The 144,179-nt window shown below is 31.1% G+C and overlaps 9 protein-coding genes and 1 pseudogene across 9 annotated transcripts; 2 read left to right on the top strand and 8 right to left on the bottom strand.

The window, feature by feature from the left end:
- Positions 1–3,733: 3,733 nt before the first annotated feature.
- LOC135119361 (protein takeout-like) lies at positions 3,734–13,914 on the bottom strand. Its single transcript, XM_064043775.1, has 5 exons — positions 13,710–13,914; positions 5,210–5,450; positions 4,693–4,826; positions 4,115–4,267; positions 3,734–4,060 (listed from the first exon to the last, which is right to left on the bottom strand). The coding sequence occupies exons 1-5, from the start codon at positions 13,789–13,791 to the stop codon at positions 3,906–3,908; spliced, it is 765 nt and encodes a 254-aa protein (XP_063899845.1). The 5' UTR covers positions 13,792–13,914; the 3' UTR covers positions 3,734–3,905.
- Positions 13,915–32,318: 18,404 nt separating this feature from the next.
- LOC135145426 (uncharacterized) lies at positions 32,319–43,801 on the bottom strand. Its single transcript, XM_064077525.1, has 11 exons — positions 43,723–43,801; positions 43,419–43,659; positions 43,158–43,291; positions 37,705–37,854; positions 37,369–37,519; positions 37,241–37,307; positions 36,521–36,629; positions 33,609–33,701; positions 33,086–33,233; positions 32,747–33,030; positions 32,319–32,693 (listed from the first exon to the last, which is right to left on the bottom strand). Exons 1-11 carry the CDS (start codon positions 43,799–43,801, stop codon positions 32,500–32,502), a joined length of 1,650 nt encoding a protein of 549 aa, XP_063933595.1. The 3' UTR covers positions 32,319–32,499.
- Positions 43,802–51,412: 7,611 nt separating this feature from the next.
- On the top strand, positions 51,413–58,503 carry LOC135122635 (putative beta-carotene-binding protein). The gene is made up of 3 exons (XM_064046939.1): positions 51,413–51,544; positions 57,726–58,091; positions 58,185–58,503. The coding sequence occupies exons 1-3, from the start codon at positions 51,475–51,477 to the stop codon at positions 58,484–58,486; spliced, it is 738 nt and encodes a 245-aa protein (XP_063903009.1). The 5' UTR covers positions 51,413–51,474; the 3' UTR covers positions 58,487–58,503.
- A 6,999-nt stretch (positions 58,504–65,502) lies between these two features.
- Positions 65,503–66,390, top strand: LOC135122634 (uncharacterized). The gene is made up of 3 exons (XM_064046938.1): positions 65,503–65,585; positions 65,666–66,031; positions 66,089–66,390. The coding sequence occupies exons 1-3, from the start codon at positions 65,513–65,515 to the stop codon at positions 66,388–66,390; spliced, it is 741 nt and encodes a 246-aa protein (XP_063903008.1). The 5' UTR covers positions 65,503–65,512.
- LOC135122631 (uncharacterized) lies at positions 66,042–74,572 on the bottom strand. The gene is made up of 5 exons (XM_064046936.1): positions 74,465–74,572; positions 68,581–68,827; positions 67,436–67,569; positions 67,227–67,379; positions 66,042–67,169 (listed from the first exon to the last, which is right to left on the bottom strand). Exons 1-5 carry the CDS (start codon positions 74,544–74,546, stop codon positions 67,003–67,005), a joined length of 783 nt encoding a protein of 260 aa, XP_063903006.1. The 5' UTR covers positions 74,547–74,572; the 3' UTR covers positions 66,042–67,002.
- Positions 74,573–79,487: 4,915 nt separating this feature from the next.
- Positions 79,488–81,627, bottom strand: LOC135122632 (uncharacterized). Its single transcript, XM_064046937.1, has 5 exons — positions 81,402–81,627; positions 80,875–81,121; positions 80,269–80,402; positions 80,062–80,217; positions 79,488–80,012 (listed from the first exon to the last, which is right to left on the bottom strand). Exons 1-5 carry the CDS (start codon positions 81,484–81,486, stop codon positions 79,855–79,857), a joined length of 780 nt encoding a protein of 259 aa, XP_063903007.1. The 5' UTR covers positions 81,487–81,627; the 3' UTR covers positions 79,488–79,854.
- A 4,337-nt stretch (positions 81,628–85,964) lies between these two features.
- Positions 85,965–90,660, bottom strand: LOC135122630 (uncharacterized). Its single transcript, XM_064046935.1, has 5 exons — positions 90,441–90,660; positions 88,079–88,319; positions 87,901–88,034; positions 87,696–87,845; positions 85,965–86,658 (listed from the first exon to the last, which is right to left on the bottom strand). Exons 1-5 carry the CDS (start codon positions 90,514–90,516, stop codon positions 86,501–86,503), a joined length of 759 nt encoding a protein of 252 aa, XP_063903005.1. The 5' UTR covers positions 90,517–90,660; the 3' UTR covers positions 85,965–86,500.
- Positions 90,661–105,715: 15,055 nt separating this feature from the next.
- On the bottom strand, positions 105,716–113,833 carry LOC135145416 (venom carboxylesterase-6-like; annotated as a pseudogene).
- Positions 113,834–118,576: 4,743 nt separating this feature from the next.
- Positions 118,577–121,210, bottom strand: LOC135119350 (circadian clock-controlled protein daywake-like). The gene is made up of 5 exons (XM_064043765.1): positions 121,102–121,210; positions 120,488–120,737; positions 120,132–120,265; positions 119,311–119,460; positions 118,577–118,830 (listed from the first exon to the last, which is right to left on the bottom strand). The coding sequence occupies exons 1-5, from the start codon at positions 121,157–121,159 to the stop codon at positions 118,679–118,681; spliced, it is 744 nt and encodes a 247-aa protein (XP_063899835.1). The 5' UTR covers positions 121,160–121,210; the 3' UTR covers positions 118,577–118,678.
- Positions 121,211–129,030: 7,820 nt separating this feature from the next.
- LOC135146681 (protein takeout-like) lies at positions 129,031–138,635 on the bottom strand. Its single transcript, XM_064078808.1, has 5 exons — positions 138,587–138,635; positions 138,337–138,534; positions 129,678–129,918; positions 129,498–129,631; positions 129,031–129,445 (listed from the first exon to the last, which is right to left on the bottom strand). The coding sequence occupies exons 2-5, from the start codon at positions 138,467–138,469 to the stop codon at positions 129,147–129,149; spliced, it is 807 nt and encodes a 268-aa protein (XP_063934878.1). The 5' UTR covers positions 138,470–138,534; positions 138,587–138,635; the 3' UTR covers positions 129,031–129,146.
- Between the last annotated feature and the right edge of the window lie 5,544 nt (positions 138,636–144,179).

The raw sequence follows: 144,179 nt of genomic DNA, 5'->3' as shown, positions 1-144,179 counted from the left end.
CGTTTGTTCTCTTTCTGTAGTAACTCGAAAAGAGTTACAAGTGTTTTACAAATTATTCTTGAAAAATCCGATTTGTTGTAAAAGTTGATCAGCTACTTTGCTCACTGGTTCATGGTACTAATTTAAACACTATTTGAGTTTATGTATTTATTTCAAACTTTGGGTTATTGATTTTCCTACAGATTTTTTATTTGCGATTGTCTAATCTGTCGTACGTATTAAGTATTATTTACGAATCAATGTATAAATAATCTGCATGACTTTTACCATCTCAAGAAAAATGACGCAATTTAATTGAAATTTACTTATAGATGTTAATATTGTTTAAACGATTTATGACAAAACAATTTGCGCGTTACTATTTCGCACTTTCAAGTTTATAATAAGTATTTGTCAATTCAGAGTACATAAAGTAGTCAGTTTCTTGTTATGAATATCAAACGTTTTTCAACACCAAGCCCTTATCTGTAGATGCATATATTTAATGAATAAATATAAAGGTAAATATTTTCTTAAATAATAATTGTTTCCGATATTGTTTAGTCTTATCAGTTAAATAGTTTACGTTTTTTACATTCTAGTCAGAAAAATTTTACGTATCTTAGCTGGTTCTGTTAAAATAGCTTATCTATAGGTCATTGCCTTTAAAATTGGTTCAAAAAAAGTTTTACGCAGTTGTATTGCAATAATTGACGCCTTTATATCCGAATTTAGAATGTTGGTTTTAAATTTTTTGTTGAAATTGATAGTATTTCAAAGATACTGTGAGGTGCATGAAAAACATTTGGCGACGATAAAATATGCAAATACTGTGATTTAAATGTAATGAAGAAGTTGGAGAAGAAAGTAAAACTCCTGTTAGAAAACTGACTTAATTATGAAAACAAGTCCTAACGGGGCTGAAAACACTAGTAAAATTCTTTAATAGAACTAGTGCAGCAGCAAAAATTCGTTTAATGTATTGTATAACAACCAGTAGAATAAACAATTGCAATAGAAACTATCATGATAGTGTCTGCTCTAGTTGGCCATGGCGCGTAGTCAGCAGTGAAGTTCAAATGGTTGACGTAAGCGTCATGGCCGCCTAGAGCAGAAATAAAGAAAATCGCTCGATATTTTGTAGAATTTTATTTGTTTACAAAAAATGCATTTTCAAAACCAGAAAAAAATAGACAAAATTTACCAGATGAGTTATCTAAGACTTTCTTCAATACCATCTATCTAAACATAAAACTTTACAACTACATTTTTTTATCAGATTTCCACTTTTTCAAATAACATTTTTCACCAGGTCAATATATGTATACTAAAACAAATGTTTATTTACCATTTCCATTAAATCATATTTAATAAAATTATGCTGACACCTACAGTCAAGCACCTTGTGAAAATGGGTACAGAAAATTAAAACCTGATGCATTTTTGGCTGTATTCTACTTGTCTGTAAAATCGATTTGTACTTGCTTTATCAAATGCAATAAAAATGCAGGATGTATTAGTACCCTACTTAAGGCTAGTCTCTACATGCATTAGCCGCATGGGATTCGCAATACATTTTGAAATTATTGGGTTTTCTAATATGTACGACGCAGTGACTTTTCATCGGTGACGGTGGCGCTCGAATGAAGAAAACCCTGGAAATGGCCCACGGGAAGTTGCAAGAATTATCTCGATGGTGGACTCCAGAACAACCTCGAAAGCGGCGTTAGCGATCTTTCCAGAAGAAGTTATTTAATTAAGGACCACCGTTCTGGATAAGGTTAGTCTAGTCTACTCCAGCCAGTCGATGAATGACTTAAGTTGAGTCGAAATTATTCGCTGTTTAGTTAGTTGTATAAATTGGTATTGCTGAGACATAAATTATTTTAGCCACGGCGATTTTGAATACCAGAAAACCGTAACAAATCTTATGAAATTTTAAATATAACCTGTTCACAGTTTTCTCTACATAACGCAAGAGCAGTTTTTAAAAATTAGTTAATTATTATATTCTTGATAGCATTTAGGTGAAGTTTTTCATCGTGTATCTTTAAAATTAATATCTCAATTATCTATGGAAATGTATGAACGCGGTTTTCATCACTGTTTTCAAGTTATAAAACTCCATTAGTTGCTAGGAAATATTGTTCAATTTTTTTTTATCAGAAATGAGATGCAGTAAAAACAATCTTGTGTCGAAGAAACTACTTTTACCGAATCTCGTTTCCGACAAAAAAATTGCAAATTTCCTTAAAACCAATTCTAAGAATCTGTTAGTACTACGCATTGTTGCATGGAATATTCCCAGTAAATAATTATAATTTAACAATTATTTAAATTTACTAATCATATCTAAGAAAAAGATATGTGTAATGTACGACGTTCACATATTGACCTACATTAAAAATGGGTATTAAAAATAAAATTCACGTAGAAATAAAATAACATATAAATACAAGCAAATGACAATATTAACAAATCATTTTATCTAATGATATTGATAACAATACAAGTAAATCTTGGTACTGTATTGTATATACGTACAAGCATGATGATGCCATTAGTTATAATAAAAGTTATTCCTATTTGTTAATACGAGTACATACCTAACTAATAAATCATACTCCTATTTTTTTATGGATTTATTGAAATTGTAAAATTAATTGTAAGTTTCAGAAGCATTAATGGCTGATTATGAACACAATCATGGTACAATTTGTTATTAATTTTTTTCCAAATAAAACTGGATGGGCTGAAAATATTTTAATTTTTTATATCTTTCTTTAAGTTCTAAAAATAGATACTTACTGCAAAACATATTTTTGTGCAAAAATGTTATTTTTAAGTTCTAAAAATATATACTTTACTGAAAAACATATTTTCGCACAAAAATGTTGATAACTCTTAAAGAATTGAACCAAAAAATTACTTCGTACATCGTACATACGTATCAAATGGCTGACTGTACAATTGTACATACTTCCGCATAAAATTAATAACCATACATGTAAGTGTCAGTCTAATAAACTAAGTATGGAATTTTATCAGCTACTGTTTCATAAGTGTGAAATCATAATAATTATCGATGATTATCTTTAATTACACGTCTCGTAATATTTTAATTTAATTGAACTAAAATGACCTCATGATTATGAGAGTTTTTAAATTCATCAAATTAACGCAATTTGTTATTACATACTGCATTTTACGTCATTTTTGTACTATACTATACGACAGCAATTTTGCTAAATACTGATAAGACGTTAAAAATAATTATTCTAAATTATATACACTGACATTTTACAACCATCTTATAATTTTCAGATAACTTCTCACATTATCTCAAATGTTCATATGTTTACAACAAATATTAGTTTTTATCAAAACTATACATAAGTTTTATGGTAGTATATTAATTATGTATTTAAATTCAAACTGTAATTATTGAACGAAAAATATTCGTTTTATCGGAAAGTGATAATAATTATGTGTTTTGTCTTTGACTCATACTGATAACAACTCAAAAGGACACCCAAAGTTAAGGTTCAAAATTTTTATGATCAGTAATTTGGTGTTAAACATTTATAATTATGTGCTTACAAATTATAAAATTAATCATAGTGCAAAATATAAACTTCAATATCATAAAATTGACGACGAGACATTGGGGAATAATACTTCCTGGGTAACATAAAACTTAATCCTGTAAATAAATGATCAAATTCTGCTCAAGGATAATAAAACAAATTTCAAAAATGTTTTAAAATTTAATACAAACTTTGTACAATCCAACATTTTTACAATAGTCGTATACTTTTAAAGTAAAAAATTGTTATTTCTAAATGGCGATTTAGAAACAAATTGCCAATAGATCGAATATAAACTTATTATTATAAATTCCTGTTTGTTAAAACTACAACAGACGCCTACGCGTCAGGCAACCAGACTTTCAAGGGTAATTTGAGCAATGCGCTATTCAAAAATGCTTTGAAGTGCTTGGCTATAGCTGCATTAGCTGCAGGCTTCATTTCAGCAATGATTTCATTGGCATTAGAGTTTAAAAACTGATTCATGGCTTCACCTACAAAAGAAAAATGTCCATTCCATAGGTAGACAGAAATCAGCGACAACTTACCTATGATATTGCCATGATTTATAACATCACGCACTCTAAATCTACTCTTTTGTAGCTTAAAATCGATAAACAATTTTTCTATCCTCATGTAACGAGTGTTTGATTTGTCTTTGAATTCTTTCCCATATATTTTGGCAGCTGCATCCACGTCGACTAAAATTTTAAACTATTAGTAAAAATGGCAAATAAACATTAGCAATTAAACTTTTAGATAGTTTCTGTTTTCATTATGTCTTTTATAAGACTTTTACTTTGGAGTTTAACCCAGAGAAATAACTTATTGTAAAATTAAAGGGACCACTGCGTTGCAAAATTGTTTCAGATGAAGGTCTTCGGCTACGAGAAATGATTAGGAAAACTGTTTGCTGTATGTACCTCAAATTATTTCATCTGCACTTAAAAAACCAAACAGGAATGTAATGTTGAATTGGGTAATAATTTTAGCGACAAATAATTTCTAATTTCCTAATTGTTCAAACATTCAAATTAAATACTTAAGGTATGTCAAGTTCTGAACCGAATTTTTATTAGCTTGATTTTTGAGGTGAGTTGCGTCAGACCAAGACAAAAATGCTTACCAAAAATAGCCCAAAAGTCTCCTTTCGACCTCACGGGGAACAAAAGAACGTTCCCACTTACTTCATACTTTCCTTTAATTTCAACTCTAGGCAGTTTGAATCCCAATTCAATGTTGTAGTTGACAATGTCCGCTCTGAAACAGGATAGTTTCAAAATTGTGTGTCATAACTCAAAATAATAATGACCATCATTTACTATGTTATGATAATGTTACGTGAGGTGTTTAGCATGTACTTTATTGTATTAGAATTCGCGTGAAGTACGGAGCGTGTAGTAAAATATCGAAACTGTCTCTGTAATCAAATTAGTATTCAATAGCAAATGATGTCCTTGACATGCAAACACAATCGATTGCTTCATTTATCCAGTGAATCAAAATGTGGAAATACAGCGTTTTTATTGCAAACTCATTTTATTTGTCATCGGTAGAGGATTTGGTAGTTGAACCCGAAAGTTATCCAAACAAATCTATCATTTCGTCACTTTCAAATAAATAGTTTGAATGTTATGTCTCACTTTATTTTGTTTATTGTGTAGTTGCTGCCACCAGCAGCCGTGACATTGTGGAACAAAGCGCGGATCCGGAAAGCTCCTTGACCATTTTCCATTACAAGCCGGTCTATTTTTAATGGGTCTATGCTGGGCACGTTGATGTCCTGTATTCCATTTAATAAATAAGGCCTTAGATGATTAAAAGTGTGCTCTAGACATTTGTTGATTTCTGGATCTGACTTGTAACAGGGAATGATGTATTCAGCTGGAAATTAAAGAGAATAAATAAGATGGTTGCACAAAAAATACGAAACAAACGTCTAATATTACCTATGGTATTAAACATGAAAAAGTTATATTGGATAATGATATTTTTAAATATGGCGAAACATATGATTTTTTTTTTATTCTCAAGTATTTTATTTCTAAATGTTGAATCGTGATGTGCTCATGTGGCTCAAGATGTAATAAATTAATGGCATAAAGTTTTTTGAGTAAAATTTTCTTCGGCTTTGAGTTTTCAAAATTCGATATGTGTAGGTTTCGTTAAAAAAATTATTTAATATTGATGAAAAAAGAATTAAATTAAAATCTTACGACGAAAAAAAAATGAAATAAGTATGTACTGCTTTGTGCCAATAAAAACTTTTGGACTATCCAAATATATATCATCCTTCTCTATAATTTTTTTTCATTCACGGTCATGAAAAATTAACCATATTTTTCTAGAGAATGATCAGTAAATGAGCGTACGTTAAAAACGACGTGTTCTAGTTTATTTCAGAAATTCACAAACATAATATATCTCGATGTTATGCCGGATCTTACTTGTCATCCTTGTCTTGGATGACTAATCATTTAAGACCAGAAATAATTTATGAAAATTACAAATTTTTACAATGTCGTTTGTTTTCTTTGTACGAACAGGATATAAGGTTAATTCGCAATTCCTTTGTGCCTTAACCGAAACGTCGTTTTGAATGTATGGTTTGGTTTCATTGCTGATGAATTTCCTAGAAAGTAATGGCTAATTTTAATTACGCGTTGTCAGTTTTCTTAGGTTGAAGACAGCGTAATATTTCTGAAGCCATTGTTAAGTTTCATTAATGCCAGCAACTTTCTAAAACATTATTTTGTATATGTGTATATTTTGTATGCATAAATAACATTTATTTTTTCACTTATTAGGAATTATCCAAAATGTTTAATCCCATAAAACTTGAAAAATGTATATCAACCTTACTTATTAGAAACTCGCGAATTTTTGCCCGGGGACTTACTTTTTCTTTTTGCAGGGATAAAATTTTATATGCAAAGTTTAAGCAAAATTGGTCATCAATGAAAGTTCGTGGGTCTAGAGGTACAGGCTTTCTATAAATGAATATAGGGTCAAACCAAGTAATGGAAACGTGCCGCCTCTTACTTTGTATGGATTTTATTAAATGTCCTAGGACTCACGACAAATACTAGACGCATCTGTAACTAACTGGTTACTTAAATGGTTCATATCTTATTAAAAAAATAAAAATGATTCATTACAGTAAAAACAAACAAATTTATTGCGGTTAAAAATCACAGTAACTGTTGAAAATCTTCACCATTTTGCGATATTGCGTCTTTTGGTCAAAGAAACCATTCCTAGTTTTATAGCCGAAAGTCTGATCTCCACGGAATGTTCGCAGTGTTAAGCGTGAGTAAATGATTGTTGCTTCCTAAGTACATTAAGACACATTTATCCAGATTTAATGGGATTAGCCAATTTTGACACCATTCTTTCACAGAGTGCAGATCCAATTGCAGGGAGCTGTGATCAGTTAGCGGATTGGCATAGATTTTGCAATTAACAGCATAGAATACGTGATCCGATTTAATCTACAAGGTAAGATCAGCAATATAAGACAAAAATAACGCAGGGCTTAAAACTGATCCTTGCGGAACTCCTGAGTACACGAAATGCTCAGTAGAAACGCAAGAACCAATGCGTACGGAAAAAGTTCTAGCGGTTAAAAACGCAATGATCCATTCTAATAAACGGCCTCGGATTCCAATATATTCTAATTTATAAAATAATTTATTCTGCGGGACGCGATCGAAAGCTTTAGCAAAGTCCAAGTAGACAATGTCAACAAAACTGCCTTCATCAAGAGATGCGGATCACTGATTAACACACTGAAGAAGACAGGTCACTGTTGATCTGTGAGATAAAAATCCATGTTAGGTGGAAGGGATAACGTTATTTTCCAGTAAAAAATTTACCAAATATTTGACAATAATTCTTTCCATAATTTTGCCACACACAAAGGTCAAGCTTATGGGACGATAATTGGCTGCTTCTGTTTTGTCGCCTTTCTTAAACATTGCTGTGGCATGAGCCTTTTTCCAAAGAGAGGGAAGACGCGTAGTAGTTAAAGAAAGATGAAAAATGTGCGAGAGAGGCTTACTTAGTGTTCTAGCACAGCTACGTAATATGAAAGAAGACAAGTTATCAGGTCCAGGAGAAGAAGCAGAATCAAGACGGCATAACTCTTCATAAACAATGTCTTCGGGAAATTCAATAGTATCTTATCAAAGAAGTTTGCAGATTCTGCTCAAGTCGTCTCAAATCGTCAACAACTTCCTTAGATAATGAAGGTCTTCCAAGAGATTTCCTTTTGTCGACACTGCCAGTGCGAACAAATCTTGTGATTACATCTCTGATGTGAGTCTCTAACCATGTTTCATGAATGATCAAATCAGGGTATTTGGCCAGATATTCTTGCATACAAGCGGTTACAGAATACACTAACTCTCCGTTTACGAATGTCCCATTGCGATAATAAAACATAACAATGAAAGTGTCTTTCAACAGAATAAATCATCTTCACGGTCTTCGCTTCCTAGCACAAAAACAGAATTTTCGTACCAAGCATCAAGAGTTTTGAAAACGACTTACGAAACGTTAAAACAATATAAACGATGACTTTAAATGACGGGTTACAAATGACACTAATGACAAGTGAGATCTAACATAATGAGACATAATTTCAGAGAAGCGGGATTTTTGAAATCCATGGTCAACTTCGTCCTGAGAATCATTTATAAAAACCCTGTATTTATGGTAATAAATATTTCATGAGATACTCAATTTTAGAAGGACACAGTAATGAATTGTTACATTTTTCACTAAAGTGTCTTTATCTGATGAGTCTTATTGCTTTACCAAGGTAAAATATGGTGTTTTATCATCTGAAATTTGTTATTAGTCCCCTAATTTAGAATTTTAGCTAGGAGTGAGTTAAGTAATCAAAGAGAAAATAATTTTAGCAATGTTCTAGTTATATTGAAACCAAATTTGGTTTTGATTGTATGTGTTGGACAAAATTTTTTGTTTTAAATCCTTCGTGGTATAATTACTGAGGGAGAGGTAACCAGTGCTGGCGACAATATTGCGATCGATTTGTATGTTTAGAAGTGTACGAGTACATCTAAAAGTAATGTTTTCACGTCATAGTCAAAATTCATTTTTGAAAAGCACTTTGCCACACTTAAAAATTGCTAAAACCAAACTGATATACTTTTGAATTGAAATTCACCCACACAAGTCACATGACGATATATTTTTCGCAGTTTCAGTTCTTGAAGTAGTTTTTTTTATTAAGATAACTATATTTATTTCAGTTACAACAGTTTAGATCAGCAAAACACGAATCCAGCTCTATTTCTGAAACCAATGTTTTTTTTTTAATTTAAGTGAGCTTTCAAGCCGTGGCACAACCGATTTTGGGAGGTTAACCATTTTAGATTTGCAGTAGGCTATCTAGAGGTTTTGTGGCTCTAGACTTTTTTTCCATTTATTGTAGTTCTGAAGTACCAAAATAAAATCTAATCGTTCTTTTTGACGTGTAACTATAACAAAATATCTTTTAATTGTTTATATTATTTAAAAGAAAACTTTTTATTTCCCGAGCGTAAGCTAAGGACTTCTGTAGTAGGGTCCAGCTACTTTCTGGTTTTCCGATGTTTCATAATTCCTGGAATACGAAAAAGTAGGTATTGGGTTTCAGTTTTTCTGTGTCGATTTTTATTAGGCAAATAATCCCCGAAACTACTGAACCGATTGTTGTCAAATTTTACAGGTATTTGTATTTGTCTACTCAACCTCACCAACAATTTTATGGCGTCTCTTAATTTTTTTTTTTTAATAAACTGCATTTAAATTTTATAAAATAGCATACCCTTATACTTGTCGTTTACAAATCTGACTTGATTTTTTACAGTTTTTATACTAGACATCCAGATTTTCGTAAAAAAATCTAAATTGCAATATCACATGTTATCTTTATGAACTCTGTGGCTGCGCTGTGAAAATGTTGAATTACCACTGGCGCGAAGGTCACTAGTTTGATTGACCCATGGGTCACAATTTTTTTTTTTCATTTGACTGGTATCATCTATATTTTTTATTTTAATACTGCATGTGTACCGCATGTGTCCTTGCTGAAATAATGATCGGAACGTTTTGCAATGGGAAAATTCATTAGAAACAAGCACAGCCTTGCGCTTTATCAATGCATTCATAGTATTAGAGCAATTGTTTGATCCTCCACCCGATTTCCCCTCACTTCATCAGATGAAATATAATGAAGTTAGGAAAGTGTGTTTTCGTAATATATTGCGTTCGAATCAAAGGCATTAGCGGAGCATGGGTGATGAAAGTAGCTATGTAAGATACACTGCTGTATTCAGAAAAACAAGCTCTACAATAATCGCTAAAAAAATACAAACAATCATATTTTTACTTAGTAGGCGTAATTTATTGTTTTTAATGTATAGAGGTTATTACAAACAAAATTTTGCAAAATAAAATTTTATAATTTTAATGGAAAATAGAAAAACAACTTATGTCAAATGTTAAAAATGGAAGGAAGAGTCCAAGAGAAGAAGAAAGAAAAGTAGTACTTCATCAAACAAATTAGAGAAAGACCCATGAATGACAATAATGTGAAATTACAAATAACAGTGATGATCGCTAGAAAAAGAGGAAATAAGTGTAGATTCTCCTCATGTACTTATTGAATTTCAAATTTATGCAAGATTGGAATGATAAATAATATAGTAAAATTCTATTGTTGCAAGTCCCAGTGGAATATTTTGGGATGTTAAAAATAGAAGAAATATCTGTTCCCGTAAAAAGGCAGGAAATACACGCACTGGCCAAAGAAGGCGACCGGAAAGAGATTAATCATATCTTGCACACATAAGATGACCGGAAGAAAGACGTTTTTTCTCATGATTCAAGCTAAAAAGATGATAGTGTTTTAATCTTTATCTAAAAATAATCTTAGCTGTTTAGCGAACAGTAAACATTGAAATATCTTTGGGAGAGTTTCTTCAGTATCAATATATTTGATGTCAGTTTTATTCTTTTTACGATAGGTGTGTATGAAAAGTATGTACCTACCGTTAGTTAACCTACACCCTTTTGTTGTGTGAATTTGCAAAAATATTTCTTGAAACAATAAGAGAATAAATGTATGGTGAAATAATGTTACCGAAATTTATGCTAGATCTTGAAAACTCTCTTTTATTCCAAACATCTCTGCACTCGGAGAAAATTGATTGTGGTATGATGGTCAGGAAAAAGTATATAGATAATTCTATCAGAATAAAAAAAATCTTGGGCGCATCTTCAATGACACTTTAGAAGACATTGATTATTAAAAAGGGAAAAAAAGTTTTAGGCTTGTTTGTTAATTTTTATGACCCTTTGTGAACGGTTCAAATAAAGCATCTACATCAACAATAAAATTTAGATTTCCTGTTCGCTTTCTTTTCGTAGAACATTTTTTTCTTTCGAGTTTCTTTTTTTTCGTTGCTTTGGTTTTAAACATTTTATTGTTGGATTTTTTAAATGAATTAATGTTTTTCAACCGTATTTCATTCACTTAGAAATTATATCGCCCGGAAAAATGTCAATTGAGTTTTTTTTTATAGATTTAAACGTTGTGAGAAATCTATATTTTTGTGGTAATATTTCTAATGCGTTTGTAAAAAACTGTGTATTTTTAGAATAGAATTGTCCTTTAACTAACATCTCAATTTGTATTTTGAAATAAAAGTTTTGCAACGTTTTGTTAGATTGGTTTACTAAGCATTTTAACTAATTTATATTATCTTCATTTTAAAAATAATGAAAAAGTCATTTGAATCCACGTTATTTTGAAGGTCAAAACTGCAGCCGAATTCGACCATATTCAGTTGTCACATAACTAAAATTCAAATCAGTCAAAAAATAAAAGTCGCCAGATTATACCACACAACGAACTTTCATCTTCAGTGTGATATTTACTATAACAATTTAACCCGCCTCACATTTGCAATTTTGGGACCGATTCCCAAACGGTGTTTGTAGGTCGTCTTCCTGTGCACTAAGAGTAAATATTATCTAACAATGATAGTGAAAGTACGACACTGAGTAGACAACAATTATGCTTTCTCCGTTTGCCGGTATATCTGTAAATTGCGTGCAGGAAAAAGACAGCACCAAAGTACATCCAAGACGGAACTTGGTACACATTGAAAATCCGCGGAAATTATGTAACCGTTACATAACCGCAAAACGAGTCCGTGACATACCTCAAAGCAAAACCAAAAGATCTTTGTGAAGCAAGTTACGTTTTGATCATTTTACTGATTGAAATTTAAGGAACTGTGATGGTTAATGACGACTTATTATATCATAGAAGGAATATGCTACACGTAAATGTTACATCATCAATTATGAATACGCAATAAGTAACAATATTATTTATTGGAGGCGTTTGAAATAATGAGAAGGTATCAGAAAAATTACAAAATCTCGTGCAAACAGGAAGTATCTGCATGTTTAGTTAGAAATGGCTGTTTGAATTTCGAAATTCGTACTTAGAGTTTACATTAAGTAACGAGAATTGCACGCTACATTGACGTCACAGAGAAATGTTAAAGTTAGATTATTGTGTGACATTACACGTGATGATTATGAGAACTGGGCTTTCCTAACAAAAGCAGCAATTATTGAGTATTAGAAGAGTTTTTGTTCCTGGTTTTTGCTGTGAAATATTAATTTACTGTTACTGCAAGAGCTATTGCAAAAATTACAACAATTTTGAATGTTTGGAAATATCGACGTACTAACTTTACACGTTAAATTATAGTGTGCATTTTAAATGCGTTAGTTGTGTTTGAAACAATTTCTGAAAGACATTATAAAGAGAACTATTATGAGGAATTTCTTTGGTTTACTTTTAGTACTCCTATTTTTTAATTTTAAAAAATGTGGTTCCTTGAGATCAGCAAAAACGTGCCACAGTTCTTAAATTTTGACGATTATTTTCGAAATTAACTGAAGCAATAAATCATGATTACAATTTTTCTGCTCTATGTAATCAATTTTGAAATAATGGATTTTAGTAAAACAGCCTTAACTGATAAAAGTATATCAGTGAATTTTTGAGTAACTGTTGCTTAAGTATCTTGCGCTTGACCTCACATGTTGTACTTCAGACGGATGGAATTCAGTAAGATCAATATTTAATTATTTTATGGGCTGTTATATCATGTAATGAATACACAGCCGTAAACCGAATGTCAGAGATTGTTATAATTTATTTTCTATTACAAATCAAATATATTTACTTATTTATTTGTGAAATTACAAGGTTTTCAGATTTTATTTTGCAAACCAATGTCTATCTTATAACTGAAGAAATTTATACTTCCGCTCGAAGTACATATTTGTGAATATACATAAGATGGTATTACATTTACGTTTTTTATGTATGTGTATTTTTTGAACAATCAAGCAAAACCATGTGTTATAGTAAATTTAGACTTTTTTGGTATCTAAACATGTAGTAGATAATGATATCTGGGATGCAGAATTGTTATAAAATGGAAGTCGGTAAAAAATGGATAGTATCGAAGAAACTGAAGCTATTTTCACTTTATTACCTGGAAAAGAACATTTGAAACACCCTGTATTAAGAAAAAATATAGTCACAATTTAAAATATTATTCTGTAACATTTGAAATTTATGCACATGAGATTTTGGATATTAAATAAACAAATCCCTAAATTTGAAAGTTTAAAATTTAAACATTTAATTTTCAACGTCATAGAATTTTGTTCACTATAACATTGTTTTCCAGTCGGTTTCAGATCTTTAATAAATGCATGTAGTTTCAATAAATACTGTCCACAAAACTGAAAGTAAATACGCAGAATTATGACTAATGAATGTTAGTTACAGTTATCGGATATAATACAATAATTAAATCAACTCTCAACTGTACAAATTTTTCATTTTATTACGTCTTTTTAGATTTATTTGGTACAACGAATTACATAAAATTTAAATCTTTAATGTAAATAAGTATTTATAATTATTAATTACGCATAACACTAATGCAATTGTTAACATAATTTCTAATAACTTTATTACCGGTTTACCTTAGCAGTCACTTTTTCACGATTAAGGTAAAGCCTTCATAAAAAATTACTTACGTGTGGTAAAAGTCGTATTTTTCTCGTCAGCAGACACCACTTTTAATAAAACTACTAAAATATAAACTACAATCATCTTCATTTTTATCACAGAATAGAGTTACTTATTACACTTGAGACAGTTTAACGATTTATAACGTTATTGCTTGTTGAACATTATTTTGCATTTAGTTTCATGGAGAAAGCACGTGTACCTTTTAGTTTTATACGGGGGTTTAGTTTTGGTAGGGGTCTATATGAGCGGTAGCAGGACCTTTGCCGGCACATTATTTTGGTAGGGATACCCACAAAGAGTACCACCCATATGTTGCATGGTATTATGAACAATTTGTATGCATTGTGTAATGAGGATGTCAGAAAGAGTTTGTTGATGAAATCTCGCTAAGGTCATAATTGACTATTATCAAAGAGTTTATTGGTCTGGTCGAACTAATATTTAAAGGAAGTTTAATTGCTTTGTTTTTAGATTACATCGATGTTGTTGCGTGTTTTCAATTTATATATTTTGAAGACGTAAACAGTTACAATTTTGAAGTTTCTGCAAAAATTAATGTTAAAAGTCTTGCAGCACGTGCATTTTTATCAATTTCAAATTTCAAGGTTTCAGATGACCAATGTTTTGTTATTGTGACTGTTTATTTTTGTTATACGAGTGTGTTATTATTTGGTGATAAACTATTAAATGAATTTTACGAAAACATCGAACGACGACAGTTTTGTGGCTTTTGAAATAAAGATTTTTTACTTAAAAAATAAAGAAGTACACGAGGCTTATGTTTGCTTACGTCTGCTTCAACCGGAGTGAAGGTTGTTAGTTGATGTTAGAAGACGCCGGCGCCTACTTATATTCTTGTTTATAAAACAGTCCAAATGTTGATAAAATTTTGTTAACAATTTTATCTCAGAAATTCTCTTAATATGTAAAAAATGTGATCGTTAAGCCACAAAAGGCTAATGAATTAAGTGTACTTTTAAATAAAATGGACGTGACAATTACTTCAGAGACAATAAGAAAAAGTAGTTGTAGTTAGTTCGAGGCCATACAACGCCAATTATTAATAACAAAACCTTGCAGATTTATTAATTATTGTGCTATTGCCTCACTAAACCTAAACTGTGTTATGCATACTCTGTACTCCCATACTTAAAGTTTTGGCAGTAAGGGAACATAATACACTGCCAGACAAAAAACTTGGACCCTTGAATTTTTTGTTTACTTACATATCCTCGAACTTTTGAAAAAAATATTCCAAAAAGCAAATAATTAATGTATTTATTTTTTTTATTGTTTAAATTTTATTCTATTATGTTCCCCAACAGGCCAGAGTTACAGGGGAACAGGGCATACACAACACCCAGAGACAGGACGGGATCGAGCCCATGAGCCAAGGTGTAGCGAGCAAGCACGAAGTTAACAAACCCACCAGGGTCCTCAAACAGAAAAAAATTTAAAAAAATTGGTCTAAAGAGTTTAGACAGTACTTCCCTCGCTGTCGGAAACTTGACAACTGCATGCCTGTTGTGTTTTTTTCTCATTACATTTTTGTAGTGGGAATTTAAAAACAAATTGCGATGACGTCATCAACATTTTTGCAAGGACACGTATATCAGTTGGGATAGATGTAGTGTAATACTAAGAATAAAATTATTGTATTCCCAAATTTTCGGGAAAATGAATTGGGTCGTTTTGAATATTGATTTGTAATAATCAATAAAATAACGAAACAATCTACTCATGTATACGGCGCCGGCGTGTACTAGGAGAGGCAAATGAAAATCGTTTATGTATAAGCATTCTTAATTTAAGACGACAAGCGTAACATAGCATACCTGAGAGTCAAACAAAGAAACTGTAAACAAAACCGATCGTCGTCTAGAAATTTTTATTGCTTCGACTTCCGCTTATTATATAAAACATTGGGTTTTATTTTAATTTTTGACGGCGGAATTCACAATTGGTTGATTCTAAACATGTCTATACCACATTCGCGGAACCTAGTCAGCGCACAAAACAAATGCACGTCTGTAATGTTATAGTAAATATAAATAAGCGTGCTACCCTATGTTTCAACCGAGTTTTTACTTTACAAAATTTTGTGTCTACCAAATTGGGTTGGTCTAATGTAATACTAATAATAAGTGTTGCCTTTAATTTAATCAATAAAATAAATTGACTTCATTAATTTTTTAGAGCCACATCTTAAGCAAATCTAAAAAATATGAATGGAATGATAAATCACAAGTACAAACTCATCATATTTTTTGCATTTTACATAGGATTTATTCAGTAAAATTTAGGGGTAACGTCATCAATTTTTTTAGGGGGGGATGAGCAAATAAATTTTGATAACAAATTTACCATGCTTATGATAACTTTAAAACATCTCCAAGATTTCACAGCATGCGGTTCTGTAATTCCTGATTAAATCAATAAAATAAATTGACGCATTCATTAATTTTTTTGAGTCACCCTGTATATGTAAATCCAAGAAATATGATTGGAATGATAAATCACAAGTACAGACTCATCATATTTTGTACATTTTAGATAGGATTTATTCAGCAAAATTTTGGAGTGACGTCATCAATTTTTTAGAGGGGAAGAGCAAATACATTTTGATAAAAAATTTACCATGCTTATGCTAACTTTAAAACATCTCCAAGATTTCAAAGCATTCGGTTCTGTAATTCCTGATTAAATCAATAAAATAAATTGACGTATTCATTAATTTTTTTCAGTCACCCTGTATATGCAAATCAAAAAAATTTGAATGGAATGATAAATCACAAGAATAGACTCACCATATTTTGTACATTTTAGATAGGGTTTATTCAGCAAAATGTTGTGGAGACGTCATAAATTTTTTAGGGGGGACGACCAAATACATTTTGATCAAAAATTTACCATGCTTATGATAATTTTAAAACATCTTCAAGATTTCAAAGCATTCGGTTTTGTAGTTCCTGAGTAAATCAGTAAAATAAATTTTGCGCATTCAGGGGATAACCAAATATATTTTGACTAAAGATTTATGATACTCTTTAGAGCCTTAAAACATCTGCAACATTTCAAAACATTCGGGTTAGCAGATTCAAAATTAAATTGCAAAATGTTGTTTTATAATTTTGATTTTTTTTCCAAAAATCTGGACGTTTCGGGTAAAAACTCAATTCGGACTCATAAACTACATGTGTAGGCATATGTTATTTTATACAATTTAAGACCCATTTACTATGTACACTTTTGAAGTGACGTCATCGCATTTGTGGTGGGGATGATTAGACAAATTTTGGTTAGCGTTTTACCATCTACATGATATTCCTAATATAAGTACAAAATTTCACAACAATCGGTCCAGTACTTTCGGAGATTATCTGTCTAATAAAAATCCGGGACGGCAGACGGACAGACGGACAGACGGACAGATGGGCAGACGAACAGACAGACGGAAATAGGAGACCTATTTCTTCGTCTTCTAGGGGTCATGAAAGATCGAGAAAACGTAAAAGTACAGAGTCGGCCGACGGACTCGATTACAATACTTACTTTGCTTACGCTCGGGAAGTAAAAGGTATAACATTGGGTCTGGGTTTTTTTGTCGGGCAGTATGCTTAAACACCTATTTTTTTACTTTTATCTAACACAGGACCAGACTAGATATATATATTAGGACCACTGGAAACAAAAACACATCGAACTATCCAGAATCAATAAATGAATCACTTTTATTTCTATAGTGGAATTTTTTTGATAATAAGTAATATAAGTTGAAAAATCCATAAAAAAATGTATCTTGATATTTAATTTTTACTTCCCGAGCGTAAGCAAAGGAAGTATTGTAATCGAGTCCGTCGGCCGACTCTCTACTTTTACGTTTTCTCGATCTTTCATGACCCCTAGAAGACGAAGAAATAGGTCTCCCATTTCCGTCTGTCTGTCCGTCTGTCCGTCTGTCCGTCTGTCCGTCTGTCCGTCTGTCCGTCTGTCCGTCTGTTGTCACGGATTTTTATTAGACAGATAATCTCCGAAAGTACTCGACCGATTGTTGTGAAATTTTGTACTTATATTAAGAATATCATGTAGATGGAAAAACGCTAACCAAAATTTGTCGAATCATCCCCACCACTAAAGCGATGACGTCACTTCAAAATTGTACATAGTAAATGGGTTTTCAATTGTATAAAATAACATAGTCCTACACATGTAGTTTACAACTCTGAATCGACTTTTCACCCGAAACGTCCAGATTTTTGGAAAAAAAATCAAAATTATAAAACAACATTTTGAAATTTAATTTTTAATCTGCTAACCAGAATGCTTTGAAATGTTGCAGATGTTTTAAGGCTATAAAGAGCATCATAAATCTTTAGTCAAAAAATATTTGCTTATCCCCTCCAAAAACTTGATGACGTCAGCTCAAAAGTTTGTGGAATAAATCATATCTAAAATGTACAAAATATGATGAGTCTGTACTTGTGAACTATCACTCCATTAATATTTTTTGGATTTGCATATACAGGGTGACTCAAAAAAAATTAATGAATGCGTAAATATATTTTATTGATTTAATCAGGAACTACAAAACCGAATGCTCTGAAATCTTGCAGATGTTTTAAGGTCATAAAGAGCATAATAAATGTTTAGTCAAAATATATTTGCTTATCCCCTCCAAAAACTTGATGACGTCAGCTCGAAAGTTTGCCGAATAAATCATATCTAAAATGTACAAAATATGATGAGCCTGTACTTGTCATTTATCACTCCATTCATATTTTTTGGATTTGCATATACAGAGTGACTCAAAAAAATTAATGAATGCGTAAATTTATTTTATTGATTTAATCAGGAACTACAAAACCGAATGCTTTGAAATCTTGCAGATGTTTTAAGGTTATAAAGAGCATAATAAATTTTTAGTCAAAATATATTTGGTTATCTTCTACAAAAAACTGATGACGTCAGCTCAAAAGTTTTCCGAATAAATCGTATCTAAAATGTACAAAATATGATGAGTCTGTACTTGTGATTTATCATTCCATTCATATTTTTGGATTTGCATATGCAGGGTGACTCAAAAAAATTAATGAAGGCGTGAATTTATTTTATCGATTTAATCAGGAATTAGAAAACCGAATGCTTTGAAATCTTGGGAATATTTTAAAGTTATTATAAGCATGGTAAACTTTTGTTCAAAATGTATTTGTTCATCCCTCCTAAAAAAATTGATGACGTCACCCTTAAATTTTGCTGAATAAATCCTATCTAAAATGCAAAAAATATGATGAGTTTGTACTTGTGATTTATCATTCCATTCATATTTTTTAGATTTTCTTAAGAGGTGGTTCAAAAAAATTAATGAAGTCAATTTATTTTATTGATTAAATTAAAGGCAACACTTATTATTAGTATTACACCCCAACCAACCCAATTTGGTAGACACAAAATTTGTTAAAGGAAAAACTCGGTTGAAACATAAGGGTAGCACGCTTATTTACATCGACTTTAACATTACAGACCTGCATTTGTTTTATGCGTTCACTTGATTCCGCGAATGTGAAATAGACATGTTTATAATCAACCAATTGTGAATTTCACCGTCAAGAATTAAAATAAAATCCAATGTTTTATATAATAAGCGGAAGTCGAAGCAATAAAACCGACGGTCGTTTTGTTTACAGTTTCTGTGTTTGGCTCTCACGTATGCTGTTACGCCTGTCATCTTAAATTAACAATGTTTATACATACACGATTTTCAGTTGCCTCTGATACGTAGGTATACGTGAGTAAATTGTTTCGTTATTTTATTGATTATTACAAATCAATATTCAAACGACCCAATTCATTTTCCCGAAAATTTGAGAATATAATAATTTTATTCTTAGTATTACACTACATCTATCCCAACTGATATACGTGTCCTTGCAAAAATGTTGATGACGTCATCGCAATTTTTTTTTAAATTCCCACTACAAAAATGTAATGAGAAAAAAAACACAATAGGCATGCAGTCGTCAAGTTTCCGACAGCGAGGGAAGTACTGTCTAAACTCTTTAGACCAATTTTTTTCGTTGAAACTATGAACGTCATTAGAAGATATATATTATGTGCTAAACTGCTAGGCTAGACAGTTGGAGTTAATTCGCTAAATAATTGCGGCGATTGTACATTCAAAATTAGCGAAAAAATTAGGTTCGTATTATAAAAATAGAACTTACATGATCTCTGAAGCACAGTCAAATAGATTAAGAGCTTTTGGTTCAAATTAATAAGCTGTAAATAATAAAAATCAAATTAAAAACTTCCCTTGCTCCTGAAGTACACTGAAACATCCAGCATTTTCAAAAAATTATAAAAGTTACAAAATTTTGTGATGACATCAATCATCATTTTTGAGAGAACGCGTATTTCAACTTCGATTGGTATTTTTTTATTTAATCAATACAATAAATTATCAAATATAAGCATGCAAATGTAAAAAATGTTAATGCAATGATAAATCACAAGTATAGAGTCATCATATTTGACACAATTTAGATAGTATTTTTTCGTCATCAATTTTTTGGGGGGATGAAGATATATATTTTGATTAAAAATTTACCAAGGCTGCAATAACTTCAAAACGTTTGCAAGATTTCAAGGCATTCGGTTTTGCAGTTTTTGGTTTAATCAATAAAATAAATTGAGTCATTAATTATTTTTTTGCATCACCCTGTATAAGCAATTCGAAAAAATATGAATGCAAATGTAATAATTTTAAGAATGTGCGATATACTTTATTGAACGATAAAAAAAGCAAAATAAGAATAAGAAACGATACTGCAAACAAAACTCAGGCGGTAGCTCTTTGTGCAAGTGGTTGCCTGGCTGCAAGTCATAAATTCGTGGAACGTCCGGAAGTGGCCAGTTTTGCATTTCACACAATCTCGAGATCATATGTGTCGACAAACGGTCAGTCGAAGACGAAATAATATTTTTGTAATAACTAAATTAAAAATAAATAAATTTTATTTTTCGTTACATTTAGGTCAGAAGGGGCCACCCTGATCACCAGCATCACAAGCATATCGGTATAAACCGTCTCTGCATAAGTACGGACATTGTAAAATATATTTACAGTACAATATCAATGGGAATAGTGGTGTCTGAGTAATATGCGTAGTGTTTAAAATTTTGATGTTTATGCATCGGAAAAATGTCACGTAGACCTTTGAATGAATTTATCGCCTTAAAAGAGATACCTAAAATTATTTATAAGCCTCAATTGAACAAAATATTCTGAATGTTATTATTACAATAATTCTTCTCTTATCATTATTTTATTGTTATAAAGACGAGCGTATTGTCATATTTTCGAGAAAATAGGGTGGCTCGTTCTTAATTTGGTCAATAATAAATTGACGATTCATTAATTTTTTGAGTCATCCTCTATATGCAAATTTAAAAACTATGAATGCAATGATAAATTACAAGTAGAGACTGATCTTATTTTGCACATTTTCGAAAGGATTTATTCGACAAAATTTTAAGAGATGACGTAATCAATTTTTTGGGGTTGATAAACAGATACACTTTGCAATTCTTGATTTAATCAAATTTACTGAGACACCCTGTATAAACAAATCTAAAAAATATTAATTTAGTGCTAAATCACAAATCACTCATCATATTTTGCACATTTAAGATAGGATTTGTTAAGCAAAATTTTGAGGTGAGGTCATCAGTTTTTCAGGGGGGATGAGCAAATACATTTTGATCAAAAAATTACCATGATACCATTATGATAACTTTAAAACTTCTGTAAGATTTCAAAGCAGTCGATTTTGCAGTCCCTGATTAAATCAATAAAATAAATGCACGCATTTATTAATTTTTTTGAGTCACTCTGTATAAGCAAATCCAAAAATATCCACACAACGTAGGTTTACAATTTGTTGACGATCATAATGCAAAACCAAATTTTGAATTTTTCGCGGGTTAAAATTTTGTGTTAATGTCAAATTTTGGTGGCATCATTAACTCAACTTCGAAACTACTAAACTAATGGTTTTGAGACTTTGTAGTATATAAGTAAATAAGGAAGGATTGCAACATAGGGTCCATTCGACGAATAGCTACTTTCATGTTTTCTGGAAGACTCTGTGTCGATTTTTATTAGATAGATAACTACTCGTCCGATTGCTGTCAAAATTTTATTTGTATTTCAAAAGTATTCCAAACAAAAATGTGATGATGCGCTCTTGAAATTTTTCTATTTAAAGTATACGAATTAATATGCTTTTGTGGTTCTGATCTACTAATACATCCGTTTCATTACCTTTGTGCATGTAAGTTTTGGAAAAAAAATCAAAAATACAAAATTATACCACAAAAGTTTGCAATTTAACTTAGAAATTGCAGAATCAGTTACTCTGAAATTTTGAATACATTTTAAGATTATCCTGAATCCGGTAAATTGCTAAACACAGTTTATGTCTATCCCTTCTACAAAGTTGTTAAATAAGTTTTGTCTATATTGTACAAAATAATGTGTTTTTGTACCTTATGCTCATCGAATTTAGAAAAAGAAAATAAAAAAGTACAACAGAATTTTATGGTTTAAATCAGAAACTACAAAAACTAGTTATTATTGTTAAATTTTGCACAGCAGATTATACTGAACACGGTACATTGTTAATCAGGATTCCTCTGTTCGTCCTTTCCAAAAGCTTCGCAACCTCTCAAAATAAATCTCGATTGAATCTATGAGTGTAATATCTTTCTTTATTTTTTTTATCATTTTTATTCTTATCTGTTCAGGTCTAGCCAAATAAGATCAATTAGTTTGTATTCGCAATAGCACCACCCTCCACAACATTTGACACGAGCTATAGTGGAATCTGCTAAAAAGGATATGAAAAACCTCGTGAAGCACAAGCGAGTGAATTAGTAATTATAGTACATATCGTGTTACCAGATCATACTGAAGTGTCATAATATTCAGCCCCATAATGAATGACGTTATGATCGTTCTTGTACAGATAATAATTATTAATTAATGATACAAAATATAAACATAAATTCCTGAATCAAGGTTGATATCTTACAGTTTGAAAGAAACATTGTGCAATTTCTGAGATAAAATATTAAGACCCAGACTTAATAATTTTAGGTTTAGTTAGGCGGAAATTCAAGTGTTAGGAAACTTATAAGTGTAATGATTGAAAAATAGAGTAGGTACTGTCATATATCTCGGAGAATATGACAAATAAAATTTGTGTGATTGTTATTGTTTTTCTTGAAATCTGACCATAAACAAGCAATGCAGAATTTATTTCGAATTTTTATAGATTCAAAAGCGATATTGTTGTACTTTCTGACAATGTTGTATGTAATGCATTTAAATTTCATTCTTGTAAAACCATTCGTTCCATTTCAATTTGGTAACATACCTTTTTGTGTACAATAATTACATGCAAATATATTACGTAAGTCCTTGACAATACCTCGAAAGCAGAAAATTTAAAATCTGTTGTCAAAATGTAGCGCGTGAAAGTGCACTGTTTTAAGTTTACCCTATCGGTTAATTTTTTGTTCAACTTATTTTTATATATTTTATTAAATAAATGAATAAATAAAATATGTGAATCCATATTAATATGTATATGTATTAGTATAGGTATTTAAATCATTTTCTTAGTTGTCGCGGACACAATTTATTTATTTTTTTATTTCAGCTAGTATTATTACTTTTTCGGGGTAACATTGTGAAGTTGTAAATAACTACGAAATTCATGCTATGAATCTCTTTCTAAGTATATTAATTTGCAAAAAATGTTGACTCGGAAGTCAATAAAACATTGACTATTTATTCCTGTGATTACTGCATTCATTAGAATTGCCATGAATATGCTAAGTATGGGGAGAAGTGTCATTTTAATTTTTAATTTAATCACGCATTACAATAAATATATTCATGACAACAGTTAACAAAATGTGTGGTCGTTTTGTTTATGTTAGCAAATTATTCTAGAGTTCGTTTTTTGCGTTTCTTACTCGATAGGCCCTGGAACTTCAGAAAAATAGACACCTGCATTTTTGTGATTTAACTTTCCAATTTTTGGTTAATTAAACATTAGTGGTACCTAAAGATTATGTACCTACTAGGAAATGCTAGTGTACCAAATAGTTTTCTGAGTAAGTAATCATTAGTAAGCGCCAACAAACGATGAAACAAGAAGACGCGGGTAAGTTTCAACTCAGAAGAAAATGTAGGTGTTTACAATCATAATAATAAGCACAAACTATTAACCGTTTAAGAACATTTCTTTGTAGCCACATTTTAATTATAACAAGAAGCAATAACGTATGCATTTAATATTAAGCACATGATGTATATAAAGTTGCGTGATCAATGTTTAAAGCAGTGACTATATGTAGCAGAGATTCTTTAGTTAGTTAGTAATGCAAAAAGATGGAGCATTAGTAGGTAGCTGCTTTTCCTGACGACATTAGCAGTGGCGGCTGGTGCAGGAAGGGCAAACGGGCAATGCCCCACCAAAATGAAAGCACATTTTTAAATCTGAGAATTTCGCGCTATTAATTATCAAAATGCATTTAATTACGAAACCTACGAGTTGCCTATGTTCAGAACACAATCTGACATCATCTCGGCGGGGTATCATACACCTTTGCCCGTCCTGCATGTTGCCAAATTGTGAATATTTTCATTGACCCGTACTTGGCAATCTTCGCGATTATATGCACAAATGCACGATATTGCAACATCTCGGCAGGGCATAGTAATCGCTTCGTCTTAATTATGTACTGCAACTTAAGTACTTAAATGCATATACGATTGCATACACTTTTATCGATTTAGTCATCGATTTTGAAACAAAACGGTCGAGTGAAATTTGCTAACTTCGTCAGTTTTAGTTTTCTGTGCGTTTGCAGTGATTTTAAGAAACTTAAAAAACTGTGTTGTAGAGTTGTCAATAATATCAATATGAATTCGATTGAGAGAATTTTGCGGCTACAATCTGAAAATAAATTAAGCCATGATGAAAAACTATTAATAAAAAACGTTGGACCGCCAAGACCCGATTTGGACATTGCTGTGTCGTCTAAAGTTAAAGACAAACTCGTGCATCGAAAATTTAATAAGACTATGTGGTTATGTGGTTGCAACGCGAAAAACGCCCTTTTCTGTTTTGTATGTACCCTTATGAATAACGGAGATGTTGATAAAGCTTGGACTGAAACGGGAATCACGGATTTAAAACATTTGGGAGAAAAAGTAAAAAAGCATCGCTCGAGTAAAAAACACTTAAATCTCAACGTATCGTTCGCAGTCTTAGGTAAAGTAGACATAAGAAATCAGTTAAATAGTGCTTATAGAGAGAACGTCGAGAAATATAATGATCAGGTAAAACAGAATAGATACATTTTAAGTAAACTGATTGACGGTATAAAATTTTGTGGAGTCTTTGAGTTGGCTTTAAGGGGGCATGATGAAACGCATGATTCTACAAATCCGGGAATTTTCAGAGGTTTAATTAATTTAATGGCAGAGCTTGACACTACATTAAAATCTCATATAGAAAAAACGAACAATCGCGTTTTTATGGGTCTTTCAAAAACCATACAAAACGAACTACTTGATTCAATTTATGCTGTTTGTATTAATTTAATCAAAGATGAAATTTTGGAAGCGGACTATATATCTATTTTAGCTGATGAAACTACAGATGTAGCTTCACAGTCGCAGCTGGTTTTTGTCGTTAGATATGAATTGAAAGGTAAAATATTTGAAAGATTTTTAGGATTCATTAATCCAACAGATCACACAGCTGATTGTATTTCTAGTATTATTTTAAATGAGCTCGAAAAACTTGAAATCAATCAAAATCCAAAAAAACTTATATCTCAGTCTTATGATGGTGCTTCGGTTATGAGTGGAAGACAAAATGGGGTACAAGCAAAAATCAAGGAACATTACCCTAAAGCTCAGTTTATTCACTGCTATGCTCACCAGTTGAATTTAATTATAGAAAAGGCGGCATCAGCACACAGCCAAGTAAGAATTTTTTTTTCAAATTTAGAATCATTTTCCTAGTTTTTTTCAAGATCTCCTAAACGTATAAAAATACTTGATAATATCGTTTCTAAAAGATTACCAAGAAATTGTCCGACTAGATGGAACTTTAAGTCACGAATAGTTAATACTGTACATAGTTTTAAAAATGATTTGATTAACTGCTTTCAAATTATAATGGAAGATAAAAATAGTGATAAATTAACAATTGCCAAGGCAAGTAGTTTACGGAAAACATTAGAAGATTACGATTTTAATTTTTGGTTATACTTCTTTCACAGAATCATGCCTAGTACCGAGATACTTTTCAACCAACTTCAAATTCGCGAAATGGACTTAATTAAACTTCAGAAAAACATTACTTCTTTTAAACTTGCCATACAACATGTAACAGATTCTATCGACTACGATTATTATCGAGAAGAAAACGAAGAGGGTGAATCTTCAAAAAAGCGGTCTCGTTTTAATGATAATAAAATTGCAATTGCTAAAGAAATTTGTGACAATATTAAATTTAGTATAAATGATCGATTTTTAGAAGCAGATTATATTACAGCAGCAAATTTGATTCAGACTAGCTTATTTTCATATTTTCAACTAAATTTTCCATCAAAAGAAGTTGAATTATGTGCTACAAAATATGATTTAAATTTTAATGTGTTAAAAAATGAGTTAAACGTTATTTATAATCATCCCGATTTTTCGACAGCAAATGGTGCCTTAACATTCTTGAAGTTTATGTATGAAAACAATTTATTAGACGTATTTTCAGAAACAAAAAAATTATTGAAAATTATTTGCACATTACCGATGGTGACAAGTGAATGCGAACGATGTTTTTCGACGTTAAAACGTATAAAGACATTTTTACGAAATACAATGTGTCAAGAAAGATTGTGTGCCTTGGCAATGTGTTCAATAGAAAAAAAACTAGTGCAAGAAACCACGAATTTCAATGAACTAGTTATAGAACATTTTGTTCGTAACAAAGAAAGACGTATGGATTTTATATATAGAAACATTAATTAAAAAAATTGAAAATAATTTAAAGTGGGGGATACCTATTGCATCTACTGGACACGCGATTAACAAAATTTTATTTATATTTCTTATGTCAACAAATTTAAAAGGAACTTTGAGTTCGCCCCATCACCGTTGGGGAAGTCTGGAATTAGGTCCACCTCCTCGTGGTTCCAGATGGTAAACAGAAATTATCGATTTTCAATTATCAATTTTCAATCAATAATTTCTGGCTAACGGACCTCTAACTTGACATTTTTCTAAATTTTTAATAAAAAGAAACAATAATTTTTACCTAGCATAAATTTTAAATTTAGCATAATACTGTGTATTAATTTTGCCCCCCCAACAGAAAAAGTCACGAGCCGCCACTGGACATTAGTGATGTGTTTTTTAATCTAGATATTATATTGTCAAGGATATTTGATATTCTTCACACTCTTCACAGGATTTGGTGTGCACTGAAACGATACTTTTAACTGAAATTGTTACCACATTGAGCCGTGGCTGACTCCAAACCCCTGCATGTACACAGCTTGTAATACGCATATCCTGTGAAAATCTAAGATTTTATTACTAATTTTGTGTGTGACTAACTTGTCGCTTTTAAACAAAAATTAAAAAAAAGATAGCGTTGTGAATTTATAAGACGTAATAATAATAATAATAATAATTTATTGTCCAACAGGTTACCCTATAATAATAATAATTATTTTCATGAATAACCAACACAAAAATTATAAAAATAACAAAAACATAATTCCAAGTATAAACTAATTTGAATAAAATATATCAGCTACATATCTATCTGCACATCGACACATTGTGGTAATTAGCGAACGACGAAGGATATTAGTTCGAGCGGTGGAGATATGAAAGATGTTAACATATCTCGATGCTGGCCGAGGGACATTAAGTCTAATCTGTGATAATAAATATGGGCAATCAATTTTGTTGTGAATAAGCTTACACAAGAAGTTAGCCGCATGCAGATCCCTTCGAACTATGAAAGAGGATATCTTGTGCCGTTGGAGAAGACTTTCCATCTCAATACCTCTGGCCGGATAATTACCATCAATTTTGAATGAAAGGAATTTCAAGAATTTCCTGTGGACTTTATCAAGAAGCATGTGCTGAGACATGTATATGGGATACCATATTAGTGAGGCATACTCTAATTTCGAAAGAACATATTCAAAGAAGAGGGATTTAATTACGTCAATGTTGTTGAAAAATTTTGAAGTTCTCATGACAAACCCCAAAGATTTATTTGCAGCATTGCAAATGTTGGTAAGGTGAATATCAAAAGTCAAGCAGCTATCAAAAGTAACTCCAAGATCTTTGATCGATGTTTTTCGTTCTAATAGTGTACCTTCTATTGAATAAGAAAAATCAACGATATTAAGTTTTCGACAATATGAAATGTAGCAACATTTACTAATATTAATAAATAAGTCTATGTTGATGGCACCATTCCACGATTTTCATAAGTTCACGTTATAAAAGCTCAGCATCATAAAGACTTGAGATGAATGTCAACGTTTGTGATTCGCTTGTCATTTTTTTTTTCCAATGATAACTATGTTAACTGTCCAAAATTTAAACACACAAGAATGGGCAAGTTTGTGGAACTACATATGTTAACTGTTCAAAATTAAAACACACAAGAATGGGCAAGTTTGTGGTCAACGAAAAAATGTTGTAATAAACTCGTTTGTTAATGGGCGATTAATAATCTCCACTTTTAAAGGCACTCACTCGCTACGCTCGTTCGTGCTTTAAACAGTGTCGATTATTAATCGCCTTCATTAACAAACTAGTTTATTAAATAACTATAAATTGTCAATAGGTGGTTCAGTCGCGAAAAATTGAAAGAAACTGTCGGCAAACGTATTGGTAACAGTGTGACAATCGTCAAGAAGATGACCATTCTCATCCTTTATTCGACATATTTTAACAGCACTCGTTATTAGTGTTCCTAAAAGAAGTTTGAATTTTTGTAATCAGAAATTAATTCGTTGTAGTTGTTTTGTAACAACGTAAAAATTCTTGGAAACAATATCGTATAATCGATTTTGTATACAAACCAGTTGTCAGCCATGGAAGACCGATCATAAGCTTAATTTCAATCAATGACAGCAATCTCAGTTTTAACCCTTGTCTAGTCGGTGGTGAATTTCTAAAACACTGTAATACGATTGAAAGATGTGAAATAAATTTGTGGTTCGGTTTTTATTAAAATGTGATAAAATTTGCCAATCGGATCTCAATACTAAGTACTAATAGAATTGTCGTCTGATGTTAAAATGAGATCAAGTATTGATGAGGTTCCCTGAATTATTCTATATAAATAAATATACACACACCCCCACCTCTGCTATCAATTCTGTATTTCCTGAGAATGTTCTCTTCATATGGAGAAACTCATGCGTCCAATATATCACCAGGTAGTCATGTATCAATCAACAATACAAATTTTAGCTTAATATTGTTACGAAATAAACCCATACGCCGCCCCGGTACGACGTCTATGGGTTCTCTGGAGGGCTTTCTAGTATGTACGGCGTTGTTGGATGACTCATCGTCGGTGATGGCGGCTGGGCAGCGTTCGCTAAAGAAAAGCCTGGAAGTGGAAGTAAACTTGCGAGAATTAAAATCGGACCACTATTCAAATCTAACTTTGAATGCAAATTATTCGAAATGTATATCTATATCTATATGAATCCTATAGAATATCTGTGGGATGAACTTAAACGAAGAATTAGAGATAGGATCCCGGCTCCTGGGTCACTTCAAGAGCTCAGAATAGCCACTGACGAAGAATGGGCTAAGTTGTCGTCACCTTAATTGAGTCCATGAATAAATGAATGCGGGCGGTTATTAGAGCTAGAGGTGGCAACATCGAATATTAACATCATTTTCGTTTTTTATTTTTTTTTAAATTGTTGATTTAGTTAACATACAAAATTTCGTTATTGAATAATTTTCTTTTTCGCCCAAAAAAGAATATTGTAAACAATTTTATGTTTTTCGTAACTCTGTTTTCAAGACAAACATCTGGTCTTTCTAATGGCTTTTTTATTTTCTTTAAGTGTAATATAGTTCGGTGAAAAATTTGATTCAAAGTCAGATGTGAATAGTGACCCGATTTTGTGGTCCGATTTCAATGCTCACAAGTGTACGATGGGTACTCCAGAAAAACCTCGATCGCGGAATATCTAGAAATGAAATATGGTTTTAAATAGAGGCCACCTTCAGGAACGATTCATTGTGTCAATGACTCAACTTCTCCGTCAATGTTGAGAGAATTTGGGTCTAGTCAAATCCATTCCAGTTGGAATTATTCTGTACATAATCGCTGCATAGTCAACCGTGTAAATAATATTACTGAGAAATAAATTGTTGATCAATGCAACAATATCATTTAAAACTACAACGAGATCATCGTTTTTGGCTAATAAAGATGCAATATTTTCATATATTAATGAAGTGACATAAAATATAGAAAAATGTCCCGTATTTAAAACTTCCGTATCCACTGCAAGATCATGATCATCTTTTACGAATTGGCTATCCTTTTCCATAAAAACAGTACGTTGTTTTTAGACCTTTTTTGTACTTTTTTATATATCCGTGTGACATTGTAGGCATGCCCTTGAAGTCATATATTAATAAGTTTATAGACCAACCCTAAAATGTCGGGCTTCCAGTGGCTTTTTCAATAAATTCCACAGTTTCTGTATATGTCAAAGGATATTAATTCTATAGCGTAGCTTTTACCGGAGCCCATAGTTCGGATAAGTAGGAGACAGGCTTTCACTTGAATCTCAGGTTTTTTTGTTTTTTCCTAAGTTCTTGACATTTTGTCAACTGAATCAGCTGAGAGATCTAAAGGTGTTGAATCGTCTAAATTAACATTAGAGGCAGCTGGCTTTTAGTGACTAAGTAATCGAAGAGGTAGTGTTTAAATCTAATGTCTGTTGTGGTATAAGTGCAGTAGGACAACGTTGGTAAAATGCGTATTGACTTTGTACTTGAAACATACGTCACCAAAATCAAAAAAAAAATTATTATTATTATTATTATTATTTAATTAAATTGCCCAACGGAGAAAATTCCATTTACAGGGCAAGGTTAGAAGTAATGAATATTAACAAACAAGAAAATTGGTGAAAGAATTCAATGTAACTAACACAGCAAGAAGTGTTCACGAATCCTATTGAAGGAATTTAATCTAAAAATATCTACAGCGTGTTCAATATTTTCGTAATTTGTAATCATTCGATAGATAGGAGAGTTTGATAGAATGTTCGTTTTGAACTTTGATATAAAGAAAATATTATGAAGCCTTTTATTAAATGCTGGAACTGCAAAGTTTATATTATTTAGTAGCTCTGGACTATCGATTAGGTAGTGAATTAATTTAAATAAGAAAATTACAGAAAAATACGATCGCCTGCAAGACAGAAATGGGAGGTTTATACGTTTAAGAAGTAAATCTTCTGGGTAACCTCGAGGTGGATAAACACCGTCCATCAAGAATAATGCAGATTTAGCAAAACGACGTTGCACTTTCTCAAGTGATCTTATGTGTATATTATAATTAGGTGACCACACGACACTCGCGTATTCCATCTTTGGACGAACAAAAGTCTTATATAATAAGATGAAAACATTAACATCAGAGAAATGTTTTGCATTTCTTGTAACAAAACCCAAACATTTGAAGGCGGAGGACACAATTGTATTTACGTGTTCACGAAAGTTTAATTCACAGTCAAAGGTCACTCCCAGATCCTTATATATATAGCTTGTGTTGTTATATGCTTCGACCATAGGGGCTAGTAAAGAGATCGATGCATTTGGAGTTCTATATTTCTCGTCGAAAACTTAGAACATGCTTATTTTTCTTGTTCCGAATGCTGGCACTCATGACAGTGGTGTCTAGTACATTACTCAAACCAAAAATTTGTATAAGATTCTTAAGATATACAGTACATGCGGAACAGATAGGGGTTTACATTTGACATAATTATCCTGCGAGCACGAGGTACCAATTTTGTTAACTTTGATGGGTTATCAATATCATTGACCTCTGAACAATCGGATATCGTGAAACAACATCTTCGACAAGAACTTTGTCAAGTAAATACACTCGATTATTTGATGTCCATGATACAAATAAGATTATTCGGTGAGACCATATTATCTGTAGCCTCATGTTGCAGAGCTTCCGGTTTTTTTCATTCGAAGAAACTGTGATATAAAATGTCACTCCCTTGAAGAAAGTCATGTTGAAAAAACTAGGAATGTTTAAAGTATGTCAGATTTCTTTTATATCTAGGTAGTTACCTTCACAATGTTGAAGAACAAATTTCTCCTAGTTCATTTTTTCTGGATTATTATCATTGCACATTAATCTCAAAAAAGCAAACACTTTAAAAAAAGCGGAAGAGCATAGAATTAAAAAAAACCGTAATATAATAGGTAAATGTATACAAAGACAAGATAATAGTTATTTTTGAACAGTTTATTAAAGATAAATGGAATATTCGTAAAGATATAAACGTTAACAATTCTTTTCCGAATAAACAACTAATTTCCTAAGTTTGTTATTACAAATTCACAAATGAAAGTGGTGTAACTAAAACGTCACTACAAAGTATTAAGTGTGTTTAATTTGTTGAGATCAAATGCTACGTAGTCTTGAGTTCTTTCTGATATTTTTCATAATCTTCGTCGCTTAATAGCCAAAGATCCATGGGGATTTTTGTATAAATATTGTTCATAACATCTGTAAAGATGCCTGCCAAACTTTCCCCAATACTGTCTGACAATTCTCCAATAATTTCTACAGCGTTTTGATTCATAAACTGATTCACTGTTTGTCCTAAAAAAAACAGAAACAATTCAAGCTCACTGTAGTAATTTTTAGAACCTGACCTAAAACTTTATTTCCATTAAACAGATTATGCAGCTTCACCTTCATTCCTCCTACAGTGAACGCAACATGCATATTTTCTATTTTCACAACTTCACGACCTTCGACTGAAAGAAATTTCATGTCTGCCTTAACATTGCTTTGTACGTCTGTTAGTCTCAAATCACAAGGACCATGACCTACCAAAGGAAGAACCAAAATTTTACCCTTGAGGTTGTATTGCGACTTGATGTTCAGTAATGGTAAATTTAAACCAAAGTTCCATTTTTTATTTGGAATGTCGAACCTAAAATTTGAAGAAAGTTCTTACTTTTTATTATGATTTAACAGAAAGTTTTTACTCAGTATAAGTTGGTGTTGAGTTTGACGGTCCGGCAACAACTAAGTTAAACAACCCACCAGTAAGTGTAATTGGACCAGCTCCTTTGCTAACAGTAACTTTGTCCAAGGGCAAGGGTTCGAAGGGATCCACATTCATTTCAGGAATACCTAAACAGATTTTTGATGTTAGTTTGGAAGTGTCGTTGTTATAACATTACTTTGTAATCTGTAGTTACCACAGATGACAATAAATTTCATTTATGTCAACATAAATATTAAGCTATGGAATAATACATATCCGTATAGGTAATGGAAAATATCCATGTACTTGTTTATTTGATCATCAACCACTTTATGACAAGACAACACATTAATTATTTATTTTTTATCTGTTAGATTATTGTGAGCAATAGCAACCCGCATTATGAATTATTATTATTGTATGTAACTGATGACTGCATATCAAGTTGTATTTGTTTGATTCTTAGAAGAAAAAATAATTAAACACATAGTTGTGTTCATGTTCAAAAAGACTTAAATTACCTTTCGCTAATTCTGGAAACATTTTCGCAAATAAGTCATTCAGACATTTGTTTAGTTCTGGATCCGATCTTCGGCATGCGATTAACCATGGAGCTGAAAAAAGATGTGATTTAGTTAAAAAAATACATATAATGTACATAATTTATAGTTACATAGCACTAACATTTGTAAAGACAATATTTTTTCCTTGAGTAACCTTTAAACAAAAATAAGTGCTTTTCGAAGTAATTTTCTTGTTAAAATTATGTTGTCTTATTTTGGTGACTGATAATTCAAAGTTTACAAAGCGACAAAAAAGATTGCATAATATCACAGAATGTTTGTTACATAACTCATTTTTCAACAACTCCGAGTCGTATACCTATAGATACAAAAATTAAATATTTAGTCACCATTAAAAGTATTAGAAGCGTTAACACTTTGTATGAATTGTTCGGTTGTTTTCAAATAATTAACAGTCTACAAATAGAAATGTCGGAATATGTCAAATTATATTGAGTAGTCCACTGAGGTTAAGTTTTTTGCTATTTTTCTTTGTAGACGGCAAACCCCATAAAAATATATTGTTTCCTAAGTAACAAAAAAAGTTTAAAACAGTCGTGCTCTATCACAGCAAAATGTAAAGTAAACTGATCCTTGAAAACACAGTCAGTACTCTGATCAAAAGTAATTATTTTTCAAATCTTTTGAAATTTGTTAAAGTAAGGAAAAATTTTTTGCAAAATTTTAGTTTCACTTATGGTAGTCTTGTAGGACAGATTATAGTTAATTAGTCTGAAAGTTCAGTTTCCAATAATTATATTTGATTAATATGATTATTGTTTACTTTCAGCTGTACTAGTTACAGTTCATTAAAGTGTTTTTCCACAAGTTGTTACTTACGGATAAAAAAAGAGTTATATCGATTATTAAATAAGCATTTTGCAAAAAAGCAGTAAATTTGCTTATATACACTATTTATGATAAGCTGGTGAATGCCCAAATAAAAAAATTTATTATAATTTCTTTATTACAATTATAGAAAAGTCAGTCTCATCAAATTCTGTTTAATATGCAGTGTTTTTTTTTTTGTAAAAAGGTTAGAGTAATTTGACAACAGATTATAAAAGTGAGTATTAAATTCCTATATTTTTTAAACGCCTAAAGAAAACAATTGAAGAACGGTTTTCGGTGTGAGAAAAAAATTTGTCGATTGTCACATTAAAACCAAATGTGTTTCGTGTTTAATTTTGTCTATAGAATTTCATTAAAAAATTGGAATTTTCATGAACATACTGTAAAATACAATAAGCGAGGAGAAAACTGTAGAGTTTGTTAAGAATAATGCATTTAAAATTTTTTTATTTAAGAGTCAATATTTGAATTAGAAAGTAGGAAGAAATTATACTGTACTCTTTTCCTTAAGTACTTCTAACAGCAACCGAACAAACAACAACAATATAAACTTAAACATATAAAGAAGTTATTATCATTAAAATATTCAGTTACATCATATCGTTCATATGTAAAAAGCAGAAGTAGGATGGGATTTTTTATGTAAAAGAATGTGATGCCCGAAGCTAGTTAAATTTTTTTGTCAGTTCCGCTTTAATCGGAAATAACGTCACATATACGGTTAGGCAAACTGTCTTGGATTATGTAATAAATTAATCTTTAAAAATTGTTGTAGGTAGCTGTTTTTTTTTTTGATACGATTTATATTTAAATCTGCTGTTCTGTGGGCGTGAAGAATAATTCTGTGTTTGGCTTTTGAAAGTGCTTGCATTTACGACCTGCTAAAATTTTCTTTTATACTTGATTTAAAGGTACTTCAGAGACCCTGGTTATGTAAATTTCTTTCACTTGATGCTGAGTTCAAGTTAGTAAACATTTAAGGCATGACTATATAGTTTCACAAAATACGTTCGATCTGTAAATTCAACAGTCAAAATCAAAAAAACTTTTTTATATCGTTATACAGGGAATAACTAATGTAGCGACTATATTATATTATTTGATCATAATTAACGACTGTTTTATGACAAAAATAGTTTCTTGATGCTATAGTGAACAAACTTTCATGAAATTGATCCTTAACGCGTTGTAAGTTATAATTAATATATAAAACTTAAAAAAAGTTTGTAATATTTTTATTGACATATTACACCAATCAAAAAATGAAGCTCTGTCAAAAATAAAAAAAAATGATCACAAATGACAAACTGAAATACATTTTTATATTCTTTGGTTATAACAGCCTTTATTATTAATTACTACATTAATCACAACGTGTCTGAATAAAAAGGAAAAATTAATGCCTAAATTTTATTGTTCCTAAAATTTTTTATGAAATTTTGGAAACATGTATTAAGAATAATGTACACGTGAAAAGCAATGTTTATTTTTTCGAAACTACAGCGTCCTTATGCACAAAATTAATAAATACATAAAACATTACTCATGCGTATTTATTCTCTGCTTGTTTTATACAGAAGTTAAATCGACTTTTATTTTTTTTTTATATTTTTAATCATTGCTCTTAGTACTACAACTAGTTTAACCCTGAGGAATTGTGAGTCAGTTCTGGTTAATGCTTCATTTCTGTACTTCAGACTTTTGCACTTCACTTAAAGCTCAATGGTAAAACATGTTCACATTCGACCTGAACAAATTCATATGATCTTTCATCCGCATAAAGTTCAAGGTATGACGTTCTATTAAATTAATTGACGAACAAGAAATACTACCTTAAATGCAAGCTCAATTCAGTATTTCAGATTAAAAGACTTTTAATATTTCTAGTCCCATATTTGTTTGAAAGAACCTCAACTACAGTTAAAATCTATTAAAAATATAAAATTAGCTGAAAGTAACAAACACTTAAAACTTTAGTGACTTAAAATTTACCAACTTACATATCTAAACCTACTTACGTCGTGTTTTAAGAAGAGGTGCATCCTTTACTTGATAACCGTATGTTTTAGAATTAAAGTAACACAAAATCAACGCAAATATGTAGCAACGATACATTTTTAAAACTAATTAATTCGGAAACCCTGTTGCTGATCACAAAAACCCATAAACGAATGAGCTGGTAATTTCGGACTTAGTAACGCAAATTTACTTCACCCCATCCTATCCTAAAATAGAATTCTTGTAGAACAAGCCAATATGATACTTTTTACCTTTATCTTTAAGGTAGATATTGCGTCACTCGTCAGGTGAAAGTAGAGACAAGACATTTCTCTTGGAAGGAATGCGCCATATTACGTATTACGTACATTATTAGTAAGAAATTATTAATTTACAATTGTAGTGTAATTATTGGAAAAGCTCGTGTGGGTACCATTTATTTTGTAGTTGTTTAAACACAGTTTAAAAATTTTTATGGTGCGTAAGTTTTTTAACTATTATCGTAATAAATAGATATCATTGACTATAGCTTCACTGTAACCTAATTGTAGTATATTACCGAGAAAATGATTTTCTGCAAATTCAGCCTTGTAGGTGTCGTTTATATGTATGTTTCCTGAGTTTGCGTTTTACTTTCTCCCATTATCAGAAGAAGTTGGTGTATTATTGCATAACTACGAATAAAATATATTACGACAAGGCTGCATCAGGCAAATACAAAAGATTAAAATATTTGTTACCCTGTTTAAGAAATCTGTGATTACACTTTCTTCATAACTCATAAAAAGAAAACCTTGCACATTACAACTTTATATAATAAATACAAAGATAAATATAGAAATAAATATAGAAATCTATTTTTAACAACTATTTGGGCAATAATAAATTTAAGGGATATTTATGATAAATCTTATTGGAAAATTTCTTGAATATATTAGCTATTGTGTCTTCTAGCACAGGTTTGATTTCGTTAGCAACATTCTTCCAGTTGTCGTTCAAGAACAGATTCATTGCTTCACCTGTAACGTAAAAAAATAAATAATGAGTTCAATATTTTAAGCTTAAAATTATTTAAATGGCTAAAATGTGTACATAAACATAATAAATGTATAATATAAAATCAATATTGCATCATAATTTATTCAAAAGAAACAATGAATAAAAAGTTTTTCAAACAACATACATAATTATATGGAAATCTTACCCAGTTCTTTGTCTCCATTAAAAAGATCATCAAGCTGTATTGTGGCGTGTCCAATGTTAAAATCTATATAAAAATCTTTGACGTTGAAATAGGTTTCGTTTTCCTTTCTAATTTTTTGTCCTTGCATGATAACCGTTGCGTCTATGTTAGCTGAAATTACAGATAAGGATAGGTAGTGAATTATGTATATTTATCAACGCTGTGTTTAACATCAATTGTGTTAGTGTATTTGTAGGAAAGAACTGATAAAGTAGTTTATTTAATAGTACACTAAAAACCCTGTCAAAGTCAACTGATAAACATAGCATTACTATAAAAAAAATCCTGGCATGCTAAACAAGTTCTTTGAAAAAATAAACAAGAATAAATTGCGGTGCAGAATATTCCATTATAAATTTTAAAGAGTATCGACATCAAATGTTTATTTACAGGAATATAATGACATCGATGTCACCTTAATTTGTTATTGAAACAATCAAAACAGGTTGTTGAAATGGCAGAGAATATATATTTTTTATTTAATCAATATCTTCAACCAAAACTGTTTGTTCCTTAATATTCAAAAAACTGATTTTGTTATGTTTACTACACTGGGTAAATACTACTGATGGGCAAAAATCAAAGAGAATTAAATTTCTAGTTAAGCAACTTAGAGTGGAGTGAAATGATAATATTGTTATAAGAGATGATATATTAAATAGATGGAGGTGAATTTTTCTCATAGTTAATTGCCAATTGGAGTACTACTAAAGATATGAATCAAATAAATTTATGAGTTTGAAAATTATCTGGAAAAAACTAAATATGTCACTTTCGAAAATTAATTTTTCAAGCAATCAGTTTCACATTAAATTTGGTAAAGATGCTGCGTGTTAAACAGTAGGTATGTATAATAATAACTACACTTTCTCGTCTGTTTATTTTTGGGGCAATAATAATTATGAACATTATGTTTGCTGAAAACCCAGTTTTTTACATTTTTAAACAATTTACTGTTTATTATAATAGATCCTTATTATGAACAGCTTTTTATTTGAAATAAAACTGTGTAATGTTGCTTATTAAAATGCCATATGCCAGAATTTTTTACATCGTCGTTTTTTGAAAAATATATGTAGTAGTAGTTCTTTGTAGGGTGCAGATTTAAAAAAAAGAAATTAAATACATATGTATTTGCTCGATATCCCAGTGTTTTCATTAATAAAATGTGGGACATAACCTAAATTAGATAGTGTAGAAAATACAAATAAGTCTGTTGTTGTCTTATTTCATATTTGTCAGTTTTTCGTTTTTATTATCATTGGCAGTCATTAATTCGAATGATTCAGTTTTATTCACACGTACTCTTTTTGGTTTGTTAAAATTAAGTGGTCTAGTGAATAAGTGAATGTAACGAATTAAAAGTAGTCGCTGCATGATTTTCATTCCGTTTATTTTCGTTTAGAAATTCAAATCTTTAGAAAATTTTCCAAACTGAAGCAAGTTCGGCACTTAAACAGGGGTAAGATAAAATCACAAAAAGCATAAGTCAATAGATTTGACTGGGTGTATTTCAATTTATTTAGTTTATATATTAATTAAATGGCGTGTTTTTGTCAATTTTTTGTTCTTTTATCTTCATCATTTCAAAGCCCAGTAATTAATAATCCATATATCAACATTTCTAATCTTCTAATTTTAGCCAGAATAATAACTACGCATAATGAAAATACATATCTACACTTATGTCTTATGTACATATATTAAAACTTCATAAAATGTGGAATTGTACGAAAACTAATTAACATTGTTTTTTTAGTTTTCCTAAAGTTGACTTTTCTGAAGAGTGATATTTGCAGATGATTTAGTGTGTCAGTAAAAGAAATCTGAAAAAACTAAAAACTAAAATTTTTCAGTGACACTATGACAAAATTTTCGTAATGACATTTTGCTCTATTTTCAAACGCATTATTATTCCATTCCTTGATTCATAGTAGAAATTCAAAAATATCATGAATTCAAGTTTGCACTTTTATTATATCACTGTTAATTTTGAGTACTTGAAAATTAGTTGCGAAAATGTCAAGATATTCGTTTAGTAATACTGAGAAAACGAAGATGATTTTAATTTATGGAGAATGTCAAAATATTCCCTAGTGGCGGCAAATTTGTACGCCCAAAGATATCCCGAACGATGACATGCAACAGCTCAAATTTTCAAAAGACTTGAAATGAAATTACGAATCGGGGAACTGTTTTAGACAACGAAATCTGAATTTTAGAGACTGATTTAGAAAATCCTGACAATCTTCTGTTTGTCGAATGCTAAAGGCTAACAAATTCCACCCGTATCACACGCAGTTAGTTCATCAACTACGAGAGATTGACTTTCCACGAAGATTCGCAATCTATAATTTTGTTCAGGAACAGCTCTAAATCATCCCAATTTTTTCAGGATTATTTTAGTTAGTGATAAGGCCAAATTTTCCATCAATTATAATGTAAAGGAACATAATTTACATTATTCCGCGCAAGAAAATCCACGATGTATTCGTGAAACTCATTTTCAGAGAATTATTTCCATTAACTTTTGTTTTAATTGGAACGCGTGACAGTGACACTGTTTGGACGTTTTTAAAACCACAAACTTCGTGGAGTTGTGATATTTTTGAAATTCTAGTGTGAATCAAGGAATAAATGAATAAAGTATTTTGGATTGCCGCTAACCACAAATCATATTCGTCATTTAGGCCGAATCACACTATACAAATTTTGCGAAATTACCAAGGTTGGCTCTACTATTTAAAAATATTGGTAGGCATACAATTGGAGTTCCCAAAAGTTTTAACTCTTTCAAAAACTCTATATTATAAAAGTTAGCATATAGTGCCAAATATACTACTAATCTGGCGAATAGTTACCGATTTACCGAACCGATTTTAGAAGATGTATGTTATATGGAGTAGAACTCTAAGTAAAATTTGTTTAATCATTCTCATCAACAATTTGATGACATCCCCTCAAAAAGTCGTATATTAATCATTATTTAAATTTTATAAAATAATACATATACTTCAAACTTATGGTTTATGAATCTGCCTTGAGTTTTTCCTTAGGTGTCCAAAGTTTTGTAAAAAAAAATCAAATTGTATAATAACAATAACCTTTCATAAGCAACGCTGAATACGTAGGGTCTCGGTGGCTTATCTTTTTTACAATGTCACAGGTATTTCTTTCTTACTTTATAGAAAGTATCATAAAAAGTAGAACACCGCAAAATCTAATTTCGTAATTTTTCAAAAAACCGGGATTTGTTACTGTAGTTCAGGGCATTAAGTTATACTTAAATGTGGTTTGCAAAACAGCGGTACAATAGTGAAATGTCGATCAAAAAAATAATTCTACACTGCAGCACTGACTGCAGTCTGAATAACCGGATGCGTTAAAATTAGAAGTATATAATATATATAATATAAGTGGATAAAAACAATAACAAGTTGATCCAAAAAACTGCTAATAACGACAACCAATTTATTTTAAATAATGAAAATAATAATGATATCATAAACAACCAAAAGCCAAAGCAGGATCCTAATTTAAGAAACAAAGAAAAGAAAATAGGAATGTAGAAATTCTGTAAACTTTGGAACAAATCTAACAACAACGCCAGGCATGTTGTTCCCAAGAAATTTTATATTTGTATCGACCTTCAACAACATCACGGACTTTTGTCCATAGGTTGAAGTTAAAATTTAATTAAATATAAGATTAAATACTAAAATGTATCCCATCTATACTCCCTGACAAGTATTTATCTTTCGATATTACTGTTAACCAAAAAAGAAAGTCAAGAAGTAATGAAACTCGAAAATTGGCTGAGTGGGTTATTGATCAGCCGTTTTTTAATTCCCGAGCGTTAAGCTAAGGAAGTATGTAGTAGGTAATCGAGTCCACTGGCGACTTGCCAGTTCTATGTTTTCTCGAGATTTCATGACCTGTAGAGTGCGAAAAAGTGATCTACCGTTTTCGTCCGTGTGTCTGCATCGATTTTTATAGACACGTAATCTTTGAAACTACTGGACCAATTGTTGTCAAATTTTGGGTAATCATCCCTACCAACAATTTAATAACGTCATCTCAATAAATTCGATTTTAAAATAAATTAAATGTTATATCGCAAATACTAATCGTTCAAATTTTTGCAAAACATTTTCAAGCTATGATAGCTAACATTGTACTACCAACACGGTGTATAAACATTCGTCAGTTTGTGAAGGCCGAGCTGTGGTTTTTGCATTGGTAATGCACTCTAACCAGTTTCCCTTTCTGCTATGACTAGTATTTTCTATGTTAATGACGTTATTACAATTTTTTTAATGGTCAAATTAAGAACGAGTCATCCCACTTTCTGGAAAACGTGAGAATATGCACATCTTTATTTAATAATGATAATTATAAGAATTACAATATTCAGAACATTTTTTTAGATTGTGGCTTAATTAACAATTTTAGTCCTCTGTTTTAAGAAGACAAACTCATTCAAATAAACTAATTTCTACTTGACATTCTTTCGATGTATAAACATAAACACTTGAAGTTAAGTTTGTTATTAGTCGTGAGAGGACATTTTATCTGCTATAAATATATTTTACATTGTCCGTACTCGGGAGCGCAAATTACAAAAATTGTACACTCCCACTGCGCAGGGGCTGCGGGGTATTATGTTTAGAGGAAGCGAGATTTGTCAGCTTATACTTCAAGGGCAAGGGAAGTTCTGTCGAAATAACCTTCGACCAATTGTTTCAAACAAAGCAAACTTAGAAAGCCGTCAAAATATAAGCATCTTATACTAATCTTCATAGCATCAAAAATAAAATCGAGATTTCAACTGATTTTCTTCTAGAGCACATTGCCATTGTAAATTTTGACCAATATTATTTTTATTATCTTTCGGTTTTCCAAGATCCACACAGAATTCGTACAATTAGAGGCACGTTTGTCTGTGATGGGTTCACTATAAATGTGGTGATTCGCCATGGTAGTACATACCTTAGGACCTATACTGTTTATATTATTTTTAAACACTGTAAATCAGTCAATTAATTAATTATAAACTCGTGACATATGTTCATTTTAAACAATAAGTTACTGATACTGAATAGAGGTTGCCTTTTTTCGATTGGCGAGTATTATTACAAAAATTCAATTAATTACAAAAGATGCATGTGTGATTTTCCATGTGGTGTTTGTCCTTATCATTACCCTAATTACATATATGAGTTTTTGTTGAATATTTTAACTGACCTATATGTGCCGATGTGACCAGTGAAAAAACATTATTATTGTTATTAAATAAATTTACAAATTACATATATGTTCTCGTATCTTTTTTTTAAGAAGTTAGTCTCCATTTAACTTTAACTCTGTATTTAACATAAGAGAGTTAATCTTCCAATAAAAAAAGAAAATCTTACTATAGTTGCCTCTGCTAGTTCCAGTCCCCGATATGGGCATCATCAGAATTCGTCCTTCCATGGTATATCGGCTAGTTAGTTCCAAGCGCGGTAACCACAACTTAATCTTTATTCGGTTTCTTTCTAAATCAATTCTATAACAAATATTTCGCTCTTTAAAATATTTTAATTGTCATAATTGAGGAAATGAAAATTTTGTTTGAATAATTATTGAAAGAATGTAGATTAGATCTTCCAAACCAAAATAAAGATATCACCTACTTAACATATCTTAGAGCAAACTGCGAAGGTCCGTAGACTTTGATGTTTCGATATGTTGATCTAATAGCCACGGCACCTGAACCTTGATCAATGACCACTTCTGATATACACAATGGTTCGCAGCTGGGAATATTGAATTCTGGTATACCTTTAGCCAACAGTGGCCTTAAATGTTCAACGGAATTTTTAATGCACTCGTTGAGATGTGGATCTGATTGCCGACATACTTTTATAAATGAGGCTGAACAAATAACACGCATTGTTAGAGAAATTAACACGAACATGGTATATATACACTACTTACGTAACTTTGGTTTTGCTGAAATAAAACTGAAAGTAGTAGTAAGAAAAATTAATACAAACAAATGTTTTCTATGACACATTGTGGTAAACCGACACGAAGAGTAAGAATTATACCAACACTGATCAAGTGATCACTTACTAACAATAATAAAAACTAAGAATTTGAAGTAAGCAGTTTTGCTCGTATGCATTATGTTGCAATTTTAAGGTATACAATAGTGTTGCAGTGAAATATTTTTTAAAACTACTTATTAATTCCATTTCTGTTGTTGTAAAGTCTCGAAAAATTTTGTTTTTTAGTTCCATTTATTTAAATTGCATATCTACAATAAAATATGTGTGTGTTTTGTTATAAATACTAATGACTAAGCATTACCAAGAAATGAAAAAAGTACACCTTTGGATTATTATTGAGTAAATATGTCCATGATCTCTATCCTATCACTAACAGTGTCCGTAATAAACAAAGTAATGAAATATTAAGTCCAATCTAATTTCCTCTTTTAATTTTTGAAGGTTGTAATGCCAATGTGTAACACGTCAAAAAATTACGTTTTTTCACCTTAACATTGCATAACACGATGGTTTCAAAAAAAGTGTCAACTGTACAGTAAACATAACTACGTGTCCTGATTTTTAACATGTCATTGGTATATTTATTCAAATCAGTCCCAACATAACTTATTTTTTTTTCAAATTAACAAAACATGTATAAAGTTTGAACACAAAATATCTTAAACTTCATTGTGCCTTGAAATTAATAAAAACATATGTATTTAAGGGAAAAAAATGGTGAACTGATTTAGGGTATTTATTACAAATATCATAACCAAAAAAGTATTCCTGCAGAAATCATCCTCTGAAATCACCCACTGGAAAATTCTCGTTGTCCAGAGACATGGAGGAAGAATTTTTTCACAAATTAGAAAAAAAACTCAGATATCCCAAAATATTTCCTCAGAGCAGAGCGAAACGAATTAATTGTTTAGCACCATAAACCAAAACTCTGCGTAATATACTACGGCGTGGGTAAAATTCAACAATTTATTTGCTAGTAACTCAAATTTGCACGACTAATTACACAGCGATTATGTACAAAATAATTCGGCGTAACTTGACTGGATCTTCAACGCCCACTGGACTCCAGCCGTTGATTGAATAATTTAGTTCCCGAGGGTGGCCCCTATTTAAATCCATACTTTTTTCTAGATGTTCCGCAATCAAGGTCTTTAAGGTATTTCGGGAATACTCTCGCGACTTTCGCTTCCAGGCTTTTCTTTGGCGAACGCCGCCCGGCCGCCGTCACCGACGATGAGTGTTGGCCAAAGCGGAATATTTTTCTTTAACATTAAAAGCAAGTATTCCACACAAAAAACTACAGAAATTATAGCATTAAAGTTAAAACAGTAAATGATTGTCACAACATTATAACACGAATTGCTTCAACACATCATTTTCTCCTGCTACAAAAATATGATGTTCCTGAAATAGTGTGGACACAGTTGCGCCCCCCCAAAAGTGTACGATAATTTTCTCTATTGTAAATGTATCTTCAAATCATGGGCGCTCGAATAACAAAATTTGTCAAATTTGACATTTTGTTTATTCAAAAATGCTGCTCCACTGATAATAGCCAGACTTACATTAATTTAAAAATTCAAAAAAGTCCATGATAACGAAAAATCGTGCACTTTTGGGAGGCCGTAACTGTGCATGTTTCCAGAATTTAAAAATTTACACAACAAACAAGTTTCCGACCTTAACAAAGAAGAAGAAAAAAATAACTTGTTTGAATTCAAACTCTAGCAGAGGACGCTTTTTTGGACTTGTTAATAAATTGAATCATCGCGAAATATAATTAATGGGCCGAAATTCAACAGTGGAAATTTTTCGAAGCTTCAGATAAAGATTGCATTAATAAGAAAATGGCATTGACATTGTTGATAAACAAAAAAAACCTGTGTAGTTACAAGAAGTAGCTCTAGTAATTGTTTTTTGTGTACCATACCACATTTTTAATTTTGACCCCAGACTAGGCAAACAGATGTAACTTTAAATCGTGGATGAACGAAAAAAAAAAACACAAATATTTAGGATTTTCGGTTCGCTTCTACAATTCGTCAAGTGTTAAATCTTTTCGATTTCTTGATTTTCTGAATTTTCGGTTTTAGGATTTTTGGGTTTTTAGATATACAAGTTTTTTGATTCTTCGATATTGTCGATTTTTTAATTTTTTGGTTTTTCGCCTTTTCCGTTTCTCGATTTAGATTTTTCAATTTCTTAATTTTCTCAAGATTTTTCTATTCCCCGATTTCTCCATTTTTAAATCTCAATATCTCGATTTTTCGGTCTTTCTTCGAATTTTCGATTTTTTAATTTCCCAATTTTTAGATATTACGATTATTATTATTATGATTTGGCGAATTTTCAACTTTTCGATTTTTTTTTATATTTTCCGATTTTTCGATGACCCAATTTTTCGATTATTCAATTTTTTTTTTTGGTTTTTTGCTTTCCCGGTTTCTCGATTGTGCAGTTTTTAGATACTTAAGGTTTTTACGATTTTTTAATTTCCCGATTTCTCAATTTTCCGATCTCTTGATTTTTCGACGTCCCGGATTTTATGTTTCTATTTCCGGATTTCTCAATTTTTCGACTGCATGGAAAATTCTTCTCGCTCCACTTTGACTTGGCAGTGTACAAAACCCGTAAGCAATAATACATTTTATATGGGAGAATTCGTGGCGATGCTCATGTAGTTTATGAAGCCGTCTTGAGTTTTTCCCCGAAACGTCCAGATTTTTGAAAAAAAAAATCAAAAATGTAAAACAACATTTCGAAATTTAATTTTGTATCTGCAAAACCGAATACTTTGAATAAATCCTATCTAAAATGTGCAAAATATGATCAGTCTATACTTGTAATTTATCATTTTGCGTTAATATTTTTTAGATTTGCTTATACAGGGTGTCTGAAACAAATGAATGAATAGTCAATTTATTTTACTGAAGAAATAAAAAATTGCTAAACTGAATACTTTGAAATCTTGCAGATGTTTTAAAGTTATTGTAAGCATGGTAAATTTATTAATCAAAATATATCCGTTTATTAATTATCTTAAAATTTTGCCGAATATATTCTACCCAAAGTGTGCAAAATATGAGTTTTTACTTGTGATTTATCACTGCATTCATATTTTTTAGATTTGCTTAAAAACAGATGGCTCAAAAAAATTAATGAACGAGTCAATTTATTTTATTGATTAAATCAGGAACGGCTCATTCCATTTATTGTATTTTCCCAGAAAATTTTGAAAAATCAATACTGTTATTTTTAGTATTGCACTGTACCGATCCAATTTGATAATACGTGTCCTTGCAAAAATTGTGTAAAGAAAAAACTCAATTTGAAAACGCTGGATATGTTTCATTGTACTTCAGGAGCGAGGGAAGTTCTGTCCAAACAACTTTCGACCAATTTTTTTGTTCATCACATATTTCACCGTATCGTATTTCAAGAACTGTACAAAATTTTGTATAATAATTCACGTTCGCGGTAATAATGTTTTCAGATCTACGCCTGTAATTAATGGTAATTTACACATTTCAGTTGCTTGTATTGAGTGAAAGATTAAAATGCCCGACCTCTAAAATGGAAATTGGTATTTAGGAGTTTCATCCCAAAATTCGAGATGCTCATGTTCAAAAATGAAACACATTTTATTGAAAAAATATTTTCTTACTCTGCTGTTCTTGTCAAACGTGAAATAGCTTTAGCATGATATTTATTAATTGTATTGTAAATCTGGAACATGAGCAATTGCTTTCGCAAATTATATTTGTTATACGGTATTTTAATTTCTCGATTCCACATTATTTGTTATTGTTATCCTTATTTCGTACTTTAACGGATATAAATCACATCCAGTTTTTTATCAGTAATATGCACGTCGTTAAAGGTGACCATGATAAAATCGAAGCCCTAAGCCAAGGTTAGTTCACGTTTTTATCATAATTTTAGTAGAAATCCGAGGTCGGTAAGTTATTTGTTTTATTCTAACATTTTTTTCGGAAGTAGTTAAAATTATTCTTGTAAAACAAATCATTAAGCATTGTGTTTAACATGATTTTAACCAGTGGTTCAAAAGGTGTGGAACTTAAATTATAAGTTATTTAATTTAACCAAAATTATTACGAATCAAACAGCAAAAAAATTCATTTTCATAAAATGAAGTTTCAAATTTCAATAACTCAGCCATAAAAAGATCAAGAGCTTGTTTTTTGCGACGGAAACTAGTCCAGATTTTTAATAAATGCAGCAAATATGCAAATTTTTACTTCCCGAGCGTAAGCAAAGGAAGTATTGTAATCGAGTACGTCGACCGACTCTCTACTTTTGCATTTTCTCGACCTATCATGACCCCTAGAGGACGAAGAAATAGGTCCCCCGTTTCCGTCTGTCTGTCCGTCTGTCTGTCTGTCTGTCTGTATTTATATTGAGAATATCATGTAGATGGTAAAACCCTAACCAAAATTTGTCTAATTATCCCCACCAATAATGTGATGACGTCACTTCAAAATTGTACTGAGTAAATGGGTTTCAAATTAATTAATATAGTGCTATACGTGTAGTTTCTGATTCCGTATTGAGTTTTTACCCGAACCGTTCAAAATTTTGGAAAAAAAATTAAAATCATAGAACAACATTTTGTGATTTCATTTTGAATCTACTAAACCGAATGCGTTGAAATCTTGCAGATGTTTTAAGGTTATAAAGACCATAATAAATTTTTAGTCAAAATATATTTGCTTATCCCCTCCAAAAAAATGATGACGTCAGATCTAAAGTTTGCCGAATAAATCCTATCTAAAATGTACAAAATACGATGAGTCTACATATACTTGTAATTTACATTCCATTCATATTTTTTAGATTTTCATCTACAGGGTGACTCAAAAAGATTAATGAATGCGTAAATTTATTTTATTGATTTAATCAGGAACTACAACACCGAATGCTTTGAAACCTTGGAGATGTTAAAGTTATCATAGGCATGGTAAATTTTTGATCAAAATGTATTTGCTCATCCCCCCTAAAAAATTGATGACGTCACCCCAATTTACTTGAGATTTATCCTTCCATTAATATTTTTTGGATTTGCATATACAGGGTGACTCGAAAAAAAATTATCATTGTATTTCAGGAACGAGGGAATTTCTGTCGAAACAACTTTCGGTCAAAGTCTTCAAAGCGGAAAATTTTACAAACAAAAACCACTAAGATGAACAAAATTGGGTTAAAGTTATTTAGATAGAACTTTTCTGGCCCCTGAAGTATAATCAAACAAATCCTTAGATTATCAGGACCCATCACTGATCCGGAAGTGACCGCGGTATTCAGGCAAGGCTTCTGTCATTACGGGTACTAAGCAGTGGCGGCTTGTGACCTCTTGAAATGGGGGGGGGGGCACAATTTGATTGATGAGTTACTCGTAAATATGAAAACATTAAACAGGCTGTTATTACCAATTAAAAGACGAAATTGTGTGACGGAAATAAATGCAAAAATAGATAAAATTAAAAATACTTGTCCACATACCTTTGGTTTTAAATCATTATTGAGGAGACACACAAAACAAAACAATTTTTTTTTCACAACCACACATCCACAAAAATTTACCATATTTGTTATGTCTGTTAAAATATCTATTAAGGTCTCTCATTTTGTCATGAACATTTTTTTTATTAATAAATCGGGGGTGCTCACCTTAAATTTTTCACTAAAATTTTGCCCTCGCAAGACAGAGGACAATTTTTTATTAAATATTCAACTGAATTCATTATTTAGTAGAATGGAAATGAAATCCTGCAACTGTGTTACTGCTAGTGGTCACTGTTCGAGCAGGACCGGATTTCAGATAAATACAACGACCAGACGCATGGTTTCTATGGCAACCATGTAAACAAAACGTCTAAATGACTCATGATTTGGTCGCTGCTTTTATCAGTGCTCCAGTAACATATCCATATATCCAAGACACAAAATCTTTAGAAGAAAATTTTGATACATTTTTTACAAATGGAGCGAGATAAAAAATTTTGTTTTGATAATTATGACACAAATTTCCGGACAATTTTTTAAATATTGAAAATTACTATTTTGCTATATGTTGTGTTTGTAGACGTTGTAATTTTGCACGGGGGGGAGGATTAAAAAAAAGCGATGAAACTTTCTAAAAAATATGAATGCAAGAATTATGAACCAGAAGTATGGATTTATAATATTTTGCACATTTCAGACACGATTTATTCAGCAAACTTTTGAGAAATCGTGATTACTTCTTGGAGGGGTAAAAAAATTTGATTAACTATTTACTATGCTTGCGATAACCCAAGATTTCAGAGCATTCAGTGCTGCGGTTTCGAATTTAATTCTAAAATGTTTGTATGTAATTTTGACTTTTTCTAAAACTTGGACGTCTGGGTTAAAAAATCAGTAGGGATTTATATATCAAAAGTGTAGGAGTATGTTACAAAATTTAAATAATATATACTGTGACATTTAACATCGATTTTTTATTTTAAGCCGAATGATAGCCTTAAATTAAGTTGCAGTAAGGGTACATTACAAGAAAATGTAAATTGTTTGAAAATCGACATAACAGAGCACTATTAAAAGTGCATAACCTTTAAATAATTAAGGTAAAACGGAGTTTATTTAACGTAACAACCACCAGAGAAACTTTATTCAGGAAAGGTCCTTAAAAAGTATATTGTGGTCGAATATTTTTATGCTTATATTTGTGATGAATATATAATTTCCATGAATTATCTTTTCAAGAAAAATAATGTGGTCTGCTAAAATTAAATTACCTAATTAATTAAACTTATGTAAATGGTCCGGAAACTCTGCAGTTCTGATCTACTGTTTTAATTTATTAAACCTTCGGCATTTTTAATCAAGGAATTTAAATTTGTTCTAACTTCAGCTTATCACAGCAAACGGGCAAGGTATTTATCATTGTACAAAAATGCTGAAACGTGCATTTTGAATGTTACTGAAAGTTGCTTGGTATTTCTCAACCGTGTGCTGCAAAGTTCATGTTTTCTGAACATTTCACAGCTTGTTTTATAAAAAAAATCAAAACATTAGATAGAATTGCTTCTAAATATAGACATACAATATATTTTCTACTTTCAAAATGATTACATATTTTGAGACACCCTGGAAAACAGTTTTAAAAAATCTGCCGCTTCCTTGCAAAAAGTTGCATTTATTTTTTTACATTTTCGCTGAATAAATAATTTTATTGCTTTTGACATATACGTTGAAGCCATAATCCAAGTCATCTTTTTAAAGAAATTACTTCCGGAAAAAAATATAAAAAAATCTCAACCTCAAGCATGACCTACCTCAATATAAATCAGTCTCATGTATTGTTTGCGGAAGCTTTGTACTTATAATTTATACCTTACAAGAAGCGTCCTTAACTTCCAATAACACAGTTTAAGTGTGTTAATAGTTAATAATAAAAGTAGTTTAGTCGGGAATCTGTATAATGCAGTCATCGACGTAGTGGCAAGGTTGCCTTATAGGAGATTTCGATTCTGATAATGTTAATGAACTTTTATTATTTTAGAGGACGAAGTACGTTTAACGTTACAAACCTGCACAGCTCATGCATATATACATTGCTTTAGTATTGTCCTTTGAACATTTTTCATTCAGGTGCTGAGCAGCGTGTGCGCGCAGAATGAGTTCTACTTACACTTTCATTTTGTCACTGTTGTTGTTCGTAGGTTTTTCTAGTTCGAAGAAAATACGTAAGTAAACATTTTTTGTTTTTTTAGTAAATCAATAAACGAAAATTGTACTTTTGAAAATAAAACTGTCGAAAGTTAGATTTTTTAAATTAATTTAATGTATTAGATTTTTTAAATAATGTGATTTAATTGTTATTCTAACAATAAGTACATGAAAAGAAATGTAAAAATATTGGGTTGTTGCCACGATAACAGGGTAAAAAATACTTTTACAAATTGCTACTGACACGTGTTACACTCGTTGCAATAACTGCATGTTTTTTTTTCTTTTTTGGTTACTAAATAAGTACTTAATTTTATTTAATCAGGAAAAAAAAACAAAATACCACTAAACATTACATTAAAAAGGCAGTCGAAGCGTTTAGTGAATAAGGTTTTCTTTGTACTTATTTTTATTTTTCGACATGCCAGTCGAGTAATTTACAACAGAATGGTATTGCCAACACTCCGGTGTTGTGAAATGCAGTAAATGTTCAAATTATTAGTAATATCTGGTCTGTAAATGGGCTTGATAAACTTGTTTGAAAAAGTGAAATATTGCTTTTGCTTACTCATTAATTATCATTTCGTTTCTCAATTGCTCAATTTAAACTCAATAGTGCATTGCATATCCACTGGATTGCAGTACAACATCTGTTATCGATGGGACCAAGTGTTCTCGACTTGATAAACATCTAATTTTTTTTTATTTATGTACCCATTTACAGTTGACATAATATTAAATAAATTTAGTAATTGAGGCTCTACATTTTTTGCAGTCAAAATGTGTCAATTTTTTTTTTAATTTTTTAATAAACTCAGTTTGTAGAAGTAGCTATTTAAAATAAATTCTGCATTTGTTTTCTGATAATAGACAACCTCATATTACCTATTTTATTATTGAAAGTTTTTTTATTATAATTTTTAATTTCAATTTAATTATAATCTTTCCTGCCAGGGAATTAAAACTAAATTAAATTTAATATGAAGTACAACAATTTGGAGAGACAAATTTGGGGTGCTGATGGATGTTTAAAATGTTAACAGTATTGGTCAATTTTTGTGGGTTTTGTTCTTGTAAGAAATAAGATGCATGGGAATTTTTCAAAAGAAAATTTTTTTTTATATTTTTTAATGCACTGTACACATTTTTTAGTTTCAAAACCAAATTTAATGTTATTTTATAGAAACATTGTAGTATCTTCTAAGAATTTGATTTCATATTATTACCACACCTTTTTAATCGAAGTAATCTATGTTTAATTAACCAAAAGTTTTTTTTTATTAAAATTCCGTCATTAAGAACAGCAACAATTATCACATGTACAAAAATGGTGTTTAAATTTCATTGAATGTTATCACGTTGAAAAAAATACGATAGTATACGCTTTCAGCGGTTTGAAATGGAAGAAAATATCTGAAGTGTCTAAATGGCCATCAGATGATTGGGCGAGTCAAACATTTCAGGGGAAAAAGATCTTTAGATTTCATAATCATTTTTAATGAGGGGACAAAAGTATTTTTTTTAATATATGAAACATACATATACAAAATAAATATCTCTTTTTTTTAATATGCTGTATTTCATAAATTTTAGTTTTTGTATTTTTTCCAAATAAACCTTACGTGAGCAAAAAATAAAATTCATGTTCATAATTAGCAATACAACAAATGTGCAAAAACAGGTCTTTAAGTTTTAAAATTTGCAGGTTTGTGTAATTGTGTGTTGTATATAGTCGGTCTAAAATATGTAAACAAATGTGGAAAGTTTTTGACCTTTCCTCGCTTTTGAAGAGCGATCAGATAGGAGGGATTGTACAACTTTTTTGAACGATATTAATTTTAGTGAAAATGAGCGGATTAATTTTAGCCCATAATGGAAAAATTTTAAGGAAATTCTAGCCCAATGTTTCAAAAATTGGTCTAAAGAGTTTAGACAGTACTTCCCTCGCTGTCGGAAACTTGACGACTGCATGCCTATTGTGTTTTTTTTCTCATTACATTTTTGTAGTGGGAATTTAAAAAAAAAATTGCGATGACGTCATCAACATTTTTGCAAGGACACGTATATCAGTTGGGATAGATGTAGTGTAATACTAAGAATAAAATTATTGTATTCCCAAATTTTCGGGAAAATGAATTGGGTCGTTTTGAATATTGATTTGTTATAATCCATAAAATAACGAAACAATTTACTCACGTATACGGCGCCGGTGTGTAATATGAGAGGCAACTGAAAATCGTTTATGTATAAACATTCTTAATTTAAGATGACAAGCGTAACAGCATACGTGAGAATCAAACAGAGAAACTGTAAACAAAACGACCATCGGTTTTATTGCTTCGACTTCCGCTTATTATATAAAACATTGGGTTTTATTTTAATTTTTGACAGTGGAATTCACAATTGGTTGATTATAAACATATCTATTCCACATTCGCGGAACCTAGTCAGCGCATAAAACAAATGCACGTCTGTAATGTTAAAGTCGATGTAAATAAGCGTGCTACCCTTATGTTTCAACCGAGTTTTTACTTTAAAAAATTTTGTGTCTACCAAATTGGGTTGGTTGGGGTGTAATACTAATAATAAGTGTTGCCTTTAATTTAATCAATAAAATAAATTGACTTCATTAATTTTTTTGAGCTACCTCTTAAGAAAATCTAAAAAATATGAATGGAATGATAGATCACAAGTACAAACTCATCATATTTTTTGCATTTTAGATAGGATTTATTCAGCAAAATTTAAGGGTGACATCATCAATTTTTTTAGGAGGGATGAACAAATACATTTTGAACAAAAGTTTACCATGCTTATAATAACTTTAAATATCTCCAAGATTTCAAAGCATTCGGTTTTGTAATTCCTGATTAAATCGATAAAATAAATTCAAGCATTCATTAATTTTTTTGAGTCACCCTGTATATGCAAATCCAAAAATATGAATGGAATGATAAATCACAAGTACAGACTCATCATATTTTGTACATTTTAGATAGGATTTATTCAGCAAAATTTTGGGGTGACGTCATCAATTTTTTAGGGGGGATGAGCAAATACATTTTGACAAAAAATTTACCATGCTTATAATAACTTTAAAACATCTCCAAGATTTCAAAGCATTCGGTTCTGTAAATCCTGATTAAACCAATACAATAAATTCATGCATTCATTAATTTTTTTGAGTCACCCTGTATACGCAAATCCAAAAAATATGATTGGAATGATAAATCACAAGTACAGACTCATCATATTTTGTACATTTTACATAGGATTTATTCAGCAAAATTTTGGAGTGACGTCATCAATTTTTAGGGGGGAAGAGCAAATACATTTTGATAAAAAATTTACCATGCTTATGATAACTTTAAAACATCTCCAAGATTTTAAAGCATTCGGTTCTGTAATTCCTGATTAAATCAATAAAATAAATTGACGCATTCATTAATTTTTTTCAGTCACCCTGTATATGCAAATCGAAAAAATATGAATGGAATGATAAATCACAAGTACAGACTCATCATATTTTTCACATTTTAGTTAGGATTTATTTACCAAATTTTAGGGTGACGTCATCAATTTTTTTAGGGGGGGATGAGCAAATAAATTTTGATAAATAATTTACCATGCTTATGATAACTTTAAAATATCTCCAAGATTTCACAGCATTCGGTTCTGTAATTCCTAATTAAATCAATAAAATAAATTGACGCATTCATTAATTTTTTTGAGTCACCCTGTATATGCAAATCCAAAAAATATGATTGAAATGATAAATCACAAGTACAGACTCATCATATTTTGTACATTTTAGATAGGAGTTACTCAGCAAAATTTTGGAGTGACGTCATCAATTTTTTAGGGGGGAAGAACAATTAAATTTTGATAAAAAATTGACCATGCTTATGATAACTTTAAAACATGTCCAAGATTTCAAAGCATTCGGTTCTGTAATTCCTGATTAAATCAATAAAACAAATTGACGCATTCATTAATTTTTTTCAGTCACCCTGTATATGCAAATCGAAAAAATTTGAATGGAATGATAAATCACAAGAAGAGACTCACTATATTTTGTATATTTTAGATAGGATTTATTCAGCAAAATTTTGTGGTGACGTCATACATTTTTTAGGAGGGACGACCAAATACATTTTGATCAAAAATTTACCATGCTTATGATAATTTTAAAACATCTTCAAGATTTCAAAGCATTCGGTTTTGTAGTTCCTGAGTAAATCAGTAAAATAAATTTTGCGCATTCAGTAATTTTTTTGAGTCACCCTGTATATGCAAATCCAAAAAATATGAATGGAGTGATATATCACAAGTACAGACGCATCATATTTTGTACATTTTAGATAGGATTTATTCGGTAAACTTCTGAGCTGACGTCATCAAGTTTTTGGAGGGGATAACCAAATATATTTTGACTAAAGATTTATGATGCTCTTTATAGCCTTAAAACATCTGCAACATCTCAAAACATTCGGGTTAGCAGATTCAAAATTAAATTGCAAAATGTTGTTTTATAATTTTGATTTTTTTTCCAAAAATCTGGACGTTTCGGGTAAAAACTCAATTCGGAGTCGTAAAACACTATGTTATTTTATACAATTTAAAACCGATTTACTATGTACAATTTTGAAGTGACGTCATCGCATTAGTGGTGGGGATGATTAGACAAATTTTGGTTAGCGTTTTACCATCTACATGATATTCCTAATATAAGTACAAAATTTCACAACAATCGGTCGAGTACTTTCGGAGATTATCTGTCTAATAAAAATCCGGGATGGCAGACAGACGGACAGACGGACAGACAGACGGAAATGGGAGACCTATTTCTTCGTATGCTAGGAGTCATGAAAGATCAAGAAAAGGTAAAAGTAGAGAGTCGACCGACGGACTCGATTACATTATTTATATTAGACACGTGATCTCCGAAACGGCTAGACCGATTGTTGTCAAATTTTGTATACATCTTAGATATATCATGTAGATAGTTAAATGCTAACCAAAATTTTGATAATCATCCTCACCACCAATGGGATGACGTCATCTCGAAAATTTATAATAAAGTTTTTTTTCATTTCATAAAGTAAGATGCTCCTATACTTGTCATGTGTGAATCCATGTCGAAATTTCACCCTAGACATTCAGAAAAAATTTGGAAGAAATTCAAAACTGAATGCTCTGAAATCTTGTAAATATTTTAGGGTTATCGTGATCATGATAAATCGTTAAGCCAAATCTTCCAAAAAATTGATTGCCGAATAAATCCTATCCAAAATGTGCAAAATATGAGTCTATATACTTGTGGAAATTGATTTGGAACATACGCCCAGTACGCTTCTTCATGTTTACCTACTTTAACATTACATACATATCTTTATTTTAACGTATAAGGGTTCTTATAAAAAAAAAACGCATAATCAAAATTGTATAATTTTTCGAGAAAGCAGGATTAGTTTTATTGTATTTTAGGAACGAGAAAAGTTCTGTCGAAATAACAAGACCAATTTTTAATGTGGCGTTTGTAAAAAGTCTATTGCCTTCTGAGGAAAACCTAGGAAACATTTACAAATACAAGAAAAAGATTATACAGTAGACAACTTTGAAACCAAAAGAGAAAAAAAAGCAGATACAAAGGAACAAAATGTGTTAATTTATAAAGGTCCAATCTGTGCAAAAGAATAAAAAAAATGCTACCCAAAGCCCAGAAGACACTTTGACAATTTCTATCGTGCTATATTAATATATTATTTATACATTGTAGTATAAATGGAGGCAAAATCAATTACTGCCTCCATGAATAATAATTATAAAAAATAGCTTTTTAGACAAATCATAAAAATTAGTTACGAATTTAATTTTTTTGCCAAAATCCCTACTTGTTGAAATAAAAAAGGGGTGGGAACTATAGATAGAATAATATAATTCACGAAAGATCTTCCTAATAAATTTTATGGTGACATCATCAAATTTTTGGTGGGAACAAATATAAACGCTAATGGTAATACTGCATATGCAGAATTTCTCGAAATTTAGATAAGCGTTTTTTATTTAATCAATACAATAAATTGCGTATAGCTAATAAATGAAGTAAGTTAATATATTTATAAAGTAGAGATCATCTTAAGTTGTATTCTAATTTTTATTATTCGAACCAACTATTAATTCTTGTCATAATTTCAGCACCATATTTAACCCTATGTAGTCGCCACGATCCAAACCTAAATGAATGTGTCAAGAATGCCGTGGAACAGCTTAGACCACATTTGGCTCTTGGTGTTCCAGAACTATTACTTCCACCTATGGATCCTCTGGTTTTACCTGAAGCGGGACTTAGTAGTGGTGACAACTTTAAAGCATCATTCAAAAATATTCAAATTTACTATGCCAATGAATTTAGAATCGATAACTTAAATGTAAACTTAGACAAATATCATATAGATTTAGAACTTAGTTTTCCAAGACTAAGGATTTTATCTCAATATAATATAGATGGAAGGATTTTAGTCCTACAACTTCATGGACATGGTCCAGCTGACGGAAATTTCAGTAAGTAGCAATTGCAGATGTCTTATGAGTTTATCATGACTGACATCTTTTTGTGTGCATGGTTGTTGAATTAATTTCTTTTTTGTTTCGCAGCTGATGTATCTGCAAACGCAGCCTTCGAGGGAGAATTGAAATCAAAAAAAGGAAAAGAGTATATTACCATAAAATCAGTTAAAGTAGATTTAAAAATTGGAAAACCTTTCTTCCAATTTGAGAACATCTTTAATGGAAACGAAGAACTGAATGTACAGACCAATAAAATTATAAATGAGAATGTGGTGGATATAATCGACGAACTAAGACCTGTTATTGACAAAACAGTTACCGACTTTGCTATCGGAATTGTCAGTAGAGTATTTAATAGATTTTCATTTGATGAACTGTTTCCTAAATAAATTAAATAGCTAGTAAACATCTTTTTATTCTATTTATAAGTTTCTGTTGATTTATAACAATCCACCAGGAAAATACATACATATATCAACATTTCGCTAGTCCCACCAGATTTAAGTAAATATATAAATAAATAAATAAATAAATAAATAAATAAAATTTTTAATTCAGCCGCATTGAAAATAGCAACAATAAAAAATATTTAAATTTGCACTATGTAAGTATTTTATCTTGTAAATTTAAATGTAAAAAAAATAGACGGAATCCTGTCAATGATTTATTCTGTATGTACATTGGCGGAAATTTAAAATCGGGCATAAATTGACACTTTCATGAGTTTATGACTGTTTCACCAATTTGGATAAACTAAATTTTTATTACGTAGGCCATCTCTATTAATGCTCTACTATTTCCATAGGGACAGTGATTTGGAATTCTCTATAGATCTACATTTACAGTCCACAAAAAGTGCTGCCCGATTTTAAATTTCCGATACTATACATACAAATCGAAAACGACGTGGTATAATTTGTTGCCTACATTGCAAACTTTTTCTGTTCCAATCGGAATTTCATGACTGTACTGCCACATTTTTTTATCTTCTAATCTGGAACTGTTTTGGAATACGGTTAATACTCTTTTGAAAATGATTGTCTTTTACTTTTTTTATAATTTTCTTTCATCTTAACTACATAGAAATTCTAAGAAATATGTGTATGTTAGGGACTGAAGAAAGATTTTCCATCACGAAGGATGGGAAAACACTTCAGTCCTGTGGTACGCTACTTTATGTACTTCCGGAATCAGAAGTCTAGTACCCAAATTACTTTTTTTGCAGTTTTTTTCTTTGCAAAACTGCGCAAATGTTTTCCATGAGATTTCTTTGTATCGACTGGCGGTGGCGTTGTCGACGTTTTGGTCTGTTATACTAAACGAATATTCCCCAAAACACTTTGACGTAATCGTTCCGCCACTTTTACAATATTTTGAAAAAATATTTGCTTGTTGCCACAGATTCGAAAGCTCAAGGATACATGATTTTAGGAATGAATCACGTCTCTAATTCTTCGTCTCAAAAAGCAATAAAAATAATATTTTAACTCTCTGGGGGGGCAACTTCATCGGGAAATAATCTGCCAAAATACCCCTCGATCAACTCAGATTACTTGTGATAATCTTTTCAAATGCCTCTTTATTGGCTACGCTCACTTGAGGCATGTATAAAAGAATTATTATCAGCAGTCTGAAATAGTCTCGGGAATCGGTATATTACTATTTATGATTATTTTATTTTATTAACTTTTCGACCAATAACGAAACACATTGTTTCAAATTACAGCGACTATTCTATAACTGAGCTGTAACATAGGCTTTTTCCGGGAAGCTATAGTAAGTCGACATTCCCATTGGGTCAAAAAACGGGTCAGTTTAACAAAATTGACTGGCACTCGTTATCACTTAAGTCAACTTTGGTGTTACAAATCGATATTTCAGAGCACTCATATAATTAATTACACATGAAAACATTTCTAACAAAAGATATTGTGCAAATTCATAAACAGCAAGGAGAGGGGAGAATTAATTACTGTTAATTATCGGAGTCAGCAATGTGTACTCAAATTTTTATCTACAATGTGCTACATTAGTATAACGTCACAGCAGGGAATGTAAATCGTAAGTTGCTGTAATTCTTTGTTAAAAGGGAAGCTTTTTCAAAGATAGTTTCTTATTTTATGGTATACCTAGTTCCCTTGTTAAAGACTGCCCTCAAATTTTTGTAAAACTGCTGTACTGCATTTCCAGATGTCTGGAAGAGAGTATCAATCTATCTGAGTTTTAAAAAAGAAAATGTGACTAAATTCATTAACTATAGACCTATTTCATTATTATTATTAAGCAATTTCTCAAAAGTCTTTGAATCAATCTCATACAAAGCTATATATTTTGGTGTAAAATATTACATGTCTCCTCATCAATATGAATTTATGCAACATCGTTGGGCTACGACGAATCTGGCATGTGTCATATTTCTGAGGCCATTGACATGAAAAAAGTTGATGTTTATTTAATTTTCGAAAGGCTTTTTATCAAATCGACCAATTTGTGTTGCTTCATAAATTACGTCGTTATGGTTTTTCAAATTCCTTGTTGATTCTTTTTACCTCATACTTATTAAACAGCGACCAGTATGTCAAATATCGATTTTTTTTCTCAAATGTTGTTATTTGACCAACATCTGAGGATCCAATTTGGACCTGCTGCTCTTTCTCCTGTTCATTAATGACATCGTAGGTACTATTATTATTATTATTATTAAGACCCACCACTGACTCGGAAATGACAGGCATTCAGGAAAGACTTCTATTATTATGGATACTAAGATCAAGTAGTGACGTGCATTGATTATATTAATAAAAACTTTTGAGACCCTAGAATTACAACATACAAATTTAGCTGCTGTTATTCTCTAAACTCACTCAATCCCCAAGAGGCTAGCGTAAATACCGATCATTTAACCATAAATCCCTTAAAAATGACGTACACTACTCTAACCCACTGGTGTTAACCTATTCTAACTGAAATGACTAGACCCTTCCAGAGAAACTTACGAACAATATGACATGTTCCTAAGAAAACAGCTTCTTGCATTTTAACAATTATTGAATCATTTAAGTGTAAATATTTCAAATTCTCAACTAAATTATTTGCTACTATACCTACATTGGGGATAACTAAAGGTAGAATTGAAATTTTCTGAAGATTTAGCATTATCTTCATTTCTTTTGATAACTGTAGATTTTTGAAATTTTGGTGTGCTATGTTTGTATTATGTTGTGTGTGTTAGAAACAGCAATGTTAATGAAAAATGGCTTCATGACAATGACATTTAAAAGTATGATATCTGGTCTTATGGCTGTAATGTCGTCTATAAGTATTAGATATTGTATGATCCCCATGTAGCTCGTATTCGAAGTTTTCAAGGAGTGGAGATGGATTATAAGTGTAATAAGGTGTCGGATCTTGGAATAAGTTCCAATTTGTTGTTAAGTCTTTGTGAATGATTTTGGCTGCGATGTCGTGTCTAGTTTTGTAATCAATTTGTGCCAGGATGCTACAGGATGATATGTGCTGAATCGTTTCCGGTTTTTCTTTACAAAGTTGACAATAATCGTTCCTATATCTGGATCTTTAATTATATATTTTCTTTAATTCTTTGGATTAATTACTTGATCTTGAATAGCAAACAAAATTCCTTGTATTTCAGCATACAAACTTGATTTTTGAACCAAATCAATGACGTGAGTTGATGTGAGTTTCATCTAGGTCTTTGAAGAATTTTCCAGTTGAGATGTTTAAATTTTCCCAATCAGATCATTTAATTATTTCACGAATATTAACAGTGGAACGGAGAATGTATTTACTACTTTCATTAAATTCTTTCCGTTTAACTGTGTCTTCAAAATTAATTTTATTCTTTCCAGATATTTGTTTTTTGAGTTTTGTTTTAGTTGTAGTATGATTAATATCAGAAGACTGATGAGATCCCAGATATTTTGTATGTTTTCTTTCGTTTTTGGGCTTCGATTATTTCGTTATTCTGTGTTACATACTGTATTTGTTGATGAATGTTTTTCTCAACACCGAAGCCCACTCTGTGCTTGCATATATTTTTTTATCATCCATAGCAAGTGAAATAGTCTACTTTCTATTTTAGTGTTAATTCTTATATTGGAACCATAATAATTAATAATTGCAGCTGTCCAAGATGTAGGAAAGACGATTTATTACCAAACAGATCCACAACGGACTGAGCGGATCGCCTTGAAAAATTCATCTTCTGATCATTATTAGATTTGATAATTGTTTAATCATTTAATTTTATTTGAAGGATGGTTTTTCAAAATTTAATATTATTAATATTATTTTCAATAATAATATTAAGATAATGTTTTTGAAAATTTATTAGAAAATTTAAAACGTTACAGAACTACTTTTTTTTTACATAGTATAGCTTATTATACGGCTTAAACGGAGCCACAGTTAGTAATGTTCAACAAATATTAAATAAGTTAAAAAAAAAATCCAAAAATGTTAATTAAGAATATACAAAACTATTAGAAACGCAAAATAAATCCGCGAATACCAAAAAAAATCTGAACAACCAAGGGAAAATTTCAAAGGACAAATCCCGCTTCTTTAAAGAAATTATAAAATTTTATTTTACGATTTTCGTTTTGTGATAACCGTTGCAAAGTAAAAACCAGCGGCATAAATAACACTCCCTCAGCCCCGCACCAAGAATTTGCGCTTCCAAGTGCAAACAATGTCAAACATATTTAAAACAGGGAACCAACGGGAAAAATATCCTTTCAGCACTAATAACAAGCTTCAGTTCAAATGTTTATGTTTATACATTGAAAGAATGTCATGCAGAAATTAGTTTGATTTGAATGAGTTTGTCTCCTCAAAACAGAGGACTAAAAATTATTAATTAAGCCACAATTCTGTCTCCCTTTATTTTATAAAAGGCAATTGTGTTGCCAATATTTGATCATTTGAGTAATGAGTAATGACTGTAAGTGTTTTTTGCGGTATTATAGTCAAATTAGTACCGTTTATCAATAAGAAACGTTATTGTTGTCATATTACTCATAAATGTCGTTAACATAAAACGTAAACAAAATAGTCTTGAGTATATAAATATGTTTCTGCAATTGTAATTGTATACAGTTTACTATAAACTTTGATTAATATTGGAAATTATGTATTGATGTTTTGAAAAAAATAAAAATCTAAAAATAATTTCGTTAAAATCTGAAATTTTAACTTTACTCTAATGTTATATCACGTGTTGTACTTACATGTACTTTAGTTTAAAAAATTTTTAAAGTTTAATTTCGACAATTGACAAAACTTGCGGTTGACAGTTTTACTTATTTTTCCTCAATATGTATTTGTTGAGCCGTTTCTTTCTTACAAAAGTGAGTCCTCAATATTATTCTCAATAAATCACTCATTCTTTGTTTATGACAAACTAGAAACTGCGTATTGTAGTTTATCAATTTACACTTCTAATTTTGCAGTGTGTAATGTATACTTAATTATTTAGAAGGTACAGCTAGAATGAGATGCATATAAATATAATTATAACCTTGAAATGTTTACCAAATTAGAATAAACGAATCATATGAACAAATAGTCAGTAGTGAGACTGTAAAACTTAAAATTTTACTTATTTTTGATATTTATTTAAGCGAATTTTGCATCTGCATAATATATTACACTGAGAAATTTTCCATTTGGACACTTTTTGATCGAAACAACTAATATATTCGTAAGGTCAGGTCAGGTCAGGTCAGGTCAGGTCAGGTCAGGTCAGGTCAGGTCAGGTCAGGTCAGGTCAGGTCAGGTCAGGTCAGGTCAGGTCAATTTTGCATCTGCATAATATATTACACTGAGAAATTTTCCATTTGGACACTTTTTGATCGAAACAACTAATATATTCGTAAGGTCATAATTAAGAATATACTTTTGAAATAAGGTGTACTAAACAACTTTTTTAAACAAGCATGACGTTGTTGAATTTTGCTAGGACTAAATATATTAATTCTGATGAACTGTTTCTGAGATAATCGATGAAGATGTTTGATATAGCTTGTACCATTAAACAATTCTAAAATACTTTATACAGCACATTCCATACAGTATTTTTAAAATCACTTTTATATCGTCACCTTTTTAAATTAAATGAATAAATAAACTTTATTTAAAGTTCCAAATTTCTAAATTAAAGTTAGCACGATAACAAACTTCAAGGAACTCTTGTTTGTGAAATTTATAATTTCCAACATGACACACTGGATGGTCAAACTATACCCACACATGTCGATCAAATTAAATTAGATTAATCAATCATTGCTACCCATTTACAGTGAGCTTTAAGTATTTTGAACTTTTCAAAGTCAAAAAAAAACAGCCTATACTAAAATAGTTGTGACGATGGATTGTTTGCTAATAAAATTCGTCGAAATTACAATTCAGGCATTTACTTAGTCACAAAAAAGTTTGCTAGTCTTATACTTAAGTAAATTAAATCAGTATGGGGTTAAAGGTATTTGTAAAGTTGCTTCAGAGTTAAAAAATGTAGCCCCCATTTTTTTTGCGGACACATTCTCGGTTTAAATCAATATGTGTGGGTGTAAGTACATATTTGTGTATTAATGTAAGTCACAGCTATTCTTTTTTAGTGTAAACGAAACAATAACAAGAATTATTAATAAAATCGATAGTAAGGAATATATACATAAAATCAATCTAGTTTTGAAAATAGTAAAATACACTAGGCAAAAAAATAGATCGATGGAATTTTTTTAATACTATAATTACAAAGCATTTCTTCGTTTTTGGGAGTATTTTAACCTATGATGTGTTAATCATTATAATGACTAATGACACTAATAAATTGTTATACGGGGTGTCAACAAAATTGACTTTGCCCAAAACCAAACTAAAGAATTATAAATTATAAGCTGTCAGTCAACACGTATTATTGTTTTGTGCAGGAGGATGATAATGCAGTTTAGGTATTTTATTTTGTTTAGGAAATGGTTGCCTATTTTTACGTAACAGCTGCCGTATAAAGCAGAAACCGTATCCTTATTATACGAGTAATAATTAAAAGATACATCTTTACTAAAAACATATAAATCTACATTAAGCAGTTAATCAATAGTCAGTCTGTATAAAAAATAAACAAAAATATTGCAAAAAAAGTGCACAAATGCATCCTAAGTAGCATCACTTGTTTTGAGAATTGTTATTTAACACTGATTCAAGTAGCATACGTTTGTTCATAAATTTCAATTGTTCTGTTTGTGGAAATATTTCTTGGGATACCCGCGTATAAAATGTTGTGCAAGGAATTATTCTTAACCATCAAGTGTGAATATGTAAAATTTAAGCAAACCATACTATATAAGCTCAGAATTACCTCGGAAAATGTAGTATTGCGCAGTCACCTTATAATTATGTTCACCAATGTTTACATTTTATTTGGGTTTTTGTTACTATTTTGTTCTGTAGGGACGTCAAAACGTTTTCGTGAGTACATAGTATATATTTAAAATACACTATTAAGTAAACAATTTTACTTACTTTAACAAAATAAATTCAATTTTTAGCATCGTACATAAAAAAATGTCACCAGAGTGATCCACACATTAAACATTGCTGCATCAAAGCCCTGGACAGTGTTAAACAACACTTTGCCAATGGAATACCAGAATTTGGGTTTCCTCCTATGAATCCTTTGGTTATTCCTGAAATTTCTCTGGATTCTGACAATAGCTTTAAAGCTGCATTCAAAAATGTGACGATATTTCATTTGGATACTTTAGAAGTAAAAGATATCAATTTCAATCTACAAGAAAATCGGTTTGAACTTAAAATTTTTTTTCCCCATTTGAGAATTTCGTCAATATACAATATACAAGGGAAAATTTTATTTCTACAATTGGACGGCCATGGACCTGCAGACGGAAACTTAAGTAAGAAACGTTCAATTGAATATTATTTATTTTCTTCAAACAAATTTTATCTTGCAGCCGGTGTTGACGCAGATGTTACATTGCAAGCACAACGCTACAAAAAAGGAAACAACGAACATTTAAAATTTTCTACCATGGAAATAGATGAAAAGGTACACAAAGCAATTTTTAAATTTGAGGGGCTTTTTAGAAATAATCCTGAACTCACCGAGCAAACAAATAAAATCCTCAATGAAAATATCGATGAGATACTACAAGAATTAAGGCCTTCGATACATTTAGCAATTAAACAGACAGTGCTTGGACTCATTAGCAGATTATTTGAAAAATTCTCGGTTAAAGAATTATTTCCAGAATGACATGTTCATGTTTCAAATGTATTTTAAGTGTTCTTAATTATTATATATATTTAATTTTTTCTCTGAACAAATGCCAATGAAATGCTAAATAAAACATATTTTGTACAAAACTTTCTTTCTTCTTTTTCCATATTATAACACACACGTAAATAGTGTGTTAGGGATATCACGAACAATAATAATTAAGAACAAAATTTGATAATAAAGTTTCCTAGTTTAAAACTTAAAACCCCTAGCAACTCTTACATTCTTAGTTTAATTAATCAAAACTATTTAATCTAATGATCTGGAACAACAATGTTGAAAACATCTAGAATTGTACTTATTATCACAAACATATCGATAATATTATTTTCTATTGTAAAAAACAGTTAGAATTCGATGTGGGAACAAATCTTTTACTACTTATATACAAACGATACATAAATACAGAAAATTAATTAAAATTAACTAAAGTCTAATTTAGCATTGAGTTATAACTGGAAAATTTTAGGTAACAATTTTTTCAACAATGAGAAGTGGGTTTTTCTACATAATTCGTACTAAACTGAAACACATAGGTACGTTTTAAATTATGTGAAAATTATATGGATTAGTAATTAAAATGTCGCTTCATAAGCCTTGTTCGTGAACCGGATATACTTCATCGTAAGGAAGACGACTTTGAAGCTTCTGTTGAAGATCATATATTATTTGTTCAATAATTTTTTCAGCCGTCGGTTTCATTTCTTCTCCGAGTTCTTTTTGATAATCCTGCAAAACCTTTTCTACAGCTTTAGCTGAAACCCGAATTTAAAGACATTTTATAAACAACTAGTTAAGTTTCATGTTTTTACCCAAAACTTCATTTCCGTCAAATAATCCGTCGTAATGAGGATCTGTTACGTCTCCTACGTCGATATGGATACTAGGAGGATGTAATGTTAAATACTTCTGACCTTTTCTAGTAGTTAATGAAGCATTTTGTTTCAAAGTACCGCTAGATGTAGCTGAAGTAACGTATGTTAGTGGCAAATAATGTAAAATATTAATGATTGTTTCTTACTAATTGTGAAATTCATGTTCCCTTTACCGTCAAGTGGTATAGTTAAAACTTTTCCATTCACCACATATTTGGCCTTAAAATTCAATGCACCCATCTTTAATTCGGAATCAAATTGTAAGGTTTTTGGGTCAAAGCTAAAATTATAATACAAACAATATTTTATTTAATTATAAGTTTACAGTTTTTGTAAAGTAGATAACATACAATTTTTTGGTCGAATGACATACTTTGACAGAATTACACGTTTTATGTGAATGTAAAATTCTTGACATTAATAATAATGTATAGTCCGTCTAATAAAACTAAAAGAGACAAAAGAAGCGAAGAAGGTATGGCAGACAAAAAGATAGAGAAAAAGACTAAAAAAAACATGTGACATTGAAATGGTGGGGCTCCTAAAAGAAAGGAATATAACAGGGAAGAGGCGAAAATAATGGCAGAAGATAAGCAAAATCTGTCAAAGTTTGGACACAATGAAATATGACTCTACACACCTTTACAGCTTAAGATATATCAAGGTTTTAAATTATATGTACAGGGTAAGTCACTGAAAGGGCAGTCTTTGGTATCGCATTAATTATTAGAAATTTAGATTTATGAGTTCAGGAGTAGCATACACTGTTTTTGAGACGGAACATACAACTAGTTTTTTTAGTACAATGTCTTATGTATTTTTACATATTGTGATTGATCTCGTTGTAGACTTTAGAACAATACCTAATTTACTTTTAAAATTTTGATGGGACGTTGCCACATTATTCCAATTTTCTTCACAGTAGGGTTATTAATAAATCTATGTTATGAATTTTTATGGAGAGCTTAACAGACATACACGATTTGTTGTGGTATCAATGAAATTAGTTTTTAATATACAAAGTGTTTCTAAAAAATTCTAAAACTTTACGGTGTTCAAGTATGGATATTTCATTTTTTCAAACAGACTACCCTGCATTTTATTACTTCATCTTACTGTATTCTTTCTTTCGATAAGTAAGTGTGTCTCTTAAAAAAGTAAATAAATTTTGATTCACTGTATACTATATGCCTAAGAACGCCTTAAAACGTTGTAAAATGTTGTTATTCACTTTTAATATTTTTTACAAAACACGAATTAATAAACCACGTATACAAATTAACATACTTACTCAAATTTTTCGAACTCGTAACTGTCAAATCCAGTGATGACTACGTCCTTCAATGTCAGATTAAAACTGACCGAATCGTTAGGACCCCCTTGGTGAATGTGTACCTCAGGAACATAAAACGGAGATATTGGAGGAAAATTAAATTCAGTTATGCCTTTCATTAAAAAATGTTTCATTGTTCTTGTTGCTTCTAGTATACATTTATTTAGTTGGGGATCATCTCTGTAACATCGTGGAAACTGTGACGCTAAAACAAAACAAATCAACAATTTAAGGAATGTTTTTTCAACTCTTTACGGCACTAGGTGTTCAGCTGAAAAAGTCGTCAAGTTGGCGTTGTTTTTTTGGTAGAAGAAAACGCAGCGAAAAACACATTTGTTTTATTTATACGTACTGTTGTGTAAAATTGACATTTGACAGGGTTGTTAAAAGGCGTTGTCATCTGTCATCTATTTAGGTTTACTGTACACATGCTTCCCAATATTTACAAAAATCAATATTAACTGATGACATTTTCAATATTTCAATTGAACACCCAGTATGTAACTTGTTAGAATGCGTTGTTTACGACAAAGTTAAGTGTGCGTGAAAAGGTGCCATCCTAAATAACTAACCCATATTCTATTCTGTTGTTTTATTTTGAGAAAAATAATAATAAAATAAGTCCGGCAGCACTACATCAAAAAATTTGGATGACCGTTATTTCAAATGTATTTTGGTACTCCATAAGACTGCATAAATTGTTTTAAACCTTGTTTGTCATTTGTTAAAAAAATCGACAATTTCTTTTAATTTTTAACATATAGAAAAATTGTATTGTAACTAAAACTTGGTGGGTGTACTAAAATGTCAAAACAATATTTTTTTATTATCACTACTATTTTGTTATGCAAGCAGAACTTCTTGCGGCATGAATTTGGGTTCGCTGTGTTCAGGCTCCAGGCTTTAGAAATAGGTTTAGATTTTGTGTTTTGATTTCTCAACACGTAAGAAGAAATATACCTTTGAATCTAGAAAATGATTTACCACGTTTTACAATGATAGTTATTGTTGACTAACATCAAATTCATTACTTGAGCATTGATTCTTCATCTAATTGGTAGCTGAGAATGTATTTGGAAGAATTAAAAAAAATAATTTCCCAGACACTATGTTACCAGAACAGGTCCTGCAGAGTAACGAACCAGAATCTTTAGGAAATAATTATCTGAGAGTGAGATCTGCGCAATGTGCGAGCAGGATTTGATTCCATTGAAATGAAATGAAAGAAGAAATGGACGCAAAAATGGGAAAAACAGACGGAAAAATGGACATAAGCATGGAAGAAATGAACTAAAAATTAATGCAAGAGATGAAAAAATGAATGCAACAATAGAAGAGATAAACGAAAAAATGGACGCAAGAATGGAAAAGATGGACGAAAAAATAGGCAAGCAAAAAGATAACATAATCACCAGCCTAAGTGAAAAATTCCAAATGGAAGTGGAAGCAAACAAAAAATGAAATAACAGGAATTAAAAAACAAATGAAGGACACAGAAACAAGTTTGCAAAATCTTGTCGAAGAAAACGTGGTCTTGATGGATCAAAAAGTAAAAGAGGAAGTCTAACATCTAAAAAGTGAGTTTGAGAAACCAATACAGCAATGTATGGAAGATCGAGTGAAAATTTTAGAAGATATAATGGAGATTAAAATGAAGAAAGTCGAAGAAAAAAATCGTGTAATTGAAGCCGTAGACAATGACCCGCATGTGAGCCAAAAATTTATTGCACGACAGGTAGGAATATCTCAATCTTCCGTTTCAAAAATTTTGAGAGCGAATAAATTCCACCCTTACCATGTAACATTAGTAGGTACAAGATCTAAAAGAAGAAGACTTTCCCAGAAGAATACCATTTTGCAATTTTATGCAATATGAACTAGAGTTGGACAACAATTTTTTAATCAAAGTTTTGTTCAACGATGAAGCAAGATTTGGCAATAACAGGGTTGTTAATCGGCACAACTGTCACTATTATTCCCAAAATAACCCACACCGGATCAGAACAGCTCATTTTCAAAATGTTTATACCATAAATGTGTGGGCTGGTATGATTGCAGATTACGTAATTGGTCTTAACAGGACACAGTTATCGACAATTTTTTATTTAGCTTAGGTTATTAGAAAATGTCCCTTTCAACCTTCGACAAGAGCTGTGGTTTAAGCAGGATGGGGCACCACCTCATTATCATATAGTCGTTAGGGACTATCTTGATGAGACGTTTACAAATAGGTATTATAATACTCATCCTGTATATTGCAAGTCTTGTTGTATTGCCGAATTTTCTCAGAAAATTTTGAGTGTGCGTGAAAATCATACTGGACTTGAGCAACAATCCAATTTCGTTCACTTAAAATACTTAAATAATGTTAAAAAAATTGTGTTAGAATACGAGGTATTTACACACATCGAAATAAAGACAGTTATTGTTTGATTTTGCTTGCTTCTTAAGTTCATTTATTAAAAATTTATCACAACTGTAGAAGGGTTTTTGTATTAGATATTTTTTCATTTTATCTAAAAATATTTTTGATGGATGTTGTTTCATTAAGCTGGGAATAATATTATAATATTTAATAGCTGAATAATGTGTTCCATCTATAGCTTCAGTCAACCTTAGCTGTAACCTCCCTTAGCAAGGTATTTAGAGATTTAAAACCTCTAAATACTATCTCCGTTCTTGTGTAATATTAATGACTAATTCAGTAATGAGAAAGATGTGAAATTAGCAATAATATAAACCAAACATCTATAAATAAATAATATAAGGGACTCAGTTGAAATTTTAGTAAGACAGACGCTATCACTGTGTTAGTGATACAAGAAAATAATTGAACTTCATCCGCCAAGAAAGTTGAATGAAAAATATCACTTGGATCCAGTGGTGTTTGCATTTGGTAGCATGTTTTTCTTTTAGAATTGCTTATATAGAATGTCTCAAAAAATTGTTATACTTTATTTCTCAAACAATCTTAAATTCCTAATTAGGACGAGTGGAATAACCAAATTCATTCCATTGTTAATTGTTATTGACAAATAATTTTACACCGGAAGTAGTATCAAGTTTAATAAAACAATATATAATTAAATTATGGCCGCTTCATTGTTACAAAAATGGAGAACTTAGTTGACTTGGTGGCGTACAAAATCCATAAGCAATGGATTTTATATGGGAGAATTCGCGGCGGTGTTGCCAGTTATCCAAAAATCTACCGATTCCTGAAGTAGGTTTCGGCCAGAAAATCTTGGGCAGTATTTTTCTCTTATTTAAAAAAAACACGATGTAGTCTATGCTTCATTGTCATAATGATTGACACTTTAAAAAAATAAATTTTGACGTACGTCATCATCCACATTCTAGTCTACGTGAAAATGACAGAATTGCCCAAGATTTTGTGGCCGAAACTGTAAAAATACATGAATCTTACACAAATTATCATAAAGTTATAATATTAATAATAATAATAATATACTTTATTAACGGACTTGGCCATTTTACATTTACATAAATATCATAACTTAACATGTAATAAATTTATATATGAATATACATTTCACAATCCTAAAACAGCTTTACATTTGTACTTAAAATAATTAGAAGTTTATATCTATGAAATCTACGCGTGACAGAGAATTACTAGTCCTAAATAATCTAGTGGTACAGGAATTTTTCCTATAAGTAAGTAAGTAGTTCTATGGTATGGTACATCTAAAAAGTGTGTATTTTTTGTTATCCCGCTTTTATCCATGTTAAAATTTGATTTTTATATATTAAAATTTCGTAGTGAATCGAATTATTTCTTGAATTTCCATAATTTTTTCTTACTTTTTTAATTGTAAAATAACCGAACACTACTGATTCTAACAATGTAACTTTTACTGTAGGTACTAGTATTTTTATATTTCTATCAAAAAAATATGTCTGCACAAAATGTTGAAATGTTTAGTGGCAAAGTTGTAGAATGGTTTGAAAGACAAAATTTTGAATAGTTTTTGAAATATGACGTGATAAGAAACCAAAACACGAAAGTCTAAACTGATAAAATTAAATTCGCTTTACTGTGAAATTTTAATATATATAAATGAAATTTAACATGAATAAAGGCGGAACGACAAAAACTGTATGCTAATTTGTGTAAGATTCATGTATCAACCTTTTTAAAAATCGGTAGCTGTTTGGATAACTGACAACACCTCAGCGAATTCTCCCATTTACAATGCATTGCTTACGAGTTTTGTACGCTGCCGAGTCAAACCGGAACGCACAATAGAATTACTAGTTTTATTTAATGTACTTTTTTGATACAGCCTTAACATACATAACACATATGACAAATTAATTCACGTCGTTAAAAATAGCAATGTCAACTGCAAATTATGCATCTTCAAACGCGCATGCAAACTGTATAATAAGGGCGTTTTTTTCCGCTAATTATAATAAGTAATTAATTAATTTCTTGTTTTAACTACCACCAATCAACAGTTCAATAAATTAAAGTGACAATGTCACAGCAAAAAATTTTATTCATCCTTGTTATTACTAGAATTTGCAGTAAATCATTTTTTCCTCTATGTAATAACTTTTTAAGAAAAAAATTATAGAAACTTCAGATCAGCAAGTAAAAATCATCCACTATCAAAAAACAAGTACGAAAAAAGTGGGAGCTAAATACCCTTGAAATAAAAATTAAGTTCTCAAATTTCAATAAAAACATCACCAAAGCATAACAAAAACTGCATGCGGATCAAGGCGTCATTCCCATTAAATTTTGCAAAACAGGTTTTTTGAGATCACTTTTTCAGTATCAGGTTTTAGCTAGATTAAATATGTATATAGTTAAAATTAATCTCTTCATAAGAACTTTTTGTCTAAAACAGCGAGATTTTTAAAATTACTGTTCTAGTTGGCCATGACGCCTACGTCAGCAATGCATTTGCAACGGCTGACTTAATTGTCATTGCCAACTAGACCAGAAAAAAATCATCCGATATCTTGTGTCAGTAATTTTAAAAACTAAATGCATATTACACAGCGCACTAATATCGCAGTGTATTTTTGCTTCCCGAGCCTGAAGTATTTTTGGGGAAGATGTCATACGCTCTCTGGAAGAGAATGAATCTTCTAAGTGTACTTTTTAAACTCTAATTTTGGTGGTTCGTATCTTATCAAAATTTCGTAAAAAAAGATGTGCAGTCTTTTGACTCTTGTGGGATATTTAATACATTTTTAAAATGAAATACATATCTCCATTAATACCAGAATTATAGTTATGAAATTTGGGTTTGGCATGGAACTTGCGACCCCGGTCCATATTCTGACGCTCATTTGACCGTAGTCGCTTATATCCTGGGTTGGTGGTAACTTGTTATTATACATATTATGTTAATTTTTTTGCGAACATTTGGTCGTTTATGAAAAAACGCAAAATGGATTCGTACACCAGAAGCATAGGAGTTTATGTTTATTATTGTATTAATTTAAATCATTTTAAAATACAACTTATGAGGTATTCTATAAAAGACAAACTAAGTTGTGCGCTATGCCTCAAAAACAAAACACTCTGTACAGTCAAAATTATTTTAGTCTATGCTACTTAAAAAAACCGTACGTCTTTAGTATGTAACTTTTTCTCTCCCTCTCTCTCTCTCTCTAATAATAATTAATAAGTACATATATGTATATTAAAAAAATTATTAATAAAATGAATAAATAACCCTCACAACTACATAATTACATACTATTATATGTAGTTCTAAATAAATTTGATCATAATTTTAAATTATTATGTTTATCACAAAACAGTTCTTATTATTATTATTATTAATAGAAAAAAATCACTTACGCCATTTTCTGCTTTCAGATACAGAAATCAGTAAGTATGAAGAAAAAAATACGAAACAGTTTGTTAATAAATAATTCCACATTTCCTTTCGGGCTGCTCACAACTAACTGAAACAAAAACCAGAAACATTTTGCCTTGAAATTTTTCATGACGTTTAATGATGGCTTTTCATAAAAAAACTGGTATTTAATAATATAATATTCACGGCAGAGGATAAAAATAAATTACAAGAAGATCAAATCCAACTTCAATCCCATTTCACGTTGAACGCAGTCATACAGATGAAATTTTGAATACTTGTTATTTTAATACAAAAATCTTCTGAAACAATTTTGGAAAGACAAACATTCTATTCCTACTAGTAGTACTTTTACATCTAAACGAATTGTCTACTATACTAAAGCTTATATAGGTGAGGAAAAGTTAGAGTATGATACCAGTCGAATCGGTATGTTATAATTCTAAGGTCTTGAAAAAAGTTTCGTTTTATTATAAATGAACAATATTGCATGGTTTTATTTAGATTGGATTATAGTTATTATCCAAATTCTTACTACTGCTGGAAACAACATTTTATAGTAAAATAATCCAGTCCATTTTGTTTTATTATTACTATTTTTTTTTTGCTTTCTACTGCGATGTTGTACTATATTTAAATCATGTTTTAGAATACAAATAAAAAATTTGAAAATAACACGCATCACAATCTATTGTTTTCAAAGCTTGTGACTAAAATATATAAAAGTAGATAGCCAATTATTTATTTCCTTGGTTACATAAATAAATTAACAAGTCGTTCTAGCTGTACTTAATCTACATTCTATTTATTTCAAAAGTTTTAACAAAAACTAGTACCTGTTTCCTTTGTTTTACAAAAAAGGAACAAAATTTAAATGATTTAATTTTTCAATTAGGCGAAAAGTCAGACATAACTAGAAGGCACAAAAGTTTAACACTTATAATAAGTAAATCATTTACATACCACAAACTTGTATATTAAACAGCGTACCATGTTTTGAATTATTTGTGTATATAAATGCATCTAGTCTGATTATTTTTTGTACAAATATTTTTAAATAGTGTTTCATTATATTCAAAATACTTAAAAAATAATAATAAAATAATACTGAAGCCTCTTGCAGATCATATTTACCTAGAGTGAGAAACACTTTGTGCATTTAATACAAAATATTTCTGACCACTCATAAATTACATCTTATCTTAGTAAAAATGTCAATGTTAACTACAGACCTATGATGCACCTGCAGTGTGCTAGTTCGTAACGAACAATGACAAATACTTTGCAGGTATTAGAATGTATATTTTTCAAACATTTAGAATTAACCTACATTTCATTCTCACATTAAAAAAAAGTTTTGTTTTACATGAATTTTGTGCCATTTCAGGCGCTAAAATAAAATATGTGTTTACGTATCTCCTTATTTTCATTATATCACAAGTTCACAAGGTAAAGTTTGACTTGAGTAAGATATTTGTTATTTTATTTTAGCACAAGTTAATGGTTTCATCAAATTGAATTTTTTTAGCATCAATTCGCTTGCTTTTGAACACATAATGTTTTATTTAATATTTTCGGAATTTTAGGCAACGTATAAAAACATGATACCTATTCTATGACCTACAATTTCGGTTCATGTTAAACTACAATCCAGCTGATTTATTTTGATTCTTTAATGTTTCTGAGATTTAAATTCTTAGCTAAAATTTCTGCTGAATTTTGTAAGAACTAGGAATTTACCTTATTTTTATGTTAGTTGATTAAATAAGAATTTTAAAGTTCATGTAAAATTAACCAGAGCACATCAGCTTAATGGGTGACCGTTTTTTTAATTATGTTATTTTCTTTGTTACTTTAATTATACTTATTTACAATTTTATCTACTTAATCTCTGAATCAAGACCAATGCATGTCAAACAGTTGTGTCTAAACAACATGAGAAAGTAATTATTAGGAATCTTAAACAGCAGGAAAAATAACCAAAACAATTGTTTCCTAATGGTGCAGTGAATAATTTTTTTTTCGATTTTTAAAGTGTAAGCAAATGGATCATATTTTAATTCTTGGTATTATGTATATTACGATAAATATCAGTGATAGAACTAAATACAAAATTCAGTTATGTACAGCAATATTTTGTGGTATGTATTTTAGAGAATTTTTTTTAAAATAGGCAACGTCATAAATTTTAAGTATGTTCTGATGTCCATCATTTTTTTTTATTTTAATTGTTAGTTACTCTGACGTTTCTCAGTTTTCAACATGAATTTTTTTCAGTGGATTTCTATGAAGCGAAATTTATTTGCTCGTACCAGTTAAGGTTGTTGGTAGCAATTCCTTTTCGATGAATAAATAAACAGTATTTTTGTGTGATTGAAAGAAATTAACACAATTATTTAACAACATAACAAACTTTTCCTGTTTCAGTTCCTATCAACGCAACGGTCAAAGATTATAATTTAAATTTATGTACATTTGAGAACAGAACTAGTTTTGAAAATATCTAGTTGCACAACAAGCGATCTTTACAACTGCACAACGATATATAACTATAATTGGTCATAACACTCATAACTCATAATTTCGAATAATATTTTTTCTCCACATATAATTATGGTCAAGACATGATATCATCAGATCACTTATACTTTGTTTGTCTTAAAGACGTATTAGAACTTTCTGCCACGGTTAGGCAGATGAACAAAAATCATAAAGGTTTCTGAAATGTTCTTCGTACGGATCGTTCAATTTGAAAACACTAAATGGGGTGATTTTTGGTTTTGATGAAAAAAACTGAGGATGATCTTTTAGATAACAAATAAGAAAAACCATCGACAATTATTTTTTGAACTTGAAATTGTACCATATTCATACTTTCCTGTTATGGGTTGAAACTTTTTCCTATAGCACATGTTGAAATGATTATAATTTTATTTACTACCTAGTAAATGTACTTTCAGTAATAAAAATGTAAGTATCTTATCTGCATAATTCACCACTGCATGGTGGCTTATTGAAACTTCGTTATAATTTGCAGATTTTTGTTATTTTCAGCTGGCTCCTGTACGAACACAATTGTTCTAAGAGAGTTGATTTTTTCAGAAATTTAGTACTCGTACAACAAAAATGTAACTGCAGTTGCAACAAAATTCTTGAAATATAAAATTTTTTGAAACTAGCCCACTTTGTTCCTCAAAATCGTTATGCTGAAAAAAATGAAAATCTGAAACTTTCAGGAAATGTCTCCACATTCACCTTTTCACGCCAGTTCTGTTCTGTTATTTTCATGTCTCTAAGAGATAATATATTATAGGCTTTTAAATGTTTCCGAAATAACTAAAAATAATACCTTCCACACATAACTATTGTCTGAAAATACATAGGTACATATATTTGTCTTTTAGTTCAAATTAATGTTGCTGTTGACATCATCTATGACTATAGGACTGTATTGAGCTTAACGATACGTACTTTGCAAGCACTATAAATATTTGAGATATCTCTTTATACGTCAAACGTTTTAAATAAAATTATGATTGAAGTTTGAAGTATTTTGTATTACCTTCGACTAAATGGAATAAAATGATTTATTTCTTGAAAATATCGAGTAACTATTTATTAATGTGTATGAATTTTTGTGGTCAAGTTGGCAACATATTTGAAATTTTATGCTGGCATACCCGATTGTCAAACGGACCTTTATGACACCAAATCAGTAGCTGCTATCTTCTCACCAAGTTCGTTAGGGGTGCTCATCTCAAAATCGGCAACTGTGAACCGACAAACTAGCATTGCTGTCAATCATTCGGAATTGCCAACACAAAAATTTGTTTTAATTATTAATAGTCACCCAAAAAATGATATTGCTTTGTTTGCGCTATATCTTAATTTTGTAATATTTCCCGAAATTACCTTTAAATATAAATGGCGACGGTTTTTCGTGCTTGGTTCCTAGAAGATCATCCCCAATTCTTCTCGTCAAAATCAATTTTTTTTTCAGAATTGATATTTTCATATATAACTCCCCACATGGAATTTTATTTAAGCTGCTTCCTTGAATATTTAAAGATCTCTCGGCAAACTTTTTCAAGTGAAGTTTTATTTCCTGTATAACTTCGTCAGATTTTTGTCAACTTTACCTAAAAATAATATACAGGATTATGTATACAACCAAGACTGAAGAATCATCTCATACCCAACAGCTTCCCAAGCTAGATGCGCGTTATACTTACCTAGTTATGAAATACCACTCTTCTTCTTAATGACAGTAGAGTAGCTTTGTTTTCTATAGGTATGAAACAAAAATTCTAAACCGATTGTATTAAATGAATAATGTATTTTGATTTATTCACGAAAAGTAAATGCATTAGATATTGTTCCGAAATAAACCCATACCCTGCCCCGGTACGACGCCTATGGGTGAATCATCGTCGGTGACGGGCCGGGCGGCGTTCGCTAAAGAAAAGCCTGGAAGTCGCGATGGGTATTCCAGAAAGACCTCGACTGCGGAACTATGGGAAGTATGGTTTTAAATAGAAGCCACCTTCGGGAACGATTAATATTCAGCCAGTTTAGTCAAGACAGAGTCCAGCCAAATTGCACCACAATTATTTTGTACAAAATCGCTATGCAGTTAGTCGTGTAAATTTGTGTTAGTAAGAAATAAATTGTTGAGTTTACGTACGTCAGTTTTAAATTTCAGATAATCGTAACAATATCAAACTGAGAAAAGAAAAGTGCAACAAATATATAAAGTGGTTTATTTCTTTGTAAAAACAATAAATTAAGTGAATATGTATAAATATTACTATAATTTTAGATACAAATACAACAACAGGAATATGTTATAAGTTATAAATAATATATTAACACTATATAGTGTGTCTACAAATGACAAAACAAAAAGCAATCAGATTTGAAAAAAGTTCTAACAAATTAGAAACTTTTTAATTACCAAAAATTAAAAAGAATTTATACATTTGATAAATACCTAAGGTTTGTCGTTAAAAAAAAAAGTGACATAATAACCAACTCTCTAAATTGCTATAATTGTACCATTTAGGCCTCGTAAGTGTTTTGATTACACTTTAAATTCCCGAATTTATTCTGCATTTCTTTAAGGACACATATTTACAAAAAGTTGTGTTATGCTAAAAAAATAACGTACTTAATTTTTAAAATATCACAGACTTGGAACTAAATAAACAATATGTGGCCAAAGACATACTGTTTAACTTAATTCATTATTATTGTTGCAAATTTCTGCAATTGTTTCAATATCAGTATTGTAATGTTTATAGAAAATTGAATCCCGATTTGTACCCTGTAAATTAATCGTGTCTTTTTTTTTTTTTAATATGGCAGATAGTTTTTATCCGTGGATAGGATATAATTCATCGTATGGAACTTTATAAGTAGTCTTCTTCTGTAGATCATACACTATTTCTTCAATAATTTTTTCTATTGCCGGTTTTACTTCTTCGGTCAGCTCTTCCTGATAGTCTTTGAAAATTTTCTCGGCAGCCTTGGCTACAATGAATTTACTTAGAACGTACTTTAATTGCACATCAAATTTTACCAAGCACTTCATTTCCATCAAATAATCCGTTATAATGGTAGTCAAGAATTTTTCCTACGTTGATATGTATAACTGGAGGTTCTAGCTCCAAATATTTAATATTATCTTTTCTTAAAACAATTTTACCATCTTGTTTGAGAGTGCCACTTGTGTTTGCTTAAATCACATGTTTTTATTTTATTGTCAGAAGCATTATTTATTACATACTAACGTTGCAACTCATTGTTCCATTACCACTAACCGGTATACTTAAAATTTTACCATCTGCTATGTAATGTCCTTTTAGGTACATGGCATCCATTTTCATTGATGATTGAAATTGTAAATTTTTCACGTCAAAACTAAAAATATTTTTATATAAAAGCAAGTTAGCGACCGATATACTTTGTATATTTCAGCAGTCACTAAAATCAGTGGATGAAGCCTCATATAGGTACCTACTGATTAAGCGATACCCATTTTGATAACTAGTACCAGTAATACCGGTCGGAATATGTTACCTCGACTTTTGAGGACGAGTAGTTTTAAACTTTCTTAGATATTTTTGTTATTTTACCATTGTAGAAATTTAAATATGTATAGTTAAAAGTAAATTATATTGGTGAATGATTCCAAAATTACAGAACAAACTTCCATTACACCACAAGGGGCATATTACATCTTTAATGAATTTGAGGTTGTTTATTCCGGCCGGTAAGGATGGCTAGAATAGATATTTTTTTCTTTAGTATGTATGCGAATTTGTTCTTTGATTTTCAAGACTGTTCAGTTGTACAAAATAAATCGATCTCTAGCTCAGTTTATAATACTTACTCAAATTTATCAAATTTGTAGGTGTCAAATCCAAATATTTGCAAGTTCTTGAGCATAACTTTATAATTTATTGAATCTCCTCTGCTGCCATGTTGGATTGTTACTTCAGGAACGAAGAATGGGGATATTGTTGGTATGTTAAATTCGGGAATGCCTTGTTGTAAAAATGGTTTCATTTTCTTCGTTGCTTCTAAGATACACTTATTTATATTGGGATCGTCTCTGTAACATCGTGGAAATCGCGAAGCTGAAAAATTATTTGGCTTTCATCTGTGATTTCCTCATCGTTTTCAATTAAATTGGTTAACTTAATATTATTATAATATTTAAAAAAATGTCTATTAATACAGATTAAAAAAAAATGGTTAAATGGGCGGATCTCTGAAAATAACTTTTAAATAGTTTCAATGTCACTGCCTTCCGGCCTAAGCAAGTCTACAACATTTTATACACCACTATAATTATTTTGTAGGTCTCAGTAATGCACTTTTGAATGGGAGAATGAGAAAAATGTTGAGTTTACTTACGCCATTTTTTTGGTGATCCCTCTGATGAAGTAATCCATAAGACGGTAAATAATATAAACGAAATATTTTTTAAATCACCCATCATTTTCTTTGCAACAATTAAAACGCAACTAAAAAGGTCAAGCGCAGTCTTTTTCTTATATGTGCACAACCTTAATCTTACCCTTGACAACTACTATTAAAATAATTGTACGATAAATCGGAGAATACTATGCATTCACTAACATTACATCACTTTAAAATCTAGGAAATAAAAGCCCAGTTGATCGATTCTTTCGGGATATTAAAACTCCTAGTAGATAAACACACATTATTTTAATGTATTAATTTTGAAGTCTTTTAAATTTAAATTTTTTACACGATACATTTCTATTTATTAATTTTCTAAAATAAAAAGAAACACATTTTGATGACAATTTGCACATTTTTTGCGTTAGTGGACAAATTGTCCCAAATTTAAGAAGAAATGTATCATTTCATTTTCAAAAAGTTCTGAGAAAGCAATAAAAATACGATCAAAAGTAGTAATGGATTTTTGAAGACTTGTCGTAGATTGTTACATGTTAAATTCAAATTTTCAAATTGACTGTAATCCGACAAGATGAAAATTCTATCAAAGACAAATCTTCACAAATCCCTGGGCGTCTTTGATTGTGTGTTTTATTGCTCTCTCCGTACATGTGACGTCCTAAGTAAAATTCTCAATCTGTTCATATAACGTTGTGTAAAATATTTTTTATCTGGTGCGTTTCTATAAAACTCGGTTGTGGATATAATTTAAAATTATTTTTAATGCTACATTATTTATAGTTTATCCACTCGATTTTTTTTTTCAGTGGAACACCTATGTATTTTAAAAGAGCTATGTGCCTAACAAAAAGAAGCAGGAAATAATATGATGTAAGAGTTTTCCTGGTATTTGCCCTTCCACCGAAGAAAATGAAGGTTTGCTTTGGAATTTTGTACACAACTGTTTAGCAAGAACACTGCGTTATCCAAACCCTTTCGTCTTGATATACGTATAGAAACTGAACGAGATTTAAATTTATCTACTTACACAATTGATTAATTGATTATGTATGCAAATTGTGCTTTATTTGGACAAACCTAACAAATCTACATAAAAAAGTTTGAGGTCGAACTCCACATTTATGAATTAAGTGTTTTATTGAAACAAGGACATGTTTCGAGAAACCTCTAATCTCATCTTCAGCTTGTTAAATAAAATGAAAAATTAAGATTTTAACAGAAAAATATGTTCATACCATATTTCTCCACTTTTAATAAAGACTCTGTTAAGTATATAGTGTATAAACGAAAAAGTCTGTATTTTTGAAAATAATTTTCAATGAATTGTAATTCTATCTGATTTCTTTCAGATCGTGTCAAAGAAGGTTTTCAATAATTTATGAGAAATGTGTCGCCTTCCACCATCCTACCATTGAGATATCCTGTATGTATAAAGTAATTTAAAAAAATATAACGGACAGGAATCTAATACAAACTTGATTAAACAACTTGTAAGAAATTACTAACCTTGAGCGAGTAACACACTACTTCGTTTGTTACAAAGTACGTCTACAGTCTACAGACATCTACTTTAGGTACAGTGAAAATGCATAAACATACATCCTTGATCTAAAGCTTACGTATTAAATCCATCAATTAACCTCAAAAACAACACTTCATTGCCTTGACTGAGATTTTTAATACTAATAAGAATAAGTCCTCACCATGGTCGTAGATCACCTCAAACTTGACTCACAGGATAATTATAAAGGCCATGCGATCGATCTCAGCTTAAATTTCAACTGTCATGAATATTACCTAGTGTCGTATCCGGAGGAAGTTGAAATAGGACATTTTTAAGAGCGCAAATGAAGTACAATTTTTTTTTCAAATGACCCACTTCGAGCTTTAGGAGTGGCGGTCTAATTTTTTTCCGCGTCTCCCATTCGCCAGGTCGTAGCTATTATTATTTGCAAAATATCAAACAGTGGGTAAACACCAAAATTTACCTTAAGTATTTTGCTTAAAACTTTACAGTTTTCAATACAAGGTAACAACAGCCGTCGAACTAATAGTAAAATTAAAATCTGTTTATTTGTAGAGTTTTGACAACTTCTTTGAAGAAAAAAGAATTAAATATGTTTTTAAGAATACGCTTAATTTGTTCATTAGTGAAGATACCAAAAAAAAAAAAAAATAAAAAAAAAAAAAAATATGGTCAAGACGATTGATCTTGTTGAAAATATCTCAAAGAAATTCGTGTTTCGTGTATAGGTTTATTGTCCATTGATTATTATCTAAAAAATTACTTCTCCCAAGTTTGATGTTAATAAACATCAAAACTAACTGGATTCGACCAAACTTGTCAACAACTTATTTAGTAAAACCTAATTATTTGATATATGTGTTCTCAAATGTCACTTTGCTTGTAAATAAAAATTGACTGTTACTCTTATTGATATTTGCAAATACCAAATAAACAGTAATCATTTACGATGATGAATTATTTTCTGAAATGTCATAACAACTGCTTTCTCGTTTTCATTGAAATTTTTTATGCAGATTTAAATTATATGAAAACAAACACATCCTGCTTTCGCAGCAGGATGTAATTTTCCATTTGTTTTGAAATACTTTTGATTTATTTTCTTATTCCATGGGCAACTTGGTCATTATAAGAATATTTGAGTCTCGATATCATATCACTTCAATAGTCAACTATAATGTGATTACAAGCAACATCCTAAGAATTATATCTTATTGTAATAAATCTGTGTGCCAACCAACACTTGAGTGCTTATGAACTTTAATCTGCGTGTAGAAGCGAATAGTTTAACATTTTAATTATCCTGTAATGAAGCGGTTTCGATAAATCAAATCTAGATGGTTGTGTATATTTACTTTACATTATTACTTTATATAACTGGAATATTAAAAAACCTTCGTAGTTTTCATTAACTAGAAAAACCCAAATAGAAATTTGTTTGAAATTTTATTTCCTCTTCATCCTTATATAAGAAACTAATTTTTATTTTGACAGAAGATATCTTTTTTTTCTAAATCAAAAGAACCTAGCTAGGATACATTAATAAGTGTTAATAAACATCAGATATTTACTTACCAAGCATGAATAATATTGTTTAAAATATTAAAAACACTGCACCAAAACATGGTTTGTAAACAAGGATGCCATTAAACGTAGTCAGGCCTGGAGGTATTGTAGTTTTTAAATTTTGAGAAATATAACTTTCAAGTGAATTATACGTACTTCCCTAATGCAAACTAAGGAAATATTGTAATGTTTTCTCTACATTTCATTACCTCTAGACTCTAGATTACGAAAACACAAGCCTCCCGTGTACGTCTGTCTGCCTGTCTGTTGTGTATCGTCGGTCTGTCTGTGTCGGTTTTTATAACCAGCAGTGGTTACAGGTATTATAAGTACATACCTATTGCTTTAGGTACTGATATAAAGTAAAAACGAACTAACGACATCATTTATATAGACCTTTTTATACATAAAGAAAAAGATACATTATCTGTATATAATGCTTTACTGAAATTATGATCTACTAACACCTTCTGTTACAAAAAAGCTAGTTAGTTCAATATTCAGAAATAAACTGAAGACATGGAAAACTTTCAATTACAACGACCCATATTCACATAATGAAGCAATTCTATTCTTCGAAGATTACACTCTATTTTGTTTCGCAATCACAGAAAGAGTTTCCTCAGTTCTAATTCGGTTTTATGATAGTACCCCATTGTGTAAAAGTTAACTTCCTTAACAATAGATTACTACTGCCGGTGATGGGGGATAATGGTTAAATCCTTATTTATGATTGTCCCATCACCGGCAGTAGTAATATATTGTTAAAGAAGTTAACTTTTACACATCATAAAACCGAATTAGAACTGGGGAAATTATACATACTCCAATGAGTAGTACCTACTTACACCAAACGCTTGACTCTACCGTCTTACTTTCAAGGTCGAATTTAATTATAATTAGCTACGTCTATCGTTAAAAACTAATAAACGCTATTACCAACCAATTAGTTTACATGTTTTTTTTTGTTAAAAACAGAACATCCGTATAGAGCTTTGGTTGATAATTATTGTACTATTATTCTTGGGTGTGCGTGTATTTTGTTGTAATTCAATCTTTATTTGGTAGATTATTAGTAATGTGATTGGCAGTAACGTAAACTCTTGAGCAAATTTATGAGAACATTTATTTATGTATGTTTTTTACAATATATGTATATAAAGTAAATACCAAACAATTGGTAAATAATTAATAATTACCTATATTTAATTTTAAATACTTATTTTACTTAAAAATTTAGAGTTTTCAATACGATAAGGTAAGAACAGCCGTTGAACTAATAATAGTTACACATCTTCAAAACATATTAACATACTTACTTATTTGCATAACCATGAGAACATTTACGTGATTATTTTTTTAAGTAATACGAGTTGAACGTAAATATTTTTTGCAAATCAACGTAACATAACTACCTATAATTGCATATTTATATTTTTTTTATCTAATTATAAAAATCTCGTTTAATTTATGTGTAGTAAAAATATTTTTTTCTGTGTAATAAATAAATTAATCTTCAATGCTAAAAGAGAACAGCGATAACAAAGCATGCTTATTTGTTTATTTTGCGAAGCTAATAAAATGTTGATGGATTTTTACTTAATTAGTATGTCCGCGTGAATATTCTAGATTAAATAAAATCGTGCGATCTCATGGAGTACTTAGTACAATAAATCTTAAAAACTCATTTGTGTGACGTACGAAACGCACTTTAGCAAACAGAAATATTTTATACAGTGTTGTTCACAAGAAACGCCGCATCGAATGAAAAAGGGCAAGACGTAACCAGAAATACACTAAAAAACATCTTTAACATTTCATTCCATTTTTCAAAAAAGTGAAACGTGGTTGTCTGTTTTATCGCAACAACGTTGACATAATGCGAGACACTACCATGTTATGTATTCTTGGTTGCATTTTGATTTTTTTTTGCGTGGAGCTTCACGTGAATAACTCTGTATATTCAAATAACACTCTTCTATTTCTCAGGATACAATTTATCAAAAGGCACGTTGTCCTCAAGTCCTTTGAACAGCCATTGCTCTATGACGTTGGTAATAATTTTTTCTATCACAGGTTTTAAATCTTCAAATAGTTCATTGACGTTGTCGTTAATCACGGTGTTGGTCACTTTATCTGTAAAAAAGACAAATGAGGCAATTAATAGACAGCAAAGTCTTTCTCATGATGCAAACGAGTGTTGACCAATTAACAGACATTAAAAATTTTGTTAAAGGTAGTTATTTATTTATAATGATGACAAAACAACACGCAGCCAAGAATAGTTGGAACAAATTATTATAGAAGCTGTCTATTATATTTGATCAACTTATATGATGATGATGATATTTTTATTTATTTTTGTCAGATTTAGTGTTTCTGCCACCAAGGTCCACTAAAAGGAGTAGGTAACTGGTTATCTCGATATTTAGCTGACAAATTTTAAACCAGTAATAAAAACAACTAAGACAACATACCTAGTATTTTTTCTAAAGACATTTCTGTATAAAAATTTTTAAATATTGAATTATAACGTTTAAGACAAAAAAAAACAAACGAAAGGGTCGCATAAAAAATGTATATTTTTCTCAGTACCGGAACTGCAACCAACTAACAACAACTGGTTTATCTTCTGCACGTTGTTTGGTAGATATAATAACAATAACAAACAAGTTTATTTTATTGTTTACTTTGCTTGCACAAAACCAGACAAATAATAGTTCACTTGACAGTTGATTAAAAAAAAGTTGTTTAGAATTATAGCATTTTCTCAATGTCAAATAAGGAAACACACTTTAAAAAACTAGATCCTTTGACTTTGAATCGAAAGCACTTGGTAAAAATTATGTTGCTTTTAGCGTTAATATTGTTTACAGCTTACGTTCTTTGACGATCGACGTAAAGATATTAGTCTAATATTTAACCACAATCTAAATTAACACTAAGATTTTTTTACAAAATTTTGACAGTGACATTGTCAAAATTTTGTGTTTAGTATCAAATGGCATTGCTGTTAAAATTTTACAACTGCATTTCAATTAATAAATCTTTATTATTATAAAAATGATACGAAAATATATTTTTGTTTTGTGCATCGTTCCTACTAATTATTATTAGAAGTACTATTTAATATTCAGATAATTATCTATAAAATTATAACATTGATAGCTTACTCAGTTCTTCGTTTCCTCCAAAAAGGCCGTCTAAGTGGACTTTTGGTCCACCTACTGAAATAGTAGTGTTAGTAGTAACTGGTCGCACATAAGTAACCCCCTTCTTCTTAAAGAATTCGACTTTCTGATAGGCGGTTATATTAGAATTTTCTACAAAAAAATATGATATGTCAAAGTTTTTCTTCATCTGTAAGTTAAAAAAAACCTATGCCCGCCGTGAATTTTCCACTTCCTTCAATTGGTGCTAAGAGTATTTTTCCTGTTACGGTATAATCACCTACTAATTTGATTGGATTAATGGTAGCCTTGCAAAACCACTGCAGTCCTGGAACATCAAAACTTTGAAAGCAAAATTAAATAATCCATTTTAGTTAAATACTTACTCAAACTGAGAAAATTTATAATTGCCTAAACCACGTACTTCAACATCTTTCAAGAGAGCTTTAAAGTTCAGAGCTTGAGTACCTTGCTCTAGTGTAATTTCTGGAATTGTGTATGGTTCAATAGGTGGTATTCCCAGTTCGGGTACACCTTTTATGAGGAAAGGTCTTACAGTTTCTGTCGCTTTTACTAGACATTCGTTGAGTTTGGGATCATAACGTTTGCACTTTGGGAAATAAGAAGCTGAAATTTACAAGTCATTGTAAACTTTAAAGTTATTTGAATCAGGATGGTAAGAGATTTGTACGATTTAAAATGTCAATAGCAACTCAAACTTTTTGCTTTCTATTTAGTACCAAGAATTGCAAATTTTTAAATACAGGGTTGTTCACTACTGACAATGAGGCTGACTTTTTTCGAAATGTAACCCAGAAAACATTCTTCTAGCTTTCTGTTTCTGTCACTATTCGTCGAATTGCCATTCGCGTGAAACGGTGTTTCTGGAACTGACTCGACTCTTGTCTTAGAAGGGAAGAACAGCATTCTGAACATTTAACGCTTCAAGAATTTTTACAGAAGCATCAACGAAAGCTGTACAATGCATTTTGGGTTGCATTTTAAATTAATTCGGAGTAATTATCAGTCGTGGACAGCGCTGTATAATCAGTTCCCGGTAAGAATGCAGTTGAATCTGACGAACTATTAATATTAATACTTTTGGGTGTTTCCCTCTTCAGAAATTTGCTTTTGAAATATGCAAAGTCTAGAGATAACTGATTATTAAAAAAAACTAGATCTTTAAAATTAGTTACATAAGGATTTTCAAAATGTATTTTTCCTTTTACAATGTTTCTTGCATTTAAAATTAATCGCATCTTGAAATTATTTGTGATTATAAAATATTAAAAGCACTCAATTAAAGCGTAATGATAGAGAGCGGATTTTATGAAATTTGCATATTCGTTATTTTTTGCATATAAGTCTTGATATTTACTATGTGAACGAATCATGCTAATTAAAAATGAATACAGCTATAAAAAAATTGCATATTTGCATATATTTGCCTTCTGCTGCATATTTCACCAAATGGGTGCATATTTTGCATTTTTATCAATTTTTGTACTAATTTGAAAAAAAAATTATCGTCATTCTATCGGAATTTATCTAGAAAGGCGAAATTTTATTAATCATATTGCAAATATTGTCCTGAGTTTCAAATAACTAGGAAAGGTTTGGGTTTTATGGTAATTTGGAAACACCACTGGGTATTAAGCCATTCTTCCAGGTAAATTCGCGCCCTAATTACTTTTGGAAATACCGTTCATTCCCAAAATTTTTGTTCGTTAGTTAAGTGGTGGTCTAAGGGACGTTATACTATTATTTTTCATCGTGAGTTTGTATTGAAAGCATTTAAAGGGATACAGGTGAATCAATATGTCGAAGAGAACTCAAATTAATTTATGGATTAAACCTTTTCCTGAACTTATTCTTCAAGAACGAACTGTGTTTTGTCGCGCCTACCCTAAACCGGTAAGTATTTTTACATCTGTGGACGTAGTACGCAGTTTTTCTATTTGCAAATACTTATACTTAATTTAGAATCACCGGAAAAACTTTTTGTTAGAATATTTCGAAAAAAATCTAAAAATAAATTGTTACCAAAATAGTAATTAAATAGTGGATTACTACTATTTTTTAATTTGTCCTATTTATATTTATTTTTTAGTATAAGAATATTATCTTTAAAAACGTGATTTATGTGTTAGTGAGATGTAATTAAACACTTTGCAATGTTATTTCTGTATTTTTTGTAATAAAACGTAAGCTCGGGAACCCTGTTTTTGTATTTTATAAATAAATTTAGTTCGCTTTTTTTTTATTTTTGGAGCATATGCATCTGCATATCTCTGCTTATATTAAGAAAGTTACTGCATATTTGCATAAATTTGGTGCATATCATATGATCATATTTCTCAAAATTTTGGTGCATATTTTCCGCTCTCTAGAATGACCAATCAACAAGGATTACAGGTTCGTTCAAAAGGAATAGTTACATCGTGTATTTGAAAAAACCCGTAAAATTGAATGTCGCAGACAAAAATACATTAACATTAAACATTAAACATTAATGTAGGTAGGTCGTCGTATATTTCAAACAATTTAATTAAACATTTCAGACAATGCTGCGCTCGAAAATTAAGACCGCTACGGACCTATTCTTTTTTTACACACACGGTATTTATCACATATTAGAGCAAACTATTAGAAAGTAAATACTTAAGCAACAATCATAAACTGCGTAAGAACTACTAATTTCAATTAAAATTTCAATTAATTACAACAAAAATAATAATGTATACTTACGAAGATCATTTGCAGCTGAATATACCAGTGTAAATAATGTGCCAAACACGAAAACCTTCATAACTATAGAGCGCATGTTGTGATTAACGTAATACACCGTTTCAAGCTGAAAAACAACTACTCGGTATTATAGTTGAGAAATTTATATGTTTCGACTTGTGATACTCAAAGCAACGAATGCAGTGTACACCTTGGCAATGAATACCTATCGCTGCAGAAAGATATTAAGTAATTCGTTACCTTGGTGCTTGGTTGATCTACATAAAATTAAGCTGTTTTCGGAAACAGCGTATGCAAAAATACCACATTTTGTAGTCTAGTTTTTCAAAATTATTTAATTGCAAAAAATTGTTTTATTACTTGGTTTATTGTTTGTATAATTTACTTGTTACACGGAGACGAAGACACAAATTAAGCACTTATATGTCTTAAGCATATGTACTAAGATTGGGTTTGTATACAAATGTGGGCATAATGACACAAACATTGTGCGTTATTCATCCTGAAAAACCGCTCTCTTATGATTCAGAGTGAAATATTGTGCGAATTGAATGATTTTTTGGCAGTTTTATGTAGTCGCCGTTATTCTACATATCAGGTATTCAGTTGGAGTCATCAAGTTGGCCTTGATTTTTTGCAAATATTGTGGAGTATGTCTACAATAACCTCAGTTTTTCGTATAATAAAAATAACGTTTTTCAACAAGTCTGGCAAATGACAATGATACACAACAGTATGGATTAATAAAACGCAAATGATTTTTGCTCCAATTTTTTCTATCAAAAAACAAGGCCAACCTGATGACTTTTTTAACTGACCACCCATTAGTTTGAAATTACCATGGAAACGAAATGCTTTTACGCCTTTTTATCTGGTTATCACTATTCAAAACAATGACTGTGTTAAAAAGACGTTATTTTCTAATTGAACCCACAGAAAAAGTTGTGGCGACTGGAAAACGAAAAAGAAATCCAAAAAAATGGAGAAACAACGTGAAAAAATTGTGTGTACAAGAGTACGTCGGTAAAAAGTGGGAAACTCATAAGGCCAAAATGTTTGAAACATTACATGTTAGGATGTAAAGAACAAGGAATTAATTTTTGAACCATTTTGGTCGCTGAATGATGAACAGAAAAATGATTGGTATGGAAAATTTGTTCAAAGGTAGGATGAGACCAAGAGGAAGGCTTGTTAAAGAGAGAAAGGGAAGAGGTTTTGTAAAAACGAAAACTTTTTAAATATTACGTACTTTGAAGTATCAGGAAAGAAAGTACAAGTTTGCCGAGATTTTTTGTTTTTTGGTTATGTTAAACCCGAAATTAGAATTGCAGAAATCCTTTCTAAAAGGAAACATTCAAAGAAAAGTGTAGGTACTGAAGATTTAGATGTATGAAAGCATATCGAAAGCTTCCCCACGTGGAGTCCCATTATTGCAGAGCACCACCAGCAAATACGTAAGTACACTCTTAGTTAAATGTTGAGAAAATGCATTTCTCTACATAGAAAGTAAGTTTGTTATAAATGACAACCCTGTTAAATGCCAGTATTCATGTATTCATGACTAAATATAATTTGATTTTTTTAACACCAACAAAGGAGAAATGTGACATCTGAATGAAATTCAAGGATCCATAAAATTCCGACAACAGTGCTTATAATTTGACTACACACTGTTTCATAGATGGAATTACTTATTGCGTTTGTGTCTGAACGAGCTGCTAATCACATATTATTATCTAAAACCCCTCCAACTTTTACTAAACTGATCGTCTGGTTGGACCAGAAAAACTAGAGTTTCATATATATGTTACAGCTAAGGGTGTGGGGACAAAAAATCTGCACAAATTTCAAACTAGAATAACTGTATTATAAAAGCATGTATTAATAATGTGATCAAAAACATTTATAAAAACAACTTTAAAGAACACAATCTGCACCATATCTGCTTGCTTTACGAATTTTTGTTTTAATACGGCGCATTAAATTTGTAAAAGCCGATATTTTTGTTTGCCGTATTTTCAGCAGTATACGCTTCTTTAATTCTGCATGTGTCGAGGCTTCCCATCCATTTTCGTACACATTCCTCTTTAGATTTCTCCAAAAACGTTCAATTGGGCGTAGTTGAGGTACGTTCGGAACATTTTTATCCTTAGGGATAAAAGGAATGTTTAACTAATTATATGCAGCAATAACGTTAGCTGCGTAATGAGCTGTTGCCATGTCTGGACAAAATACAAAATTGCCATCTGAATGCTTTTCTCTTATAAAACGGACAAGTCGAGACCTAATGCACTATTTTTCATAAATATCTGCATTAACAGAATTTCCAGATGGGCAAATAAACGCAGTAGAATGTCCACGTGAAGAAATGGCCAACCAGACCAACAACTTGGACTGAAATTTTTTGTGACGTTTGAATTTCACTTTCCCATCTACTTCTTCTCCTTCCTTACAATAGAAATGTTTATTGTTAGCAGTATCGCTACCATCAAAAGTGAAGTAGGATTCGTCATCGATGATTATTTCAGTACCATTTGAGGGAAAAAAAGCGGATTCAGAAAGATGCCTTAATTTTCGTTTTTGTTCCAACTTTTGTTTTTCTGAATATTTGGGAGCGGATTTTCGAGTTGCAAGTTTAATATTATTCTCCTTTAATATGTTGCTAACATACTTTTTGTCGATTTTAAATTTCCGTCCAAGCTTTCTTAGTGAAACACCAAGTTTACCGTGACTTTGATTGACTAAGGCTTCTCTCTTCTTCTGGGGCATTTTTCTTGCTGGTCTTCCGCTTCCTACTTGTCTTTCTACCGAATTCCCATTCTCTACTCTTCTGCAAATGCTATAAGTTGTCCTTTTTTATATCCCTATTTGGAAGAAGTGATTAACGGTGAATGACTTTTTTAAATGCATATGCTTTCTATAAAATTTGGCAATCACAGATCGGCGATCATTTTCATTTAAGTCTTCCATTATTACAAAAAATATTGAAACTTTCAAGAGGAACTAGGCATAACAATTTTTAATAACTGCCAAAAAATGTCATAACGTCAACCGTCATTTTTCTCAAAGCTAACTCGATTTTCGGTAAATTAAAATTTGTGCAGATTTTTTGTCCCCACACCCTTAATATCCGAAATACGTTATTCTGCATAATAACTAGATATTTTAGGAATTATGCGTAATAACTAAACTTGTCAGTTATTATGCATAATAACCGGAAACATTAGGAATTATGCGTAATAACTGAATTTTTCAGTTATTATGCACAATAACGGAAACGTTTAGGTAATATTGATAATAACTAACAGAGGAACAGGAATTATGCATAATACCTGAAACATTAGTCATTAACCATATTGTCTAATAGGTCAGGGCCGATCACTGGTCAACAGCTAAGCTCTAACTTTTATTATAGCAGTCAATTATTATTTAATTAGCAATTTTAAATGATATTATAAAGGGCTAAACCAAAACTTAGCTCTCATTTAAAAGTAATCTTAAAATATTATCCTTTGAAAAATACAAAAATCGTACTATTAAGTAATAGGAAACTTTCTCTAAGGTGTATTTTTTTGTAATCAAATTGCTACAAACTTCTTGGGAAACAATAAGAAAACTATGTTTAGTAAGTAGAAGACATGTTATCATCATATAAAAAATTTAAAATTAACATATTCTTAAAAGTGCATTTTATACACTCGCACCTTGATTTTTTCCCCAAAAATTGTGACGACGTGAGTGACCGTCATAGAGAACGCATCCATCTGGGCATTTTGTCGATAGAAAAACGTTACCAAGATCGATGGAACACCTAAATGACACCTAAATGCTCGCAGAATGCTGCGGGACCATCGAGCGAGAGGTCTCCAATAAAATCTATAGGAGGCAACCGAAAAAACGTCGGTCTTCGCTGTTTCTTTTGTTTTTTCGTTTTTTAAACTACATTCGTTGTTTTTTTCTCATTTAAGGTTGTTTTTTTGTTAATACTACACTTTTTGCCGTTAAAGATACAAAAATTAAATTGTTTTACCTGATTTTGTGTTTCAAACATCAAATATGCATATTTTTTTTAATTGAGCTAAGTTATAAGATTTATGCTCTTTGTCACAAACACAGAGACAAATTAAACGAAAATATTACAATTATGTCAAAGTTAGAGAGAAAAAATTAAATTTTGTTGACCAGTGTAATTTTTGAGATCAAAAAAATTTAGAACAGGATGATACCCATTGGAAAAGGATGAAAATATAACAAGAATAAAAGGAAAAATAATTTACGGGCGATCTGAGGTCGGGAAGTCGAAGAGGGTGAGCTTTTAAAGGTAGAAAACGGTTTATCACGATTTCCGGCAAAACTACAAGTCCTATCGAAAAAAGTTAAATGGCAAAGTTCTAGGTAATAAAAGGATCTACATCTTTTGTATTTAGATTTTTTTTAAATAACCTCAAAATTTATGCGAAAAATGCAAATAACCGAGTTTTTGGTTTTTTATTTTTATCTCCCACAAAAAAGTTTTTTTTTTACGAAATTTGGTGAAAACTTATCTATTTATGTCCCAAAATTACTGTATTTTTTTTTATTCAAAATATTTATTTTTCTCCCTTATTTTGATTTAATATCGAAAAACCACCCTAATTTTCAATCGAAAATTCTGACGTCAAAATGTTTGTTTTTTTTTAAAAATCGGTGTGCTTTTTGTTCGTTGAAATCTCTACTTTCTGATGGTGTAAAAAAAGTATACATTACTTTGGCAAATTTTCACAGGAAATCCAAAAAAACGAAAAACTCGAATTCGATTTTTTTTAATCATGTAAAATTTTGAGCTATTTATTAAAATTTACACTTTAATTACTCGAAAAAAGTAAGATTCCATGTTACACTGATAAACTCAAAAATTTAAAATCCATGAAACAAACGCCTTCTGTTGGTGGGAGATTTGTCAATATGAAAGATGATTTAATTCTTGCCAATTGATTTTCGAAATCTTAATTGATTCAGTGTTATATTGTCATTTTTACATTTATAAATATATTTGATTAATTGTAATCCATTTTTTGCGATATCTTCTTTGTTTGCATTTTTTTTATAAAACATATTGTCCAAATTTGACAAATTTTTATCATCTGACTAGCAGACCCAGTGAATATTTTAGTAGTTAAATAAAAAATTAAATCAAAATAAATAAATTATAATTAAATTAAATTATAAATTATAGATAAAAATGTATCGTACGACAATGATTATTATATTCAACAGCCATCTTGAACACTGCCTTGCGTATCTGTGGATGAAAGTAAAGATACTAATATCGTTACTACAAAATGGGGGTTGGTGGTAGACGGGTGAAAATTTAGGGTTAATTGTATTTTTTGAAGCCAAATCTTAAAAAAATAAAAATAACAAATTTTGTCCGAAAAATAAAAAAAAAATTTGGATGGGCCACTCTTATCACCTAGGGGTATAAAAAATAGTTTACGACCTAATCTCAGACCTACCGAATATAGCCAGAAAATTTCATAAAAATCAGTCAAACCGTTTCGAAAAAATTTGGTTACACACATTGTGACACGAGAATTTTATGTATTAGAAAACAATGAATTTACGATGTTTTTCTTCCCTTTTCCGGCAAACCCAGATGTTGTATCGCAACCAGAAAAACAATACAGAAATGCAACGATATTTTTGAAAGATTCATATTTGAAACTATTGGACGTGAAAAATAAATCTTTTACATTTCTAGAACCTGGTTTGAGGAAATAAATGTCATAATTATTTGAATTCAATTGATTCAAAGGGACCAAAATATCTTGACCCACAACTATGACACTTTTATTGGTATCTGTAGCAGTTTCTATCGAGATCTTAATTATGTTAGCATCAGAATCTTCTTCTGCTTGTTTACAGGAAAATCCTTGTGACTGTAGATTCCAAAAGTTTCTTTTAAATAAATCAATTCGTCACGATCCTCTTCAAGTAACTCAGCCTGCACGTGTATTTTTATAGACGATGTTGTTCATTCTTCTGATGGGCTAAAATTTTCCGTAGGCCATTCAGGTATGTAAGTTATCTTAAAATAGCAATAAATAGGCACCTATGCATATAATTTAAAAATTATCCTACAACTTTAAGAAAATATTGTAGATGTCTTATAAAGTATTAAGTGTATTAACTTATTTGGTTGTTAATTATAGTAGTATATTTCGATTTGCAATTTTTTAATTTATCAATGTAACATGAAATATTACGTTTTTCGAGTAATTAACGTGTCCATTTTAATAAATAGCTCCAAATTTTACATAATAATTAAAAAACAAATTTTTGAATTCGAGTTTTTTCGTTTTTTTTTGCATTTCCTGTGAAAATTTGCCATAGTAATGTATAATTTTTTTTACACCTTCAGAAAGTAGAGATTTCAGCGAACAAAAAGGATACCGATTTTTTTAAAAAAGCAAATATTTTGACGTGAGAATTTTCGATTGAAAATTAGGGTGGTTTTTCGATATTAAATCAAAATAAGGGAAAAAAATAAATATTTTGAATCAAAAAAATTACAGTGAGCTTGGGACATAAATAGGTAAGTTTCTACCAAATTTCGTGAAAAAAATTTTTTTTTGTGGGAGATAAAAATAAAAAACCAAAAACTCCGTTATTTGCATTTTTCGCATAAATTTTGAGGAAAGAAAGTGTAAATACAAAAGTTGTAGATCTTTTTATTACCTACAACTTTGCCATTTAACTTTTTGCTGGAAATCGTGATAAACCGTTTTCTCCCCTTAAAAGCTCACCCTCTTCCCCTTCCGGACCTCAGATCGCCCGTAAATTATTGTTTCCTTTATTTTTGTTACATTTTCTTCCTTTTCCAGTGGGTATCATCCTGTTCTAATTTTTTTTTTCACTTTTTACCATTTTCAAAGGCTTATAAAACATGTCCAGCTGATTTCAGAAAAACGGGACAAGATGAGCAATTCAGCTTCTCATAGATCAATGAAAAGCAATGATAATATGACGTTTATATAACTGTAATTTTTCCCTTTTTTTTTTTAATCAACTGTACATGTGATATGTAGGAGAAAGCGAGGCAGGGTGGGTAGCTTTTTGGAAAATATTATGCATAATTCCTGTTTCTGTGTTAGTTACCTAAACGTTTCCGTTATTATGCATAATAACTGAAAATTTCAGTTATTACGCATAATTCCTAATGTTTCTGGTTATTATGCATAATAACTGATAAGTTTAGTTATTACGCATAATTCCTAAAATGTCTAGTTATTATGCATAATAACGGATTTCGGATATTAGCTGTAACATATATAATTAGTAGTTGCATTGAAACATTTTGTGCGAAATACACCAATTCCATAAACTGAACAAAAAATGTTCCCAAACGGATCATAGCTTACTTCAAGAAACATTTACAGGAAGATTGAATGCGACATTAGGAAATTTATAGCCCTGTTTCCTTCCCGAGCCTAAGCTAAGGAGGTATTGTAATAGGGTTCATCCGGGGAATGGATCCTTTCATGATTTCTCGACTCCTAGAGTATCAAAAGATGAGTCTTCCGTCTCCGCTGTCTGTCGTCTATTAAATTTTATATGTATGTTAATAATATCGTGTAGTTGGTAAAACGCCAACCAAAATCTTCTTATTATTTCCACCAATAATTTGTTGACGTCACCTCAAAATTTTGCTCAGTAAATGCTATTTAAATTCACCTTGATTTTGTTTACTATTATTATTATTAGAACTTTTATTCTATAAGAATACGCACGTCTTCGTTTAATAATGATATAAAATGACATTTAAAAATAATAATAATTAATAATTTTAGTCCTCTGCTTTGAAGCGACAAACTCATTCAAATCAAACAATTTCTACGTAACATTCTTCCGATATATACACATAAACACTTAAAGTTAAGCATATTATTATTGCTGAGATGCCATTATTTGTTGCTGGTTATCTGCTTTAAAGAACTAATTTTATAATTTTTCAAAGAAGTGGGATTCGCTGGACCTGCACTTCAGGCACCAGGGAAGTTTTGTCCAAATAAACGTCAACCAATTTTTTGTTGATCTAATCAACAATGGTTCACCACATTTTCTCGAAAATTTTGCAAATAGGTGCTGTTATATTATGTTCAATTGTTTAAATATATGTAACGAATAAAAAAGTTTGGTAAAACATGAATGGTGCATTAATTTGAGGGGAAGTAGGTATTTTAATAATGCTTTAATTTTATGTTGACCTTATCCCCGTATATTGTTAAACATGTGGCTTTGAAAAAAGTCAAGTTACTGAAACGTATAATTATCATTTCATTTCATTTTAGAATGAAAAACCTTGTAGAAATTTTTTAGAAGTAAAATGTTCTTTAAGTATTTTATATTTTATGACAAATTCTAATGCTTTGTTACTTGCAGACGATAATTACTGCTTGTTTATAAAGACATTTTACACATAAAACATAGTATCATTATGAGCAAATTTTTGTCTGAGTTTTTTCGTCATACAATACATTTATTTCAAGTATCACGGATTAATTTTCTTCTCTCCGAGCATGTCGTTGCGAAATTTACCTGTTTTTCAATATAAACAACCTTTTACTTCTTGTATATCAAGTGTCATAACACTTATCTACTGATACAATAAATCCGATTTGTAGCCCAGTGATGACTCAATGAAAAAAATTATTATTTAAGAACGGAAAAATCGGTGACATTTACTTCATCGAGTCATAGCACTTTAAATGTAAACCAGAACGTGATCACTTAACAGTTTACACATTTACTGTATTGGTAATTATTATTTTCAAGCCAAAGGTTTAAGTTCGGTTTTACAGATAGAGGAGAGAATTTGGATTTCGAACATCAGCGAAAAAATCTGGACGAGGTCTATCAAGAACAGGTTTGGCCTTAACATAAACACTTTTTTGCATAACCGCACGTGCAAGCTGACTACATTAATTTAATTATTGTGAATCTACCGCCGGGGTTATTTTAACATTGAGTGACAAAAACAACTTAAAAAGGATTATATTGTGACGCATTTAGAGGTCAGAAGGATTAATTGCAAATTGTGCTTTCAAAAGTTGGCCTTTTAAATAACCCAAACTTTGATACTTAAATTGCGGCTTTGAGACATAAAACTGTAGCCGACATGACTTAAATTAAAACCTAATGGCCACTTGTTTATATTTCGAAAATATCTAACTAAGAAAAAAGGAAGCTATAAAAACTATAGGAATTATTATAATAAAATAATTAATATTACGGTCAGAATTGTAAAAATATATATCCTAGCGTAACTTATGACTCATCAGCAAAATATTTTTTGTAAACTTGGAGATGTTTATTACGGCAGATATGCGTTGCCAGGATAATGAGAATTTTTATTCTGTACGTAACAGGACTTCCTCTGCTAATTTTTATAAGTAACAAAATATATAAAATAAATCGGTCACTAGGTTTTATACGACAATATTTTATACAAATTTCAATCAGAGCAAGTTGCGGTATTAATGAGATAAAAAGAGGTGTAGTTCTTATGAACTAATAAATATTAATATGTATAAAGTCCTCCACCTGTCGCGAATGGAAAATTTAATTCCTCAAAATACATTGATTAATTTAAAAATATTAAACAAATTAGAGCCTATTCCTGGTCGCATTGAAAAATAATTGACATTGTTTAAGATGATCTTAGTAGCTATTTGATGGTATTAAATCAAATAATTTTGTTGTTTCAGTTGTAACACTAATAACAATATTAATCAATTTCATAACAATCAGCTAATTTTATCGGCAAAATCACATGAAAACCCGTATTATTAGATATTTACGAGTTGCACATAAGTAGGTATAAAACCTCACTTCAAAGCATGTTTTTAACAAATATTTAGTTGATAAGTCTCTGAGATGTTGCCGTTAATTTTTCATAGGGGTTGAATGATAAAATTTTCTGAATATTATAACAATCACTAAAACAATATTAGGTCTTGTCAAAAATTTTAAATAAATCTAATTACTTATATAAACTGTAAAATATAATATTTTAACTTCGATTTTTTTGTGATAAATTAAAATTATAATAATTAAAATTTTATGATAACTTCATTGTTATTTTAATGGGAACACAAATACATCGATTTTGATGCATACACTGTACTGTAACCCTAATAACAAGAATACTGTGCAAATAGAATTTTGCCAAAATCAAATCTTGAATATAACAAATTGTACAAACTTAGCCTTACGTTCTATTTACGAATTTTTATTTTTGAAGTATAATTTTCAAATAATGAATTCGGAAACTTTCCTTTTGATTTGCTCACTCTACTAACTACTCATAGATATGTTAACCACATTGACATATAGTGTCTAATATGAAAGACCGACTGAAAAACTCTAAATCTTAATCAAAATTAAAATAATATCACAAAGTACCAAGAGGGCAATAAAAACACGATCAAAGACATCCATGCATTTTTGAAGATTTGTCTTTGATAGAATTTTCGTCTTGAATTTTCGCCAGTTTGAAAGTTTGAGCTGAAAATGCAACGATGAAATTCAAATTTTCAAAAATCCATAACTGTCGGTAATCGTGTTTTTATAGCTCTCTCGGTATAAAAAATTAAAGTGCAGTTTTAACTAGTTGAAAATACATAAAACAAAAAAGTCTTTTTACTTCCCGAGCGTAAGCAAAGGAAGTATTGTAATCGAGTCCGTCGGCCGACTCTCTACTTTTACGTTTTCTCGATCTTTCATGACCCCTAGAAGACGAAGAAATAGGTCTCCCATTTCCGTCTGTCTGTCCGTCTGTCCGTCCGTCTGTCTGTCCGTCTGCCGTCCCGGATTTTTATTAGACAGATAATCTCCGAAAGTACTCGACCGATTGTTGTAAAATTTTGTACTTATATTAAGAATATCATGTAGATGGTAAAACGCTAACTAAAATTTGTCTAATCATCCCCACCACTAATGCGATGACGTCACTTCAAAATTGTACATAGTAAATGGGTTTTCAATTGTATAAAATAACATAGTCCTACACATGTAGTTTACAACTCTGAATCGACTTTTCACCCGAAACGTCCAGATTTTTGGAAAAAAAATCAAAATTATAAAACAACATTTTGAAATTTAATTTTTAATCTGCTAACCAGAATGCTTTGAAATGTTGCAGATGTTTTAAGGCTATAAAGAGCATCATAAATCTTTAGTCAAAATATATTTGCTTATCCCCTCCAAAAACTTGATGACGTCAGCTCGAAAGTTTGCCGAATAAATCATATCTAAAATGTACAAAATATGATCAGTCTGTACTTGTGATCTATCACTCCATTCATATTTTTTGGATTTGCATATACAGGGTGATTCAAGAAAATAAATGAAAGCGTAAATTTATTTTACTGATTTACTCAGGAACTACAAAACCGAATGCTTCGAAATCTTGAAGATATTTTAAAATTATCATAAGCATGGTAATTTTTTGATCAAAACCTATTTGGTCGTCCCCCCTAAAAAATTTATGACGTCACCACAAAATTTTGCTGAATAAATCCTATCTAAAATGTACAAAATATGATGAGTCTCTTCTTGTGATTTATCATTCCATTCAAATTGTTTCGATTTGCATATACAGGGTGACTCAAAAAAATTAATGAATGCGTAAATTTATTTTATTGATTTAATCAGGAACTACAAAACCGAATGCTTTGAAATCTTGCAGATGTTTTAAGGTTATAAAGAGCATAATAAATTTTTAGTCAAAATATATTTGGTTATCTTCTACAAAAAACTGATGACGTCAGCTCAAAAGTTTGCCGAATAAATCGTATCTAAAATGTACAAGATATGATGAGTCTGTACTTGTGATTTATCATTCCATTCATATTTTTGGATTTGCATATGCAGGGTGACTCAAAAAAATTAATGAAGGCGTGAATTTATTTTATCGATTTAATCAGGAATTACAAAACCGAATGCTTTGAAATCTTGGGAATATTTTAAAGTTATTATAAGCATGATAAACTTTTGTTCAAAATAGATTTGTTCATCCCTCCTAAAAAAATTGATGACGTCACCCTTAAATTTTGCTGAATAAATCCTATCTAAAATGCAAAAAATATGATGAGTTTGTACTTGTGATTTATCATTCCATTCTAATTTTTTAGATTTTCTTAAGAGGTGGTTCAAAAAAATTAATTAAGTCAATTTATTTTATTGATTAAATTAAAGGCAACACTTATTATTAGTATTACACCCCAACCAACCCAATTTGGTAGACACAAAATTTATTAAAGGAAAAACTCGGTTGAAACATAAGGGTAGCACGCTTATTTACATCGACTTTAACATTACAGACCTGCATTTGTTTTATGCGTTCACTTGGTTCCGCGAATGTGAAATAGACATGTTTATAATCAACCAATTGTGAATTTCACCGTCAAGAACTAAAATAAAACCCAATGTTTTATATAATAAGCGGAAGTCGAAGCAATAAAACCGATGGTCGTTTTGTTTACAGTTTCTCTGTTTGACTCTCACGTATGCTGTTACGCCTGTCATCTAAAATTAAGAATGTTTATACATACACGATTTTCAGTTGCCTCTGATACGTATTGTTTCGTTATTTTATTGATTATTACAAATCAATATTCAAAACGACCCAATTCATTTTCCCGAAAATTTGAGAATATAATAATTTTATTCTTAGTATTACACTACATCTATCCCAACTGATATATGTGTCCTTGCAAAAATGTTGATGACGTCATCGCATTTTTTTTTTAAATTCCGACTACAAAAATGTAATGAGAAAAAAAACACAATAGGCATGCAGTCGTCAAGTTTCCGACAGCGAGGGAAGTACTGTCTAAACTCTTTAGACCAATTTTTTTAAATAACTTGCATACACGTTTATATATGGTGTACGATTTAACTTTCATCCGCATACCTATTCTTATATATCTTTCTCAACGTCCTTCGTGTGTTTGGCCATTTGCATAGTATTTTCAATAAATGTTAAAAACGTTCGCTTTAAACCTATAACTTTAACCTGGTTTGATACGTAATTCCACCCGTCAGGAATTTTGGTACTTTTTCTTTAATTATCAAAATTTCAGCCTTACTTTAATACAGCTTATTCAATTATTGATTATTTTACGTAAAATATTTCGTGTTACATTCTATAGTAAACAAGAAACTGGTCCTAATCCAATGATGCCCTCGTCTCAAACTGGTAAAAGGTATAAGCAATCTTTAAAGTTCTAAAATAAAAACCTTGTTCCATCTGACAATGGAATAAAACTTTTTAAACTAGGACATAAATGCATACTTGAAAACATAATGCCAACTGCAGTTATAAAGAGAGATGGTAGTTTTATTTATAGAGATGTAGCCATACCTGATTTTACTATAGAGTAAGCAGCAACAACTTTCACGAACCAGATGATATTGGATCGGACAATATGTTTTTTTTTTTAATTTACAAAAAAAGTATACAAAAATATTGGAAGTAAAAACAATACTACTAAAGCTATAAACGTTCTAATTTTGATCGAAAAAATATTAAAGAAAAATACCTCTATCCTTTCAAAAATTATTAACATGCAAATGGGACTCTTACTATTTTATTTTTAGAAAGAATGACAAATAAAACAGATTTTTCATATATACTTATAGTTTAAACATATATATCACTACGAAAAGTGAGAGTCTCCTTTATTATTATAAACTAGGACATCAAGGTTACTTGTACCTTAAGAAAATGACTTGGGTCAATGAACTAATACGGCAACATCTTACTATCGTGTAAATTTACGACCAGATTATACGAATTATCAGCATAATTAAAGGTTAGTATGTCAAACACACCCTCTTGATCATAACAACAAAACAGATGTTCTTATTAAGAAATGCTTTTACAGAAAAAACAGTAAAAAAATGCAAAACGTTTTTCAAAAATGTCAATACTTAAAAAATGTTATCAAAAGGAGCAAACTCTAATAGTGTGTGGCTAACGGCAAAAATAATTCTTAAAACGACTCCAGCAACCGTCAATAAAACGTGAAGAAAAAACAACAAAAGAACACCCCTAATGAGAAGAGACTTAGATATTCCACATATAATTCTGTTAATCTGCAATACACTCACCCTAATTTCTTTTCATCCTGTCATTTATAATTTTTCTAAATTCATCATACAATACAATATCCAAAAAATATATAAACAGTTTTTTGAAATGGCATCAGCGTCTTCTTGGTGTATTAAAAAATATATATATACAGGGTTAATCATGGGAATCTCGGCACCTAAAAAATTCAAGACGCAGCCAGAAATACAAAAATCATCTTTGACATTTCATACCATTATTTGTTTTTACTTTTAACCTAAAAAGATTTACGTTTATAACTACGTTTTACTTAAAAAAGTAATGATAGTAGATATCACAAATTGCGATGCAAATGTGTGGTGTGGGTTGCGTTTTGACTTTCTAGGCGGGAAGTTTGTATGTTAATTTCAATATACAAATTGTAAGATTAACGGGTCATATAAATCGGTTCATACATTCATTGTTATTACAGAGTGACTGTAAATGTTTGTAATTATTTATCATGTACATCCATCAAAATGACAATTTTGAAGTGACGTACTATAGCTCCCAATAATTCTTGGTGTGATATTTCCACTTCTTCGAAATTAAAGTGTGTTCCTTTTCTCACACTCAGACATTTCACACCATCATAGCTTTAAAATATTCGTGCAGAAAAATGTGTAGTTTTCCCTACTAGTGGCCATTTAGGGAACGCCTCCAGTGTGAGTCATTGTGGAGGAAAGCCTAGAAAATTAGCGAAAAATTAGAGAAGATTTAAGGTATTTCCTCTTCTTCATTGCAGTCTCATTATCAAGGGATGAAAATTTAGTAGTAATAGTTATAAGTGAAAGAAAAACCAAAAAAAAAAAATAGATTTATAAATCTATAAAAGCTTTTATATCACATCCCACCATTTGATTTTAAGAGTTGTGAAGAGAGTACTAAATGTACCAATTTATCTAGTGGATGAACCAATTGTAGCAAGAAAGGAGAACATGTGGTCCAGTGAAAATATCTCATGTCTTCTTTCGTTAAAGTCAGAGGCACTGAGACGGTAAGTGCAAAATTATGTAGCTTACGGCAGCACTTCGGGTGTGCAGAAGAGCCATAGGAAAATCTTGGAGCTTAACACCCAGAGTAATACACGAGCTTCACATGGTGTGATAAGGCCGAGGATACTCTACGGTGCCATTATCTGGCGAGGCTTGACGATGAAAGTCTGGGCTAAAACTCTTTTGGCCCTATACAACATCTGGCCTGCCTGATGATAAAAGGTGCAATGAGAACCACACCAACGGCTGTCATGGAAATACTGGGCAGGTTGTTTCATCTTTACGTGTCGATGATGGAGACTGCTAGGTCGGGGTTCTTGAGAATGCGCGACTCTGATCAATGGAAAACACGACAACAAAAACGGGCTATGAGACCATAGTCGAAAAGCTAATGGAGACCAACTTCATCTTCAGAAGCATGATAGGAAAGTTCTCGTTGTAGTGATATATCACGAAAGGGGCTGGATCATCTGCTATGCAATCACTCTAGTTTGTTTCAGGAAGAAATTTTGGGCTTGAATGAATTTGTAACAGAACGAAAGCACAGGTCTTTCTGTGGTAGGCAAATCTGCATTTTCACAGATAGCCGAGCTCTTTCAAGTTGGACTTGCGATATCGCAAGTCCTGTTGTTATGGGAGATGCGATCACTTTCAGTTGCAGCTCAATTTATTCGATTTGGAAAATTTTCGGTAACAAAACTTTTCCTAAAACCTTTTTTAATGTGTTTACAAGGAGATCATAGTAGGTACGTTAATTTTATGATTTTTTTATAAATCTTTCACACGTGCTTAAAATTTAAAACTAATAAATGCAGTTATTTCAGCTTCTTTGAAAAACAATGTTGTGTTAATTTTTTTACGGGCATTGAATAATCTTTAAAAAAATGCTACAATAATAGCACAACGATAATAATTGAACAAAAAAGTTCCAATTGCATATCACTACTAACATATCTAAGTATTTGGTTTCCATGCTGTGTCTTTTTCGACGAAAATAAACAGCTACGAATTCGATCATGTTCAAAATTAGAATTACACATCTTGTTCCCCTTGTTCTACTGCAGTAATCTAAATTTTTGAATTATTTTGTTTGATCGAAAGTTTCACAAATTGCAATAATGAAAAGGAATAATCAAACATTGCGTAATGATGTAAATTACTTAAAATAATTGCATTAGAATTGCTAAATCTCAAAGTGCATTAAAGGTAAGTTAAATCTTTAAAAGCAAATTAATTACAACTTCAAGGTTTTAGAAGCTATAATAGAACTTCCGTAAGAGCTTTAAAAACATGATGGTTACTTTGTAATGCAACCTTGGACAACATGAATAGCGATACGAAACAATGTCGTATATATGCTAGTAATTTACGATATAAGTAACGTAAGAGGGATTTTACATTACGGGAGAATAATTTGAAAAACGGGCGACCGAAGGGAGCGAGTTTCTTTAAATTCTCGAGTAATATAAAATCCAGCTAACGTTACGTGCATTGTAACACATTTTATTCTATTCCAAAATAATACCGCTATGTTGAAAAAACAGTGGTAGAAAAATTTTACCTATATTTTGACTCTACCGGTATCCAAGCAGTTATTTTTGTATAAATTTTTGACTGAAAAAAAAATTTGAACACGTTTTGAAAAAATAAAAAAAGAAGCCGAAGTAGCAAAATAGAAACTGATTACTATGCAGCCTGCGGACAGATATCAAAATGAAATGAAAGTGTGTGAAAAACAAAATAATGGGGCCACTATTGCTAACGAGGAAGTAATAGTGGCTTATGTTTCGGAACTAGTAAGACGTACATACGTATAGCATGTCAAAAATCAGGGAGTTCCCACCCTCTGCATTATTCAAGTACATTCAAGTAGTTGGGTGCCTTGACGAGTAGAGGAGGGGGAAAACACCCTGATATGAACTTGGGGAAGGTACAGTGGGGCCAAAGACGGAGCCTAAGTGTCGGCTGGCTACGGTCAGGCCCCATAAATCAAGAATCCAGAATCCAGACGTACATACGAGTATGTTACCTAGTTATTGGAACGTTACATAACAAAAACCTTGCATGAGTGTCAGGACCCACACAAACTTTAAATCGATATAGATATCAATTTAGTTTTGACAAGAATCATTAGTTACATTTTGTTATTTTTTAACACTTATCAAAAATTGTTGTCGGTAGTTTTCTTTTGGAAGTTTCAATATTTTGTGTGATAATGGAAAACTTACATGAAAATGATCGCCGAAATGTGTTTGTCGATTTTTATAAAGACCATATACATTTGAAAAAATCCTTCACATTTAATAATTTTTTCCAAATGGGAATGTTAAAAAAGGCCAACTTATAGTATTTGCAGCAGTCTAGAGAATAAGAATCGGTAGAAAGACAAACAGAAAGTGGAGTGCCAGCAAGAAAACTGATTCAGAAGAAGAGAGGAGTCTTAATTACTCGGAACCACGGTAAACTTGGTATATCATTAAGAAAACTTGGACAAAAATCTAAAAGCGACAAAAAGTATCTTAGCAGCACATTAAGAAACAATAAAGTCATATTTTCGAACCGAAAATCAGCTCCCAAATATTCAGAAACACAAAAATTGGAACAAAGGCAAAAATTAAGAAATCTTTCTGATTCTGAGCCGACGTTATTGCTGGATCTAATAAATTAAAGATTCAGTTTATCAACTACGACCAGTTGAACGCTTTTGGAGAAACCAAAGAGCAATTTGTATCAAATTCGCGAAGCAAGGAGATTTGGTGCAGATTGTAACCAGCGTTTTTGTACAGTGACGTTATTAACAGTTCTTTCTTTCATATTTTGCTAAATGTTTTTAGTAGTTAAGTGGACGTAGGAATAAGTTGGTACCTTACATAAGCATTTTTGAGGGGAAAATCCTGTTACAATTAGAAAAACAAAAATTATGTGTGTTAATACAATTTGAAGCGAAATCATAGTAATACAACAACAAAACTAGCATAAATGTTCAAATTACCATCCACCAATCATTTGGCACATAACAGCACGTGTGTAAACACTTTGTATTGCATGCACAATGACCTGAGGTAATAAGTATTACCTACTTATACTTGAATTTAGTTCGTGGGATCCTCCAAATCGTTTGGTCTGTTAATCTAGAGCTTAGTTTTTAATTCTTCCACAAAAAAATCAAGGGGCGTTAGATTTGACGGACGAGTTCAAATGATCCATGTCACCATATCGATTTTCCTTCGCGAATAGCAAGAAACTTTCTCATTTCCACGCCAAAATGCGAAGATGCATCATGTTGTAACCAAATTCTTGCTCTAAATTGCGCAGTAACTCTTACAGTTCCTTCGGAAAAATAAGGTCTTCTCAAACGACAGCCTAGGATTCGTGCCCACACATTTATTTTGCTGTGACGATAAGTAGAGATTCCTATGTCTAATGAGGGTTACTTATTAAAGTACCTTCATCGAAACGGAAAATATTATTTACAAAATTGTGTGTCTTCGTTTAGCCCATGAATTAAGTGTACTTGGTGCCTATGGTATTTTTCTTTTTAAACAAATTACTAACAAATGTGTATTCGTAGTGGGTATTTGAGTTTAAAACAAGTTTCTGACAGACATCGGATTTTCTTTGCCTTCCAGTAAAACATTGTAGTTACTATATTAAGGAACAGAAGGTCGACCTCGTTTGCACATTCTTCATCAATATATCTAGTTGTCAAATGTAGCATAATCTAACAGCATAATTAGGACATCCTTCGTACATCTATTCCTTTGTCTTATGGAAGTGTCAAATTAAATATGCTTGACAATAAGAAAGTACGTTAGTATACAACAAACTAAATATGTGTTACATATGTTTATAATGATTTTAAATAACATATTAAACTGGAATACTCCCTGCCATACACAATTTCGTCCCTTATTTTACCCCTTTGGGGGTGGAATTTACAAAAATCCGTTCTTAATAGTCACTACTGTCAAAGTTCTGCGTTGTTGTATCAACTTTGAAAATAAAATCAAATCAATTATCAATTTAAAAAGATTGACCATCAAAATAATAACATTTAATTAAGTATTTATATGTTGACCGAGTACTTTGTACACAATCCAATTCAATTTTTTCACAGAGCCTTTACATCCCGTTCAACAGATCGATATTGTCAAGGTTTATCTGACAAATTCATATCTCGTTCATTAAGTTATTCATTATTATTTTATAATTTATGATTCTTTGGTCAAGAGGTTATTGATTTTAATTAACACACATTAAATCAAGGAAAATAGTTAATTACTTGTTACAAGATATATAACACAATGGTGTTAATTGCCAGTTGTTTGCAATAATGGTTGTTTTTATTTGACGAACAAGAAATAATTCGAACTTCAATGTAACATCCACTGCGAAATTAGCAGTTTAGATCTGGAACGGGGTTTTTAGAAATTCACTCCTGACAATTCAGAAAATTAAAATTGTAGATTATAATGAAGATAGAAGGATACAAGGCACCAAAGAAAATGGCATTTCGCTCCTGAGTTGTATTGTACTATTTTCCCCGGTGTCAATAACTAGGCATAATTAAAAATTTCAATAATTTTAACGAATTCGTTTAAGAATAGATAGATGCCAAACTATCGAATTTAGTAGTCTTTGAGCAAACAAAAAATTTTTCTTTTTTCAATCAAAATGCAACACAAAGAAATTCGTGAGACTGCAGAATCAGTGACTTTGAAGCTGTTACCCTCGAAGTTGCGGAAACGATACTCAAGCACATAACAGGTTCAGAGAACCGTGCAATGAGAAAAAGATCCAAATTTATACTGAAAATCTAATGTAATGTTAGCGTGTTTCGGTGAGAAGGCGAAATTGTTCAAATTCTTGTATTCGAGTTTACAACGTGGATGACTTTCATTTTTAAAACGCAATTCAAATTAAGACAGAGCAAAAAAGTCAAAGGTTTTGACAAAGGCAGAAATTGACACATTTTTGTTAACCGTTAGTTATATATCTTATGAATTATGATTAAGATATATTAATAAATTATATAAAACATTTACTAATCATATAATAACATATAATGCATCCTCCCAACCCTTAGTTGAACTACTGATTAACAGCCATCTTGTCAGCTGGTTTTGAAACCTAGGAGATAGACCAAATGAAACTTCTTCTCTACTTGACTTAATAATCTCGACGACAATTCTTTGGTCAACTTGGATTACTTAAGCTCAATTGGTAAATCAGGTCACGTTACCTTAAAGACTGACCAACAAATTAACTTTAAACCTTGAGAGGGTGGGTGGGCAGCTAGTAGCTGCTACAATAAGACCGATTTTGGCAAATGAGATACCTTGTAAGAAAAGAGCGGGTGGGTGGGGCTAGTAACTGCTAAGATAAAACAGATTTTAGTAGGTACTAGTCCCAAGCACCCACCCAGCTTCTCTTTTTTTAGAGGGTATCTCATTTACCAAAATTAGTCTTGTCTTGGCAGGTACTAGCCCCGCCCACCCGCCATCTCTTTTCTTAGAAGGTATGTCATTGCCAAAATCAGTTGTATCTTAGTAAGTACTGATGATCATCTTGTTTTTTGTAAAAGTTAATCATGATTAACTTTTACCAAAAACGATGAAAATTTGGAAACATTACGAGCTGACTTATATGCAAAAGGCAGGAATTTTGAACATCTTCTCTAGTGTTTAGTTGGTTATGCTTTAACGGATTTTTCTTTTGTTAGTTTTGTTTTTGTTTGTAATTTATAAATGTCTTTTTAAATGTTTCTTTTTTTGGTTTATTGACTAATGAGAAATAACAACTTGTTTTAGTAATAATAATGCCACGAATTTTACGTTTATAAAGTTACGTTTTTTTCGTAATCTACATCATACAGAATTTTTTTATTATTTTTTTAATCGGCCATTTTCCAGACACGCGATAATAATGATTTGTGCATGCTTAAGCAACCAACAAAGCACATTGTAGATTTGATAGAGCGCAACATTTTGGTTGCATAAGGTCAAGTTTCTTTATCTTCTGGTTTTTGTTACAGCATGCAAATCATAATGACAAAGCTGTTTATGTTTAGAATTATATCTGAAGAATGGAAGGGATTTTATAAATAGTGTGATTAAAAGTGTCGTGGAGCTAAAACTGTATAATGTTATACTCCACCTTTATTATTAATATTTTGCAATAATCGCAGAAACTCAATGTTTTAATAGTCATAACTGTTCATATTTTATATACTCAGTACATACATTATGCCATGTTTACATAAATTTGATTTATGTTCATAGGTCGTTTCCCAATATTTATTACTCCCCTAAAATAAAGAATATCTACGATAAAGTTTTATTTCCCTCGGGAAAATTGTCAATATTATTATTAAATTGTAAATCAGTTTCGAAGTTCTAGCGTTTCGTTCCAACTTTTCCAAAAATTGCCAAAACTGAACAGGCGCCAGTTCGTCGACTACTTTTAAACTAATGTCTTCTTTTCTTGGACCTTTGATGTCAAGATAAGTCAATCTGTCGCCTTTGGTGGGTTTCCATTCAACTCCTTTGACTTCCGGTGTTCTAAAATTGTATTTAGCTCACTACTATACGACGATTATTATACTTGCCCCGTTTTTGCAAAAGAAACTAACATATCTACGAAAATATTTCTCAAAAGTAACTCATCTTCAGTTAAAACTTCTCGATCTACGATAGAAGTTCCGTATAAATATTTACCGTCGACACCATGGCGGACATCTACCAAAACCGATTATCTTAACAGAAGCCACAATCAAATACTTACACGTATCGCCGCCCCGTTTGTACTCTAAGTAGTAGTAATACGCTGGTAAATTTGTAACATTCGCCTGTAATATAACAACATTCTGTGCATCTACAGAGCAAGTTCTTTCTCCGTACATCCTACACAAAATGTCAAAATTTTCGATATTAACCTTTTTATCTCCAAAGTAGAAATTTTTACTCCGGTCCCACGTGCTCGCCCACAAAGAACTGCTGATGGTGTAATTAAAATCTAGAAAAACGGCCCCGAACCGTTGCCAGTCAATATTAAAATCGAAACTGCTTTTCCGAAAAACTACAATCAGTAATGAATACAAAACCACTACATTTAAATTACTCAATCAGTTACACAAATCGAGTAAGTGCCCTTCGTTGGCTACATTTGAAATAACCCACGGCAAATCCTTCACTTTTCCCTTCTTCAGCAACTCGTACGGGTGTTCTCCCAAAAACGGCTTCGACCCTTTTTCTACAACAGGCGCGAAGAGAGAAAGCGGAATTTGAGAATAAGCAAAAAATAGCCCCATTTGGCTAAGAAGCTGCTTGTAGTGTATTGGCTTTAAACACTTGACCAGAACCGTCGTGTTGGAAACCCGACACTTTACCGCCTCCGCCAAAATTTTCGCTTTCTCCAAAGCCCCCTCTTGTATCGAAAACGTGTTTACCGCTACCCCGCTCTGAGAGTACCCCCGCTGGAATAACCCTTTCGACATTTCAGAGAAGTAGTGGAAATGAACACATGCACCCCCTGATGAGATTCCATGTAGGGTCACTGATTGGGGGTTACCCCCAAAGCTCGCTATATTATCCTGAACCCACCGCAAAGCCAACACTTGATCCTTCATCCCATTATTCCCAGAAAGCAGGTCGTCTTCGGTACTCAAGAAACCGAAAATCCCTAAACGGTAGTTCAAGCTGACCAAGACGAGGTCACTGTCCATCAAGATTTCGGGTCTGGCGTATTTGTAACCACTGTGGTACATATAAGCGCCTCCGTGGATGTGCACTATAACGTCTAGGTTGTCTTCAGGCTTTGGGTTTTTGCGAGGAATGTAAACATTCAGGTGCAGACAGTCCTCGTCTCAGGCGATGTCGTCGTTAATAGTGTTACTCTGGGCACATTCAGTGGGATGACGGGCGTCCAAGTTGCCCGTCCATGGTTCACTGGGTTCGGGGGGCTAGGTAACAGTTAGTATTTGGTTTTGGGCGCAGGGTACTTACTTCAAATCGTTGCAAAGCCACTTCTAGACCTCACGCTTCAGAGCCCTCGACGCTGCGCGTCTCGGCTTCTAATTTGCGCTCGGTCTAGAATGCTTGGCTCTGCAACCTCGGCTAATAATATACTATATCCCCACTACCCGTCGCATCCGCCTTACTCGTTTCTCGCTTTCCAATTGACCCTTTTCCTGTAAGCAAAGTGAGTAGACATTATATAAATTCCAATGGTACAGAGTGAGACAACATCGCGCAGGCGAAGTCAGATTTTTGGAGCGCCAAGTTAAAATTAACCAATGAACGACAGATTACGCACGTGTAGCCGGTTGCATTCTGTCAAAGCGGTTTCTTGTCATAGGCCTTTGCTCTGCTGCCGGAGTGCCGGATACTATTTCCAACGTGGTTTTGAAGATGCGTGCGCACGGAAAGTCACTATGGAAGTTTTACGATCTTACAGGAAAAGGGTCAATTGTGCATTATTTTTGAGAATTGCATTTTGATATTTTTGATCCAATGAGAACACTGAATTTTGATCACGTGATACTGAATTATTTGGTAATCTTGAGGTTCTGGTTGCTTTTTGACATCGAAAATTGTACGACACAAATCTGTACCTGAGAGCGCAAAGTGCATAACTCCATTTTTACATAAAATTGGATAAACGGGTATTTTTTTCTTCTATTTAGAATAAGCTAATAATTTGTTTGGTATGTAAAACGAGCCACAAATAATTGCTCTCACTGAAAACTGACAATTTGGAGTTACGCACTTTGCGCTCGCAGGTACAGAAATACAGGCCAATAAAAGAATAGAATTTAAGATTGTTACCGTACAAACCAAAAAATTTCTTAGACATTTTTCTCGCCTTACTAACCTAACAGAAATTAATAAGTAGAATTTTTTTGACATAATCACAATTTGGATAAAATTTAAATAAAATTATTGTAGTTACTAAGATTATTATATTTTGGGTCTAGATTGGTTAGGATTTTCTTACCCAATACGCCCTCGTGTATTGATTAATATCCTGAAATTTTATTCTCATGCATTTCAAGGGCTAATTACGTTTTTGAAATGCATTCGAAAAAATTTCCGGAAATAATCAATGCACTAGGGATATTATAAGTGATAACACGCTTGTCGATCTGGTACTGTGGTTCGTTATTTTAACTTTCTTCGTGTCTATACCTATTTCTTCTGCAGCACACCTCGTCCACTTATTAATTTCGTTACGTCCTATGGGTGTATTTTTGTACCAAGCAGAGGAACTGAATTTTTTCCAGTATGGATTCACAGTCTCTCACAGGTTATATTCGAGGTTCTCTTTGACAACAGTAAAGTTAGAACACGTACGGGACACATACGAAGATCAGCATTATTTGTTGTTAACTACTTGCTATCTTCCAAACGATGATTACCTCCTGTACTGTTTTACTAAAAATCGAATTGTACTCAATAGGTCCTGTTCTTTTTCCATTGTTGTCTGTCTCATATTTAAAATGTTTAATTAAACAATTCGTTGCCTCTCCACCTCGCCATGCTAATTCATAAGAGGCTAAGAAAAAGAATTTTTTTTTACAATCCATCGGGATTTTCTTCTAAATACAAATTTTTGATTTTCCTTCATTCTTCTTCTGTTAGCGCTACTGAAGTAACTTTCCTTTTATCAGCTTGTGCCCGCAGTTCTTCACGTTTGGCGTCTCGAGCATTTCGGGCTTTTTTGAAACATAAATCATTAAATGGATTTAATAGAAATTTGATATTCGTTGAAAAACTTTTCCTGGACAAGTTTTGCTGTCACATTTCACATCGTTTACACACAGCTTTCTTTGAAGTCTGATCCATCGACTTTCTTCATGTTATATGCATAATCCATTAAGATATTGCTGATTTCTTCAGGTGTAGTACTTGCTTGCAAAATATAATTCCGTTCAGAGCAAAAGTTTTCAAACTGACTCCACACTGATTTTCTTGTATTCTGCGGAACACTGCTTACAATACTATCCCCAATATCTGATAAAGATTTATCACTAAATCGCTGCTCTGTGTCTTTCGCAAGTTAACCATAAACGTTTAGACTTATTCTACAAAACTGATATATGTATTGTGCAACCCACTGGAAAAAAAAAACATTTGAGAAAATAACAAGCATGTATATTAAAAACTGCAATATATGTATGTTCGTGCTGAATCTTCAGGTATTAATTATTCAACTCTTAAGTATCCCTTATTAGACTTGTTAAATTTAATTTTAATAATAATGTTTCCTACTAGACTTACGGCCTCTAGTGGAACGTAAACAAAATAATTAAGAAAAAAATATAACACTTCGCTCTAATTAGCGTTCACCGGCATCATTATACAACATTATCGCAAATAGTTTTTTTCTTATGTTCATTTTACAGAAGTTATCATAAACTATGTCTGCACTGATATTACAAAACCTAAGAGCAGTTATTAGTGGACTGATGAAATGATAATGTGTCCGTGGAATCTAAAAAAAAAGTCATTGATGTTCGACTATTTTCTCTTGGGCAGACAAAATACAATTGTGATGATTTTTTTTTATTCGTCGTGTGCCAATAGGGCGGAGCTTAATTGCAAAATTCTTATTTTTCAATAAAAAATTAGTACCATATAAGACCCGTTTTTGAGTACCATGTTGTACATTTATTATTTATTTAATACATGTTTCACTTGGTAATTTCGCGTGGAAAATGAAGGATTTTGCAATTAAGCTCTGTCTCCAGAGTTATGACAAATTAAAAAAATCACCACGATTAAGATAGGGCGGGTTGGGCGGGGCTTTAATTTTTATTTAATATGCATACTATCCTTTGAACAACATGACACTCAAAAACATGTCTTACATGGTAGTTTCTTGTTGAAAAATAAGGATTTTGCAAATTAAGCTCCGCCCTCTTAGCTTATAACTAATAAAGAAAAATCATCCGAATTGAGATAGGGCGGGTGGGCGGGGCTTTCTTTTTCACTTAATACATATAGCTTGCTGTGCACAACACGATTACTCAAGAACATGTTTGACATAGCAATTCCTAGTAGAAAAATAAAGATTTTGCAATTAAGCTCCGCCCCACGGCTTAGGAGGATTAAAAAAAAATCATCACGATTGAGAACGGGTGGGTGGGCGGGGCTCATATTTTGCCTTTTTATTAATACACGTAGTCATCTTTTTATAGCAAGAAACGTAAAACATATTGAAAATAGTAGGTACATTTTTGTAGGGAAATATGTATTTTGCAATTATGCTCCGCCCCTCGGTCTGACAATGAATGAAAACTTTATCACTATTGAGGTCGGGGCAATTATGGGTGGGGCTTAATCTCGTGATGCATGTTTCATTTTTTGCCTGACCGATGGGCGAGACGTAACTGCAAAATCCGTATTTCCCTACAAAAATTTGCCATTTTAAACATGTTTTGACTTGTTGTTTTGGAAAGATGATTAGGTATAAAAGAAGAAAATGCCAAAATATAAGATATATATCTGATCTAAAAGCACTGGGCACCTCATTTGGCCATATACAGGGTTTTAATAAATGATTCTAAGGGAATAGTTGGCCATGGATTTCAAAAATCCCGCTTCGCTGAAATTACGCAGTTATACATATGCTTGTGGTATATGTAGCAAGGTCTTGGGCATTTAGTAAAATTAGCATAAAGTGATCCATGATCTACTAATCTACTTCTACCATATAATCATTTATTGAAACCCCTACATAAGTTTTTGTAAAAAAAAAAAAATAGAGCAGAAACTTTTCTACCAAGCCATAGTTGGTCTTCATTAATTGTATTGCATAAAATATTAGGATCACAGTGAATAGGAGGTTATAAATGAAATAATTATAAAGTGTGAATATTTACAAAATTTTATCAATACATTTTGTAACAGCACTGTAAACCTGGTGATAGGATGACCATACAGTACAGCAATATTCTAACTTGAATCTTATTAACGCATAAAACAACAACGTAATGCATTGCGTATTTTTAAATTCACTAGTATCTCTTACAATAAAACCTAGATTGTTTAAAGATGCATTTGAAATGGCTTCAATAACACCAAGATCCTTATAGTGTTTGCAATGTTCCAATGGTATGTCGTTGATGTCCTCGTTATAAATTACTCATTTTTTCGTATAAGACACTCGTTTACACTTACCTTTATTAATGTCTAATTAGGTATTACTAGAGCATCGTTCGAGAAATTTATCGACATTGTGTTGCAATTGCCAACAATCATTAAAGCAATTAAGTTACATTAATGATTTTTAAATCATCTGCATAGAAGCATAGATCAACGTTTTGCATTCTGTCTGTCTTGTAACATCATTGAAAAATATAACAAAGAACAGAGATCCAAATGTAGAACCTTGTGCAACACCATCTTTTACATCAACTTCGAAGGATTTAAAATTTAATTTAATTTAAAAGTAACTAAATAAATAGTTTCGTATTTCTCTCCATAGAAAACAACTACTCCTGATCGGTAAAATGAATTATTTAGCCATTTTTGTATGTTACCCGACTGGAGAGAAAAAAGCTCAAAAAATCTTAAATTTGAACCTATTTGGTATTATTTAAATGTGTAATGAGTAATTTAGGAAATTAAATGGAACAATAATGAATGAAAATAAAAAACACATGTGCAAACAACTGAAACAAAATTAATGATGAGCGTTGTTCCAAATTTGACAAATTTAATCCAACATATTTTTCAAAACTACTAAAATTTCCAGTAGTGGCAACAATAACGTATTAGTTACATATTTTAAAATTTTACAAAAAACTACCACAAGAAAATAGTTAGCTCTAACAGTTGCGTTTTATGGTAACTTCAGTAGCACTGATTGTTAAATGACTAATTGTCTCTTTTTGTTTCTCCCTTTTCATTTCATCAAAAAAAAATCTAAATGTAGATAATTTCTATCCAAACAACATAATTTTATAATAAACACATTTATTTAAAATGTACAAACAACTAAAATTTTAATACTACGTATAAAAAATTAACACAGTAAACCTTAAAGCTTTCTACAGTGTGACTTACAAAAATATCTATATGTACATAAAATTATTCTGGAAGCCATTCTTTGGCAGGTACAGCGCTGAGTACTTGATCCAGTACAACCCTATAAAGTTCCGTAGCGGTTTCGACGAAAATTGGATTGATTGCATCCATCACACGACGTGGGTTGTCATTGTAGAAGTTGGCAATAAGGTCCGCTAACAAAAGAGAGAGAAACTGTCAACGAAATACTTAACAAACACAAAAAAAATATGTATTTAAACAAAATTTTGCAAGTTGAATTGTTAAGAATAGATTATTAAGTAACACCATTTATGAGAAAATTCTCTTGTTTTTATTATAAATTAACGTAGACACCCAAAACCTCTTTTCAGTTGTTATTTAATTTCTTATCATTTCTATATGTTAACATGAAGAAATTTTGTAACATTAATTTTTATCTTTCAGCTGTATATAATCATTTCATAATTAGGTTATAATTAGACTTAATTGTCGTCATTATCTACATCATTATTAACCTAATTTTAGTTGTTAAATTTGTGACTGTGATTGTACTACCTTAATACCTATATACTTTATCATAATGACATAGTCACATGTATTCCAGTTTGAAAAAAAATTAATTGTAAATAAATGTTAAATAAAGTATCTTGTAAAAATATTAATAAAAATCTTACCTCCAAACTGTAGTTCAGGATTTTCTGAGATCAGTTTAACTCGTCCATCACCAACTCTAATTTTCATACTAAATTTGTCAACCCTAAAATATTTGACTCCATTTTTATCCACTGTTTTAAGATTTCCTCGGACGTACAGCTGGGTCTCAGCTGTAAAAGAAAATTTCTATTATTATCATTAATATATTACATAAAAAGACTGTTATCTCCGAACGTGAGAAGACTGTGACACATAAAAAAAAATATAATCACTCTGTTGTACTACTACATATTAATGTAACTAATAATAATTTCTAAAAATCTGCATTTGTAAAGAAACGTAAGGTTTTAGTAAGCCAGAAAACTTGTACATTACAAAATTTTATTTTATTCTTCTCTTAAAAAATTAAGAATTTCTAAATACTTTGTTGTTTTCTCTAAAGCTAGTAGCAAGTCAGGTATAACGTGTCTTAAATGGTTAAAAGCGTACACGATGCTATAAGCTATAATACAAAAATTATGTCGTTCGGTTATAATGTAAGTAACTTATTCCAAAGTTTTAAAGAGGTGTCCTTTAAATCATAGGCAGTCTTTTCGAAAGGCCTCATTTTCGATAAAAACTTATTTAAACAATGTGTAATCAAATTTTAAGTGAAGAAGAATTTTTCATAAGTTTGACGTAAAAGAATGTGACTCCATAATACCAACATTTTGTTTCGACGTTCGTCAAAATAATCGTAGTGCAACGCTTTCCCTAGGTGCGTGATGTTACACACGAGTTCAGTCTTTGTTTTTTTCTTTGATTGTAAACACGGTTCATTAAATATCATGATTATACTTACTGAAGTTTCCATTAAAGTAACCTTTACTTCTCAATGGCACAATCAGAAGTTGTCCGTTGACATCGTAATCCATTTCCAGATGAGTCCAGGGGAAAGTTAATCTCATTTCAGCGGTATAGTTGTGAGGATTCGCTCTAGAAAAACACGAACCTTTACTTCCCTTTATTTCTCTTACTTTCACCATGCCTGATTTTCACGGAAGACATATTTTTTAGAGACTTCCGGAGAATTTGAGAAAGTGAAATAAGATAAAAACCGGTTTATTGACCTGATGCATTTCATCAACTAAATTAGATGCTTTGACCATGTGTTACATGTCTGATTACATAAGTGTTGCTTAACTAAACATTTCTTACCTAATATCCTCAATTACGAAGTTACTGGCGCCAATTACTTTGACATTTTTCAGAATGGCATTAATGCTGACGAGTTCATTAATTGTCCTGTCTACAGTAACAAAAGGCAGTTCTAGAGGATCGATTGGTGGCATGTTGAATTCAGGTACACCCTTTACCAATTGGGGGATGGATTTTTCCAAATTTTTTCTGATGCATTTTTCGTATTCGGGGTCGGATTTGCGACATAATAAATTCGATACACGATCAGCTGCGAAATAATATTACATCATTGTAGAAAGTATTATTTATTATTATTATCGCATGATTAAGAGAATCTGATTGAACTTTTAATTTCATACACTTATTTTGAAATAACAAGTGGTATATTCAAAAAGATTATTACACAGCAACTGATGAATTGATGACGATTTGAGTTTATATATTATTTTAATTTTTACTCTAAATTTTAGGTGCCCGTTTTAACTAATTTAAGAATAAATAGTCAAAAAAAATTTATTCATATCAATAAATAGATCTGATGACATTATGTTTTAAAAACAAAAGCGTTACTGGTTGGAAGGAACATTAATTAATGTAGAATTATTTTAGTTTAAAACAACTGAAATACGTACGTAGTACTTTGCCCTGCACAAAATAAACGAGAGCACACAACACAACAAGATATTTCATCTTGGTATATTTTATAAAATCACTAATTCAACTCCATAGCGCCTTTATAAAAAGGAAAAGTGTTCCTCCCAACTTTTACCACCACCACACCAAGAAGTTCACTTTTACTGTTTGCAATTATTTTATGCGTGGCTTATACTCTCATCAGCTCAATAATTGTATAACATGGTTTTGAACTTTAATTATACGTGTTCTGAGGTTTCTTTTATTTATTTTTTATGTAGCTAATATAATAACAAAACAAAAGTAGGTAAAAAGCCTTATAACAACAGAATCATTATTGCAACAAGTGTTCGTTTTATTTAAAACTATATTTTTTTAAATTGGATACAATACCCAATGATTTTAGCCACACATGCATTTAAGTGCTTACTTTCCCTAAAAATAATGACATGACGTTTTACATTCGAGTAAACAGAAATTAAACGGAAATAAATAATCTTGGATTAATTATAAAGTATGTGCATTTTGTGTAATTACTAATTATTATTACCGATCATTAATAAAAGTTTCACTAAAAGAAACTTCCTAGTTTCTTATTTTGAAAATATGTAAAACTAGATAAGTGAAAATTATTAAATAAATTCACTAAAAAAATCAGAACTCAAATTTGACGAAAACCGCCAAATTTTTAAATTAAATTATTACATGTGGTTAATTTTTTTTCATTTTATATTACAGTTTTCTAAAAATATATAATTTATTACTATAAAAGGCAATTTCCTGATGTATCAACGGATTCTTAATTTATCAATATTTTTACAATTTATTATTTAATTGTAGAAAGATGTATCCATACAAAAACTATAACAATGAAAAGATAGAAACATGTTAAGTAAAAAAAATCCAATATTATTTAAATAGAACTTCCCTCGCCGCTAAAGTACAATGTAACAAATCCAGCTTCTTCGAAAATGATAAAATTTGATTTTGCGAAATTTTGTTAACTTTTTGATGGCACATATAAGTTACAAAAATATAGATAATACTAGTCACAGTTTAAAAATGGAGAAGGAGAATGAACTGGTGACCTGCACGTAATAAAATTTTATGCAAGTTTCATTGCGCTGTTTCACCTTTATGCTCGAGTGGCTCCTATACTGGTATCGAATTTTATTTATAATTCGGATTTGTTGTGCGAAATTTTGATACATTCCACAAACACTGGAATATCTTATTTTATAAAATATAAGTGGAGTTCATCAAGCTAAATTTTGGGCTGATGTCATCAAATTGTTGACGAGGATGAAATGGATCATGAAACGTCGAGAAAACATGAAACTAGTAATTCATCGCATGGAGCCTATTAGAATACTTCTTTGGTTTACGCTGAGGAAGTAAAAACAATTTTTAATTAATTATTGTGTTAATTTCTAATATTAGTTGTTTTTACATAAGTAACGAATAACAAACAAAATCGGCTCACGACATTATCTAAGGTTCTCCTCAAACGTTTATTCAATGTCAACTGGCAATGTTAGTACCGCCCGATTTATGCTCAATTATTGATTAATTTCGTAAATGATGCCAAGGTGTTTATTAGACATTTTCTGAATTCAAACCGTCACCATCATTCAAACCTACTTTGTTAACATGAAATTATATGAAGGACTAAAGGAATCGGTTTCTAAAAATATTAATATGCGTAAAAACTTAAAAAATTAACTAGAAAAAGAGACACATCCATTAATTTGTTTCTTGGATTCTTAATAACCAAAAGTTTCTGTTTGTTAATGAAAATTAGTGCTAATCAAAAATGCGACAAACAAACGCTCATAAAATATTTTGTAAGTAGATATCACAATATTACATGTTAGGTCAAATAATAACTAAAGGAACTTTTCTTTGAGTCAGTTTCAAATATTTGTAATACTTAGAATTTTACTAAGATGTTAATCTACTTGTTGTTCAGAAATGGGGAAAGATGCCTTCATATTTTGTCCTTACATTTTGGTTATTCGTCTACTTTTGCTGTTGCTTACCCTATACAAAACCATTATGCCTTCTGTCCGCTTAACCGTAACCGAAGGAAGTATTGTGATCGAGTCCGTCGGGCGACTCTCTACTTTTCCGTTTTCTCGACCTTTCATGACACTTAGAGTACGTCTGTCAGTCTGTCTGTCCGTCTGTCTGCCGTCCCGGATTTTTATTAGACAGATAATCTCCGAAAGTACTGCGCCGATTTTGTTCTTTTTTTATTTATGTTAGGAATATCATGTAGATGGTAAAAAGCTAACCAAAATTTGTTTAATCATTCCCACCAATAATGTGGTGACGTCACTTCAAAATTACACATAGTAAATGGGTTTTAAATTGTATAAAATAACATAGTTCTACACCTATAGTTTAAGAGTCCGTATTGAGTATTTACCCGAAACGTTCAGATTTTTGGAAAAAAAAAATCAAAATGAAATGCTTTGAGATCTTGCAGAAGTTTGAAAGTTATCATAAGCATGGTAATTTTTTTATCAAAATGTCCATCCCCCTGAACAAATTGATGACGGCACCTCAAAATTTTGCTGAATAAATCCTATCTTAAATGTGCAAAGTATGATGAGTCAATACTTGTGATTTATCACTACATTAATATTTTTTAGATTTGCTTATACAGAGTGTCTTAAAAAAATAATGACTGAGTCTATTTATTTTATTGTTTAAATCAGCAATTGCAAAACTGAATATTTTGAAGTGTTGCAGACATTTTCAAGTTATTGTAAGCATGGTAAATTTTTAAGTAAGATGTATCTATTTATCAACCCTAAAAAATTGATTGCGTCATCTCAAAGTTTTGAGGAATGATGAGTTTTTGCTTGTGATTCATCATTGCTTTCATATTAAGAACGACACAATTTTCCCGAAAATGTGAAAATACAAACGTCTTTATTTAACAAAAATTATAATAATGATATTCACAATATTTTGTCGATTGTACGTGGTTTACTACTTTGACCCTCTGTTTTGAAGGGTCGAACTCATACAAATCAAACTATTTTCTACGTGATATTCTTCCGATGTAAATGTATTCTTCTAAACATTTTCAAGTTGTTTTTCTTATCGATGATAAGCGAAGGACGTACAGTAATGGAGTCGATTGGGCAATTTGGTACTTTCATATTTTTTAGATATTTCATAGACGCCTTAGACAAGGCCGTAGCTAGGAGTAAGCTAGGGAGTACTGTGCCTTCCCTAGATCTAGACAAGTTATAATGAACCAAATGTGAATTACAACATCGAACATCAAAATAAAATGTAGTGTTTTATTCAATAAGCGCAAGCAGATCAATAAAAAAGTTTGGACCGTCGGCATTGCGATCCGATTATTGCAATTCGAAGAAAACATCTTTCAGTTTAGTTTCTATTTTACTCTCACATCTACAGGTTGATAAGTGTTATCGCTATTTGCAGTGGCGGCTGGTGACCTTTTGAAATGGGGGGACACAATTTGATTGATGAGTTAAATATGAAGATATAAAACAGGTTGTCATTACCAATTAATAGACGAAATTGTGTGACGGAAATAAATACAAAAATACATTGTTCAATAAAAATAAAAAAGAATTTCTCCACATACCTTTTTGCCTTCGGTGTTCATGGCATCTAAAAGTTCATTTTGGACAGTTTTAGGCGTTCCTTTAAAAACCGTTGCTTCTTTCAAATGATCTGATAAAGTCGAATTCAGCCATAAAATCAATCAGATCTCGAAATATATTTGGATTTTGTGATACCCTACTTTCGTCATGTCCACGTAAAGCAAATTCAAACACTCCACAAAATTTTATGCATATTATCAATCGGCGTAATATATGGCGATTTTTGTCGACCCTTGCGTTATGTGCCCGAATATTATTAATATAAGCGGTGTGTAGTTGTTTCCGAATGTCTGTATTACCGAGAAGATTATCCAAGAATATTTATCACACGTGTTCGCGCAGAAGGAAAATTAAAACCCGCGATAGTAACTCAATCTTCCAGAGCACGATCGCAACAGGCTCACAAGCCAGTTGTATCAAGCGCATATCAGGCGGCTACGACGTGTAGTTTCCATGGCAACGGTGTAAACAAAACATCTAAATCAGTCATGATTCGGTCCATTCGGTCTCTGTGCCGGGCTTTTATCAGCATTTCATCAGAAATAACATGTCATATATCCAAGACACATCTTTAGATGCAAGTGGAAGTAAGTTTTGATACATTTTAGACAAGTAGAGCGAGATAAAAAATTAGTTTTGATAATTATGATACAAATTTCCGGCTAATTTTTTAAATATTGAAAATTACTATTTTGCTATGTCCAATGTGTTTGTAGACGTTGTAATTTTGGGGGGGCACGTGCTCTTGTGCCCCCCGGCACCAGCCGCCCCTGGCTATTTGTCTTAATTATGAGTACCATAAATGATTTTCAGTTCAGTCTTCAGTCACCTTGCAAAATTTTGGAAGAGAAAGACTCACTTGTAAAAAACGGTTAACAAGTCTCTTTACCTTTAATTAAATTAGATACATGTTTTTATTTTCGCTTATAATGGGCGCCATAAAAATCAATAAAATTCGCAAAATCAATAATTTTTTTTCTTATTTAGCTGTTCCTGAGGCTGTTACCTAATTGTTTCAACATTTGGACCTAAAAAGTTCTCACCTAATTTTTCGAAATGAGATTACAGGATTTTATTTTAATGGTAAGTTCAATGCCTGGTATTTTTCATTGTTAGGATGAGCATATTCTAAATTTGGGTTGTTACACTTTTTATAAAATCTATTAATATTTAGTTGTTTTATCATTTCAAATTTATAAAAGTTTATAAAATCAGCTACTAGATAACAAAACCACTATTTCAAAATGTTCATATACCAATCTACAATAAAAGTAATTTTATATATAGCCGTACTTCCGATAGAACTTTACTTTACCCTATTATTATTATAAAAATGGAACTATGTTGAAAACAGTAACAAAATCCTAAAACAATTCAAAAAATTTCCAGAAAACACATTCTAAATCATTGTTATCGGTACATCTGTTATTATTAATTATAAATAGTACAAAAAGATGACCTCGTAATCCTTGATCTTTCTTGTCTGTATTCCAGTTTTTGAATAGTTAATTCTGTGGTTTACCTTAAACCATTTAAGTGTGGGTATTTATACTTAAGTCTTGTAAATTGGAGGTCAAATTCTGATAATGTTACGTAAGTAAGTATCCATATGCTGACATCTCGTGCAAATACTTAAAAAAAAAATCCTGCACGTGTCGATAAAACTGAGAACATTAACCTGAAGCTGCAGCAACAAATTAATACTGCTATGTATTAAGTAGCCATGGGAACATCTTTGACATGTTACGAACGATCGAGAACATTCTGATTTAGAGTTGGCTTAGATTAGGATTTGAAACAGAGGGTGTCACTTTTGAAACATGTACGTGTTTCAATACATGTGGTTTATCATTGCACTCATAGTTTTTTAATTAAATCAAGAACGACTCACTTCATTTTTTCGAAAATTAATAAATTCCATTCCCTCTTTTAAATATGTTTTAAGTTTCTTGTTGTGAAAAGAAGATTACATATGTATACTAAGAAAACAAGGAAAAAGTAGAAGCCCCACCCGACTACCCTAGCGGGCGGAGCTTAATTGCAAAATCTTTGTTTCTCTACAAAAAATTACCGTATGAAACATCTTTTGTTATTGTTGATATAGTAGAAGAGAAAAGGTTACACAGTCTCCTTTTTCTCAAAATGATATATCTTGAACAATATGGCATTGATAATACTTAAAACATGTTTTGGTAAAAAATTCGATTTACTTTTTTTCTGTATATATACAGGTTTCTTTCAACACCATACCTACTTCAAAACATGTTATAGACGATGAGTTCTTGTAGAGAAATCAGGATTTTGCAATTAAACTCCGCCCCCGGGCTCATAAGGAATAACATCATTACAACTGAGAAGGCAGTGGGTAAGCGAGGCTTAAATTTTGCCTTTTGTCTAGATACACATACATATGATGATCTTTTTACGCCAAGATATTTAAAATGGTTAGAATGGTAAATTTTTGTTTTGGGAAACATCGATTTTAAAATTAAGCTCCGCCCTTCGGTCTGATAACGAATGAAAAATTCATCACATTTGAGATTCGGGTGGGTGGGTGGGGCTTAATTTTTTACTTCTTTTTTCTTGACATATATAGTTTTCTTTCAATAACATGATACTTAAAAACATGTTTCACATGGTAGTTTCTTGTAGAAAAATAAGGATTTTGCAATTAAGCTCCGCCTCTCGGCTCACGACGAATAAAAACAGCTATCACAATTGAGAAAGAGACGGGTGGACGACGTTTGTATTATGCTTTCTTTTTTTAATATGTGTACATAGTTTTCATTTCACGACAATAAATTGAAAACATGTTTAAAAGGGTAAATTTCTAGAGAAGTGTGGAGGATAAAATTTACCATTTTAAACATGGAGGAAGATTATTATTATGTGTGAGTTGAATAAATAACGTAGGCACTATATAGGAATATATAACTCACACTGTTCAAAAAATGGGAACTTATTGAATAGTTTGTTGTGTGTAATTCGTCTAGATCTAAACCACTGCACACTGCAACCAAAAATAGAAAGACAGGAAGAAATAATTTTTCAAACATTCCTCAATATAAAAGTTGATTTACATTAACATTTAGAAAAATATGTGTTAGTGTATGAGTAATAATTATATACAATTTAATTTTGCGAATTTTCTTTTTCTTTTTAATGATAACCCACCCCGGTAAGTTAAAATAAAGCTATGCATGGACTGTCAAACCACCGATAAATCGTATTATGTGTCTAAAGAACAAAACGGATTAAACAATAAAAAAATATTAATAGTAAACTTCAAGGTGAATCCATACACCATAAGTACAGGAATATGTATATTTTTTCCTAAATTTAGATAACCTTAACTACTCAATATATGTATGAACGGACGTGATCAAATTGTTGGTGGGGATGATTAGACGAATTTTAGTTGGGATTTTACTATCTACACGATACGTACTCCTAAAACATATATAACATTTGACGACAGTCGGTCTAGTAGTTTTGTTATCTGTCTATTAAAAATGGACACAGACGACAGAGAGGCGAAAACAGAAGACCATTTTTTTCGTACTCTAGAAGTCATCAAGCTTTGAGGAAAGAAGCCTGTCACCTGATGAACTCTACCTCCTTGCAGTTAATTATTTTATAATAGGAGTAATTATTATTGGAAAATATTTATTCCAGAGAAGAAAAAGTTTTATCAACCAACCGTACAACCAGACAATCAAGTACAACAAAAATCCGGAAGTAGGTAAGCTTGGTAGAAAAATAATGTGTTCTACTGAGTTTAATCAAGAAAATGTTAAATGCTTGGAACGTCCTCTTGAGCGAATATTATTGAATGCAAAACATTTGCCATGGATTAAAATAGGACATTTTTGCAATTAATTAATATGTTCGAAGCAAAACTTTACAATGTTGAATGCTTATGGTCTAAGTTATCCGTTGACTAAACTAAAGACAGTATGAGCTTCACTGTTTTTAATATGAGAAATATAAGGCAATAATTTTAGATAATTAGCATATTCTCGTTTTTGTTAAATTTCATAAGAATCTAAAGTTTTCTCCTTTACCGTAATTAATTGTCTAAGTAGTAATAATACACTATTTTTATTAGTGAAAAATAAAGACGTGTATTGTGGATAATAAACAAAAATACCTGAAAAAATACGGTCCGTACAGTACCTACTGTTTGATGGATGAAGAAAGTGTGGTAAGAAATCAAATATTTAATGTAAATAATAAACTGTATTAGTAAAGTTAATACTGCACTTAATTTGAAAAAACATTGGTATTTATTGTAGCTGCTAACAACTACTTTAAATGACTAAAATATTTTACAAATAATACAAATACTACATACTAATTTTGTCACAATAATTTCATAATTATCTTCACACCAAAATTCAAGGAAATAATTCCTTGTAAGTAAACTGTAAAGTAATTTTATTAGCAATATCTGTAAATTTTTCAGCTAACGAATTTTCTAAAAGAGGTTTAATTTCATTAATAAACAAGTCTGTGTTGTCGTTAATAACTTCATTTGTAGCTTTGCCAATAACTGGATCATCTCGAAACAAATTTCCCAGCGTTATTTTTGATTCTCCTATTCGCAATCTCAATCGCATTTTATCAAATTTCAGGTAGTCTTCACCATCTTTCTTGATTTTATTCCCTTTTAATATGCAGTCGAAGTAGTAATTAGCTAAAAACATCCCAGTTAGTACGAAGGATTAGTAGATATTTGTAGAACATACTGAAGTTTCCAACGATTGGTCCAACTCCTTTATATGCCAAAACTAAGATTTTCATATCTATATCGTAATCACCTTCAAAATGCAACGAAGGTATTCGTACTTTAAATGCAAACTTAGCTTTAGATGGATTTGGCCTGAAAGATTCATTTAGAATAACATTACTCGGAAGAAATAACTTACTTCAATTCCAAAATTTCAAAAGAAGTAGGTCCCCACACTTTAATATTTGTTATGTTCGCGTCAATTTTTGCAGAGTTTGGGCCACTCCGAAGTTTAACAACATCCAATAGGAGGGGTTCCATTGGTGGCACATTCAGCTCTGGTATACCTTCTTTCAACTTCGGTCTTAGAAGATTGACTGAATTTATAATGCAGTTAGCCAGATCAGCGTCTGTTGATTTGCACACTTTTATGTAAGGGGCTGAAAACGTCACAAAATTAATAAAACAATCCATTCCCAAAACCAAATCTACTGAATTACTTTTATATGATGACAAAAAGTTTATATTGAGACCAAAGTAACGAAAATGTTATCCTATGTCAAATAAATAGTTCATATTTGAGGAAACACAGGAAGAGTAACAACGTGCTCAACTAAATCCAGCCAACTCATAGGATATTATACATATTATGTACGCCAACGTGCCTTCATTAACCGCTTAATTAATATATTCAACTGGTATAAATAGGTAGGTACAAAGACAAAGTACTTCCCAAACTTTTATGATGATGGATATCCAATTTAGGAAAAACCTGCGGTTTGTTTTATTTAAAATTAGAGAGGTTGTGAAAGAATTTCAGCAGTACGTGAATGTATTCTTAGACTTGATTTACCTTATTACATAGATGTAGATTATGGAATATTGTCTGCGTATACTACCTTGCATATGCCAAGGATCTACTGTAATAAATGGCTATTACTGACACCTTTTAATAATGTACAAGTGGGCGCCCCTTGGTATTTTATTAATACTACTGGCTATACCAAAAAAATCAACACCAAAGTTGTGCAACTTTTGATCTACATACCTATAAGTATTGTTATTTAAAAAAATTACTAAAATTATTTTCAGCTCCAGAAAGTGATCTGTTTATAAAGGGCAAGATATAATATAGTTTTTTAAATGACACTGTGTATTCAAATTATTTGTCTTCTAATTGGCCCGTTTTTACATTTTATAAGCATATTTTGGTTTTAAAATCCAGATTTCGGTGTTACCAAGTGTATTCCCTTTTTTTTTTTAACTTTTTACAATGCAAAATTTTAGAAAAAAAGCACAGGGTCATAACTTTAAAACATATTTTGCATTTTTTTTTATCCATAGGAAAAAACTGTATTGCAGTAACACTGAATTTGAGATTACAATATGTGTATGAAAATCATAAACACTATAATTTTTCGAAATATTTATTTTTTACTTCCTGAGCGTAAGCTACTTCTTTCATACATTTTTTAATAGAACATCCTGTCCTGTAGTACCACATCTTAACTCTGTTTCTTTCCATATTTTGTATCTCTCACGAGGTTAATCAATGTTAAATTAATGTGACAGACAAAAAAAAATTAGTAAAGTTGTTTAGACATAACTGTTCTAGCCCCTGAAGTACAATACAACATAACCAACTTAATTACAAAATTTGTTTTTTCGAATTTTATTTTTTTTGTGATACCCCTGTAAAACAAAATAAAGATATATGTGTATTGTTAAAGTAAAGGTAAAGGTAAAGAAGCATACGACGACTGAACGACCGCTACAACATGAAATTCGTGTAGATGTTTTCGTTCTTATTGAGGTATAGAATTATTAAAAAACCGCTGCCTGCAGCGGAAATAAATCCTAATGTAAAATAAAGACATGAAAAGATCAGTTTAAAAATTGATCCTAAGTAACATTGAAAATACAATCAAGTTTTAATTTTTTAAGAAGACAAGTAACTTTTATTGAAAAAAAAAATTATAATGTCAGTATGATAAAATTTAAATCAACTTATATAAGAAAATTTTAAAGTAAATCTAGTTTAGAAAGTTCATTTCGACAATAGCCGTAACTACGAGTGAATATATTTCCGTGTGACCTGATTAATAAATTGTTAAACAAAAAAAATCACTCTGTGACAATAAACTTATTATAACCATTGTTTTAAATATTGTTTAATTTTTTTTTTCTTATGTAGAGTTAAATAAGTTAATTTTTGTACTTTTATAGTTGTATTTTTTTTGTATAATCTTTTATAAATTGTCAATAATAATAAATCACTCTGTTCTAAAATTGTGCTTGTACCACACGATGGAAAAAACTATCTAGCAGGCCGTGCAATTTATTACTTCCCGAGTGTAAGCAAAGGAAGTATTGTAATCGAGTACGGCAGCCAACTCTCTACTTTTACATTTTCTCGATGTTTCATGACCCCTAGAAGACGAAGAAATGGGTCTCCCGTTTCCGTCTGTCTGTCCGTCTGTCCGTCTGTCTTAGAAAGTACTGGACCGATTGTTGTGAAATTTTCTATTTATATTAAGAATATCATGTAGATGGTAAAACGCTAACCAAAATTTTTCTAATCATTCCCACCAATAACGTGATCACGTCACTTCAAAATTGTACATAGTAAATGGATTTTAAATAGCATAAAATAACATTTAATTTGGAATCTGCAAAACCGAATGCTTTGAAATCTTGCAAATGATTTACAGTTATGATAAGCATGATAAATTTTATTCAAAATATATGTATTTACTTGTCCCCTCCAGAAAATTGATAACGTCACCTCAAAAGTTTGTCTAATAAATCCTATCTAAAATGTATAAAGTATGATGAGACAATACTTGTGATTTATCATTCTATTCATATTTTTTGGATTTGCATATACAGGGTGACTCAAGAAAATTAATGAATGCGTGAATTTATTTATTTAATCAGAAATTAAAAAACCGAAAGCTTTGAAATCTTGGAGATGTTTTACAGTTATTCATAAGCACGGTAAATTTTCAATCAAAATGTATCGCTCATCCCCCCTAAAAAATTGATGACATCATCCCAAAATTTTGCTGAATAAATCCTATCTTAAATGTATAAGATATGATGAGTCTCTTCTTGTGATTTATCATTCCATTAATATTTTTTGGATTTGCATATACAGGGTGACTCAAAAAAATTAATGAATGTGTAAATGTATTTTATTGATTTAATTAGGAACCACAGAACCGAATGTTTTGAAATCTTGCCAGATGTTTTAAGGTTATAAAGAGCATAATAAATCCTATCTAAAATGTGCAAAATATGATGAATCTGTACTTGTTATTTATCATTGCATTCATATTTTTTTGATTTACATATACAGGGTGACTCAAAAAAATGAATGTGTAAATTTATTTTATTGATTTACTCAAGAACTACAGAACCGAGTGCTATGAAATCTACTGCAAAAAAAAAACATATTAGGCATGCAGTCGTCACGTTTCCGACAGCGAGGGCCTACTGTCTAAACTCTTTAGACCAATTTTTTTTTTAAATAATGATGTTGGCAACACCAGCTCTTTCCTTTGACAGCTACGGTTAAATATCTATCAAATAAAGGGTCAAATAACCTCAATATCAACACCATTATTTTAAAAACGATTTGCACGGCCTAGCAGAGGAGTTTTTTTCTCAGTCGTGCTCGGTAATACAAACTTGGGGTAATCACTTTATCGTTTGTAAATTTATTAAAAAACAAAAATGTGGTTGAGCTTAACATTTGAAAATACTAAGCTAAATTTTTACTCTGTTTGTTTTTGATTCGATTCAGAAATTGTGTCAGTTCTGTAGAGTTGCGTACCTTTTCAGGAAGGCACCTTGTTATTTTCGCGATTTATATTTTTAAGTCTTTTTTAGGTAGACATAATCTTGGAAATCTTGGAATGTAAAAAAATTTCAATATTGGGCTTGCTCCAACAAACAACAAGTTTATCTCCTACTATTACAGCTGGATGAAACATTTTAATCTTTAATATTATTCTGTCCCAAATTACATATTATGGGCATATTTTGATGAAAACTTTCGCTGCATATTATTGTAATTTTTTACATAACTATAAGGCATTTCATTTATTTAAACAAATAAGATTGTCGTTTATGAAAGGGTTTGGTAGTGATAAACCTCTCGAAAAGTTTTATGGAGTAAATTTTTTGGACAGCAATAAGATAAAAGTTGTTGAGGTGTTTGTTATCTTCATATATGCCGCCCAAAACCGTCGATCAAATTCAAATCTAAACCTTAAGCGTTTGTGCAATATATACAATACCGACAGATTTCATTATAAAATAGAAAACAGCTAAGAAAAGCCGAAAATACATATATACTTTGGAAAACGTTGTGTGTGTCAAAGAAAATACAAAAACATTAAGGTAAGCAGGATACCAACAAGCATATTTAAATTTGACATTTAAAAATTAATTGAGATGAAGCTAATCAAGCATTTAATGTGGCCTTTAGCGACATCTGATTGACGTAGAGTCGGTCACATCGTACTTTAATGCTGTATTAAAAATTTAATCGCAATCAGATATTTAATTGAGCTTCTGTAAACCGGGTCTAAGTAAGTATATTTTTACAAATTTTCAGTACACAATAAAATAAGTTCTTTAATTAAAAATTGGGCAAATCAAAACCAAGGATCGCTTTCTCTAAGCAGGTGTGCAAATTTCTTAAAAACTATTAGTTAAAAGATCCTGTAAAAGAAATATAAATATACTCAAAAAAAGGGTGTTGAATCAAACTAAATTTATTTAGTTTTAAGGCATAAACAGAAAAATGTGTAGATTGTATATATAAAGTATTGATAATTCCGCACAGAATTCGTTAATTCACGTTTTCTTAAAAAAACCCTCGAACAGGTCAATTTTATTTTTACAATTACACTTTTTGAACGAGAATTCCAGCGATATTGCCCATCTTTATTCAAATTTAATCCTTGAGACCCAAAAACTCTTTCACTTCCACGTTAAAACACAGAAGTTCCTAATCTTGTTGAAAACAAATTTTTTGGTTGGACGCAGTTTAGCTGCAGCTGTTAACATTTCCAAAAAAAAAAAGATAGGGCCTACCGCATTAATTGACGACTACTAACAGAATACTAAATCGCCATAATTGTAATACTATTATGGCGATTTAGTATTCTGTTTAAAGTAAAGGTAGCCTAATCAGGAAAAAGAATATTATATATATTATTTAGGATATTGAGTGTTCCATCAACTCTTACCCAAACGTCAATTCACGGAATTATGAATTTTGTGCGGAACGCTGTACCTAAGCACATAAGCTTTGTTTAATTTGATGCATTTTTTTTTAAGTTAAGAACCCAGTAATTATTCTTTGGGACCTTCGACCGAGCACATTTTGAATAAGCGTTCATAACAGTATATTTATGTATGCAGAACACAAGTTTCGCAAAGTTAGCCTGTGGATCAGCAAATAAAATGCATCCACACGAAGGTTAAGTATTTGTATGCGGGAAATGTGCAAAACGTACTTGAACGATGAACATCGACTCTCGAGATATTATTGTCACTCATTTTCACGTAAATGATTTTCTAGACATTAAAAACCTATTAGTGAAACAGTATCAAAACAAATTTGTTAAAATTCAAAACTGTATTTTAAAACACGATTAGTGTAAGAAAAATAACTTACCTTCGTTTGATTTCATACGAAAAACAAAATAAAAATATATAATTAAAAATATATAACCATATAAACACACCGTGAAAAACATATTATGCTGCAACATTTTGCTGTCTTTGTTTTAAGTGACAACTAAAGTGGTTAATAAATAATTACAAATTCACTACAACCTTGAGTAGCTTATTATGACTTTTAATTTTATTCTCACTTTTATTGAAGAAAATTAGTTTTTATAACTTACGGAAGTATGGAATGTTGAAAAATACAAAACACTTACGTTGACATACGCACTTCTTACTTATTATGTTTGTCACAACTTTTTATGAATTTGTGAAGTTATCTTGCAGATATCATTGTATGGAGGTGCATAATTTATTAAATTTTTATGAATAAAATATAAGATTGTAAAAAATCCACAATATATGTATCATATTACAGAGATTAAAGGAAACCTTTTTGTCGCCTTTGATTTGTTATAGTAAAAAAATTATGGCATTTAAAAACAATTGGTTTTAATATTTTTAGAAAAATATCAGAAAAACCCAGTGTATATGTATAATAAACAACGGGCGGAATTGTGTTTCACACGCTAGATCCAGTGCTGTCGCGGCGATAGTTTGATTACAAATATATTTTTCTTTTGGACTATATCACCATAATATAACATTTCAAGATCACAAATCTGTGGTCCTGTGTTTGAAAAATTAAAAAGGGCATCAAGTATTATTTTTTGAAGTAATATAGTAATATATAAGTAGTTTTTTAACAAGCTGTAAACACTCCTAGGGACGCACTGGCTACGACCTTGTGGACCAGATCAAAGCGTCCCCGCTACTCGCCGTAAAACACACCTTGCTTCAACTGGGGAATTGCACCCGAAAAGATAAATTTCCGCCTACTGATAATAAACGAGGACGGCGCGGAATTTAAAGAATAGTGCTAACAACTCTACCCTGGGAAAACTTGATCGATTAGAAGACCACAAACAGCCTCGGAAACTGGTCAGGACTAGTCAAGAGCATGGTAAACGACCATCGCACCGTAAAAAAGATAATGATTTTAAACTATTCTCAAGGAATATTTGAACACTATACCGGGCAGAAACAATTAACATGTTACAACATTCCGTTACCCTATATGAACCACATATCATAGCCCTAAAAGAAATACGCTGGGCTGGATAATGGAATAATGCAGAGACCTAATAATATTCTACTGCGGCCATAGAAAGGAACACATAAGTAGATTTCCAGTCAATGGTAATGTAAAACACTTGGTAACTCATCGACAAATGACACACCACATTCCGACAGAAGACATCATAACCAGACTTCGGCATCGGGGAAGTGATGCCCATTGTCGTCCGATCGCCAGTGCTATTGTAGTCGTGGCCTACAACTTCGGGAATTCTTCATAACAATGACTACTTTTTCTAGGTTTTCCTCAGTTATACGCGTTCTCCTAGATGTTACAATGCTTTCAAAATTAAAAATGACTCTTCAACATCACAATTTTCGTGATCTAAACCCTGAATTGCATCAAACGCCACTAAGGTTGAGACTTCACAGAGGGCCGTCGTTTTTAATATTTGTCTGATTGATTTCCAATTCGGCTGTGCCTAACTCTGATCATAACAAACAAATATGGACCTCCCTAGACGGTTCCACAGTCCACACAGAACCAAATTGACTAGTGGATGCGAGCTGAGGAACGTCAGCTCATAAACTAAAATAAAAACCAGAATAACTAATGCGAGAAAACGGAAATGTGTAACTGGAAAAAACTTTTACTTCTTTATATGCAAGTATATCCCACTGTTGCAGCAAAAAATATATTGGGATATAAAACACAAAAAAAGAAATAGGACCTGGATTAATAGACCCTATAGATGTGAACGCTAATAAAAAATACCACCAGTTAAGAAAAAAAGACTACAGACAGACGGAACCGGGTGGCCTATTTTTTCGTGCTCTAGACGTCAGAGGTCTACAGTGGAGATGCGCTCTAGCATCAATTGATTTTAAACTTTATAAATTGGATATGGACAGATGAACACCTCCTGGCAGAATTGGGTATCGTGTGATATATCCCAGTTATAAAACGGAAAATATAGTCCTCTATAAAAATTATCGAGGTATTGCGCTTGGACATATTAGAGACAAATTTTGATTGATCACGCACAGCATGAAACATTTTCAAGATTTCAGAGCAATAGGTTTTGTTTCTTCTAAAACACATTTTTCTTCAAATTTTATCAAGTTTAGTAAACGAAACTTCACCATCATCTATTTTTAAATATGCATAATTTTTAACATCTGATTAATAAAATAACTGTTAATGAAATTTATCAAACCTCATAAACCTAATTGTATAAAATACTCTCATATATGTCATATTTGTCAAAGTGAGTAAATAATGCTAAAAGTATTGTCATATGATTATAACAATGAACATGCAAATTGCTTGTACTTTGGATTCTAATGACGAATAATTTTTGGAAAAAATCTCGCGCTTATTTTTTCATTAATATTAATAGCTCTGCTGTTCAAAGATATTTAACTAGAAAACCACAATTAATGAATAACACGTATTATTTAACGTTATCTGCATAAACTCACTGTGCCTAATAAAATAGATTCTAATTTTATTAACTAAAGCATAAATTTTTAAAACTATGATTATAGAAATCTTGTCCACGTTGACCAAAAAGAATATAGGATGATTTTTATTTACATTAAATAATTTCTAACTGGAATATATTTGGGTTACCACTTTCACTCATACAACTAGTTTCCAGCTGATCTTTAAGAATTGCAACAGGAATTCCATATGCAGAAAGTAACTGAAATTAACAAAATATTAATGTTTGCATAGTTAATGACTCGGTAGATTCAAAGTTAGACAAACTTTACATAATTTTAATATGTAGCCAATTTTAATAACAACATTTCATATTAACGAAATTTTACAGGCATCATACGCTTTAAAAATCACCTACATGCATCTGTTATTGCAAAACTCTAATAGTTTAACACCCCGTACACGTAGTTACACAAACGTGGCAGCAATGTAGATTATGTTGATTTAAATATCAATAAATACTTTGGTATATTTACTTTTAATATTAATTAACATAGTGACGCAACAGATGCAGTAAATAATACAAAAATAAACTTACGCAAAGCTGCCGATGTGAAGCAAATTAGACCCATCACACAACACAAAATAGTTTTCTGTGACATGATTTCTGTTATAAAATAAATGTTTTCGTCGAAAAAACTAAAATCGTCTTCGAAGGTGTCAAATAGCATACAAACTTGTCTCTTCAAAAGTAAAAAGTTTTATAGGGGAAGTAAAGTCCTTGGACTGGAAAAAGCTGTTGCGACAATAATTTCAGAATGGATCGATGAAATTAATAAAACTGTTACCATAAAGGAAGTGTCTTTATCGAACACCGAATACCGAATGGTTATTTGTTTGCATTAATCGTTGTATGTGCCTTGAATAAAGAAGGTGGGGATTTTTTATAATTATACATATGACAATTAAGAGTAAATAATTTTTTCCTGAAAAACTTAATGTACTTTTAATGCATAATTAAAAACAAATAGAAACCGGAATATGTAAAGAACAGGATACACAGGGTCGCCAAAAAGTACGGAAGCAGTTGAATATCGCGAGAACGGTTTGTTGAATCTTTTTGAATTTTAGACAATCCCTAGGAATACTCAAGTTCTATTTTCTGTATTTTTTTCAAATTTTATACTTCACTTGTTTTTGAAATGTAAAGTTAACTTGCTTTTTTTAAATAGCACTACCGGGTGTCTGGAAAATGGCGGATTAACTCTCCGCTACGCTCTTAACAATCAACTGGTAAGTCTGGGAATAATAGTAAAAAAATCCTTATCACATTTTGGTGGAGTTATAATGATTCTAAAATTGGTTCTTTTGCTACGTTTAACAACTAAACAACTCATTCATTATCACAATAACTATTAATAAAACTTTTAGTTAATATTTTTCTCGCCCATGACCATGTTTAATTACCATTTCAGTTAGAATGCACAAAGAAATGACTATGCTGTTTTTGTAATAATTTGATAAAATTCCATTTGACAATAATGTTTGCCTGATATAAAACAAAGGTGGATTTCAGCCACCATCGGTACTAAGAAACCAGAGATATGTAAAAGACAGATGCGGTTATAGCTTTCCCGATCTAGGGCCAACATCTATGATCTAAGAGTAGCAATACTTTGTGTCGCCTATCCTTTTCTATATCAGCACCAGTACTATGGATTGCCAACTGTAGGCTACATCGATCACTCTCTAAAAGGTGGTTGTCTTGTTATTGGCCCGTTCTGATGGCGGCAATTATAAATAATCATAACCACCCACAGTCTGAGTGGTCCGACAGGGACCGGCACAAACACAAGAACGGCATCAACGACAAACGTTGCGCCAACTCTGATTGGTTGCGCCGTACAGAGCGAGACCTTCAGATATCGGGTTACCATTATACGTGCTAGAGAAAAAGAGGGAGATATAAACGTACAGTGACATTTTGGCCCTAAACGTATGTCCACGAGAACATTAAATATCTGTATCTAGTCTTTTACATATCTCTGTAAGAAACCAGAAAGTAAGCTGGAAGTATTCAAGCATTAGGTGTGTGCTGTGTTGCCAATTTTACTTTTATAAAATTACGTTTTTTTCATAATCTACACCATAAAGAATTTTTTTATTATTTTTTGGGACTCCCGAAACTCCCGTATATAACGTACTGAAGAGTTAATCCGCCATTTTCCAGACACGCGGTATAGTAGTCAAATTAAAGTAAATAGTGCTTTTTTTGTTCAGAAATGTAACGCGTGCGTTATTTATTTTTTACCAATATGGTAAAATAAATTGTCAGCGTTGACAATACTGTCACCTGTCATAGTCCTGGGGTTGGACACTTTAGTCAAAAATTATACCGCGTGATTATAAAACACTCAGTGTGTTGGCAGTAATTTTTAAACCAAAAAGTAAACTTTTATCGCGTTTATGTTGCCATAACGGTAGTAATTGTGTGACAGATGTATCAATTCTACCTTCTATAAATTTAGGTTATGTTTTGGACTTTTGGAGACATTTTGCAAATTAAAACCGGAAATTATAGAAAACATACCAATTTCGATTAAAAATCCAGGATTGCCCACAAACTCAGTCATTTCTGATCACGCGATACAAGTGCCCAATGATTGTAAAAAGAATAGAACTGAGGGTACATAAACTGAAATAAAGGTGTCAACGTAAGAGATTGATATAGGTAAATGCTGTTTCCAAATAATTTACAAAATATTCTAGAAATAACAATACTCCGATTTAATGATTGTAAATAGTGAATCTATTTTTAAAAAAGCTTTTTGAAAAATTTAAATAAAAATTACGCTATTGAAAAAAGATCAAATAACTTTTAAAAAACAATAATTTTACAACAAATCTTAGAAATGTTCTCTATTTACTTCCTGACAATAGTAAATACGTTGCACAAAGTTTTCAAATGAATCTGTTATACTATTAGGAGGAATATTAGCAATCACATTTAATATTCCTTCATAGAGTTCTTCGATGCTTTGTAGTCTATTAACATACTATTTTTTACATAACCCCGCAGAAAAAAAAAGTCAAGGGAAGTTAAATCGGGTGACCTAGCTGGCCAATTTTCATTCAAGTGATGCCGTACTTTCCATCTTGTTGGAACCAGATGAACTCTGCAGGGAAATTAGGCTTTTCCTAGTTGGGAAATATTTTTCGGGGAATAATACTTTGATGCAAAAGTTGGAGGTGTATGTAGACGTTAAATTCCCGTTAATGGAGAAGGGACCTGTAATGTGGCGACCAATAATGCCACACCAAACATTATTTTTTTAGGGGCACTCTGTATGAACCTCTTCCATCCAGTGTGGATTGTAATTGGACCAGTATCTACAGTTATGGCGATTAACATGCCCATTCATCTGTCGTTATTTTACAAAATTCGATTCTGCCGTCAAATTTTGTGTAGATACTTAATATTTTTCCGGTTTCAGTATTTTTTGAACTGAGCTACTATTCATTTTTGTGGTTAAATGCGAATTACTTCAGTGAAGTTTTTGGCTTTTCAGTTACATCTAACATGATATTAAAAGAGTTCTCGTCATTTGTAACATTTTTTGGTCTTCTGGTTCTTTGACGATTTCTAACATTACCAGTTTTCTTAAATCTGCGCAATGATTTTGAAACCGTAGACCTAGAGACTTGTTCTCGATTGGGATGGGCTTCATTAAAAAGTGCTCCTACTTCAGTACAGTGTAGGTTCTATGTAACAAATGAGTACTTTGCCAGGAGTCCATTCTTGGAATAATAATACTTAATTTAGAACATTACTATAATAGTTATTTATGTACCAAGTCAGTAAAGTGATTCTTTATCGAACGAGTCTGAGATTATGAGCCGAGCGAGCGAAGCGAGCGAGGCGAGTAACAGGCGAGTTCGATAAAGATCCTTTACTGACGTGGTGCATACAAATTTTTATCGCCAACCTTAAAAATTTATAATTAAAAATAATGGAAATGTTATGACTTATCACATTTTATTATGACAGTAAACGTATAATAACAATGAGTCAAAAGATATCTACTTATTACTTGTTATATTAAATGTAAATGTACAACCTGACGGATAATAAAAATTGAGTCCTGAAGTCGAAGGAGTTTGAAGTGAAAATGTTTGAGGATTAGCCGTGCTAATAATTTCATTAGGTGAATCTTGAGTAAAATTATCATTGGTAACAAATATGTTGTCAGTTTGACTTTCACCTAAAATTGTCTCTGCGATTTTCTTTTTATTGAGCACAGATTCCTCAACATAGGACTCTGCAATCGTATCAGAACTTTTCTCGTTGGAACCGTGACAGTGACAGACAGAATGTCATACAGTCATGGTTATGTTGACAATTATGAGCGGCAGGTAAAGTGCTTGATTTTTACAGTAAAATAAAGTGTTTGTTTACTTCCGAAAATCGCTATGGTAATGCATGTCTCTATTGCCGGTTGGCGATAAAAAAAATAACAGCAATCAGTTTAATTACACTGTGTAACAAAAAAATTATTATCTTGCTTTTTTCACATTTATCGTTGTATCCTGATGTAACTTTTGACATGCTGTGGTTCGTTTGGTCGAACTGTCCCTATTTTCATTTATTTAATTTTTTTTGTAAAAGAAAAAAAAATGTATATATTTTGCGTTTAAATTCGAAAATCGTAGCCACACGCAGGGGTAAATTATCTGCAACTTCTTTTTGTTACATTTGCGGTTATTGCAAAACTGTTGACTAAGTGAAACATAAAATAGTTCCTACGACAAAGTTCTGGGTAGCATATGAAGCGTACTTTGAGAGAACTATTAAGAACCAGGATAAACCATGGGTTCATCTTGTGTACTGCGGAAGTTGCCGGTCAAGTTTGGAAGCATGGTTTCGAGGAAATCTTACCTAAGTCTGTAGCATTTACCATTTCCCGTTTTTTAAGAAAACCAAGTAACCATCTTACTGGTTGTTATATATTTTTGTACGGTAAATATATTTTATAATTTAATTAACGTAGCAGCCCTCCCAAGCCCCAGGGCTACGCGAAGGTTGATTTTTATTTTTATTTGTAAATGATTTATGCCTTTTTTCTTCTTTGTAGTATTTCCAATTAATTAAACTGCTTTCGTTTTTTTTTTTAATTAAAATTTTGACATTTTTCACTAAACAACAAATAGTTAAATATTTTTTATGTTAGGGACTCTCTGTACGAACCAAATTCACATTCTCTAAGTATAGACTAAATTACACCCAAAACCACAAAAAAAGTCAGATAAATATTATTTTTCTATAATTTTGTTACATAGTGTTATTTAATAAAAAGTAAAAAGGATGACTAACCTATATCCTACGCCTACGAATAGATAAAGAACTTAAATTAAATCTAGAAAGCAATATTGATTAATGTATATGTATACCCCTTCAGGGCTAAACACCATCTTCTAAGTAACTAATGAATTTCAGGAATTTCCTTTGAACTGACTGAAGACTTGATAAAAATGAACTTTATATAACAGTAACTTACCAGATCAGACCGCCATATACTTAGCAACAAACAATACAGAATAATAATCGTTTTTATGTTCGAAAAGCCTCTACAATTTCGACACATGGAGCCGTATGACATCAATGCATTTTTACTTCCCGAGCGTAAGCAAAGGAAGTATTGTAATCGAGTCCGTCGGCCGACTCTCTACTTTTACGTTTTCTCGATCTTTCATGACCCCTAGAAGACGAAGAAATAGGTCTCCCATTTCCGTCTGTCTGTCCGTCTGTCCGTCTGTCCGTCTGTCCGTCTGTCCGTCTGTCCGTCTGTTGTCCCGGATTTTTATTAGACAGATAATCTCCGAAAGTACTCGACCGATTGTTGTGAAATTTTGTACTTATATTAAGAATATCATGTAGATGGTAAAACGCTAACCAAAATTTGTCTAATCATCCCCACCACTAATGCGATGACGTCACTTCAAAATTGTACATAGTAAATGGGTTTTCAATTGTATAAAATAACATAGCCCTACACATGTAGTTCACAACTCTGAATCGACTTTTCACCCGAAACGTCCAGATTTTTGGAAAAAAAATCAAAATTATAAAACAACATTTTGAAATTTAATTTTTAATCTGCTAACCAGAATGCTTTGAAATGTTGCAGATGTTTTAAGGCTATAAAGAGCATCATAAATCTTTAGTCAAAAAATATTTGCTTATCCCCTCCAAAAACTTGATGACGTCAGCTCAAAAGTTTGTGGAATAAATCATATCTAAAATGTACAAAATATGATGAGTCTGTACTTGTGATCTATCACTCCATTCATATTTTTTGGATTTGCATATACAGAGTGACTCAAAAAAATTAATGAATGCGTAAATATATTTTATTGATTTAATCAGGAACTACAAAACGGAAT

Source organism: Zophobas morio, unplaced genomic scaffold (assembly GCF_036711695.1).
Source record: "Zophobas morio isolate AGI-343-1 ecotype UQ-CSIRO unplaced genomic scaffold, CSIRO_AGI_Zmor_V1 ptg000005l, whole genome shotgun sequence".
Lineage (NCBI taxonomy): Eukaryota > Metazoa > Arthropoda > Insecta > Coleoptera > Tenebrionidae > Zophobas > Zophobas morio.
The sequence above is the reverse complement of the archived record's forward strand: the minus strand, read 5'-3'. Positions and strand labels throughout refer to the sequence as shown.

Excerpts from the sequence above, each read along its gene's own strand:
- LOC135119361 (XM_064043775.1), bottom strand. The coding sequence starts at position 13,791 with ATGAAGATGATTGTAGTTTATATTTTAGTAGTTTTATTAAAAGTGGTG. Across the intron at positions 5,451-13,709 it reads AAATACGACTTTTACCACAC|CTGAATACATCATTCCCTGT; the intron begins GTAAGTAATTTT and ends TTTAATTTCCAG. Across the intron at positions 4,268-4,692 it reads AGACTTTTGGGCTATTTTTG|TCGACGTGGATGCAGCTGCC; the intron begins GTAAGCATTTTT and ends TTAAAATTTTAG.
- LOC135145426 (XM_064077525.1), bottom strand. The coding sequence starts at position 43,801 with ATGTGTCATAGAAAACATTTGTTTGTATTAATTTTTCTTACTACTACT. Across the intron at positions 43,660-43,722 it reads TTCAGCAAAACCAAAGTTAC|CCTCATTTATAAAAGTATGT; the intron begins GTAAGTAGTGTA and ends TTATTTGTTCAG. Across the intron at positions 33,234-33,608 it reads GTTTCCAGAATTAGCGAAAG|GTATTCCTGAAATGAATGTG; the intron begins GTAATTTAAGTC and ends AAATCTGTTTAG.
- LOC135122635 (XM_064046939.1), top strand. The coding sequence starts at position 51,475 with ATGAGTTCTACTTACACTTTCATTTTGTCACTGTTGTTGTTCGTAGGT. Across the intron at positions 51,545-57,725 it reads TTCTAGTTCGAAGAAAATAC|CACCATATTTAACCCTATGT; the intron begins GTAAGTAAACAT and ends TCATAATTTCAG. Across the intron at positions 58,092-58,184 it reads TCCAGCTGACGGAAATTTCA|CTGATGTATCTGCAAACGCA; the intron begins GTAAGTAGCAAT and ends TTTGTTTCGCAG.
- LOC135122634 (XM_064046938.1), top strand. The coding sequence starts at position 65,513 with ATGTTCACCAATGTTTACATTTTATTTGGGTTTTTGTTACTATTTTGT. Across the intron at positions 65,586-65,665 it reads AGGGACGTCAAAACGTTTTC|CATCGTACATAAAAAAATGT; the intron begins GTGAGTACATAG and ends TTCAATTTTTAG. Across the intron at positions 66,032-66,088 it reads ACCTGCAGACGGAAACTTAA|CCGGTGTTGACGCAGATGTT; the intron begins GTAAGAAACGTT and ends TTTATCTTGCAG.
- LOC135122631 (XM_064046936.1), bottom strand. The coding sequence starts at position 74,546 with ATGTGGAATTATTTATTAACAAACTGTTTCGTATTTTTTTCTTCATAC. Across the intron at positions 68,828-74,464 it reads ATCTGAAAGCAGAAAATGGC|CGTCACAGTTTCCACGATGT; the intron begins GTAAGTGATTTT and ends GTTTTGTTTTAG. Across the intron at positions 67,170-67,226 it reads TGACGGAAATGAAGTTTTGG|CTAAAGCTGTAGAAAAGGTT; the intron begins GTAAAAACATGA and ends TTCGGGTTTCAG.
- LOC135122632 (XM_064046937.1), bottom strand. The coding sequence starts at position 81,486 with ATGATGGGTGATTTAAAAAATATTTCGTTTATATTATTTACCGTCTTA. Across the intron at positions 81,122-81,401 it reads GGGATCACCAAAAAAATGGC|CTTCGCGATTTCCACGATGT; the intron begins GTAAGTAAACTC and ends ATAATTTTTCAG. Across the intron at positions 80,218-80,268 it reads AACAATGAGTTGCAACGTTA|CAAACACAAGTGGCACTCTC; the intron begins GTATGTAATAAA and ends ATGTGATTTAAG.
- LOC135122630 (XM_064046935.1), bottom strand. The coding sequence starts at position 90,516 with ATGCGCTCTATAGTTATGAAGGTTTTCGTGTTTGGCACATTATTTACA. Across the intron at positions 88,035-88,078 it reads TATAAATTTTCTCAGTTTGA|TTTTGATGTTCCAGGACTGC; the intron begins GTAAGTATTTAA and ends TTGCTTTCAAAG. Across the intron at positions 86,659-87,695 it reads TGGAGGAAACGAAGAACTGA|ATAAAGTGACCAACACCGTG; the intron begins GTAAGCTATCAA and ends TCTTTTTTACAG.
- LOC135119350 (XM_064043765.1), bottom strand. The coding sequence starts at position 121,159 with ATGAAATATCTTGTTGTGTTGTGTGCTCTCGTTTATTTTGTGCAGGGC. Across the intron at positions 120,266-120,487 it reads TTCGTAATTGAGGATATTAG|AGCGAATCCTCACAACTATA; the intron begins GTAAGAAATGTT and ends GTGTTTTTCTAG. Across the intron at positions 119,461-120,131 it reads TTACTTTAATGGAAACTTCA|CTGAGACCCAGCTGTACGTC; the intron begins GTAAGTATAATC and ends TTTCTTTTACAG.
- LOC135146681 (XM_064078808.1), bottom strand. The coding sequence starts at position 138,469 with ATGCTATTTGACACCTTCGAAGACGATTTTAGTTTTTTCGACGAAAAC. Across the intron at positions 129,919-138,336 it reads CTTCACATCGGCAGCTTTGC|CCCCTTACATAAAAGTGTGC; the intron begins GTAAGTTTATTT and ends TGACGTTTTCAG. Across the intron at positions 129,632-129,677 it reads TTTGAAATTTTGGAATTGAA|GCCAAATCCATCTAAAGCTA; the intron begins GTAAGTTATTTC and ends TGAATCTTTCAG.